The sequence below is a fragment of the Rhipicephalus microplus genome, chromosome 2 (genome assembly GCF_043290135.1).
Source record: "Rhipicephalus microplus isolate Deutch F79 chromosome 2, USDA_Rmic, whole genome shotgun sequence".
NCBI classification, from domain to species: domain Eukaryota; kingdom Metazoa; phylum Arthropoda; class Arachnida; order Ixodida; family Ixodidae; genus Rhipicephalus; species Rhipicephalus microplus.
In genome coordinates this window covers 212207966-212346100 of record NC_134701.1, presented here as the reverse complement: position 1 = coordinate 212346100, position 138135 = coordinate 212207966, and the positions used below count along the sequence as shown (strand labels likewise).

At 45.4% G+C, this 138135-nt stretch overlaps 3 protein-coding genes across 5 annotated transcripts; all 3 read left to right on the top strand.

Moving 5' to 3' along the window:
• The first annotated feature begins 18579 nt into the window (after window positions 1-18579).
• On the top strand, window positions 18580-22855 carry LOC142793660 (uncharacterized). The gene is made up of 2 exons (XM_075885795.1): window positions 18580-18915; window positions 22593-22855. The coding sequence occupies exons 1-2, from the start codon at window positions 18580-18582 to the stop codon at window positions 22707-22709; spliced, it is 453 nt and encodes a 150-aa protein (XP_075741910.1). The 3' UTR covers window positions 22710-22855.
• Window positions 22856-48292: 25437 nt separating this feature from the next.
• On the top strand, window positions 48293-82257 carry RhoGAP15B (RhoGAP_ARAP and RA_ARAPs domain-containing protein RhoGAP15B). Of its 3 annotated transcripts, XM_075875729.1 has the most exons (19): window positions 48293-48672; window positions 49453-51231; window positions 54540-54601; window positions 54679-54752; window positions 56470-56798; window positions 57403-57654; window positions 57791-57868; window positions 58968-59102; window positions 59830-59935; window positions 66708-66897; window positions 67789-67866; window positions 67969-68040; window positions 68145-68259; window positions 68977-69113; window positions 69202-69321; window positions 71559-71641; window positions 72388-72429; window positions 74627-74727; window positions 82158-82257. In XM_075875729.1, exons 2-19 carry the CDS (start codon window positions 49476-49478, stop codon window positions 82193-82195), a joined length of 3768 nt encoding a protein of 1255 aa, XP_075731844.1. In that variant the 5' UTR covers window positions 48293-48672; window positions 49453-49475; the 3' UTR covers window positions 82196-82257. The 3 variants fall into 3 exon arrangements, with proteins under 3 accessions (XP_075731844.1, XP_037277470.2, XP_075731838.1); XM_037421573.2 differs by lacking the exon at window positions 82158-82257 and having other exon boundaries at window positions 74627-75022; XM_075875723.1 differs by lacking the exons at window positions 48293-48672; window positions 82158-82257 and adding an exon at window positions 48840-48978 and having other exon boundaries at window positions 74627-75022.
• Window positions 82258-88446: 6189 nt separating this feature from the next.
• LOC119169571 (rho GTPase-activating protein 6-like) lies at window positions 88447-135369 on the top strand. The gene is made up of 12 exons (XM_075875700.1): window positions 88447-89067; window positions 115787-115944; window positions 116664-116820; window positions 118345-118443; window positions 122744-122967; window positions 127181-127307; window positions 129080-129135; window positions 130293-130446; window positions 131287-131438; window positions 133165-133347; window positions 133485-133585; window positions 134465-135369. Exons 1-12 carry the CDS (start codon window positions 89031-89033, stop codon window positions 135204-135206), a joined length of 2190 nt encoding a protein of 729 aa, XP_075731815.1. The 5' UTR covers window positions 88447-89030; the 3' UTR covers window positions 135207-135369.
• The last annotated feature ends 2766 nt before the right edge of the window (window positions 135370-138135 follow it).

Here is a 138135-nt window from a genome sequence, read left to right as displayed (position 1 = left end):
TTGAACAATAAAAAAATCGCAGCGTTCGCATTAACTAAAAGCCAAATTCTTCTGTCTCTCATTCCCCATTAGCATCCATTGGCATTCACATTAAGCAGTATCTGACAAGAAAAGGTTCCTACGTTATACTTTGTGGACGTAACATCCTTTGTTTCAGAAAGGTTTAGCGAGCGTTGGGTCACAGTGCCATGAATACAGTGAACTAGTATATACCATGAACTTGAGGTGGTTAAAGGTGGGAAGTAGACACGAAGCGCCAGCCGTAAGAAAGTGTGCGTGTGCCACCTCTCGTTTAGTCCTTGGAATGTCTGCTGGATGGCGGTGCTTCTGTATGCGGAATATATAATGAAAAGATGCGGGATTGTTGTACTTGGAGTGTTGACTAGATGGACGAATAGACACACAGACAGATGCATGGACGGACGCACGGATGGCTGCACGAACGGATGGACGCATGGGCGGACGCAGGGTGGATGCATGGACGAGCGCATGTACGGACGCATGGATGGACGTGCGGACGCACGTACAGACGCACGCGCGGACGGGCGGATGGACGCTTGGGTGGACGCATGGATGGACGCACGGACGGACGGAAGCAAGAACGAATACACAGACGAATGCTTCGCCCCACTCTCCATCATCCACCCCGTGGATATGCTGCCTTTTTTTTTTTTTTTTCTAAACACAACGGATTGTTGTCGGGACGGCATTATGCTCTCCCATAGTAGAGTACTATGTACTCTAAATTGTTAAACACTTTTTTAACACACAACGGATGTAATCAAGTGCCTGTGTTTAAAAGGGGACGCACAAAGAGGGACGGCTTACTGCTCTCCCATAGTAAAGTACATCGTACTCCTAATGGTCGATTTTTTTTTCTAAACGCAACAACGGCCATGAAACGTCGCTGACTGGTGAGACGTCCCATCGTGCCGTCTCACCGTCAATGTTGACGACCGGTCAGGGCCTGTCTCTAAGTGCCTGCGGAACCAAGTACCTGCATGTCTCCAAGTGCCTTGGACGGCACGAGATGCTCGGGGTTGAACAAGCACGGCCTAAAACACGGGCGGCCAATTTCACTCCTGCACTTTGACACGTGATTATCTATCCGAGTTCGCGTGATCTTGTGATTCGGGTCGGACGGGCACTGGACCAAATCGTATTCGCCGTATATAGGTGAACGTAGCCATAGCCTCTTTGAAGGGAGGACAAACGCAGCATGGCTCTATGCGGTGCCTCTACAGAGCGTTCTGAATAGGTAAGCGGAATGAAGGATGCTCACTGCATGAAAAAAAAAATGACGCTCAGATATAAGGTATGCTCTCTGAAGGTGTGGCGTAAAAAGAAAATAAATATAATCAACTAAGCTCGATAAGATTCATTGGAATAGTTGAACAACGAAGAGATTAAGATGCATTCAAGGAGTTTCATTCAATGTGTTGTGAGATAAATCGAGTAATACAAAGCTCTTATTTCGGAGACGCAATGTCAGTCGTAATAAAACGCAAATTGTTTCTAAAATGAACTCATACTTCAACAAAGATCAATACTCTAGGACAAAAAAAATTACCTTACTCTGCGAAAGCTCTCGCAAGGACCTTTGAAGCGTGTAGTTTCGCAAGCGTCTGCGTTGCAGAACAGGAAGCTGAGGACAATAACATGAGCCGAAAACATTTTATTCATTTTATTACAAGTCGTTGCACATACTGGCCTGGTTTTCGCCTCCTGTCTTTGTCATCGCTGCGCCGGCCGGATCTCGAAATGAGCCAGCTGTCAGGGAAACTGATAAAGCGTCGGACCGCGATTTTTCGCACATGAGACTCGCCCCATTGTTCGTCCCGATAAAGAACTATACGCACTGCGAATCACGCGTTGCTCTTCCCTTGGCCGCAATCGATTGCGAACGTGTTCTTTGAAAAAAAAAAAACACGGTGGGCGCCACGTCAGCTTCGCGACATCGCGCTGACAAACGCGCAGCTTGACTCGAGCTTCTAAATACGTATACATACCTCCGGGTGATGCATCGTGCGAGCGTATAGTTGCAAGCATTTCCTGTCGACAGCGCGACTGGCACCGATGCAAAAGGGTGCAGTGTTGCCTTGCGCAGTGCTAAGTCTGCAGTGTTGCCTCGCTGAATTCTAGCCTTGAAGAAGGCTATAGTCCATTTGCTGAAAAGTCGGCGCGAGCACAGAGGCTCTGTTTACGCAATTATTCATCGCAAGCTTTCACCTTGCACTTCCTGCCATTTCTTGCAGTACTTTGAAGACACTCTTCAAAGTCTGAAGAAAAAAAAATGGCAGCATATCCTCGGGGCGAATGATGGAGAGTGGGACGAAGCATCCATCCGTCCATTCGTTCTTGCTTCCGTCCGTCCATGCGTCCGTCTGTGTGACCATCCATGCGTCCATCCGCCCGTCCGCGCGTGCGTCTGTTCGTGCATCCGCACATCCATCCATGGGTCCGTCCATGCGTTCGTCCATGCGTCCGCCCCTGCGTCAGTCCGTGCGTCCATCCGTCCGTGCAGCCATCCGTCCGTGCAGCCATCCGTGCGTCCGTCCATGCATCTGTCTGTGTGTCCGTTCGTCCATCGATTCAACACTCCAAGCACCACCATCTCGCACCTTTTCATCATATATTCCGCGTATAGAAGCACCGCCATCCAGCGGACATTCCAAGGACTAAACGAGAGGTGACACACGCACACTTTCTTACGGCTTGCGCTTCGGGTCTACTCTCCACCTTTGACCACCTCGAGTTCATGGTAAATACTAGTTCACTGTATTCATGGCACTGCGGCCCAACGCTCGCTAAGCCTTTCTAAAACCAAGGAGGTTACGCCCAGCGAGTATAACGTAGCAACCCTTTCTTGTCAGAGAGTGCTCAATCTAGCCAATGGCTGCTAATGGGGAATGGAGGCAAAAGAATTCGGCTTTTAGTTAACGCGCACGCTGCGTTTTTTTTTTTTTGTTCAACAACGCACAAGAGAAATCGCCACCGGCACGGCACCTTGTAGGTTAAAGCGCAAGACATGTTACGTACTACAACGAGGGACGAACGGGTGCCGCTTTAAGGAGCTTCGCCCTTAACAGGCAAGTTTTCAAGGGCTTGCTTTTCTTTGTTACACTCAATTTCAGATGAGGGGGACACAGAAAGTTCGATGGGCAGATGAGACGACGTGGCAGCAGAAAGCACAGGACCATGCTGAGAGGCTTTTGCTCTGCACTAGGCGTAGTCAGGATGATGATGAGGAGGAAGAGGGGGACAGAAGACCATTCCAAGGAAGGGGGATGTTATTTCTAATAAACGTCTGAGCCCTTAAGCATGCGCAAGGGGAAGGAGGGGGTAGAAAGGGTACTCCCTTTCTAGTGGGGCGCGAAATCTGTCCCATGGCTTCACTCAGACGAACAGTCGGCGTGAGAAGTTTGCAGACCACTATAGTTCAGAAAAATAAAATTTATATTAGCCAGCAATTTGTGACTGTATACGGTCGAGCTGGGCGGTACACACTGTTATCGCGTTTTACAACAGGCCGAAAAACTAAATTCGAGCCTTCCCTCCGAAACAACGGGAATACCGAGTTTTTTTTTTTTTTAATGTCTCGCTGTCATTAAAATGTTGATGCCGTCCACCTGTGCCGCTGATTTTCAAACAGCAGTTTTACGGTCTCGCAGCCTTTCATGAATCCAAAGACCACCGATGTTGCAATGTGCCGAAAAAACTTTACTTCCAACTTCTGCCCCTGGAAAGTCGGGAACAAAAGGCAAACCACTGGGAGAAACACGTAATCACTTCGTCTTCATTTTTGCGTTCCTTGGGAAGCTTGTTTCCTCTGGTACTCGCCAATGAAAGTATATAAGGGGCTACGGGGAAGGGGGGGGGGGCAGTGCTCTTATGGATTCATGTCTGCGTCGAGGAGATCGAGATCATTCGCCTATACTTGGCGTCGTTTTGCTACAGCGCTGACGATCTGCACGCTAAACTGTCGATTCCTTCAAGCATGGATGTGCGCATAGCACTTCATTAGGGGAGATGGGGTAAGGGGGGGACGAAGTTGCACTGTAGTCACATCCCCACGCTTAACTAAAATCCTTATGATCAGGACGCAGTGCAAAGACGAGGTATTAGAAATTCCCTGGCGTTCGTAATAACAGCCAGCCAGTGACCACGAACACATTACGAAGGGAAAGTTGTTGAGTTCTGCGCCCGATTCTTCTGACATCGTGAAGAACACCTCATGTGTAAGAACAACGCATTTCTCATTGATAGATTGTATACTACAAAAAGAAAAATAAAGGAATGGAAATGTGTTTTTGTTAAGGAAAGAGAAAAAGGGGCTTGTATACTGTAATCCGTAATCTCCGAAAACCTATTAGGCTCTTTACGAAACGTGATTAGTCGACTAATAAGAATGTATTTTTCACAGTAACGTCATTGCGTGGTTTTTCTTATACTGTACACCCCCACAAGGAATTAAAAAAAATGGCGCCCAAGCATTCCGCTGCCACTCCGTCGCGATGGAAGATCATCTCAACGTCTCGGTTTTATTTTTGCATATTTGAAAAAAACGACGCGCACCTATTCATCGCGGTCCTGTTTCAAAGAACAAGCGTATACGAATAGGAATGGTTGACATATTGATCAGAGCAAGCGGCGCTCTTTAAAAAATGGGGGCCCTCTCCCATTTCACTGATTTAATTGGCTGCTATAGAATCGTTCGCACTGCCTGCCACGTTGATTTATAGCACGAAAAAAAAAACATAAGCGCTCGAGTGTTGTTTCTCGCCATTGTTTGAGGCTGGGTACGGAGGCGGTGTCATCAAAAGATTCGGTACAATATTTCTTCCGCATTTGCCTCGGGCCAACCCACACACGTTACCCGAAAGACGCACGCCGAATACAGCGTTTCTTTCTGCATTCTTGCTTTCAAGGAAAGCAATAAAATTTTATAGTCGTTTTTTTATATTTTTTCATGAGCACGCATGCACAAATGCTTCGATCACGAACGTATTTGTGACAAAGCGTTTTTTTTTCCTTTCATCAAATTCCTTTAAAAAGCGTTGTACACGTTAACTCCGCCGCTCTGTTTATTGAACATCCCACAAGACATGCGATTCGTGTAAACCTAATGGCATAAGGTGATCCCGTTACAAGCGCCCCCGTATAAGGTCGCTTTCGTAAGCGATCACACGGGAAGCCAACCCAGGCCCGCTGCACGTGTGTGCGCGTATGGAGAGCTTATTGCGGTCCTCATTCGACCCTCCCTCCCGGCCGTCCCCGAGACGCACCGGATCGCGGCGAAAACGACGACGATAATCAGCTTTTGATAGCGGCCAATCAGCCCAGTCTAGTGCGATAATTGTCTCGGGGAAAAAAAGGGAAAAAAAGAAAGGGGGGGGGGGGCACTAGCGATCTACGTTTCGGGCACGGCTCCGTGTACGCTCGTGTAGCTCTAGAAGTGTATGCCCTATACACAGAAACAAACACACAAACGCAAGTGCTGTGATGTGAGCTGCTCGCATGTTCCTCGAGTCACCGGCGACGAAATGTGCCGCGGTCGGGTAATAACGTCTCTCTCCTCCTAATCATGCTACCAGGAACGGCGAGGGAGTGTGGTGAGAATGGGCCCTGTTTGGCGAGCGAATAACAATTAGAAGTGCCATACACGTTATGTTCGTGCCTTTTGCGTTAAGAAGATGGTGCTTTTACGTGAGCAGCTTTAAGGCTCCTCGAGAGACCTTGTATTTGAGAGCGAATGATCGAATAGCGTGACCGGTACAGACGACAGCGTTGTTTTAATGCGAAGCCTTTGTTTCTTCCTAACCGCGTGCATAAACTTTGGCGGGGCTGTTACTAATGGGTCGATACGTCGCTATGTAACCGCATATGTTTGTGGACGCACATATATGGACGTTTATGGATGCCCAATTTAAGCTCAAACAAAATGGCTTATACAAGGTGGCTCACTTAGAACTGACCTATTTCACTAGGCTGCAGCTTTGTTTCAAAATTTGCAATCGTAACGCGGTTTTCGGAAAAACATTCAGGAAGAATGGAAATTTAGTGGCCCATCCCCTTGACTCTGTAAAATAGTAATAAGAAACAATTAAAAACCCCGACATCCCGAGAAATTCTATACAAAAGATGCCGTTCGGACATGCAACCAATGCAACCAGGGTCACCTCCACAGAACACGTGATATACCAATGCAAGCCTCAATTAGTGATTTCGCGAAAAAAACACGGAAAAAGAGCCGTCTAAAAACTTACGGTAATTAACAAGGTGAGCCTTTACTAATCACATGTGGTATGCCGCATTGTAGTCAGAGTTTGTAATGACGTTTTCTGCTCACAAGCAGTATTTCTTTGTATAGAACTTCAATGCTTTCATCAGCGTTTCACGACGGAATACGTAAAGGGCCAACAAATTTTTGTCCTTTCTGAACGCTCTGCCTCAAAGCGCAATGTAATTCGACACTTTGTAACAAAACTATACAGCCCAATTAAAGAGGTCCGTTTTTAAAGAATTGCCTTAGAAGTTAGTTTTGTAAATCTGCGGAACCGACACAGTTGACTATGCTAGTGAACACCTAAATTCGTTTTCTTTTTTTTTCTTTTTTGAAGTAATTGAGCAGTAAATCCCTGCATATAATACGTGCACGGGTGCTTAATAAAAAATGGGAATTTTTATGGGCTCGTTTTCGTTTATTTAAGCCCAACATTAATCAGAACTAGCAGCGAGGTGGCCCAATGGTTAAGACAATGAAGCAGACAATAAAGCAAAACGAAAATAGAGAGGAAGTTACTTGCAGTAGAAAGGATGCAAATGTGAAGAAATTGTTTCACATTGACATCGTCATCACTACAACCAACTTCCGCCAAAACGTTTTTCGGCTTTCATGTCTGCCATTTCTAATTGGTGTTGCACGTATAATGCCAGCTAATAGCTATTTTTAAGTGTAAAAGCGTTCATTAGACGCTTTAAGTAGTAGGAGTAGTAAGACTTTTATTTCAGTCCCAAACTAAAGGCCGAGCACTTTGACCACCTGCGCGGCCAGTCGACGCTGTTCTTCCCTTTCTACGCCTATCCTGTCGAGCCATGTTGGGAGGGAAAGGGAAGGGGGAGGGTAAAAGCTGATTGCTGAGCAGTTGCACAGTAGAAAAGGCACTGTGACAGGTTGGAATATGCGGAGGGGCAACAGCTGGGATCAGATCTATATTCACAGAGAAAAGGGCGATAGGAGGTGATCAGACAATCAAACTGTATATGCCGTGAAATTCAGGCTTCTAGCACTGTGATTTATGGATGGGGGGGGGGGGGGGGGTGAGACACTTGTGAAGTGTTAGCTGAAGGTATACCTCCTTAACAGTGTGGTGCAAGGAGATTGTCACGACTTCCCTAGTGGCATTCTGTTCCCTAAAATAAGAATTTCGAAACTATGCGAGCACAGCCACTGCCCAAACTTCTCATAGTGGCCACAAGGAAACTGGACGCTACTTACCCTTTCCGCCGTTCATTTACCTTTTCCCATCCGGATGTAGACGGTGTCTCGAACGGCACGACCGCGTTGACGTATGTTATTCCATATTGGGAGGGGCACTCGGCGAGGAGGGTAAAGCGGCTTTAAAAGAAAAGACTAGCCGACGAGCGGAAGGTGGTGAAGGAAGGAGGGAAATGAGCCATCACCACGTTTACATGTCGATCATCAAACGCGTCTAACTCCGCTATCACGGGACCATTTCAAAAAATTCTTACGGCAACGTGTACGTTGTAGGCTCATGGCCAACTTCGCCATCACAACTAAATTTCGACCTCTTGATGACTCAGGGGACCTTTAATGCTATGACCGTATCTAATTAAAGCTAAGGTCCTCCGCTATAATTTACTCGACATGGCTGAAACGGAAGACAACGTGTAACACGTGTCCGTACGAGGTCTGTGCCGGAAACAACAAATGGACACGTGTTTTGAGGTGAGCGTATAAGTCAGTGCTACATGTGAAGCAAAGATACCGCGCAACAGCGAGCTCACGCAGAGACAACTGATTATTGTTTAGCCAGTCGCAGCCGTATCTCGTTCCAGCGCTTACACTCTGGTGCGCTAAGACTTCTCTCGCCGAGTTACAGTCTCCCGCCGGTCTGTCCGAATGCGTTCAAAGAGTCGTGGCCAAAGCTTGCGCGAGCAACGAGCAAGCAATGAAACGAGTGCGGAGGTGGAGGTTGTGTTAGAACGTGTAGGCGATGCAATGTGGCACTGACTGCACGAACGGTATAGCCATAGTGTAAGGCCATAGTGCCGCGAGTACCACGTAAATCACCATTTGCCACGGCTGCAACGTCGCTGGCTCAGGACGACGTTCCTTATTGTTTTTTTTTTATTTTACCGGCTCTTCGGATCGCTTCGTACTTCACATTGTGTTTTTTTTTCTCTTGTTGGTCGATTGCTCAGTGGTAAGTTACGCTCTGCTATTGGCGTATAAATACACCTCAACAGAACGCCGCCGGAATGGTCCCTGAGTGAGCAAATAAAGAAAAGAAGTGCCACGCGGCCGGGTAGATGGGTGTGCACCAAGCCCTGGCCGATCCCGGGCTGGTCCCGCTGGCCGTTGAGTTACGCAGGTGGCACAAACGACTCGCAGGCGCCGCACCCGAGAGCCAGCCAAGTTGAAATAAGAACGGAGACTCGCGCGGCGCGTTGGGCGGCAAACAATAGCGAAGCTGCCTCAGCTGCCGCCGGGTGCGGCCCCAAAACAATACCGGGGCAATATATATACACTTTTGACGTTCGCGGCGTCTCTGTACTGGGCCGAACGTGTGTGTCTTATTTATGGGCATCTTTCTCGGCATTGCGTTATGTTTCTCGCGTTGTCGTGAGATCTTTCTCTTCTTTGTTATTATTTTCTCGCTGATCTCTGTAGCTGTATATGCGCGGACTGCCATGCCCGAAGACTGGGAGGTCTGTTGGTTTCTTCGTAGCGGGCTGGGCTGACCTGCTGTTACTGTGTTTCCTCTGTATGCGGGGCCCAATGCTCCGAGTTGGGCGGTGCTCTTTGATGCTGTCGTTCCATTTCCTTTTCACCCTTCGCTGCCACTGCTTCCTCGAACGTGGCCAATTCTGTAGCAAGTTCTTCCCTTTCACGTATTTGTTTTAATTTTTTAAAGGAGGTGACAGATGTCAGTGAAGGCAAAACAAGAAAAGCCATCCATAACGCTACTAAGTTTCCAGGCAACCTTTGTTTTCTTTCATTTCTTTTCGTGGCATCTCTTATTCCGTCTAGTTTGTTTCTTCATGGGTAGTCTCTTCGAGCCTAACTTTAGTCCAACTGTACACATACTGTACTGCCAGTACAAGACTTACGACCCCTCCAGCAACTTACAGCTATGACTTAGACAAATGCAAGCAATGTTTCCAGATGGCAATCACTTACCGCTACCACACGTCATCTTAGCTATGATACTCCTGGTTCGCACAACTGCCGGACAAGTCCTCTTGCGCCGGCAAGTTATTAGTGGTTCGTAAGTTGCGTCACCACGACATGTGCGTGTGGTACGCATAGTATCGTTTTTACCACGGCCAACCCTCAGAGAAATTTATGGGTACCAACAACGGTTGCATAGTATACACTGTGTGTAGTTGCATGCGAAGTGACATAAGCACGTCTCTTATCTCTAGCACCACCAAGTTTATTGTTTCGGCTTCCACCAAGTGGCAGCTTTTCAGCAAGTAGTGCGCACTTCTAAGCGCCATCAGTTGCAGAGCTAACCGATGATTGATTAATATGTGGAGGTTAATGTCCCAAAACCACCGCATTATTATTATACACACCGTATAGTGGAGGGCTTCGGAAATTTTGATCACCTGAAGAGAGCAAACCAAGGTTTCACGGAAAGAGTTAAATGGAACGAGGTGCCTTTCATTTTCTTCTTTATTTTCCCCTAAATGTTGAGTGCCTCCGCAATGGTGCACCCGCAGTCGCTCTTCATTCAAACTCCCGTCAGAAAACATTCCAATTTTTTCAGACAAACTTGACAAGTGTAGAAGATAATCTTTTAAGCTCACATATTGCTTGATGACGCTATTGTGAATTCGTCATGAATGACACAGTGAAAATATGTGTTACAATACATTGTGGTATGGCAGGAGTCTGGGCATACAGCGCGCGCGAACCTCTCGTTTGCCACCCGTAACTTGCACAAGATTGCTCACACCCCACTTTCCTTTTTCTTCCTTAAAAACTATGTGTGTGAGCTACACAGGCATGGATAGTCTAAAGCATTGTTTTCGTGAGGCACATGTGATCACAATGTGTTGGAGCGTAACCACGAAAGAAAAAATCACAGCATATCCACGGAGTGAATGATGATTGGTGGGGCGCAGCGTTCGTCAGTCTGTCTGTCCATTCGTTCTTGCGTCCGCCTATCTGTGTGATTTTTGGTGCATCCGTCCGTTTGTTCATTCGTCTGTCTGTCCGTCCATCTCTTGTTGCGGCCATCCCTCTGTCTGTCCATCCGTCCGTGCGCCCCTCTGTCTGTCCGTCCGTGCGTGTGTCAGTCTGTTCATCCGTCCATATGTCTAGAGAAAACTCCAAGCACAGCCATCTCACATCTTTTCATCATGTATTCATCATATACAAGTGCCCCCATCCAGCAGACATTGTAAGGACCGCTATTTCGGGTATGTGCCACTGGTGGTTACGTACTACGAGGGACGCACAAGCCACGCCATAAGGAGCTTCGCCCCTAAAAACAGCATTCCAACATTGGCATCCAACCCCTTGAGTCCCTCATCCCGCTGTGACCTTCTTCTCTGACTGAGTCCTTGCGGGCTAAAATCTGCCACTGCAGCCCACTGCCTCACACATGTTTCAGACCCCCGCGGTATGGGAACAGAAGGAACACACTGTTGGTGTCTAATAACAATATCTGAAATATTATGTGCCAAAACCACTATATCCGCTTCAGGCGCAAACTATGATGGACTGTCGGCAAATGCGTGGAATTCGCATGAGCTGACTTCAATGCACTAATTATCACATTCCAAGAAATAAAATGACGGAATGTGTTTTGTTATGGCGTTTATTAGCAGGCACACAGCGAGTATAGACAATGGCGACAGTAACGGCCAAGCACGGACTCTCAGCGCGAGCGGCGTCCTTTTTGATTAGACCCACTAGAGAACACTTGAGAGTTTGACCCACTTCAGTGTTCGGCGGCTTCTCTACAGTTTTTTTAAGTTTCAGTGATTAATATTTGTTAGCGTGTAACTAAACATCTAAATGTAGTGGAACACGCCGTAGTGGAACGTCGACCAACTGGTGGTGTCTTCTAATACGCACTGCCACAGGCCTCCAGCGTTTCACTCCTACGGAAATGCGACAACAGCGTGGAAACCGCAAGTTTCGGGTCATCGTCCAAACACCGTAAACCACTGATCAACCGCGGAGGACCACATGTCCAGTTCTACCGTATTCTGCGTTTCAAACTTGGAACCACAAGTACAGTTATAAAAACCAGGTGGAGACTCGCTCCAATCCCGATGTGCTATTCAACCCGAGTGAGAGAGTAGCGAAAAAGACGTCGACGGAGAAAGTAGGTTGACGGCCTAAAGCAGGTCGATGATTGATATGTGGGGTTTAACGTCCCAAAACCACCATAAGATTATGAGAGACGCCGTAGTGGAGGGCTCCGGAAATTTCGACCACCTGGGGTTCTTTAACGTGCACCCAAATCTGAGCACACGGACCTACTGCATTGTCGCCTCCATCGAAAATACAGCCGCCGCAGCCGGTATTCGATCCCGCGACCTGCGGGTCCGCAGTCGAGTACCTCAACCACTTGACCCAACACGGTGGCGCTAAATCTGGTCAATTAACAACGAAATGGGAAAACATTTCGTACAGTTGTAGTTTAGTGTTTCACAGTGCAGTGCCGATGAAGGCCGTAACGCACAAAACGCTGTAATACGGCACGCTCTCTCTATATGATACAAATGCTTTTCACGTACATTTTCACGTGAACAGCATTGCACAGTTCTGAACTGGCCGCACACCACTGCAGGTATCCGAAAGGCACAATACAATACTAAACGACCGGGGAAAAAAGTACTTTTTGGTGTAGTACATCCTATACAAAGCGGTAAATACCACAGTTGTTTTTCAAAAAATTTTCCTTTTTTTCTTTTTCTACCATACAGTCGTGTCATCAATGTTCTCTCTTTCCCTATTTTTCTTTCGTACTATTTCTGCTACTCGGCTAACTTATTTACAAACTCAATCTCGGAAAAGGTCAATTCAACGGGGGCTTACTCCTCGATACAAGCTCAGACCTTATACGGAGCGCACGCCATCTCAAAGCGTCCACCTTCGTCTCCGCCTTCCCCTCACTTCGCATTGCGCGGCCGCTGCGCAGCGCGTGGCGAGACAGTGGGCCGGAGAAATAAAGCCGTTCTTCGCGACGGAATCGCAGAATGCATCTTGCGCAGCTTCCACTGAAGCGAGCACGCCGCCGGGGACTCGTCTGGCCCGCAGCTGCTACCGTGGAAAAGCAAAAAAATCACCGAACTGGAAGACGTTCGAAAGAGCGGGGCTGGCTGTTCTATCAATCTTTGATAAACATCGCAGCTGAATGGACACGAACCGTGAACGCCGTAAGCCTAGCAAAAAGTAAGGGAGATAGAGGAGGTGGGAGGGGGGGGGGGATGATGATGTACACGATTCCATCTAACCCTCACGCACAGATATGTAATACGCCTGTCGAACTCTGGTCTCCTCGTCTCCTGCGTTGGTTGGTGAGCGACAAGAACGTTTTTTTTTTTTTCCGAGTCAATATTTCTCTGCACGTGCCCGTGTTGTACGAGAATCAGAAAGAAAAACGTGATCTGTGTCCGTGTATTTGTCTTCGTATTGTTATACTGGACTGAACACCGGTGAACATGACAGAGACGGAATCATTCATATACATGTAAACTACGTTTTTTTTTTTTTTTTTGCTTCTGTAAAAAACGCTTTAGGTGTCATCCATCCGCCCCGGTACACGTAGTATGCTTGGCTGCTGACTCGAAGGTCACTGCATGGAATTCTGGCTTCGGAGGCTGCAATTCGATGGGGGCAAAATGAAAAATATTTAGGTGCACGTTAAGTAACACCGGGAGGCAGAACATCCCAGGGCCCTCCGATGTGGCTGTCTCTCATAATCATGTCGGGGCTTTGGGACCTTATGGGAATAAACTTTTACTGGGATCTACAACGTGAAACCCTAACAATCAAAAAATCATTGTGTATTACGGAACCCGCGTACAAATATCTTATTTTGCACCTTAATTACGAGAACGTATGTCGCTGTTGTAGTTTTTTTTTTTTCGTGGAGCACGGTGGAGCAACGACCACGCTGTACCGTGCTTACAGGCAGTGCATCATAATGTTGAAAAGCATATTCTTTAGGCTCATGCTTGAGGCTTGTTCATCCGTTTGGCGTCCGTGCGTATGATACATATGTGGGGCACAAAAACAAAAAAAGTTACGATAGACTAATTTCAGGAATAATAGTGACAGAAGAATAAAAACACCTATACAAGGACAGACCCTTCATACTAGTCGGTGACTTAAACGTAGTCATTATGTACCTGAGGAACTAGATTCGCCCACTCGTCATTATTCACTGCAAGGAGATGTGTCGTTTTTTTTGTTGTTGTTTTTCTTCTCCTATGCATAGCCGTGTCGTAGCTAGCATAGGCGTTGCATAGCCACGCCGTATAGCTATAGTACAGCCACGTCACAGCAGGCTCGACGTCACCACTGTCGTTTATGAACAGCGTATACGTCGGAACTCCAAAAATAAGTGGGGGTGCGGTCGGCCGTGTTCAAACAGTCTGTAGCCATAGCTCAGTCGAAGTAGGTGCACTCGGCCCAAAGAAGAAGCCGCTTACGGCGAGTGTCGACGTGCTGTGGATTGAGAGCATAGCGTAACCGTCAAAGGCAATCGGATAAAAATTGCTTGATTGATTGATATGTGAGGTTCCAAAACCACGATATGATTATAAGAGATGCCGTAGTGGAGGGCTCTGATAATTTCGACCACCTGGGGTTCTTTAACGTGCAACACAATTTGAGCACACGGGCCTACAACATTTCCGCCTCCACCGGAAATGCAGCCGTCGCAGCCGGGATTCGAACTCGCGACCTGCTGGTCAGCAGCCTAGCTTCTTAGCCACTAGACCACCACGGCGGGGCTCGGATACAACTTACTTGGCCCTTGAAACGGCTACGAATCGGCCACGATGGGCGGACCAGGGCTATGCCCGGCTAGAGTGTGAGGTGAACGTGACAAGAAATCAAACAGTGCGAAGTTTTCCTGACCCCTAATATCGACTAGCTTCATTCCTTCTTAAGCATTACACGTAAATTGTCAGCATCATTATTTTAGTGTTGCTGCTGCCTGGCCGCACACTGGAAAAGTCATGCAACGAATGTATCTACACATTTAAACCCACCTATGCGGACTCTCGGTGGGGGCATCGTACGCGTTTAACTGAAAGTATGCTTTTTGACAAAGTAACTACGGGAAAGAAAGTTCTAAATTTACGAGTCGCGTTGAGAGTTACTCGCGTAAGCATCACGACAGCCAAAGCTGTATAGCGCTGCCTCGAACATAGCGCAACGAAGATGTATATTTTGCTGAATGATGTCGCACGCTCAAAGCTTTTGAAGCAGTTAGAGCTCCTGAAAATAATGTCACGGTCCTTCCTCGAGTTTTGTTATTGCATCGTTACAATGTACGCAACTCTCAGCGCAAACGGCACCTGAAGTGTTCGAGAAGCTTCAGGACTGTAGTATATCATTTCGTTAAGATTCCGCCCACTTCTCGAACATTACAGACTATTTTGGAACCTACGTGGCCCCTATCGATAACGATACAAAATTTGATAACAGATGTATAAATGCGGACGCGCTTCACCATTTGTCAGTTTATCGAATGCCGACGCTCTGTACGCCGGTATAAATGCCAATGTGTATCACTGTAATTTGACTTGCCGTTTACTGACCACGAGTTCGTCCAAATAAACAGTTTCATTTGGACCACTCGTCTCTACCTTTGTCAGCGTCACGACCCTGTGACAATATCAGTATTGCTCAATAACCATGTGGCGCTTTCATCCTCATCATCATGATCATCGTCGTCGTCGTCGTCGTCGTCGTCGTCATCACTTTTTAGCAACAGCGCCGCGCCTCTTGCGCCACTCGTTCAATGGGAGCTCGAGGCGCAAGCAAGAATAGATTGATTGATTCATTGATTGATTGATTAATTGATTGATTGATTGATTTGTGGGGTTTAACGTCCCAAAACCACTATATGATTATGAGAGACGCCGTAGTAGAGCGCTCCAAAAATTTTGACCACCTGGGGTTCTTTAACGTGCACCCAAATCTGAGCACACGGGCCTACAACATTTCCGCCTCCATCAGAAATGCAGCCACCACAGCCGGGATTCGATCCCGCGACGTGCGGGTCAGGAGACGAGCCAGGATAGAATGAGTTCTCGCGCCTGGCGGTTCGGACGCAGGCAGCTCTCAGGTGCAGTATGAGAGGCGCGGCACTGTGGCCTAAAAGTGATGATGGTGATGCAGATCGATGATGATGGCGCTACAACCCTTTCCCTCCCTCCTCCACTCCTACCACGTTTGGCGTATACGCAACAGAGCCAAACTTGAATGTATGCCTGTCTTTTCCCTTGGTTTCTTTCTTTTTGTCTATCTCCGGAAGCAAATAATTAATTGCCTTTGAAAATGGTACAACGAACCACACAAAAACATGTCTGGGGCCCGTTTCCAATTTTTTTCTCTCCTTTCTCGTTTTTTTTTTTTTTTTCTGGGGGGGGGGGGGGGCTGTAGAGTAGGGGGTGTAAATTACCGTCGTTCAAACGATACTCTCGATACGCATGTCTTCAAATACGTGTTCTTTATGTTGTTTTTTTTTAATGCGAAGCATTTTTTTAGCAAACTTCGGTGACATTGAGCGTATCTATCTATCTAGCCGCTTACGTTTGGGTGCTCTCGTGGTCACCCTATTAACTTAGCGTGAACCAAAATTAGCATGGGAGGGTGAGATGGTTTGACGAATATGACCTGCTAGTCAAGCCATGAATAATGTCTCAATCCCGTCGCGTCCGTCGTCAAACACTTCCCGCCAGACAGTGGCACATACACACGGGCGGGTATGTGCCGCTGGTATGCGGGTATGTGCCACATGTGATTGATACTTATACCTACCCAGAAATGACGAGAACATACATCGGCGATTTTAACGCGTGAACGTTAAGCAATACCCGACATCGGTAGCGTCGACTCAACATAAAATAAATGTCAATGTTAAGAAACACCTGACGTAGGCAGCGTTGACACCGACGAATGCAAATAACAAATTGCAAGGTCTTGGCAGGAATCGAAACCAAGCATTCTGCGTGGCAATGAAGCATTTTACCACATAACTACGCCAGGTCTCGGAACTACTTTTCAAGTGGATGCTAATCTTCGTGAAACGTAAACAGTGGTTGCAGTGCTGCCTACCCAATTTTATAAACATTACGTATGTACTCCTTGGATACAGCCGTCACGTCGGGTTAACGCCAATTGCGGTTAGGTTCCATGCGCTGAAGTTGATTTATGTAGCAGTGTCCAGGGCCATCATCTTCACGAGCATCAGCGCTTGATATCAGTTTCTGTTGTTGCTAATACGCATGTTCCAGTTTATATCGTTGCGCAAGTGCAAACAACTGGTTATATCAACATCTGAAACTATTCAGCATATGTCTGTGCGTGCAACATTTGCACATATCATCAGCATTATTTCGTGACATGTCGCTCAATCAAAAAATTACAACACGATCTCACCTTTGCTCCACATGGTTCGCATAACGTTGATTTCCAGGTACGTCGGATCTGCCGAATTTTTTTTTCTACACTCTAAAAAAAGAGCGAGTAAAAAGGGAGTCTTTTTGTCCCACAACAATAATCGCCATCCATATTGCGTTCCACCCTTGCGCTATCGCTCCGCGCCCGGTACATTCCGGTCACGATCGACATGCCCATTATCAGGGTTATATTGGATTCTCGATAAGAAAGTGGCCAGCGCCGAGTTTTCAAGAAAGGAAGCGCACGCGAGCCTGATGACGATTATTGTTGTGGGACAAAAAGACACCCTTTTTACTCGATATTTTTTTTAGAGTGCACCTGTTGATAGATTCTAAAAAAAGAAAGTAGGTATTGCATCACAGCACCACGGATGCATTTGACGCATAAACGATTCGCAGAAGCGCTTCTAACAGCCTTTGCAGCAGGTCTCCCGTGAAATCTCGGAAAAACCCTTTAGTTCTTCAATATGACAGCAGAAATGGCCAAACATCCCGTCGAAATGGACGTCGTCGAGTGAGACGAGGAGAGGTATATAAGATGTGCCTCTATAAGATATGCCTCTATAAGATAAGATATGCCTCTATATAAGGTCTGCGTAACCGGCTCGTTCAAGCTGATTGAGTGCCGACGTGATCGCCAGGTGCGACAAAAGGAGGCGCCACCGGAAGATTGAGATCACGGAGAAAGAGGGCCCGCACGGGGATACACTCGCATATCTGTAATAATACGGGCCGCCAGGGTGCGCGAGACGTGCGTTTCAAATATGCCGCTGTCAAAGCCGGCGGAGCTGTCATATCTGCTGCGCGGCAGCGGCCCCTCCGTTTCGAGAACGCAATTCTCTTCCACTATACACATAAATACACAAGGTATCTATTCTTGCTCCCATCTCACCTGTAGCCTCCCTCTTTTTTTTCTTATTCGCCGTCTGCCGGCTCGAAATGTCATTCATGAAATTGTGACCAACTTTATCAGCAGCGGCGATGAAAATCTTTGTATAGGCGCGGCTTCTGTGCGCCGTTTCGAGTGACAGGAAGCACCTACTAAAGTGTCATCCGAATTCTTATATTTCGTTCGTTTTTATTACTTTCTTTTCATTGTTTATTTTTTTGCTTTCACTCATTCCCCGTCTCTCTTTCCTTGAGGTTCGTATTTGCTTGTTCATATAACAATATCCCGTAGCCACTTCGTTTCTGTTGCGCGTGTTATAAGGTTATATTGTGATTTGTTCGTTCGTCGGATAACGGGGCCAGAATCACTGAATAGCCATGGCTGTCGGGCTTTCTAATCATTTTTCGTGCCGATTGTGCAGAGAGGGAGATAATGGTGTTCATCAATTTGAAACAGAATCGTTTAATGTAAACGCAAGGAGATGTCGAAACAAAAAATTACACTGCTTCAAAAGTTTATACCTCCTTTTCGAAACAGGCCAGAACTTAACTTCATCAAAAACATTGAAATTTTCTGCTCGGAATTGTCATTCGACTGCCATTAGGAGAGGTGCACAGAAGAGGTCAACTGACTCCTGCGAAGGCGTGGCATGAAGTTTTTCATCGACATTTAAAACCCTTACCCTAACCGCTGTCAAGCGTCGTCGCGTAATTTCTTTCGGCATGGATCAAATTAATTAATTTCTTTCGGCATGGATCAAATTAACTGGGCACGGCGGCACAGCCACTATGCGGTGGTCTCAAAATCCGTTTGTCTTCCTTCTACAGTTCCTTGGATTGCTGGGCCCCCTTTTTCCCGAACCTTTCGATCTGCGAGTGCGAGATGCGCATGCGCCGCACCCTGCGACCTGCCTCATCTTTCCTTGCCGGTCATCAACTGCACACCCGGACCACCTGCCTCTACAGATATCAGCCACGTGGGCATCACTGATACCAGAAGCCGTCCAGGTGGCGCCGTTGCATATTCCGGCTATGTATGAGCGTCCTGTTCACTCCTCGGCCACTGGGCACGGCAGCATGGCCGGTATGCGGTGGTCTCAAAATCCGTTTGTCTTCCTTCTACAGGTGAGCAGGCGTTACGGAAAATGCTTTCGCTCAGGCGACCCGTTCTTACTTGTGCTGCCGTGCCCATGGTCTTCTGGTGTGTTTTATGATGGTTCTGGCTTGTTGCGACAACTGCTCCTTCTGGGCGGAGACATTGAGACCAATCCTGGTCCTGATTTGGCTAAAATTGCTAAACAACTAGAGAGCATAGCTGCTGACATAAAGGACATAAAAGAAAAGCGACTAACCGATATAGAGAAAAAATTGGACGCCTTGACTATTTTAGAGAACAAAATTGCTGCTTGCCAAACTCAAATAGCTTCTATGAGCACCGTAATTCATCAACTAGAAAAGCAGGTTGATCAGCCCGAAAACCATAGTAGAAGATCGAACCTAATAGTGTACGGCTTACCGGAAAGGGACAACGAGACCAGTGACACACTTGAACACGTTGTCAACAAAGAAGTAATTCAAGACTTGTTGGAGCTTGAACCAATTAGGATTGAGCGCATCCATCGAATAGGTAGGCCTGCACCAAACAAGATTAGACCAGTTATTTTTAAGCTGCAAGACGCACACGACAAGATCTCAATTCTTAAGCAAGGATCTAAGCTAAAAGGTTCAGATTTCTCCATTGGTGAAGATTTCTCCCGTAGAGTGCGAGATGTCAGACGTAAACTGTGGGCAAGTTCGAAACCAAACCGCGACAAAAAAGAGAAAGTGTCGCTAGTTTTCGACAAACTATTCATCAATAGCAACGTTTACACTTGGGATACCGAAAAAGATGAACGCCTACTCCTACGAAAAAACGACGAACGAGAGCCAAATCGTCCACAGACGAGGCAACAGGCTCAGGCATTAAACAATGCATCATGATCAAAAATACTTCCAAAAGGCCAATCAACCGAAAAACCAGGAACACCCCTAACAGTAATGCGAACCCAATCAAAGAAAAGCAACTGCGCCTGCTGAACCTGAATGCTCGTAGTCTAATAAATAAAACTGACCAGCTTGAAATTATCTTGCTTCAAAATGACCCGCACATTGTCGTAGTGACTGAAACTTGGCTCCGAAGCGACATATCAGATGACAGCGTCTTTCCCGCATCCTATCAAATCTTACGTAAAGACAGGGCTTCCAGAGGCGGGGGCGTGGCTGTTCTTTTGAAGAACAACATACGGGTCGTTTTGTTGCCTGATATCGACGAACTTGAATGCCTGTGCATGAAGGTTTTGTGCTGGGGGTACTCTTTCATTCTTTACGCGCTTTACACGCCTCCTGATTCCCCATCAGAATATCTAACTAGACTTCGAGAGCACATGTCGAAATATGTGAACAGCAAAGTTTTTCTGATTGGGGACTTTAACCTTCCAGGGATTGACTGGAAACGATTGATGGCTGGTTCAGAATTTTTGAAACACACAAACATAGTGTTTGATATCATGCTTACACATAACCTAATACAAGTAGTAAACGAACCAACTCGTGTACAGGGCCCTTGTAGTTCCCTTCTGGATCTTGTATTTATTCCCCGTAATTTTGACCGATACTCTGTTACAATAGAACCCGGGATATCTGACCACCACTTAGTATGCGTTACTTTACCCCTTCTCAAGTTAAGCTCCCAAGATAGGTCGACGACACGGCGCTTCAAAGATTACTCACGAGCTAATGACAAATCTGTACTTGACCATCTAGAAATATGTCTTGCTAATTTTGATGGTGATGACGTTTGCCTGTAAGGGAAATGAAAATCGATGGGGACCTCGTTTCTGACCCTGCAATTATTGCTAAATATTTTAATCATTATTTTCACAGTGTGTTTTCTCCTGCGCAAACGTATCCACTGTTAATATCAGATCCTGGCATTTATGACGCTGACTTTGTATCTTACTGTGGTGTACTATCTATGCTGTTAAATTTGAAAACCAAGTCTTCATGTGGTTCAGACCAGATTCCAAACGCCTTTTTACGCAGATATGCCGAAATACTTGCTAAGTTTCTTGTAGTAATATTTCGTACTTCTTTGTCCACTGGGAAGCTGCCGAGTGACTGGAGGATGGCTCTGATTGTTCCCGTTTTTAAAAAAGGTGACCGGTCCAGCTTTCAAAATAACCGTCCGATATCTTTAACGTCTCAATGCTGCAAGATCATTGAACATATTATTTCCAAACAGATTTTTTGAATTTCTAGACGAAAATGCCGTACTAACAAATTTTCAACATGGTTTTAGAAAAGGTTATTCCACGGCAACCCAATTGGCGACAATAATTCATTCGTTCGCAGCGTGTCTTGACAATAACGGCCAAATTGATGCTATATTTTTAGATTTCAAAAAAGCTTTCGACAAGGTACCACACGACAAACTAATAGCAAAACTTAAAAACATTCACATTCCGGATATTTTTGTTTCCTGGATTGCAGCCTACCTATCCAACCACCAACAGCTTGTAAAAATTAACGAAGAAGAATCTCGGTGTCTTCCTGTCACCTCTGGGGTTCCACAAGGTAGTGTTTTGGGACCATTGCTTTTTTTGTTGTATAATAACGATTTAGTAACTGTTGTTGACCCTACTGTTCAAATTCGATTGTTCGCTGACGACTGTGTTTTGTTTCGGGAAGTCACATGTACTAATGATCAGAACGAACTCGAGAAAAACATTGAAAACGTGCGGGAGTGGTGTGTAGAATGGGGAATGGAATTAAATTTGGAAAAAAAGTGTATATCTCTGTGTAACGAGAAAGAAAAACCCCAGTGAACACGTGTATAAATTAGGATCGTCTTCTCTCACACAGGTTGACAGTTATAAGTACCTCGGCGTTACGCTAACAAACAACTTATTATAGAACATGCACATAGATAATATTTGCTCGTCTGCCTTTCGGAAATTATTCTTCCTAAGATATAAGCTCAGAAATTCCCCTCCAAACGTAAAGCTTCTTAGTTATTTCACTTTCGTTAGGCCGAAGCTGCAGTATGCGAGTATCGTGTGGGACCCCCATACTAAACAAAACGTTAAAAAACTTGAAAGGATTCAGCGGAAGGCCATTCGGTTTGTTTATTCTAGGTTTTTGTGAACCGACTCCCCCACAGACCTAATGCTAGCTAATAATATTCCTTCCCTTCAGGATCGTAGAAAGAAGTCCCGCCTTGATTTTCTGTCTCTTTTATATAATCGTAAACTTTCCCTTGATCCAACCCCTTTTCTTTCTCCATTAAACACAAGACCGACAAGACATCACCAACCAAATGCACTAACTCCGTACTTCGCGAGAACGGACACGTTCAAATTTTCATTTTTTCCACGCACCATTTCAGACTGGAACCAGACAATCGAATCTAGTACTTGCGATACTGAGTAACTGTGCACTGTTTTGTTTTTGTTTTGCGTGTATTGTATTTCTCTTTGTATTACGCCATGCTCTCCTGCTTGGACCGAAGTGTGGTCCGCAGTATGTATTAAATAAATAATAAATAAATTCATTCGTTCATTCCTCTTCCCCGCTTGTGTAAGAAGATAGTTTTGGCATTGTATGTATGTTACGTGTTGAAATGTTTAAAGCGCTAAGGCTACTAAAACCGCACGACAACCGGGTATGTTACACATATACTGGTCATTCGAAATTCACTGTGATTATTGATGATGGTGACAGTGATAATGATGAGGAATGGAAATGAATGAAAAACTTTATTTTAGTTCTGCAGGACATGCTTAGCACGTGCCAGGCGTCTCCCACGTAGAGACCGACAGGGAGTACCTGGCGGCCGCTTCGTGGGCCTGCTGGACGGCCCATTGCTGCTCGGCGAGAAGTGAGCTCCCGAGGAACCACTTGTTTGAGGTAGAGTCGGGCAGGTGGAGTGTTTCTACACTCCAAAAGGATGTGTGCGAATGTCGCCATGTGTCCACATGAGGGGCATGTGTCACTGGGGAATGCATCAAGATAATAAATGTGAAGCTTGTCAAGGTTTGGGTACGTGTGTTTCTGTAATGGGCGTATTGGGCGTGTGTTTCTGTAATGGGCGTGTGTTTCTGTAATGGGGTTAGCGCCTACGGTCTGTAAAGTTTCGGATATGGGGGTGGAAAATGCAGCGTTCAAGGTAAAAGCGCTTTGTTGTGTCGTTGTGCGTAATGGGCGCATCACAATTGGTCTCTAACTCAGCGAGATGGGGTTGCCCTGTGGCGGCGCGGTTGGTAAGTGCGCGCGCTGCATCATGGGCGATCTTGACGTTGGATGGGGCACCCGGCACCTGGCCGAGATGGGCGGGGAACCAGATGACAATGTGGTGCTTCAGGGTACTCAGGCACTCAAGATCACATTCATGAACCACGTCGGTATCGGCTGCCAGTCCAGACGCCGGTACATACCACGCCTAGTGTGCTTAAAGAACGCTTGCGTTAAGAACACTGAAGCTTATGGAACAAAAGAAAAGTGCTCGACTTGAGGCTCGCCAAGCACAACAATCAAAATGAACTCATAGCCACCTACGGCTGTCGTACAGCGTTACATATCAAAGCAGTTTCATGAAGCCACAAACCAATAGCTTTTCGCACCACACGCTTAATCACTGCATGTGCCGGGGGATACCGCCCCTCACTACCAGCAGCAATGCCCAGACTGCAATGCGCCGGCTGTACTCTACGACGCCACTTGGGCGTGTCGCCTTATCCAACGCCGAGCAGTACAACAGTTCGCATCCTCGCTGCCTAGAGTAAACTCACGGGCCGAGCTCGATCCGGTCGAGAGAGCACGCAGGAGGGCCGCGGCTCATGCGATTCTGAGCTGCGGACTCCGCGCATGATCATGGCCCACCGAAACTTTCTTTTTAAAAGCGAAGCTCCTTAAGCCCGCACTCTGCCGTCGAAGCTCCCTGCGCCGGGAAAGCGCGTCAAGTTAAACAGGCGCGGGGGCAGATAGATGGCGCTGCGCTGCGCGCGCACTCACTCACTTGTTCTTGCCGCCATCAGGCGCAGTGTCGTTTGCGTCCCATTTCCAAGTAGCTTCGCTAATCGGTTGTATTCGCACACGAAATAACAGCTACTTTACTTTTAGTAAATGCTCTTGCTCACCAGCTCCTCAGATATCGCAGACCTTGATATGAGGAGAGAGCGGTGCAATCTGACAATTTTGACTGTTAGAAAGAAATTGCCGTCGCCCGAGAGTGATGTGTTGCCACAAAAAGGAAGGCAGAGAAAACTTTGTGGCAATATGTTACCATGGAGCGAGTAAAATGTTTTTGCCTTTCACAAAACTTGCTCCGCCTTAGGTATTTCCACGAAACTGACGCTCTGTCTCTCTATTTTTTTTTTTCAAGTATGAAAACTGTTCTTGCATATATGCCTCGTATACAGATATACCAAGGAAAATGGGGAGAAGCTTGAGGAATCTTGGAGGGGAGGGAGGCAAGAAACGAAAGCTATTTTTTTTTCTTCCAGCCTACGCTGCCACTCTCCAATCTCTCCTCTGGAGGAAAAAAAAAGAAGATTATCATGCTTTATAAGCGTGCATATTCGTGCGAAGCTTTCAAGTCACTCGCGATGGAGAAAAAACGTGAAATCGGCCGTTTATCAGCGCACAGGTGTCATTACGAATCCTAATCCGGTCGTTTGTCTGCTGCGTATGGCCTAGGCCAGCCTTGTTGCATGGGAGAGCCATACGCTCTGGTCTAGAAGAGGCGGACGGAGGAGGTGGTTAGAGAGAATAAGGGTAATTTTACATCCCGGACTGACGGCGACCTATAAAGAGATAGAGAGGGTGGATAGTAAGAAAGAGGGAATATCGGAAGCAGCGAACGCAAAGGGGATCCCGGCTTAGAATTCAATTCCACTCATGATGTGTACACAGAACATCAAGTCAACTTCGCGGCTGTAATAACGACTACTTCGAAACTGCACACCGTATGTAGATATCCAAATCCGCGCGGAGAAGGGAGACATAAAGGGGACGGCGAGTCTAAGGAACCACGTATATTCAGAGGGGGGGGGGGGGGTGCACAAAGGCATTTGCCAAACGAATAAGTCCAATAAGCCGTTTGGCTCTCGCGTTCGCGCGTGCTCCTTAAAGCCTCAACGGGCTAAAAATGCGCGCTTGAAATTGCACGAACTGCAGATTTCTCCACTTAAGCGTCGCCTTCGCCCCCGTTGTTCTTAGGTGCCCGCATTCCCATTCTGCTCACTCTCATATTTCTGTATACGTACGTACCTACGTGGTAAACTTATCCCGCTCTTCGCGCTCGTCTCGTCCTTGTTCTAAAACTACCCCTTTATCGACGCATAAATCTCGCGTAAATCCAGCCATTCCAACAACAAAAAATCTCTTCTTGGTTTGGCATTAAAACTCGTGTAGCAAGATGAGGAGAGAGTGTTGGATTATGAGGGAAATGAGAAAATGGCTTCGGGCGAAAGAGAGACCTCGCGGGAGCCGTGACTACAGCGAGGCATTCGCGCTCCTGAAAGAGTAGAGAGAAGGAGGGGAAAAGAAAAGCTCTCCCTCATTCAGCCCTCTAATTCCTTTGCCATTGCTCTGAAATGCATTGAGCGGCAGGGCGCCCGGTGCCCGAACCAGCCTTTTAGAATGAGTTGAACGCGTATACAACTCGCGCAACATAGGCCGCCTTTCCGAAATTTTCCCGCACCCACTTCACTGAGTTTCTCTTCGCTTCTATCTCTTAGTTCGCTTCTTTTCTTACTTTCTATTGTGTCCTCTTGAGTCGTCCCGCCTGCGTCTTAGGTACCGCCGCTCTGCGCCTAAGCCTCCCCATCGAATTACGTGGATTTTAAATGTCTCTCGGGAAGTCTCCCACCCCCACCAACCCACACGTTTTGTGTGTGTGTGTGTGTGTGTGTGTGTGTGTGTGTGTGTGTGTGTGTGTGTGTGTGTGTGTATGTGTGTGTGTGTGTGTGTGTGTGTGTGTGTGTGTGTGTGTGTGTGTGTGTGTGTGTGTGTGTGTGTGTGTGTGTGTGTGTGTGTGTGTGTGTGTGTGTGTGTGCGTGTGTGCGTGTGCGTGCGTGTTCGTCATGAAGGGGAGGGGCGGTGAAGCCTGTTCGTGGTAGGGGACATACATATAATACGGTTCTGCACCCTAATGAGTCCTCCGCGAGTGGGCGCCCCTGCTAAGAACTTGAAATTGGGGAAAGGAGGACAACCACGTAAATAGGTGGCATTAAGTTAAATCTTTATCACGCCCACACAGTTGCCCATTTCCTCGTCCCTATCGTCTTCATCTGCCTCCTTCCCGCGTTGTGTAGGTTTTCCTTAGACCTCACATCTCTAAATTCTTGCGACAACGTTTTTAGAGCCATTCATCAAATGTATGAATGGCTCTGCACACGTGCAACAGGGATGGCTGTTCGTGTCTGCTTCCACATCGCTCGACTACGCCTACTTTCGCCTGTTTCACTGGCTTCATTAGGTGCGCGTAGAGTATGTATAGATTCGTACGGACGGGCACGCAGAGCGCTCTTCGCTTCCGACTTTCATCATTTCCTCATGATCGCACATGCAAACGCCATTTGTAGCTTAATAAAAAATACGGCAGATCCCACGTACATGCGAATCGACGTTATGCGAAGCATGCGGAGGGAAGGTGACCATGTTGCAATTTTTTTATTGAGCTACACATCATGAAAGGACGCTTAATATATGTACAAGTGTTGCACGCGCAGACATGTGTTGAAGAGTGGCAGATGTTTAGGTAACCAGTTGTTTGCGCTTGCGCAGCGATGCCAACTTGAACATGCGTATTAGCAACACCAGAAGCTGATGTGAAGCGCTGATGCTCGCGAAGATGCTGGTCCCAGACACTGCAACATAAATCAACTTCAGCACATGGCATCATCATCATCATCATCATCATCATCATCATCATCATCATCATCATCATCATCATCATCATCCTGACTACGTCCACTGCAGGACAAAGGCCTCTCCCATGTTCAGCCAGTCAACTCGGTCTGGTGCTTGCTGCTGCCAATTTATACCCGCAAACATCTTAATCTCATTTGCCCCCCTAACCTACTGTCTCCCTCTAACCCGCTTGCCTTCTCTGGGAATCCAGTTAGTTACCCATAATGAACAGTGGTTATCCTGTTCACGTGCTACATGCCCGGCCCATGTCCATTTCCTCTTCTTGATTTCGACTATGATATCCTTAACCCCAGTTTGTTCCCTAATTTACTCTGCTTTCTTCTTGTATCTTAAGGTGACACCTATCATTTTCCTTTCCATTGCTCGCTGCGTCGTCCTCAATTTAGGCTGCACCCTCTTTGTAAGTCTCCAGGTTTCTGCTCTGTAGCTAAGTACCAGCAAAATACAGCTATTATACCTTTCTCTTGAGGGATAGTGGATATCTACCTGTTATGATTTGAGAGTACTTGCCATTGTGCTCCACCCCATTCTTATTCTTCTAGTTACTTCAGTATCGTGGTTCGGGTCCGCGGTTATTACCTGTCCTAAGTAGACATAGTATTTTACAACTTGAAGTGCACTATTACCTATCTCGAAGCGCTGTTCTTTTCTGAGGTTGTTGCACATTACCTTCGTTTTCTGCAGATTAATTTTAAGAACCACCTTTCTGCTCTCCTTGTCTAACTCCGTAATCATGAGTTGCATTTCGTCCCCTGAGTTACTCAGCAATGCAATGTCATCGGCGAAGCGCAGGTTACTAAGGTACTCTCCATTAACTCTCATCTCTAACTGTTCCCATTCTAGGCCTCTGAAAACCTCCTATAAGCATGCGGTAAATAGCATTGGGGAGATTGTATCTCCCTGCCTTACGCCCTTCTTGATTGTTATTCTGTTGCTTTTTCATGGAGCAATATGGTAGCAGTTGATCTCCTGTATATTGATTCCCTGATGTTTTTATATACTTCATCGACGCCCTTATTTCGCAGTGTCTGCATGACGGCTGATATTTCTACTGAATCAAACGCCTTCTCGTAATCTATGAAGGCTATGTATAGTGGCTGTCTATATTCCGAGCATTTCTATATTACCTGGTTGATAGTATGAATATGGTCGATTGTTGAGTAGCCTGTTCAAAATTCTGCTTGTTCCTTTGGTTGATTGAATTCTAATGTTGTCTTAATTCTGTTAGCAATTACCTTTGTAAATAGCTTTTGTACTACAGAGAGCAAGCTGATCGGCCTGTAATTTTTCAAGTCCTTGTCATCTCCTTTCTTATGTATTAAGGTGATGTTAGCGTTCTTCCAAGACTCTGGTACTCTTCCCGTCAGGAGACACCTCGTAAACAGGGTGGCTAGTTTTTCTAACACAATCTGTCCTCCATCTTTCAGCAGCTCTGATGTTACCTGATCTTCACCAGCAGCTTTGCCTCTTTGCATGCTCTCCATAGCTTTTCTGACTTCTATCATTACTGGTGGGGTGTCATCTGGGTTACTGCTAGTTCTTATAGTATTAAAGTCGTGGTTGTCCCTTCTACTGTACACATCTCTGTAAAACTCCGCTATTTCAACTATCCTATCCATATTGGTAGTTATTTTGCCATCTTTGTCTCTTAGTGCATACATCCGATTTTTGCCTATCCCAAGTTTCCTCTTCACTGCTTTGACGCTTCCTCCGTTTTTCAGAGCGTGTTCAATTCTCTCCATGTTATACCTTTTTACATCGGATACCTTACGCCTATTAATCAACTTCGAAAGCTCTGCCAGTTCTCTTTTGTCTGTTGTACTTGAGACTTTCATGATTTGGCGCTTCTTAATGAGATTCTTCGTTTCCTGGGAAAGCTTGCCAGTGTCCTGTCTAACTACCCTGCCTCCAACTTCCACTGCACACTCGGTAATTATACTCGTCAGATTATCATTCATTGTATCTACGCTAAGGTTGGTTTCCTCACTAAGAGCCGAGTGCCTGTTCTGAAGCGAGACTCTGAATTCCTCTACTTTCCCTCTCAGTGCTAGCTCATTGATTGGCTTCTTGCGTATCAGTTTCTGTCGTTCCTCCTTCAAGTCTAGGAGAATTCGAGACCGCACCATTCTATGGTCACTGCTTCATACCTTGCCAATCACTTCCACATCCTGCACGATGCCTGGGTGTGCACACATAATAAGGTCTATTTCGTTCGTATTTTCGCCATTAGGGCTCCTTCATGTCCACTTGCGGTTTCCTCGTTTTCGGTAGAAGGTATTAAAAATCCGTAAATTATTGCATTCTGCGAATTCTACTACTAGCTCCCCTCTGGAATTTCTAGTACCAATGCCATAATCTCCTACTGCCTGGTCTCCAGCCTGTTTCTTCCCTACTTTTGCATTGAAGTCTCCCATCAGTATAGTATACTGTGTTTTTCAATACTCATTACCGATTCCACTTCTTCACAGAAGCTTTCAACTGAGCCTCATCAAGGCTGGATGTAGGTGCGTAAGCCTGTACCACCTTCATCTTGTGTCTCTTATTGAGTTTAATTACGATACCTTCTACCCTTTCATTAATGGCATAGTATTCGTCTATGTTGCCAGCTATGTTTCTGTGAATTAGGAACCCCCCTCCAAGTTCTCTTCTGGAAGCTTACAAAGGCTACTGTGAATGTTAAACTTCAAGCGTATAATACTACTATCATACCTAAATTGGAGTATGCATCCGTGGTATGGGATCCGTACACGAAAAAGGATATACAGAGCTTAGAAGCGCTACAAAAGAAAGCCATCAGATTTATATTTAATAACTACTAAAGGCTAGGTTCTCCAACTTTACTTATTATAAAGTCAACTTAGGTTCTTGCGTAATATTTTAAACGGTAAGCTTAGTATGTCTGCGTTCTCATATTTGACAGCTACTACAGCCAGAACTACGCGCAATACTCCCAGACACACCCTTCAACACATTTTTGTTGAAACAGAGGCACTTAAACAGAGTTTTTTTTCCGCAGTGTTTCGGATTGGAATAGTATTCCCGAGTTTGTTTGCGAGGCAGACAACTTTGATGAAGCCCTCGAACAACATCTGTCATTGAATCGCTGAGATTGTTATATAACTTATTTTGAGAGCGTTGTACTGTATTGGCGTTGTCTTCTATTTCTTTGTTTAAACACCACTTCATGGCAAAACTGATGTATTGCATGTGATGCTCGTATTGTTAATCAATTATTTATATAATGTTCTCCTTGTTTTTGTAAACCCACTCCTGCCTGGTCCATGCTGGCCTGCAGTATCGTGAAACAAACAAATAAATAAATAAAAATATTAGTGATACTGAAAAGGACAAGAAGTAGCAGGGCCTGATTGAAAGCTGTTTGGTGTGAAATTGAAAACTGCCGCCAGGTCCCCGAAAATGACAGCGATTCAGTGGTGCGTTATCTGTCACGAGCTGAGTACCAGCATCTCGGGTAAAAGTGCCCTAATTTAGTGGACCCGTGTTAGCCCCGAGAACGAACATTGACGACGAGGAAGTCGCGGTGAAGTGACGTCAGGGCCAGGACTCGCTTGCTCCGCGGTTGAGTGTTGCCTTTTTCTTCGCCCACCACGCGCCCCTTTTTACGCGATACCGTGGTGATAATTGCTCATGTTTGCTATGCAAGTCTACCAAGGTAGAAGGTCCCTGTTTACACTGCTAGCTAAAGTTAAGTGAGCTGCAGAAAGTTGCGATAATCTAATGGGCAAGCTTCCGTCTAAATGGGAGATTCACTGTGAAAATGGTGGTGCATTACAGCAAGGCATATATCATTGTTGTCACCGCATTACGCCAAAGGAATCAGTACTAGAAGGCTTAACGCTAATGATTCCAACTTCATTACAAAGTGGCGTACACTGTCGGGTTAGAACGTGTGGCCCAGAAAATTACAGATAAATTTATAACGCTTTCAAATTCACTAAGTACAGTCCGGTTTTTATGGATTGTTCGGGGGATTTGACAAAGTTGCGCTGTTTTCCGAAAGAGACGTCAGATGAATCTACCATAAACATGTTTTAATATATCTAATATGTTGAACAAAATTGTAATGTCACTTATAAAACGTTCAGGCAAATGTTGAGATGTTATATAGTGTACTTGAATTCCTTAAATTTTACTTCTAAACAGCTAGTCCCGAGGAATGGAATTCTGTGGCCGCATATTCCGATTTGCATGAATTGCTGGTCCAATGAAGCAGTGCATCACAAGCGGCAATGTTTTATTCGCGTGGGACACTATTGATAGCAATCATTTGCAAAGCAGACGCCTAAAAATCGAAACTAGCGTTGTAAACGATTTCGATGGTGCGCTTAGCGATGTCGTCCACGTGATAATGAAAGGTTTATATACCTGACATGTGTTGTTTAACGTCGCAAAACCACCGTATGATTATGAGAGACGCTGTAGTGGAGGGCTCCGGAAATTTCGACTACCTGGGGTTTGTTCTTTAAAAGTGCGCCCAAATCTGAGCACACAGGCCTACAGCATTTCCACCTGCATTTAAGATGCACTCCAGCCCACGACGCCGGGATTCGATCCCGCAACCTGCGGGCCGGCAGCCGGGTACCTTAGCCACTAGACCACCGCGGCGAGGCAGGTTTCTATAGCTCAAGGAGTCTGTTTGGCCTCGCACGTCTTATCCACATGCAGGTTGGTGAAGCTTGCGGATAATCAAGTCCAAGGAAAATAATTTATGAGTGGCCCATCTAAACCGGTACTTGCAAGTGTAACAGCACCGTTAATCGTTACGACTCTGCATGAGGTAGCCACTGTTAAGCTCATTTTTTAGTCAGATGAAGCGCCGAAGTTACTGGCATGAAAGCGTAAAGTGAAACTAGATGAGGAGTGAGCGAGTCAAACACAGCAGCTGCGGTGGTGTTCCCGCCCAAGCGCTCTTGAGATAACTTTCGCGCCTCCATACCGCATCGGCTTTTGCAACAGTGCGTAGAGCTTAGCACACAGGCCAAAAGAAAGAGCTGTCCGCGGCCAGACAGGCACATGTGTCTGATACAAGTAAGTCTTGGCGAAGTGAAAACCGCTCGCGAAAAAAGCAGCCAATTAATCTAGATGTGCTATCTTAAGTGTAAAAACCACGACTTGAATACCGTAGACGCTGTAGTATAATGTGCAAATATATGAGCGCACAAGGTAGAAGGTAAAGCACTTGACAGGAATGAGCGTCTTTCCTGTCAAGTGCTTTTCCTTCTACCTTGTGCCCTCATATATTTTCGCATTATGTTGTACCAACTGGCCCAGCATTCCACTTGACTGTAGTATAATTTTGACCACCTAGCATCTTACTCTTTTACACTCTCGGTGGAACGCAGCTGCCGCGGCCGAGAATAGAACCATCCACGAGTTTAGCAGGGCGAAAGAAGCAAACCTGAAGTACACGTCAGTAGACATATTTCAACGGGAAGCATCTGACTTGTGCTCACCGTTGTGTCCCTGTTTCTTGTATACATTAAAGCTCTAACAGCTCTCCGGCCTTCTCAACAAGAAAGAAAGAAAGAAAGAAAGAAAGAAAGAAAGAAAGAAAGAAAGAAAGAAAGAAAGAAAGAAAGAAAGAAAGAAAGAAAGAAAGAAAGAAAGAAAGAAAGAAAGAAAGAAAGAAAGAAAGAAAGAAAGAAAGAAAGAAAGAAAGAAAGAAAGAGTATTTCCCAAAGATAAAATATTCTTTGTAATCGGGCCCTGGTGTTTTCTGCAACTGACTACAATAGATCCCCAAGAAACGCAATGCTTCGAGAGCGTATTAGTGCACGCCTGTCCTGAACATCCCCTTGAATGTGTCTTTGGGCTGTGTGCGACCTGTATGGGAGAACATACGGTACGTATCGCATGTGCACGACCTGCGGTGCGTTCTGCCATCTACCGATCTCTTAATTCAGGTGACAACGGAGAGCGCTTTCTCGAAGAGCCACGGCGCGGCGCCGCGTTCATTTCGGGAACAGGGTGCCTCGATGCGCACGCCCCCACCTTTTCGGGAAACACACTGGGGACTGCACGCTAAGTATTTGGCATGCTCCAATTGCATACAAATTAGCAACGTACTTTCATTCAAACTAAAGTTACTCGCATTGAGGAGCATATCGTAAAAATAAATATGTATTACGCCTTGACTGTGGCATGTAGTCATGTTCTCACATGACACGCAATCACGACATCGAAATAGTATGGGTTCTACTAACAATCCGTCACTTAAAATTTACCTTAGGGGTATGGTGTTGTTGCCCTTTATGTGCCCAAACATTCTTAAGTGAACTCCACGATTCAATAAACATAGTTGATTCACGTTTTCCTTCGATGTCTTTGTTGTTAGTAGGTGATTTTCATCTTCCTAACATAAATTGGTCCACTCATCCACCAGGCTTATCACCCTTTTCGGTCCACGCCAAGTATTTCATAGATATCTGTTCTGTTTTTGGTCTGTATCAACTGGTCACCCGACCTACCGGAGTAACGAGTACTTCCTCAAATACAATTGGCTTAATTTTGACTAACACACCCACTTCAGCTTCTCAAATCACTTATCACCCGCTATCAGTGATCATTCCCTGCTTGCTTTCCACCTTAAAGTGCCACCTCCCAAACGAACTAATGAGAAAAAGGTGATATTTGATTTTGAAAGAGAAAATTTTGATGCCATTAATGCTCAATTGTCTTATTTCATTGATTCCTTTTTTTTTTCACAATTCGATGATCACTGTGTACCAGCGAACTGGGATCTTTTTGCGGCAAAAGTACAAGAACTCACCAAAAAATACATTCCTAACCGTATTATCATCTCTAATCAGAAGGCACCATGGTACAACGCCTACATCAGACGACTATATCTAACCGTAAAAAAACTACTTTACAAATCTGCGAGACTAACACCCACTGAAGAACGTTGGGCGATTTACGAGGCAGCACACAACGCTTACGTTGCCACCCTGAAATCCAAGTTTTACTTTCTTTCTCGTACACTGCAAGAAACGCTCTCAATCAATGTACGCAAATTTTGGCGCCTAATTAACCCTTTACCAGATAACAGCATAGCTCTAGTAGATATTTTGACAATCTAGTTCCTACTAACATTGCCGATCTTCTTAATGACACTTTTAAAAACCACTTTTCTTTAGTTGGTAACATCATTCTGCCTCATGCGCAGAACTCTGACTATATCGTCATCCCCCATATTTTCATTAATCCTTCCGGTATTGCTAAACTTATAAATAACTTGCCCATTCACTCTTCCCCTGGCTACGACAATATCAGTTCTAAATTCCTAAAGAGCACTGTTACTTACAGTTCATTGATACTAACAAAACTCTTTCAACAATCCTTAGATACATCAACTATTCCTACACAATGGAAAATCGGGAAGGTAGTGCCAATTTTTAAATCGGGTAATAAACACTCTCCGCAAAACTATCGCCCGATTTCTGTAAACAGGCACTTCCTGCAAACTATTAGAACATGTAATAATCACCAACCTCATTACCTTTCTTGAATCTAACTCTTTTTTACACCTGCACAACACCTGCACAGAGCTGTATGTTCCTTGAGTAATGTCCAAGACTGTAGTTCAACCTCTCGTTCTCAATTACCTTCAGTATTCGGTAAAATTTACTCGCTATGACGGCCATGTGGTTATGGTGCTCGACAGCTGACCCGAACGTCGCGGGATCGAATACCGGCCGTGGCCGATGCACTTCGGCGGAGGCGAAATGCTAGAGTACCACGTGCTCAGTTTTTAGGTGAACCTTAAAAAGGACCCACGTAGTCGAAATTTCCGGAAACCTCCTTTATATACGGCGTCCCTCATAGTCATATCTTAGTTTTGTAAAGAAAAAGCCCAACATTTATTACTTATTATTCGGAAAAATACCGTGTGTTTTTCACACGCGGACTGTGCGTACTGCGCCGCGCTAGAGCCTCTAACCGTGGCCTCCGCGATTTGCTGCCGGCAGCCGATCGCGGAGGCCACGCTCTAACATAATGGTATGCACACGACGGCCAACAGATGGCAGCAATTCTGCACAAGGTCTATTCGTTTCATTATGTGAGGGACTGAGTGAGAGTCGCTGACACTGTTCGGTTCCCGAAAATTGTATTATGTCGACTTTCGTTCTTTCATTTTTTTTTCGTATCGTTATTTCGTTGTTTTACTGAGATCCGCCTTTCTAAGCACTCTCAAATGTTATAAACGCATTTAGCAATGGCGTTTTCAGCGTGCGCGCAATCGCGGTGAGCTGTTTCGTGTAAAACGCAACGTTTACTCGACGTGACCAAGTTGCCGTATTACAGGGGCGTACCCATCTGACATGATCGAGCTTGTACAAAGGGCAAGTGCCGATCACCACCATGCCATTAGCCCGCAAAGACACCCCACCATATTTCCCTCGTTTTATTTTTTTTATTAAACTTTGTGGAATACACTGTTCAAATGCGAGTCTGCGTGATAGTTTGGACATAACATACCAGCCAGTATAACAAAATAGTAAAGGAGAGACTAGCAGAATAATATGGTGAGCAAAATGTTTGCGCTGATTGTTCCCGAGAGCAACTCTTCACATCCATGCGCATTCGGAAAAATGTCTTTTTTAAGCTTGCTTCTCCACATTAATTTTAGATGCGGGGTGAAGCCGACTTCATCTGGCACGCTGCCGCCACTTACTGGTACTGTGTAACCGAGAACCATGAAGAAAAATAAACTTGATTCTTTGTTGTTCTTGACTGCATGAAATAAAAAAAAATTGTACACTTTCATTTTTTTTTTGGGGGGGGGGGGGGGGCTATTTCACCCCAGATACTGTGAACGCGACATGGAATACTTGTCGCGTGCAGAATATCTCGAGACATGTAATGAGGCTGATAGGGACAGCGTCTGGCATTGTTCCGTACTCTCGTAGCCAAAGCACCTAGCAAATGATGACCTGATTGATTAATTAATTGATTGATCTGTTGGGTTTAACATCACAAAACCACCATATGATCATGAGAGACGCCGTAGTAAAAGGCTCCGGAAATTCCGACCACTTGGGGTTCTTTAACGTTCACTCAAATCTGAGCACACGAGTTTACAGCCTTTCCGCCTGCATCTAAAATGCAGCCGCCACAGCCGGGATTCGATCCCGCGACCTGCGGGTCAGCAGCCGAGTACCTTAGCCATTAGACCACCGTGGCGGTGCAAGCACCTAGTTAAGCAGAAATACGTTGTAATTTCTTCAAATACTGTTGTACATGCCGCGCTGTATGTATTACGTTCTGTACTTATACGTACAGGGGTGGTCAAAACTTACCGACCACGCTGCTTTAGGATTACATGGGACAGTTGCGAACTTTTGACCTCCTTGTACAAACATACGTGCACGTACATGCATACATAGTGCATACATAGTACATACATACGGACATACATATGTACAAGGAAATACCTTATGTGGTGAGAAGTGCATTTCGACTACTCGTCAATTATTAGGAACACCATTCTGCCGTCTTCCCTGCTTCTACAACGCTGACGCGTTTTGAATAATGCGATAAGAATAGATCTGTATCAATACTATCTATCATTTCACCATGTTTTTTAACACGAAAGTGTTTTATTCCGGGGTACACCAAGATTTCAGTGACGTATTTTCGTCACGGAAATGACGTCGAAAAAATACGCATGATCAGAAGACAAAAAGTTCTGTTGAACCGATGATTTCTAGGTTCAGCAGCACATGCCAGGCACGCTGTTCACTGTGCCACCACCACAAGCTTTCTAGACTACAAAGAATACGCCTCTTATAGCTTGATCATATCCTATGGGAATGTCCAGCATTAATAAGAAATTCTGGTGTCGCGGCCTTCAACGAAAACCTTCGGGCGCATTGGTGGACTGCGCTGCTCAGTTTGGGTCTGGACAAGCAACTCTGGGCGATCCAGCAGGCCAAGGAAGCTGCCGGGAGGCAGGGTCTCTCCTTTAGCTCCCAGGAGGGAGCATAGCCCCGCAATCTGCCGGAAATTAATAAGGTTTACCTATCTAACTTCATACCCACCACTGTGCACTCGCAGCGTTCTTGGTAGAGTGCAGTAATGCATCATGACCGTGGCATTCGCAATTAGTTCCTTGAGAGCGTCATTCCTATAAGCATCCGTCCCATTCGGCGCGTTTTCAATAGGAGTAGCGTGATTTCGTCTACACGTTAACACACCCCCAGGAGGCGACCTTCCCCTGAGCGTCGGCGTCTCTCATAGCATTCATCTATACCAAATAGCTCAGCGACGCCAACCGGTTTCACCTAGCTTTATTCCCCACTATTACGCTGGCCTAAGGAACCTCCGTGTGCGGGTGTACACGAAGGCTCCCTACGCTTGCCCCGCGAATAATCGCGGCGGGTATAGTGAACTAGAACCAACATCTAGTTCACTATAGCGGCGGGTCGAGGGAAGACACGATACGCGTTGCGTTTCCCTCTGGCCAAGCAGTGGTGTTCAATAACTCCAACATGCCACGAGTACGTGAGTAGGTGAGTAAGTGAGTAAATCAGTAGGTGAGTAACCATTCAAGCTGCTCTGGCTGTCACATCACTTTCTCTGTTTCCGCTGTCACCGTTAGCTACTATAGCTACCACAAGCACCTATCATCACAAAGGTTTGTCGACTCATTAATGATGGACGTTATAGTCGTAGAGATGAAGATATATGACTAAGCGTCAACGTTAAGCGGTGCTATAGCTGTCAAACATGAATAGACAATGCGCAAGCTCTCATATATCAAGGTAAAGTAAACATTAACCTACTTTTCTAAGGACACGTTTTACCTTCGCGTTTTACCGATTCCTATAACGAAGACATCAACAATGTTTTTTTTATACATCCCAGTGCCAATAGTAACATAACTGAATGCGTTCAACGTAACTTCATATTAAATATTTAACATTATGATAAGTAATGTTGAATATTTAATATGCGTGATTTACATGAATAATATTTACATGATTATGATATACGTGGTGCCCCGGATATCTTTAGCCAGAGTTTTAAAATATGCCAACGCACGCAATTACGACGCGACAAAATGCGTGTTGCTGAGCATTGCCTGGAGATGGTCAGACTATCTTTGTGTTCTAAAATATTGTTTAATTATATATGTTTAATCAACTAACTTTTGAACAAACGAAAGTGGATAACAAATTTCAATGGGAAACTTGTACATTACCTTGCAAAACGTCTGATTAGACAGTTTCGAACAATATATTTGTTAATTGTTAGTGTTTTCCTGCTTAACTACAAATTCCCGCGAAGTGCGAAAAAAAAATACCACGTGACAAACCCACTGGTGCACATACGCGCGGCGTGATTCTAGTGCGTTCCACGTACGAAGATACGCTTCCCTTGCACCGGTTCATTACAGCGATAAGCAGTCAATGAGGTTATCGCTTTCGTGGCCGATAGCAAAACCTCTTCGTCGCAAAGCCATCGTTGCGGCCCTGTCGAGACAGCACAATCGGGCGAATGTTATGGTCGTTCGTATGCGGAACGTTAGGAAGCACTAGAATCATCGGGTTTGTCACGTGGTGATTTTTTTTGGGGGGGGGGCGAAACTCTCTATTACTTGGGTCATGCGTCCGCGATGTATGTATGTAGTAGTAGTAGTAGTAGTAGTAGTAGTAGTAGTAGTAGTAGTAGTGGTGGTGGTGGTGGTGGTGGTGGTGGTGGTGGTGGTGGTGGTGGTGGTGGTGGTGGTGGTGGTGGTGGTGGTGGTGGTGGTGGTGGTGGTGGTGGTAGTAGGAGTTGTAGTAGTAGTAGTAGTAGTAGTAAGAGGAGGAGGAGGAGGAGGAGGAGGTAGCCACCTGTACGGTCGGACGAGGAGCAGCACGCTCGCACCATTTTCAATTGAGGAGCTAGGAAACCCGCGCGCGTTAATCATAAATAAAAAGACAGTTGTTTCTGATTGAACAACTAAGAGACGGGTATTGGTGGCTTAGTTTCCAATAAAATTTGCCTTGAATTTGATGCTTACTAAAAAAACGACGCACTTTGAGCACTATCTGACCAGAAAAAGTTGCCACGTTTAACTCGCTGGGCGTAACCTCCTTGGTTTTAGCCGGGTTTATCGAGAGTTGGGCCCCAGGGCCATGAATATAGTGAACTAGTATATAGCCATGAACTAGAGGCGGTGAAAGGTGAGAAGTAGACACGAACGACAGGCCGTAAGAAAGTGCGCGAGTGCCACCTCTATTCTAAATATATGATGAAAAGGTGCGAGTCCGCGGTACTTGGAGTGTTTACTAGATGGACGGACGGACTGATGGACGCACGGAAGCAAGAATGAACAGACGGACGGACGCTTCGCCCCACTCATCATCATGCACTCCGTGAATATGCTGTGATCTTTCGTATTTCACGGCCATTGGTAATTAGCAGGAAAACACTAATAATTAACAGATATAAAGTTCAGAACTGTCTAATCAGATGTTTTGCAGACCAATCTACAACTTCCTCATCAAAATTTTTCATCCGTCTCGGTCCCTTCAAAAGTTAGATATTTAAACAGATATATTGAAACAATAATTTGGAACACAAAAAAAAAGTCTCAAAAACTCCAGGCAACGATCACCAACATGCGTTTGCTTTCGTCGTAATTGCGTGTGTCGGCATATTTTTAAACTTTGGCTAAATATAGCTGGGGCATCCTTTATACGACGCACCGAAACTGTATAACTAGCGGCAGTCGTTTTTTGTAATCGGTGGAGCAACGAAAAACGTATCCTTCCGATAACCAAATGACGAAAAACTGTTAATAACTACAACGCGACAATTAGTGGAACTTAATTGCCAATCCTAAGCGCATTTCAACTTGCATACCAAGAATTGTTAGGATGAATCAATCAAGATATTTAAAACAATCTTCGCAATAATCACCTTGGTCTCTTATATATTACTTTGTGAGTCATCAAACACAAAATTAAGGAACCAGCTGTTCTTACCTCTTAGGAGCAAGTACCAAGATTGTTCTCTGTCAGTTAAATCTTCATAAAAGTTTGGAGTTCACTCTGAAAGAACCTCGCAAGGTGCTACCACAACATCGTTCATAGTAAATACTGGCTTTTCTTCCTTACATTTTGCCGCAAAAGAACAACTTTCCAGGCTCCCGACATCATTCATAGTAAATTGCAAGTTTTCTTCCTTGCGTTTTGCCGCAAAAAAAAAAAACTTACCACTCTCCCATTGTAGCATCTAATAGTAAACCACCATTTTTTCCCCCTCAACGCAGCTTGAATTTCTCTTATTTTGCAGCGACAATCTTTCCATCAGCCAGCCCAAATGTAGGTAGCATCTCCTTTCACCAGCATCAACTTCATAACTGGAAAACATGAAGCTGCAATGTTATTCTTCCAATATCAGCCAAAAGATTTCTGGAATCACATGAAAATTCATATTACATTTCCTTGCTTCGCAAGAGTTTGTTAGTGACCATTAATAAACATTTACTACATGTGTACACAAGGACCACATAGTAGAATCGACAAGGTACAAGCTCGGCAACTTTGGTAAGCTCAATCAATGGTTGCCGAGGTTGGACATATATGGGTTAAATATGTAGATGCGCATCATCGCACATTCCAGCTTGATCACTCGTAGTACGCACGTTCTATAATGTACTACACTCCACAATTTGGGTCGCGCTCTAACTGATAACAAAAAAGATTATTCAGCTTCAGGTCAACAACAAACGAGTATGCGCATCGCTATAGCGTACTACTACTACTACTACTACTACTACTACTACTACTACTACTACTACTACTACTACTACTACTACTACTACTACTTTTTACGTGACAAAACCGTGATATAATTGAGGCACTCCGAGGTGGTGAGCATATTACCAACGCGTTTGCATGAGTTTCGGTGTTAGTTATAGGTTGTAAATGAGTGAGTGAGTTATTGAGTGAGTGATCGATCGATCGATTCGCTTTTCGAGGGTCCTATACCAACATTTGAGGAGCAAGAACCAGCAGAGTTAATTTACCGTTAATTGCTTTTATGACTGCGTGAATAAAACTGCGTGGATTAACCGGGTGTTCATAAACAGCTGTTAACGATTTAGAGTACGAGGTACTCTACTCAACGAGTTGGTTTATTCTTAGAGACAATTTGCAGTCTGTCTTCGAAAAATGCGTTTGTGTAGTGCCACTTTTTTCGTAGGTATCCGATGTTGCAGGGACGTAGTGTCCGCCAGACGCGGGATGTGCCCTGCTTTTGCTACAAACTATTTTAAATATATTTTATCACTCTTTATGCTGTTTTATTTCTATACGTCTATGTATAATAAGTTGATTCGCTAATTATTTCCCTTTATTTAAACCTTTGTTAATGCGTTTGCATTCGGCTGTCATTGAGGCTCACAGTCACTTGTGCCTCGAACGTGATTTAGGAGTGCGCTGTATACTTATTGCCGTTCCCCGGGTGGTCGAAATTTCCGGAGCCTTCCACTACGGCGTCTATATGGTGGTTTTGGGACGTTAAACCCTACATATCAAACAACCTATTACCATTGCTTTGATGTGGTCTAGATTAACTCATCGCGTCCCATCCAATAACTTGCCGACAAAAGGCCATTACTTGATTTTATTTTTTCTAGTTAAGTAGTACCCTACACCTTACACCGGCCCGCCACTTTTATCGCCGGAGTCATATACACTCTGAGCGACGAAGTGATAAGGAATATAGACGCGATTGAAAGCTGTTGTTGCCATGTAATTGCGGCTATTACACAATCCAAATACAGACTCCTCATTCATAGATACTCGTGCGCCGCAAACGCAGTCATTGTCTCCTTGCAGGCGACATGATAACTGATAAGTGTGTACAGGCGCCAAAACATGGTTTAATAAAGCTGTGGTAGCGATAACAAGGGCATACGAAAATGTCAACGTGGTCTGTGAATGGCTAATTCAGCTCAATGCGTTACGACTGCCTCATTGAAATTAGGGCCTACAATGTGGCGTACTCAACATCAGAAATGTTCCCGTATATCCCCGTATGCGTAGTTCCATATCATATCCCCTGAGTGGTATGGGAGAAATGCCGCACCGCTATTGGCTGAAGGCGGTCACGTAGTCGAAGTGCGAGCGCTGAAAGAAATTTCAAGGTGAGATTATCCACGATTGAACGAATGTGCGTGAGTGCATAGTCATGCCATGAGTAATGTGCAAATCCTGTCGCGTACGTCGTCAAACCTTCTTCTCCAGACACGTGTGGCATATACTCGCTTACCAAAGGCCGCAGATGCGGGTATGCGGCACAAGTATGGGCAGTTTATATACCTGGTAACGGCGACAGCGGATGTGGGTGATTTAAATGCGAACGCGTAAAAAGCAGACATCAGCAGCATTGACCCGATGAATGCAAAACATAAAAATTAAAAACAAAGTACCAGGCCTCTTTTAAACACTTTTGAGGTAACGACTCCATACACACTAGTATGTTACCCTTTACGCCATTAATTATATCAAGCGCCTCTATTCGTCATTCTTCAGAAAAACGTGGTACCAGCTACACATTTGCAAGCCATTACACATTGTTGTTGCTGTGTGTGAGGACAACGAAGCATTATGCCTGAGGCTTCTGTAGTGGGTCGGAGGAATCAACAGACCCACCCGTTAGGCGATTCGCGGTGTGTGACGCCTCCTATAGACTGGTTAACATTTCTGTCTTTTTTTTTTTTCGTTCTGTTCCTTCCTGGTCCTTGCTCTACTGCTCTAAAACGCTTCATGACACCTGTTACCGAGATTTTTTTTTTTTATCCAACGTGAAGCTTGCATAAGAGTCAGCTGGCAGGGGAGTTTTAAGCACCGGCGTAGCTTAACGGTACAGAACGCATGCGCTGCCGCAAAGAGTACGCAGGTTCGAACCCTTTTTACATCAGGGGGCGCCACGAGCCACGCGCGGACGTGTGGTCAGGCATTAAGTGTAGTGGACATTCCTTGTAAGCCCACGATGTGCGCACAACTTCACTTATAAAAACAGGTCGATCCACCTCGTGAGGCTTGGCTCAAAGAAAGAAAAAAAAATCGCGCGACTCCTTTACAGCCTAACCTTTACGAGTTGAATGCGATAGCGACATCCTGATCGTAGTGCCTACTTCAGATAGTTAGTGCATGAAACCTTTTTGAACTTGATGTGCCATCCCACTACGTGGCTTTAAGGGAATAGCCGCAGTAACGTGCGTGTCTTTTGTTGTGGGTGACCGGCTTTGAACTACGATAGTGATCAACACATGTTCTGACGCCCGATGGCGATTCACGGCACTACTACTGCAATATTTTATGCTGTACTGTAAAGCATGTATACATGACGTGCGTGCTTGTCAAAGCATGAAAGTTAGTTTCATTGCGTTTTCAAGCAGAGGAAGTTCTTTTCCCTGTTTTTCACTAGCAGAGGCGTGGCCATGTGGTAGAACATCCGCTTGCCACGCAAAGGACCCGGGTACAATCCTCACTCTAGCCAGAGTCCTATTTATTTTAATTGCATCTTTCTTGATTTTTCGGTCACGCATAAGACGATGATTTCTCGCTCACAACTAACGACGCCGATGCCGAATTTTTTGCGAAAGGGGCTCTTTTCTTTAACGCTATCGCGTTAAAAGAAAGAATACAGCACATCACTTTCTGCTTCGCAAGAAACCGACGCCCACAAGACGTGATGGGATCTGCTGATTTTTTTTTCTTACGAGAGTGCGTCAACGTCATTTGCATTTCAGGCGACATCAAATCAGCACTTCCTGAAAAGAGAACTGAGTAGGAGGACGATAGCACGACCTGACCTGACTTGACGTCCTGTAAGAAGCCAGGGATGAACCTGAGCAAACCCAATCTAAACAATCACGCCGCAAACAGAATAAAAGCCTTTATCAGACACCCCAGCCTTTAGCCCCGGCTTCCTCCTTTGTATGAAAGGAAATAAATTTCACTTCACTTAACTTCTAAACCAGTTATTATTGTGAAGCATTTTATGAAACAGAAACAGGGAGAAAAAAGTACACTATTCGGGGAAACATCTTCATTGACGTAACGCAGTACACATACACTGCCTTACAAAACCGTAATATTCTCTAGAGGACTAACCTTGACAAACAAAACATTGTTTGGGGTGAGCGTATACCATAATTTTCCTTCTAATACCAGCAACTCCTCAAGCTGAAGAGCGTCCGCCATGATGCATCAGTGGCTTATATAGGCGCTCGGCTGCTGCCCCGAAGGTGGCGGATTTGATTCCGGCCACGGCGTTCCTTCCCATTTCGATGGAAGCGACACCGTGGAGGCACGCGTTCCCTGCGCGATGTCAGTGCGCGTTAAAGAACACCGGACGGTCGAAATTTCCGGGGCCCTCCACTACGGCGTCTCCCATAATCATATCGCGGTTTTGGGACGTCAAAACCCCAGATATGAAATATAAAGCAGTTAACAAGCACGGACTAGTGTTCGCTATCCGGTCTAATATATCAATGCAAAGGAACTACTGGGCGCTTACCGGACGCGTTCAAGCGCCGCCATCTTGGACTGATAAGTGATAAAGTTGCAGTTTTGTACCCGTATCGAATAAACAAACCACGCTATACACGGTGAACTCGCAGGCACGATAACACTTGGGCGGGTACATTCATGATTTGATATTACAACGTCGAAAACCGGCCAAACAATCGCTTATCAGTTACAGATGGAGGCGCCTATGATTGATGTGTGGGGTGTAAAATCCCCAAAACACCCATGATTATGAGACACGCCATAGTGGAGGGCTCCGGAAATTTCGACATCCTGGGGTTTTTTCAACGTGCACCCAAATCTGAGCACACGGGCCTGCAGCATTTTCGCCTCCATAGAAAGCGCAGCCGTTGCAGCCGAGATTCGATCCTGCGACCTGCGGGTCAGCAGCCGAGTATCTTAGTCACTAGACCACCACGGCGTCTATGAATCAATAATAAAAGCATCGTCCTCCTGGAAACTTCTGAAAATTCTTTCTTTCTTTCTTTCTTTCTTTCTTTCTTTCTTTCTTTCTTTCTTTCTTTCTTTCTTTCTTTCTTTCTTTCTTTCTTTCTTTGGTGTTCTTTTTTTTAATTGGTTCGACGGCCATGAATGCCCAACAGTAAGAAAAGAAACAACGGCTATCGGTAGAAAACTTGCTGGAAACATGGTAATAAGGGCTGCAGCGCGAGCACGAAGGTACTAGAAGAAACGTGAAACGAAAGGCGAGACAACACGAGCCTGAATTCCAACCAACTAGCCCAAATAGCCGTTCTTCTTCAATTGCTGGAAACCTAATGTTGTAGGCCCGTGTACTCAGATTTGGGTGCACGTTAAAGAACCCCAGGTGGTCAAAATTTCCGGAGCCCTCCACTACGGCGTCTCTCATAATCAAATGGTGGTTTTGGGACGTTAAACCCCACAAATCAATCAATCAATTGCTGGAAACCTGGAAGCAGGAGCGTACAGGCAGAAAGTTTTTCAGGGGAGGAGGGGTAAGAGAGGACACGTTTTATTTATTTTGAGGGGGGGGGGGGGGGGGCACCTTTCTTGAAATGGACATTTTTCGCTCCGTACGCTATGGCGAAAAAAAGGCGAAAAAAAAATAATGGGAGGGAGAGGGAGGGGGGAAGGCATTGTGTCACTCCATGGCTACGCCACTGCCTGCAACTAACGGAACAGTACAAGTGCGGCGGCGAAAACTTTGAAACGAGGCAATTCTTTCCCTGCCGATAAGATGCAGACAGCGTCAAGAAGCGCGGGGTAGTTTCGTGGCGGAAGCGTGATGTCGTGAAAAATGTGCGCGCCTGCCATAAGAGATTAGGTGATTTCGATAACGAGGAACAAAGTCCACCACAAGTCAACTGCGCAGCCCCCAACGCTCGGCGGAGGCTGCTGACCTGTATATCCGCGGACTCCTCAGACGCTTCACCGTGGGGCTTTGCCCTTCTTCTACGTTGTTCTTGTTAGCAACATACTTTGATGTAGCTGTCAGTGGCGTAAATCATGAAAGGGGGAGTGGGTTCTGACCCCTCGTATTCTGGCTGGGGGCGGTAAAAGTTCCCTGGCGACGCCACTTGTGCCTATTCACGTCTGTTCGGAATCTGCATATAGCCGTCGTGGTAGTTTAGCTGTCGCGCTTCTAAGCTCGAGAACGCTGGTATCATTTCGTCTATATCGGTCGCATTCCAGGCAGGAGAGGGAGTACAAGGGGGATGGCAATAACACCTCTGTTATTAAATTAAATTTAGGCACCCATTAAAGAACCCCACGGGAATGATCATTTCGGAAATTAATCCGGAGTTCAGAGATTAGATAGATAGATAGATAGATAGATAGATAGATAGATAGATAGATAGATAGATAGATAGATAGATAGATAGATAGATAGATAGATAGATAGATAGATAGATAGATAGATAGATAGATAGATAGATAGATAGATAGATAGATAGATAGATAGATAGATAGATAGATAGATAGATAGATAGATAGATAGATAGATAGATAGATAGATAGATAGATAGATAGATATTTGACTGATTCTTGATTGATTGCTCGATTGATTTCTAGCGTACCAATGAATTAACCTGCGTGGCCTACTTGCTTTAAAAAAGTTATTTGTCGCAGGGCTTGGCACTGCGCTGTTAATTAACGTAAAATTTATCATGAATTTATTTTTGTCTTTTTACTTACATTTTATTTCCCTTTATCGGGGAAAAAATACGTGTGCTTGGGCATCGCTAGAAGTAGCTCCGACAAAATTGAGGGGACATTTCGTTCTCTGACTGCGAGTCGCTACTTGTGAAATCACATATTAAAACAATGTTTTCGTTTAGAACGTAAAACATCTTATATTTGTAGTGTGACACCTGTGCAGATATTCAGTGCGAACTAAGCCAATGAATATGTAGAACAGGTTACGAAGACGCGATTCATTGACGTCAGGTATAGCACCATCGATATTCACTGAAAGGGCGAGTCCCTCAAATCAGCACCATACGTGGTCATTTCTTTACAGCGGTATCGCACGGGCGTATTTATTACGGTTAGAGCCAATCTGAATTGGGTTTTCGGACCGCGATCAGCAATGGCTGCTGCTCCACGGCCCGAACTAACTTGTGTCAAGATTCATGCAAAAGTCTATCAGCGCGTCTCGGCGCTTGATCCGGATCGAACCTAATCTGGGTAGACCCTGATTGCGATCGGATTTGCACTTGCGGTGGCATCGGTTTACTGTACACAGAACGGTGATCCCGACAATCCATCAGGACAAAGAGATGGTGATGATGATGTGCTACACATCTCTGTTTTTCTTTCACAAAATAATTTTTTTTTACCTTTCTTTTTCTCTCATAGAAAAATTCTGGATATTCTGGGTACTACATCGGAGAATGGGCGGCGCTTGTGGGGGGTATGTGGAGGCTGGAGCCCTCCTAGATTTTTCGCCTGCTCCTTCTAGGCCCCCAAGATTAAACATAGTTAAAAGATAACGCATAATTTACCAGCCTTACTGCACCCCTATACGAACTCACTTGTCGTGAGTGCCCCTACTCCATGAAAAAATCCTGGCGTGCACCCTCGATATTGGATTGGATTGGATAAACTTTTATTTGGTCCTCCAAAACACAGATCACTGTGTTGCGGGCAGCTCCCACGTGGGGACTGAGATGCCAAGCTCCTCAGCCGCCTCGCGGGCTTGGTGGACAGCCCAGAGCTGATCTGCCAAGGACGAGCTGCGGATTGCCGCCTCCCATCTGGCAGAGGTGATGTGCGATAATTGAGCGAATTTGGTGCACTGCCAGACCATGTGTTCTAATAAGTGATTTTCTTTAATGGGGGGTAGGGGGGGAGAGGGATTTTCCGTCTAAATTCCTCGCTGCGAGGCGGGGAATGCAGGCGTTGTGTTCCGGCTATGTTATATGTTAGATCTTGAGGGCAGGGAGCCGAAATGTCTTTTTTTTTTTTCGGGGGGGGGGGGGGGGGGGCTTCAGTTTTGTATTGAAATAAGATATTTCTAGAAGTGATTGTGAATTTATCAAGAGCCCCGCGTTTACGTCGTTAACTAGGTGATCATTTTCCGGAACTAGTTATATTATCTTACGTTTTGTTGTTTACATACTACATGAGTTGATATGAAATCATTTAAAAAAAACTTGGCGTGTGTGCGTGCTTTTGAATGTTGACAGAGGTTCTGTGTTTCAATGCTTGCATACAACAGCAATGCGTTTAGATGGTCTTTTCAGGTGCTAGAGCTTTCATTCGTTTTTTAAATTGAAATGTTGACGAAGGCAACACACAGAAACAAAGATTCGAAATAGACGGCACGAGCGCTATGAAAGTTTCCTTTTGAACACTCCTCTCAGGCGCGCCAAATGAGCACCAGATCTGATTGGTCTTTTCAAGGACAGCTGAAAAGAAGGGGCGTGGTGTGCTTTCGATAGCTTCCGTCTGATGGCGCCAGCGGCGAAAAAATATGTGCTCATGCTTGTGTGTTGCTCTGCCGCCCTGCCTACACCCCTCAAACCTCCGTAATGTATTCCTTGTGGTAAACAGCTGTACGCACTCCTAATAGATTCTATGCGTTTAGATAATCGCTGTCTGTCACGCGGAAGTCGTTCGAGATGCTATGACGCAAAGTTAACGAACAGAGCGCAACAATTAGGAGAGGACCTTGACGAAGTGTTGCTGCCGATCGCTAGAAGCTTCGAATCGCCGGACATCCGTTAACTGGCGTAGCAAATACATGACGGACGTGCCGAAGTTGGATATTGTGGGTTTAGTGCTCGACTGAAAGCATTATTTAGGACTCTTGTATCATGCGGTGCCGGCACATATGCGCGTGGCTTTGACAACACGCTCCGTGTCTATGAGTGAGGTAAGCTGGTGCTTTTATCTTTTTTATTCAGTCATCTCTTCCTTCATCAAATGGGAACGATAAAGTATGCATGCTGCGTTGATTAGGCTCACACCTCAGTGTTAATTGGCACGTGTTGTACTTCCTATAGTTGAGGAGGCGAGGCGGAGTCTGCGCGCGTGAGTCATGGATGACACAATTGATCGGCTCTCTTGGCCGAACTTCTCTTTCTCTCGAGTTCGCGACAGGACGGCGCAACAAGTGCGCTGCGCTGTGTGAAGTTTCGGCCTGGGCTATCGGCGAGTGTTCTTCGAGGCCCCCAAAATGGTGCGTTAAGTTGAACAGAAGCTCGTCACGGTTGGTAATGTTAGGCCCTTCTTTTGTCCACTTGGGCGCTGTTACACAGCAGGCGTGCTACGGTTACTCTGTGATTCATACCGGCTGCTTCGTTCTATATCAACATTACCGTTCTGACCGGCCCACGTGCATGACATGTCGCAGTTTCTCTCAGAAAGGCGACGCGCTTTTCGATCGCACAGGTGTCCCGGCTAGCTGTTTGTTTCTTGTTGCAGTGCACAACGCGCTACGGGAAAGCCTGCCGCCGTGTCGCTTTGTGATGTCGTACTGTGGCTTGGAAGATAAAAATCAGTTTCCATTTTCGCGCAAGTTTATTGTACGTTTGTGTTGTGACTGCAGGGCTAAAGTTCTATGTTTCGTTTTTATGGTATTAGTCGCGCAGTAGACGTTAGAGCCATTGTTCGCCGTAGTGAAGTTTATTTAACGAGAAAACTTGCTTTGCAGCTTGGCATGACAGCCACCGAGACATGAACAATCCTCCCCCGATTTTTCCACGAAGGCCGCAACCACTTGCCTCAGGCACAGAACCAGGCCTTTCCCCTCCACTCTCGCTCGACACCAAAGTCCCATGTCGCTCACTCTCATTCAAAGCACCTAAGAAGGATATGGCATCGTCTGAGCCGCCGAGCTTGAAACACGTTCCTGACGGCTCTTTGGCCGCATCGGAAGTTGCCATGGAGCCACCTGTTGCACAGCCTTGCTTGTCTCACACCCAGGCGCCAATGGCACAACAATTCACAAACCCCATCTACCTGCTCATGGACGACAATATGCAAGCCACTGCGAGCATGGAACGAGCACCTCGAGGGAACCGCGCACCAGAGATCAGTGACACAGACTCCATAATGTTTCTTAAAAAGAACAGACCAAAGCTTCACAGGCAAAAGGGCGAGGAGGCTCCCAACTCACCACAGTTGCCACCCTCCCTTTTTCCTGACATTTATGAAGATGTACCTCAGGGTGTACTGGAAAAAAACCGCAAGTTGATTGCAGAACAGGAGGCTTGTAGACCAAGTGTTGTTGATTCTCTTCCAGAAGATACAAGTGCCAAAGATGAAAGCCCGAGAACACCACCGTCTGCACAGGGCTCTCCTCAGGAGTTTGGGGAGCCAGTGCGCGATGTGAGTGTGTTTTGGAAGCAGCCCCAACTGTCGATTTCAGGTGTTTTCTACGAGTTTCCTGTCCATCGATCTCCTCCAAGCAAGCAAGATCTGGTGTCACTAACCTATGACACACCTCCTAGCCTCAGGAAGCAAATCTCACTGAATGACAGCGAATACGAAAGCATGTCATTCAAAACACCTCCGTCATATGAAATTCCACCACCGCCACTCCCCGTCAGTTGTGACTCACCGACACTGAAGCAACGCGAATCCTCGGATGATGATGAGCCTAAATTCTCAGTTGCGGCATGCGCAGTACCAGAAGACTCGCTTTCACCTTCCACCTCGGCACCGATACTGTATGAAGTGCCCAAACCTTTCCCAAGGCCATGCATTTCACCTCCCGGGAAAACTTTTGTTTTCCCAGGTCCACCATCTGAACTCTATGACATCCCACCGCAACGGGCAGCTTTTCCTTCACTCTCCGATTCACCCAGGAACTCTGAGTTCATGGATGCATTTGATGTTTTTCTGTCAGATGATACCGAATCGGAATACTTGCCATTGATAACTCCTCCACCATCCTACCCACCACCACCACCTCCCGAGCCAGAGCCCCCCGAAATACCCCCGAGGACTAACACTGCCATCGCATTACCTACGAGATGCTTGCCCCAACCACAGGTCCCAGTTCCAGCTGTCAGAACCTCACTCACAAAGCGGAACCAACTTGACCAGCAGCCAACATGCTCCACACCACTCTCAAACTTTGCAGATGAGGGAAAGGCGAGCCCTCGGACCAAAACAGCATCTACCTTTTATCGTGCTCTTCTGCCAAGCCAGTGCCCTGTTCCAGCTGCCTTCAAGGCTGAATTCGAACAAAGCCCAACACTATCTCTACGAAGCACTTCGTCGAATGCTCCTCAGAGTGCCCCAGACTCCCCGCAACTTGAAAACCGATTTGGGCACAGAGCGCTCGCTGATGCGAGTGATCGCTGTCCTTCCAGGCAAGATACATCTGCAACAAGCGATTCCTCTTCGCTGCAATCAGAAGACTGCTGGGCCGCAGACAAGCTGGACTTCTCTGGATATGTTTACAAAACTGGAACAAATCGCAAAGGTATGATGTCGACTTGCTCAAGTGCTAAAGTGTTAAGCTACCATGTCATTGCTAATTTCAGAATGTAATTCGGTTGCTTGAATTTATGTCGTTTTCTTTAATGAAAGTAGTAGCAACTTCAGACATTTATTTACTCTTCATGCTTCGAGGAGTACAGTAAACAGTAAAATAGATGTAGATTCCTCTTTTATATTATTATTTGTGGCAATATGGTCCTTCTCTTTGGCAGATTGCTGTTACAAACTTTTTTATGTATATTTTAAGTTGCTAGTGATACAGTCATGCTAGCATGTGATAAACACTGGTATTACACAAAGGGCACCCGCGTTTCTCTGGATTGATTTGTATGCAGATACAGGCATCATATGAGCAACAATTGTCTCGTGCAGTGTTGTCATTTAATTTTCCCCAGCTTAATTTGAGAATTTCTTACAATGATCCCCGTGAAATTGTTCCACCTAATTGTGTGCCAATGCAACAGGAATGTGCAGGTGTTTCCTTCTCATCGCTTCCTACAGGTCGTGGGATCAAATCTTAGCTGCAGCAGCCACATTTTCGATGGAAGCTAAAATGGTTGAGGCCGGTGTAAGTTTAGATTTAGACGTGCATTAAAGAATCCCAGGTGGTTAAAATTATTGAAGCCACTCCGCGATAGCGTCTTTCATCATGTCGTTGTTAATCGTTAAACCCCTAAAACTAGCCCCGCCGCGGTGGTCTAGTAACTAAGGTACTCAGATGCTGACCCGCAGGTAGCGAGATCGAATCACAGCTGCGGCGGTTGCATTTTCGATGGAGGGGAAACTGCTGTAAGCCCCCGTGTGCTCAGATTTGGGTGCACGTTAAAGACACTACGGTGTCTCGTATAATCATATGGTGGTTTTGGTACATGAAACCCTACATATCAATCAATCGAACCCCCCAAAACTATCTTGTTATCACTTGCAAACTTACGACCACTCAAATTTTTTTTTTTCCCGACTCACAATTTAAAACCAGTTGTTATTGCCTGATATTCCTTCCAAGGCATTTCACGATTGAACGCTTCTTTTTGACCCTTCGATAATCTATATTTTCTCGTGACATGCATCCCGAAAATGTACATTTTTTATTGCTGAATTAAATTTTCAGACGAATGTCTGTCAGAAAAAATTCTCTAAAATTTTTTTGGGTTGCCATAATGTGACAGAAATGTTTTTGTTGTTAGACACCCATGATTCATTCATGAGCAAGATCAAATGAAACAAATTAAAAACCTGTATGACTGTTAGAATTTATTCGTTGAAGTAAGCGTCTATATAGTTCACAAAGTACAAATATAAGCAATCGGTATTGTCTTGCTGCGCACACTCAAAATCCGAGTCTTATGTCAAAAGTAACTCCTCGTATGATAGGCTGACATTTACTGAATCAGATTCTAATTCCGCAGTTAAGCAGCGGTTGGGAAGAATCGTGACGGTACTCACATGTGGCACAGAAATCAATGTGCACCTCATAGCAAAAGCAAACTGCGCAAGTGAGCACACTGAAGAAAACTGCGCCGTTGTGAGCGTGTCCGGAAAGCTAAAACAAATCCGAAAATTATACTAATTCTTTGTCCTGGCGCTCACAAAACAGATGTCGCAGAACGCCAGTTTTCGATACATGAAGCCCCGTATACGCAAAGTATAGTATTTGTGAGTCGCCAAAACAGGAGGCCCAACCACAGCAGCATCATTTGTGTCAGTCAGTGCCTGTACGGAAACCGGGGAAAAATAAACAGGAGAGTAACAAATTAGTCACTCTTAAAGACCTTAAAATGAAAAATGATCAGTTTTGTGGGTGCAATACACAGGAACCATCCAAAGAACAAAACCAAAACTATCCCGCACACCACTGTAGTAAAGCATAAAAAAAGGAATTGAAGAGACATGCCCTAGGGAAAAATTCCATGCATTCATGCAGTGTGGCAGCACGTGCCAAGCGAGAGAAAGGATCGAAAAAGGCACGCATTTTAAACATACAGGCAATGGCATACATGTATGTCTTTGACCGTCTTCTGGCTGTCGGCGGATGATGTACGTGCACATCTTTGACCCTCAAAGAGTTAAGTTGGGTGTGCACTGTACTTACACGCCAGGTTGTACACAAACTCGAGCAGGGTTTGATTATTGGCTAGTTTGTAATTCATTGTAAATTGGCATACAGCGAGTTCACGGCGCTTATCTATGACATCCTTTCAGTCATTTCATCCTTGCCTGTGCTGTACGCAAGTTTATGTACACAAAATATTTTATAGCTGTCTGTACAAATGAACATGTGAAAGGTAACAAAGGTAACTACCAAACTTATTTTATTTGTGTACACAGAGCACGAATCAGATACGTATGATTTTATTAAATCTTTTAACCGTTTATCTTTACACCAAATGATCAGCCAACCTCCCTAATATTCTGCATTGTTCAATTTTGTGTTGAAGGTACCCTGCAACACTTTTTGAGCATTGTTAAAAACACTGCCGACTGGTAGTGAAGTTCCCTAGAACACGATAGCCAAATATTGCGCAGGAGGCGGCTTTGCAATTCATAATAAATTATCAAAGTCAGCTAAAGCTTGCTTTCTCTTCTCTCGACAAATGATGAAAGAAGCTCGAAAATCACCCGTAGGGTGCTATCTATCAACCATTGGCTGATTTGAACATGGCGCGCTAGGTCATTTCTGGAATAACTGCAAGAGGCCGCAACTTGTCCACATGTGTGCACGCCATCACACTAAAAAAGACACATATTAAAAAAAATGCTCAAGGTCAAGAGGTGCACGTGAGGTATTTTCTGTGCCCATGTCCTCCCTCCCTGCTTAGCTTCCAGCGCTTTCACAGTCTGAGAGAAAATAAAATGTGATTGTAGCGTGCGACAAATCTTTGTAACTCTGCTTGTACTGGACAAATTTTTGAAGTTCTTGCGGCGTTGAATTCATGAGGCAATAAGCTCTCTTAATGAGTTCGTTCCATGCTTACTTGATAAAGTGCTTCAGGGCCCCTTTAAGGTTGACACGACTGTGCGCCCAAAGAAGTTGGTCTAAAGCCCAACACTCATCATTCCATGCCTTTAAGTGTTGGACTATCTAGAATCTGCAGGTTTGACGTAAATGCTCAAAAAATGCAGGCTCCCTCTTGTGATTTTCTCTTTCACAGTCAGCTTTTTAAAATTTTATTTCATATAAGCTCTCAGCTATAATAAACAAACCTCACTCTTTGACATACTCACCACACTTATACACATCCCACGCGCTTCTTCAGTGGAGTTAATTCTTCTGTTAATTTTTTTTTTCAGGATTCCAGAAATGCTGGTGCACGCTAAATGATGGCTGTTGGAGCTACTATGCGTCAGAAAAGGTGCGATTTATGGCTCTCATCTCTCTGTCGTTGAGCATTAATCTGCCACTTAGTATGCGCCCTTTTTTTTTCTCTAGGACACCATTCCACTAGGTGCCTTGGCACCTCAGGACATTGGGGCCGTTTTTGCTGTAGCTGGAAATGAACCAAGGTAGTCTTTTCGGTTTTCTTTTTTTTTTTTTCCACTGCAAATGTGTTTCAGCATTGTACTTTATTTATATTTCTTCCAGTTCATTCTCTAGGCGTAGAAGTATACTTCTGCAGCAATTATTGGTGTCACACACATCATGCATGCTTGACGCAGTAATTTCATTTCTGTATTATTCATGAATTAGGGCTGCAAAGATCTTTATGAGTGTTGAATATGCCACACAGCACTGCTCTAATGATAGAACTCTTGGGTTGTCATTGGACACTTTTTAAACATCGTTGTTCAATTTTCAATTTTTTTTAAGCTAGGAATAAAGAAGTGTTTGTGAAAACTTCAATTTTGCAGTTCATAATGAAGATAACTGTGTGCCCTGTAACAATACAACAATGCAAATTGTTACAGGGCACAATGCAAAAGAATCAAGCATCCTATTGTGCCTCAAGTAATTAATGCACTAATAACATCTGCTGTTGTTCTTTTTTTGTTGTTGTATAATGGCTATTTGTATTTTTTGCAGTTATAGTTCAGTTTCTTTTTTAAGCTAAGAATAAAAAACACGACTCATTTATGAAAACTTGAATTTTTCTGTGCATAATGAAGATAATAATGCTGTGCCCTGTAACAATGCAAATTATTACAGGGCACAGTACAAAAGAATGACGCATCCTATTGTGCCTCAAGTAATTAATGCACCTACAGCACTTGCTGTTTTTTTTTTTCTTATTGCATACTGGCTACTCATGTTTTTTTTCTGCAGTTATCGTTCTTTTTTTTAATAAGCTAATAATAAAGAAGCACAACTCATTTGTAGAAACTTGAATTTTATAGTGCATAATCTCGACCTGCTGAAGCTGTCTCTGTTGCCCCAAATGTGTAAAACAAATAATTTATAAGGGTGCTTCATTCACCTTACTTTTCACTCCAGCTTTTATTATGCTGGGGGTATGTGTGCGAGAATTCGATCTGTGAGCATTGCCATTGAAATCGGAAAGCCAGCCTTTAAGGGGCACTGACGCAAAAATTTTGCATCTTGCGTGGGATTTTTTCCTCCAGTAAGTAGCTGATAACCCACTTATCACGACTCTGGAAACTTTGTTTGAGCAAGTGCGCAATGATTATTCATTTATAAACGTTCTTGGAGCACCCAGTCTCAGTTTCAAAAAGCATCGAGCTAGGCAGAAGCGGTTCCGAAGGCAAGGTAAACACAGCTTACCACGTGACCATGTCGCAGCACAGCGAGCACACAAGAAGCTGCAGACACGGAGAAGGGAGTCGAAGGTAGTGCAAGTGCCAGGCGCATGCCCGCAACCAGCCAACATGAACTCGTGACGTAGGTTCATTTAAATTGCTCCTGCATCAATGTCGGCATCGCGGGGAGCTCTGCTTCTTCCTCGGTCACGTGGCGTGCATTTTAAAATTGATTTCAATTAGGCTATATTTGCCCCTAATATCTCGTAGATGTCGTGCGTGTCTCCACATAAATCTCTCTCGCCCATTATCTTGCCTTCGAAGTTTTTTGTCGGTGCTTTTTCTATCCTGCTGAATATGAGCCCCTTTATTAACACAGTGGCTAGAGGCAGATAAATACATCTTAATGTTTTGTAATACTGTCCAGTGCTTCCTCATGTCACTTAGTTTATGCCTGGATTAATATATACATTTTTTTTTCTTTCCTCCGTATTTGATGCCCTCTTAAATTTCACCCCTTTTCATCCAGCCCAGCCACGTCCACAGTGCCCAACCTGTGGTGCTTCGAGATACAAGCACTACAGTCGCAAAACCGACCCCTGTTGCTGGGCGTGCCTACGCTGCCCGAGCGAAGGGAGTGGCTCGAGCGACTGGCACGCCTGGTAGCCCCGCAGACAAGCAACAGCCTCAGTGCACGCCAGTTGCACGGTGAGCCCAAGCATGCCGGCCGGCTGCACCTCAAAGAAGGCACCAGTGGCTTCTGGCAAACAGCGGGTGTAGTGCTTCGTGGGCGGTCTCTCGGCATAAACCTTCCAGGGAATGTGGAGCAGATTGACTTGCACAGGGTCATGTCTGTCGGTAAGTAAAGCCACACTTGTATTGATAACGATTGCATTAAAAAGGTTTTATCTGGTATCCTGGCTTTCCTTGTAGCTTCTCAATCAAATATTATAGGGAACGAGAATTTCATTAATAAAATCGTATTGTTTAATTTATCTCAAAGCTGCACAGTAGGCAGTGAGCCCTTCAAATTTTTCAGACATCTGAGAATGAAGTGGATCTATAAAAAAACGTGCACAATCGTCTCAGAAAACTTCCCCCTTCATTAACTCATTTCTCAGCTTTATGCTACTTTGTAGTGAATGCATGTTTTTGTGTTTAGTTCTGAAGATTTTTGCAGAGCTGACTTACCAGACTTTGATGTACATATACTGCTCTAGTGTATGATTCTTTTATTGACTTTCACTTCCTGATGTTATTTCGTGTGAACGCAAAACTCGGTACAGTAGTGTCATTGTAGTTCGTGTATATATCAGAATGTGGCTGCGACTTTAACTTCCGTAGCGTCATGTTCAATGGCAGAATTCTCTAGTCATGAAGCCTTTGTGGCACCTTGTCCCATCGTATGTGTGGCCATGTGCTAGGCGCACCATTTTTTGTCTTTCTTCGTGATGTTCCACAGGCAAGATAACCGCTGACCAGACCTACTTGACTTATGGGGGAGCTCAGGAGCGAGGTCCTTCGTTCCAAGTGAGAATCCCTGGTAGGGTGCTCTACCTCCAGGCAGATCATCCGAAGCACACAGAATCCTGGCTAGCGTCTGTCACTGCAGCATGGCAGACTCCTCCGGATGCACCATTATCCGAACAGTACATCACACAGGAGGGCATCCCTGTGGCTGTGGACCGCTGCATCAACTTCATCAGCACACATGGTGGGTACAGCTTTTTTTTTTTTATCCTTTTAAGGGTTTCTTGCATTAGTGTGCTGGTGCTGCCTTTGGCAGGTCACTTGCCATAGAAAGTTCTGCTTGCTTGTGTAATCAAATATGGGCCTGTTTCACTCTGCAGGTACCCTGTTGACTGGCATCTATCGGCTTGCTGGTTCAAGTGCAAAGATAAAGAAGTTAGTGGAACACATGCTGCAAAGTAAGTTGTTCACTGAACATAGTCTGATTCGCAGCCTTTCAAGTTCTATGGTTTGGGTGTGTGTTAATTTACTGAGGGGCTGGTTTTATACATGTCCGTGGTTGTAGCATCTGCTTAGAACAGATGTTGCAAGTCGACGCACGTGTTGTGTCCTCCCATCTCGTCCTTGTGTCATTTTGCGCTAAATATTTTCTAATGTAACATCTGTGTTATGTAAAAGTAAATGCAAGAGACATAAAGTTGTTAAATATTGATTCGTCATAAGAATGTTCAAAAAATGGAATAGTGGGATCAAAACATTATTGAACTTCTATACCCCAGAGGGATACGCATGATTTTCAGTGTGAATTCACATGCAATGACAATGGGAATACACCTAGTACTTGTTAGCACAGCACAGCAGGTACCTTATTGCTCATCTGCCACAACAACATTCATGATATCCAGGCAAGGTGCGTTTAGAGGGACATGTTGTGTGGGGTGAGGGGGGGGGGGGGGGCGGCGTGGTGGAAGTGAGAATAACAAGCTAAAACGCGCAACCTCTATGTCAATAGTGACTGCTGTTCACTGTAAAAAAATAGGGTGGTTGACCTCTTTTGTTTATTTGCCATAATACTACTGAATAAAACAACTGAGCTTCATAGGTTACTAGAAGTAATGCAGGAAATGCACTTTAAAACATAGCACAGGTCTTGCACAACTATGCACGCTCTTTTGAGACGGAGTGCTTAATAACCTATTTTGTCAAATGACACTGATCTCGTGCAGTTCACCCCATCACCAATTTAATTACGTACCGAGCATGTGTGAGTGTCGGCATGATTTTTTGGGGTTTATGTGTTGAAGCTATCTAGTACACTTAAACCTCGTTGTAACTAACCTGGTTATAGCAAAATATTGGGTATAACGAAGTAAATCAAAAATAGTCTTGCAATAGCTATAGTGTTAAAAACAAACCCTTATAACAAATTTTAGGATATAACGAACTTATTTTTGTGCAAGATGCAACTTTGTTATAATGAGGTTTGAGTGTATAATGAAAATAGGACACATTCGTTGCATCCAGAATTTATGTGATCATTATCTTGTCTATGTTCAGACCCTTGGGACCTGCACCTGACTACTGAGGAATACTCTCCGCACGATGTTTCCAATGCATTAAAGCGCTACTTGAGGAGTTTCAAGGACTGCCTTCTGACAAGTTCTCTATTCAATAGCTGGATTCAGTCAAGCAGTAAGTTTGCCTGCCGCACATAGGGGATATTCTTCTTCGCAATTCTTCTTCTGCATTCTTCGCAAATCTATCCGCATCAGCTAGGTTCAGGTTGTAAGGTTTCTAAGAGCACAAGCAGCAATGTTTGATTCATGCATTTCTTGAGAGCACTGCCTGCGTAATTGTCAGTGTTCAATAATATCACTGCAAGCCATATGAAACTGTTTCAGAATTTCCTGTTCACAGCCAAGAAATATGACTGTCACATAAAGTGTTTTCTCACATCACCTGTTGTAACGTAACATGCTATTCAGGCGGAAACGGTCTCTAGTTTTCTTTTTACTTTTATGTTGCATCTCTGTTTTCATGCCAATAATTGGTTTAGTAAATGCCCAAACAAACAGTAATACTCTCTCAAATCTGGCTCCTGTTGTAAAGCCTAATAGCAGACATTCCCCTCATATTAACAAACATTTGCCTCAAATTGTCACAAAGTTTGTAGGCTTCGTAAGTAACAACCTTCATTCGATTGCCTTACGACATCATCCAGCAAGAACTAAGAAAGGGAAGCCTGTGCACAGCAGGGTCTCTTTGTGAAGCATGTGCTATCAGAGCTCTAGTCGCGGGAATGACTGGACATTTTCAATTGGCCATTGGAAGGAGCCTCACAAAATACTTTCTCAGAAAGCTTCAAAGCCTTTGACTTGCCATGAAATGATTGCTCTTTAATATTTTGTTTGGTCTACAGAGTGCCAGAATCCAGCAGAAAGGAGGAAGATGGTCAAAAACCTGTTGAACGAGCTCCCCACAGTGAACTACTTACTCCTGAAAAAGTTGATCAGCCACCTCAAGAGGTCAGTAGAAGTTTTACTGTTCAGACGTCACAAAAGACAAGCGTCCAGTTCCTACTTGGATCGGTCTCGTAAACTTGGGAATGTGTCCACTAAGCTCAGGCGGGTCTCGAATGTTTACCTTCAGGTGTGCAATTACTTCAACAAGATTTTAATGCAATAACGTTAAAGAGCTCATTTCGCAGAAATTCAGGTGTCGACGTTGTTGGTTGTGAGCAAAAAATCATCATTTTTTGTGTCACCGAAAAATCGAGAATGATGCAAATGAAATAAATAAGAAACCCTGCAGCAGAGTGAAGACCGAACCAGGGTTGTTAGGACCCGAGTGGCGATCAAATCCGGGTCGTTTGCATGGCAAGCGGCTGTTCTACCACATGGCCACACCTCTGCTTGTGAAAACAGTGAAAAGAACTTCCTCTACTTGTAAATGCAGTGAAAGTAACTTTTATGCTTCACAAACACACGTGTCCTGTATAAATGCTTCACAATGCAACATGAAAATTGCAGTAATAATGCGTGGTCAAGTGTTCATTGCGAACAGGCATCAGAATATGTAAATATCATAATGGCTCCGTGGTTGAAAGTGGGTACGCCACTACAAAAGGCACACACGCTACTGCACCTATTCCCTTACAGCCACATATTGGGTGCATAGCAAATTCGAAAAGGTTTCATGCACTAAGTGTTTAAAGTACGCACTACGAACAGGATGTCGCTATCGCGTTCAACTTCTGAAGACAAAGCTTTGGGGTCCTCCCCCCCCCCTTTTTTTTTGCTTGGTTAACATTGAGCATGTTGATGCCTACCGGCAATGGCATTTCTGTCACTGTGCCAAGGTTGCTGTCTTCACGGATAACCATGAATGCATTAACCTATAGATACAAATGCATTGAGTACTAGCCGAAAAAGATCCTGTTAAGGTGGCTGAATTTTGTCCTCATAAACTCTAAGCCATTTTTTGCATCTCCACAGAAGCATATAGTGTACAGTTACTGCTCAAAATGAAGCATGTCGTTCTCTGGGAGTTTAAAATTTGCCCTGTTCTTTGAGTGGCCTGACACTGATGACTTTTGCGTGTCGAAGACAGCCGTTAGCCATGTTGAGATGTTGTCAGCCATCTGTACCAGGTTTCAAATGGCAGTGGTCGCATTGAGTAGAAGTCATTAACAAAACTAAAAAAGAAAACAGAAGACAGTGCAAAGCCACAGATCAAGGATAATGGAAAGAGCAGGCCAAGTGAGAACACCAAGGCAGAATTTTGAGTTGCGCAGTACGAGATATGAAAGCAGAGAAGAATATTTGACATGACATGTCTGCAGATAGGAGTATCACTTGTGCTGTATAAGCAAATCAAATAGTCTGTAAAACTATATCACCCACTATGGCAGTAAAGTTTTTTAAGGGCACTGTTGTCATCTGTAAAGCTTTTAAGTAAAGTTAAGCACAGGACCTAGTACACATATGTGTAATTCATTGCTACAGTAAAAGCTTGTGAATTCGACACCCGTGTATTTGGAAAGTTGCATTAATCTGCACATGTTATCTGCTCCCAGCTAGTGCTGTAGAACCTGGTTGATACTTTTTCGCCTAATACAATTTCCCAGCTCCTATGCTCAAAATCACAAAAACTGAAAATGCCCCCATAGAGCTATATGTTAATATGCCCCGCTTAATACATTCCCAGAAAATATGTTTGGCATTGCAGTGAACTCCGGTCATTTGATACGTTTCGCGGGCAAAACTCATTCAGGTGTGCAATAAAATCGCTCTCGCATGCTTGTGAAATGCCGAGTGACAGACTGTCGCTCTGAGAAGATGGCAGTTTTTTTGCTGCGCTCAAATGTCATCCTCCCATCCCCCGCGTCTTCTCTAAATCATGCTCAATCCTCCCCTTCGTGCTTTCTTCGAATGGCCTGGTCGCCCTGTTACACTGTCGCAGCTGGTGAACCACACACAGACTCACCTGAGCCGTTTGAGCTGTCAGTCGTCAAACGGTTTTCAAAAAATGCCTTTTTATTTTCTTTAGCACAGTGGTTTTATTTCTCAGCTGGCACTTTGGCATGATTTCACTCAGCACTGCAAAGCCTTCACCCGTAGCACGGTACGTGAAAATTCGATCGTCCCACACTACAACAGCCGAGATAACACTGGGGAGCTAACAATGTGGCACGAAGAATGGATTCACTGTCGATCACCTCCACTTAGTTCGTCACGCTTTGGCACTAGACGCACATGCTGTCTCCACTACACAACGCACCATGAAGTGGTAGCAGCGTCTTAAATCACTATAGATTTCTCACTTTGGCTACATCTGCTTCCTCTCCTGACCCCGTTTCACGCACAGACGGCGTCTGCTACCATGTTCTTCCTTTAGAAGATTTACAAAGCCTCACACTTAAGTATGTTAGGCACGCATGTTTCAGCGGGAAAGATGCAAGCAAAGCGCTTATCTCCCCCCCAACTCTGGTAATCCCCCTGTCAATAGGGGAGGGGGGGGGGGGGGATGGGTGCCCTGCTGTGTTATTAGGGTGTCTACAGCTATGCAGGGTAGCCTTCACTGAAAACGAGTGCGACCCATTGACAAAGAGAGTCGAGGCCTCAGTGATTGCTGCTACTTCAAGGAGAAAAAAAAATTAAAGATATGTTAGTTGGGGCCTGTGCAAAGCTGTACATTGCTATGTTTCTCAGTAGTTCACAATTTGAGACAGTTGCATCGCCAGGGTTTCGGGAAAGTGCAAGCCCTTGTCTATTAATGAAAAGCTGAATATCCTTCGGCGGCAGCTTGCATCGGAGAATATGGAGCGCAGCGAAGACGACCCTGTGGCATGCGCGTCTGACATCGACGATGACATCGATGAGGAATTCCTCTCCACTGGTGCTGATGCACCCTCTGCCGAGTTCGTCTCGATAGACAACAACGTCCTGACTTGCGAGCCGCAAAGTGTCGCCGAAATTCTCGTGGAGGTGATGGGGGGCGACGCAGCAAAGGAGGGGGGGGGGGGGGGGGGTGGACGAGGCACCAAAAGGGCTAGCTTAACCGAAGCCCTTGCTGGACTGGAATCTCTACAAAGCATCTTTCGAATGAAAAACAATGAAAAGGTGGACAAGGGTCTACAGTGTGTGTAGAAAGAATGTTTCTTGTCCAAGGGTGAGAGGCAGCAGCAGAAAATTACTGGTTTTTAAAAATAAATGTTTTTTTAGCCCTTACACCTCAATATAAAATTCTCAGCCTCAATTTTTGCTGGATTCAGATCGTATGTTTTCCTGCATTGTACATTTATTTTTTGTATTTTTTAAACGCTCAATGAGGTTCTAACTGTATGTATTGTTCAATGGCATCAAACTCTCATTAATTCGGACATATTCGGCCAAAACCTGACTAATGCGGACAATTCTCAAAGCGTGCCAAGCGCAAATCACCACAACTGTGCGACGTAAAGTAGCAAAACGGCATTTGCAGACAACCAAACCAAGGTCGCACGTCTGCGTTGCCATCACCAGCAATGCAAACTGTATGGTAATGATATTTGGCTAATACAGGGAGGTCTTGATCTTCCATCACGCTGTGAACTGTCACGAGTGGTGACAATGACGCCTTTTACACTGCTCCTATGTAAATTAAGCATGGGATTTACATAGTATTCATCGATAAAATGAAAGTGCATTCACGTAATAAACATCTGTTTATTGTTTTATAGATACTTCTTGATAATTCAAAATTCGGTGAATTTGGACATTTTTTTTTTCAGTTTTGTGAAATATGAATTCTGATTTACTGTATTGAATTGTCATGAAAGTAGATACTGGTACATTACCTGCTTTTAGAGTCTTGTAGTATATTTACATTTTGGTTAGTGCATAGTTATCCCGGTCATTACTGGCTGGTGTGTATTAAAGAAAATTTACTCCAGTGCATAGCTTTTTGAAATGACGGTATTCAACTTTTCGCTCGGGTTCAAGATCGCAATAGCAGCAACTCATGTTACTTCCCAAGAAACTTCTGGTCACTTCAGTTATTACTCTAAAGGCACCACTGCATGCACGCGATTTTCGAGAGACTACAACAAGCTTGCTTCATCGCGACTACGACAAGCTTGCTCCATCGCGACAGCTGCAACCACATGTCGGCGACAAAGTGTCATTGTTGCTAGATTCAAAACTATCACATGCATGCCCGTAAATTGTAAGAAGTTTAAAAGTAGGTCGATGACAACATGCTAAGTTTATTACTGTCTCGTAGGGTAGCAAACTGGACTTAGTCTAGTTAATCCTCTACCTTTCTAATATTTTTTCTTCTCTCTCTCTCTATTACAGTCGAACCTCGATATATCGAACGGTGCGGCAATCGCGAAATAGTTCGATATATCCAGAATTCGATATAAAAAATCACGAAAAAAATTAGTCAACAGCTTGCTGAAAACGACCAATGAACCGTTCAAGCGTGGTGCAGTAAATACTCACTTGAAGATTCAAACACAGTATTTATTGTGTTGGTTTAAAATATTGAAAAAGAGTAGCCTGCTTTTTGTTGGGCATGGCGTGTTTGACGACTGCGTCCTCAATATAGTCCAGGCAATCCATAAGTGGTAGGCCGGTGCCTTCAATCACGCCGCAGTGGCGGCGCACAAGGGCCAAGGAAGTTACGACCTCAGCTGATGTCGGGAGCGGGGCACCATCAGCGCTTGCGGGATCCACCTTGGAAGAGTCTTCATTTGGCTGCTCAGCAGTAGCTTCGGCGACAATCTCCACATCCGTGAGCTCTGCCGTTGTGAGCTCCGTCGTTCGGAGTTAGGCCTGTCGCGCACCACAGCGCGCGACAGGCCCAACTCCGAATGCACTAACACTGCGAGCACAACGACCGATGCCTGCCGATGCTACGCGAGAGGAGCTTGCAACAAGTGCGCAGTGTGCCGTTAACACCATAGAGACTGCAACGACTGCAAGCTGCAAGGCTGCGGCGTGAGTCCGGGTGTAAAGCGCGCACATGGCGCGCCCATGCCGGCTCGCCTGACTGCTTTTTCTTTCCCGGCGGTGTTGGTCCGAGACAGTCGTCTGTGTCCTTTCTCTCCTATACTTTCCTCCTCAATCTTTACCTCCCCCATCCCCCGCGCGAAGCCGTGTCGGTGCCTTCGTATTGAAAGAAAATAACAGCTCCACGCTTTTCTCTTCACTTTCCTCATTCAAGAACCTCTACCGCAAGCCTGCGGCGCACGTACGCCGCTAGGTTAAAGTGGCGCTCTTGGCGCCATCGATGTGTGGAGCATTCGTAAACGCCCGCCGCTCTACCGCTACTTTCGAGAGTTGCGGGAAAGCTCGCCGCCTGTCAATGGAGCGCGGGCGGTTTGGGGTGGCTAAGTTCGATATATCCATTATATGTCAAACTTCGAAATAAAAAATCATTAATGCATGCGATTTCCCGCGTGATATAGGAACCGTTCGATATAGGCAATAATTCGATATATCCGTGTTTGATATATTGAGGTTTGACTGTACTGTGTTGTGTGGCATAAGGAAGCCACAAAAATGCTTCGCTACCTGTTCTTTTTTTCTCACAAGTGTGCCCAGATGCGCACGCTACGACGGCTATGATGCACTTCGCATGAGGATTTCACTTTGCAGCAAGCTATCATAATTGTCACAAGCTAGCATGGAAACATCAAAACAAACCATGGATAACAAATTTACGTCAAAAGACAACCGCTGTCTCACTTTTCACGTGAGATGCAAATGCAAAAAAAGGTGGTCGATACTGTGCATTCCTTAAAGTATGTGCTGATACCAAGCATCGAGAGCAAATCAAAACCACAGCGAGGATGAGGGGTGTAGTCATGTTGCCTGAAATTGTCACGCTGGCTTCTGGGGCGACAACAATCTTTTCTATTTTTTTCAGAAGTTTTCGACGCGACAAGTGATGGCGAAGGATGAGCCTCCGTGACATCAAATTCTGTTGTTGAAAATCGAGTGCATGCACTTAAACCTTAACACAAGCAGAAAGTTTTTTAAGTTGTGCTAAAGTAAATAAAGATGTTTCCCGCTTTCACGTAAAAGAAAGACATTTGAAGTTGAGAACCAACTCGTATAACGTTGTGTGTACTAGAAGAAAACATAATTGAAATAATTGGCCAGTCACAGGCAGACAAGTGCTGAAAATGAGTGGGCTACACGCTAAGGCTCTCATTTTCCGCCAATGCTATTAGGCTACGGCGGCGCACATAACCAGAAGCCATTGTAAACGGACCAGAAGTGTATAACCAGAAGCATCTTTGTTAACAGTGAAATCGATATATGTCTGCTTAGGTCCCATAGCTGTGTGAGTTTCTAGCATGTATTTTTGTTTGCTGCCGCTTTTTGTAGACTGATTTTTAGGTTATAACCAGCATATTGTTTTATAAGAATCAAGTTGGCATGATATTTTGCATATGACAATTTCAGTAGACATTACTGTGGATTTACTTGCAAAATTTGCATTTACCATTTCTTTGAATCCTAGTGTAAAAAAAGTGCGGAAATTATGTATGTGGGTACATACGTTAGCATGTCGTGCCAGTCACATCTATCATTATTCTTGCTGCATTTAAACGTGTACCTTGAATCAACTTTTTGGCTTCATTTACATGTACATTATAGGTGAATCATTAGCTAGTGCTGAGCAGTGCTTATCATAAACTGAGAATACTGTGGTAATTTGCCACATTTCTTCTGGAAAACTTCTTTTTTCTAGCAAATTTGGCAGTGAGATTGTATGAAGTTAAACTACTTTCTTAACTCATTCCAGCATCAGCGATCACAGTGACAAAAATTTCATGCCAGTACTCAACCTGGCCCCAGTGTTTGGGCCATCAGTGCTTTACAAGATAGTTGAAGACGTTGAAAACGAGACACCAGCCAACTCTAGCTTTGAGGAGAACAATGCTTCTATGGACGTTGTTGCCGACCTAATTTCCGGCTACACCTGGTTCTTTGAGGTACAGTTATACTCCTTTAATATTTTAACCCTTTGCTATATACAGGCTAGAATATGTGTGATTGAGGTTCAACAAAGCTTCTCTCTGCCAGTCACGGGAGCATGCATCAATTCATCAGGTTGAATTCTAGTTCACGCAGTTTGAAAAAACTGTTGCCATTCTGGCTTTCTTTTTATTGTGGCTCTTATGTGCAAGCATAGGCATATCGCATGTATGCTTGAATAAGCATGTTTTTGACACATATCCGGATCGGGTGCATGAGCCCTGTCAACAAATCATGCAGCAGATATTTACTTTTTGTTCATTCCTGTGGTGTCTTATTACAGTTGGCACTCTACATGTTCTGGTCTTTGTAGCTCTTCTCTTCTTCCTATTATTACATCCTACTCCCCACCCTAAAGGCGCTGAGCCGTGTCGCCACAACGAAGGGCAGAAAATAGCATCCGTCTTACTTCTTCCTCTTTCATTGACCTTTCTCCCTCTCCCCCTCTGTGGTATGTACTATACCAGATAAAACACAAGAGGCACAGTATCACAGTATAAATTTGGGAAGATACATATATAACATCTCTACCTGCCCTAATTGCATGAATTTTAAGTAGTGTGGTAGTTAGGGCTTTTTCTACAATTTCGTCAATGTTTTGTGATAGATAAAATTCATTTGCACAAAAGCAGTTTTTATTCATCTGCATACAATCATTGGATCTGTAAGGTTTCCGAGTGGTGTTAGTTAACTGCAATTTTTGGTCCTTCTTGTAGTGAGTAATTCACGCATGCGTATGGGTAAACGATCAGAGGATACTGAGTGGTCATTCAACGAGGCATATGACACTGTGCTTCATACTTAAATCTGACTGTCTTGTGTATGTTGAAGTCATCTTTACTTTCTAGGTGGATCCTGCCGAGATGGAGAAAGAGAAACGAATTCAGGCAGCCATGGATCTTCTTAGAGAAGCTAAAATCGCTCAGGTATGTTAATGTTGTTCTTTTCTCATTTATCTCTCTCTTATATTGAGTCATAATTTTTCGAACAACTTTCAAGCAACTTGTTATTCTTTCTTTCTTACTCAGAGACCAGCGGGCGACATTCTAGTCGGTGTGTACGTCTACAGCAAAGACTGGGGTCATTGCATCAATGTCAAGGTGAGTGTGCGCGTGTTGTGCTTATGCTATAACTATAGTATTTAGCACCCGAGAGAGAACGCACCAGTGCTAATTATGTTTATCTTTCACTCACTATCTTTCAGCTCTCTCCAGCCATGACAGCAGGTGCATTGTGCAAACACACCATGCAGCAGTTGAATATAAAGGAGCCCATTAATAAAATGGCTGTTTTTGAAGTTGTCTGTGATCAAGATCTGGGTTAGTAGACAAGTTTAATCCACTCTTGAATAGCAACACCACAAAATATCTCCTGGTTTCTGTTGCTAACATACACCCACTCTGGTAGTGTAGTATTTTTCATTTTGCTTTGCCTGTCTTAGTCTAGTTCAGCCACCATTTTCATGCTGGGCGTGTTAATGGGGCTACTGTTCCTTGTGTTATAAAACACACCACATTGTCTTGGCGGTAGATCGTGGGTTCCATTCCTAGCTATGGGAATTGAATTTCGCTGGTACTGGTTTGCAAAAATGCTTGTGTACCTAGCAATGGAACACAGGGCTTTTGTGCCACTGCCTGGTAATTCTTTTTAGTTTTGTTTCACTTAACCATCTGACACAAGTACGAAGCAACCTGTAACTGTAAGCAACCTGCACATTTGGTTGCAAACAACCTGCACATTTTCATAAGCCCTTAATGCTTACATAACATAAAACCTTCCACTGTGTGATTTATCGAGCCCATGTGTTGTTTTGAGGCAATAAATTCACAAAAAACTGTATGTGTTGAGACCACTAATGTATACATTATGAGCACTAATTTGTTGTAATACCAGGTCACTTATTTTGCCACACAGCACTGTTTGTGTGAAAAAGTAATGATTAAAATGCCCGCAATACAATACCTACATTGCCCTCGCAGAGTCTTTCCACGATTATGAATATTTCCCTCATTCATAGTATTGCTTGGTTTTTCCAGAACGACCTTTGCATCATAGCGAGCCCGTCCTTTCAGTCGTCGTTCGCTGGGCCAACTGGGATGCATCGTTCGCAAAGTCCAATTACCTTTGCATCAAGAACAACTATGTCTATGACGAAATAGCACCCCTCGTATCGGTAAGCACTGCACACTATCCGCTGTGTGTAATTACATTTTATAAGGTGGTCTTGCTTTAACGGCAGTGCTGGCTTCATTGCGTTTCAGAATCGTCAGCCACTGTCTGTGTTCAGCGAGCTTCGCTATGCCGAGGCCCGTCAGAAGAGCTTCAAGAAATCTGTGCTTGAGTTTACAGGTGGCAAGATAACGCAGTACAAAGATTCAAAGGTTGGTGCTCCGCTATCTTTATGGTGCTTGTGTGGGCAGTTTCTGCAGATTGTGGCCCCCACTGTGTGTTTGCATTGGCCCCTCTGATAAGCTGCTCTGTTTGCTCTGATAAGCAGGGGCCTGTTTGTTGCTAATGGTCTATGCACATTAATGATGCTTGTGCAAGATGATAAAAATGCATTGTATGTGTGATCGGCCTCGGCATGCTTTGGGCCAATTCTCCCATATGCTATGCATATGACTGGTGGCTTATGTTCTACTGAAGCAAGCAGCCTCGCCTCTCATAACTGCCTGCAGTAACTGCAAATTAGGTACAGTAAAAGCTTGCTAATTCAAACTCGAAGGGCACCGTGAAACTGCCCGAATTGAGCAGAGCTTGAATTGGCAGGCGGGCGCTAGAATGAATGGACATAGCCCCACACTACGCGGGCAGAACCCAAAGAAGCCAACTCTAGACTCGCTATCACGAATTAGGCGATACTACACATTTGTGGCTGGTGATTTCGTAAATTAGATTCATGAAGCTGTAACTTCAAACAAAATTAATTGATCAGTGAGTTATATGCCAAAATTATGTGGCAACATGCATTCATGTGAGAAGTGAGCCTTAATGTCGAAATATTGTGGAAAAACTATTTAGTTTATTCTCCAAAAACATTATTTACGTCAGTTAACACAATAAAAAATTATCAGTAATTTGCGTTTGCATGTATTTCTCCTGTTGCGACTCTGTGAGCATCGTTTGTTGATTGCCCATGGAATTCAGTGCAGTGTCTGACATCTCATCTGCTCAGAAATGCTGCTGTTTTATTGTTTTGCATCTCTAACAAATTAGTTTTGATTCGGTTTTGTAACGCATTGTCGGAGGAGCGTTGAAAGCTAGGAATTTTGCTGTTCAAATTAACCATTGTGGGTACCTAGACGTTCAAGTTATCGGCAGTTTTCCTCCATAATAGACAGAGCAGTGCTGGGACCATAGCTTCGGTTCGAGTTAGCCAAGTCCAAATTAACAAGCTTTTGCTGTATATATTTTTTTACTGTGCTTTGTATCAACATACGGTGAAAGTTTGATGTAAATTACAGACTTATCAAGTAGTTACATGTTATTTACGAATTGATTTCCCAGCTGTCAGCATTGACAAACATATGAAAGAAGGTACTGACTAAATGAGCGGTCTTACCGCTATTGGGATTACCTCTGGAAATGTATAATGCATAACATAAGTGTTCGCTTACATAGCTCTTGAAAAAAGTATTTCACTCAGATTGTAGTGTAGCTATGTGCAATACTAATGTGGAATATGGAACAACTGGCTCTAATATAATTGCTTTTGTACTTGACTTTGTACTTGACTTTGTACTTGACTTGCCTCCCTGTTAATCTTTCAGGTAACAAAACTCCGGTTAAACGAAACACATTTTCCTGGTCCCCTAAGATTTTGTTTTACATGAGTCTGCTGTACTTATCATATTGTAGTTTGTCAGTTTATCACTTTTTATTGCATAATAACAAGTAAGAGTAACTTGTTTTCATTAAAATAGATTAGCCATTGCTGCTGCTCTGTCTTGAGAAATTTTTGCAGGTACCGCAACATTATATATTGCAATACTTTTATGAGATCACTTAAGTAGAGAGCCTCTTAACAGGAGACTCGGCTTTCCACTTTAGTGTTGGTAATCAAAACAGCTCACTGTAAAAGAAACTGTTTGTTACTAAAGAAGCTTTACACTCAAAGAATATTATGGAGACCCAGTGTAGCTTGTGCTACAGCTTTTGCAAATGCAACATGAATAAAAGTAGTGTGTTTCTGTTGCCCGCTGTGGTAGATTAAGGGCTAAATAGTTGAGCTTATAAACTCAAGAGTGTGGGTTCGACTCGCACGTGCAGCAGCCTCATTTCTAGGGTGTTGCGATGGCATTTAATTCTGATGCTAAGAACCCATTCTCGTCTGTTTTCTCCATGTTTGTGTATTCAGTTTTTTTTGCCAAATATAGTTGTAAGGGATACTTAGTGTAAAGTGCAAGATAAAGGACCCTATCTAGTCAAAATTATTCCACAGTCCCACACTCCACCATGCCTTATAATCAAGCCATGGTTTCTGCGAGTAAAATCCTGGAATGTAATATTTGAGAGAATGCTACAACTAAACACTCTCTTCGTGGTGGTAGAAAATGGAAGTACCAATGCTGTGGATGTTTTGCACTGTGTTCCTGATTGTCAATGCATGTGCTTGCAGGCTAGTCAGCTTCTGAACCAGTGGAACATTGAGGATGTCCTCTGGTTTATGGGGTGTGAATCACGGCGGAGCCCACCTTCCAAGTTGGTTTGCATTTTTGTACTCTGTGTAGCGATTTTCCTGTCATTTTGCTACACTGTCATGCTGAGAAAGTTCGGATATTTTTACATTTGATAACAGTGTTTCTAAGCTGAGCACTTCTTTTTATCTCAGTCAACTTAGCCAGTTTGTGGAAAATTTCTTATGGCTAATTTTTACTTGACACTTATCGACGTAGGTGATTACTGGGTGTTGTATTAGGTATCATCATTATCGTGGTCTCTTTTTGAAGGATTGGTTGCTAGCACTGCTGCCGCCGGCACCTGAAATTGAGGGCCTCAGCCCAAGCCCAACATTTCCTGTGCACTCACCATTGACATTTTGTATGTCTGAATTATGAACAAAGTACAATCTTGTAGGGATCTTCCAGTCTATATACTTTAGCTTACCATTGTACAAAGCTAGTTTCATAACAACCTATAATGCGAAATACTAGCTCCTGTGCTTGCATATGCCCAACAAAAGTTGAATGCTAAAGAACTGTGGTATTGATACCTTCTACAGTAGACTGATGTTGCATTCCTAAAAGCGCATACCGTATTGAACATGCATATAATAAATTACCATGTTGCAATCTCATTTGTTCTTTTAGCATACCGGGGGGGGGGGGGAAAGTTATGCTCCTTTCAGTATGTTCCAGCACCAAATCTTGTCAGAGATTTGGTGCTGGAACTTCTCAAAGTGCAATTACTTGTTCAGTCTCTTATTTATGTAACTTTAATTTTTGTAGGTGGAATTTTACATTTGTGATGCGTCAGGGAGACATAAAGAGGCAAGTAATAAATTTATCTGATTTTACTTGATACTTTGTCCCTCTTATTTTTCTCTGTACTAGCACAGTCATGCTACAGTGCCATTGTGTTCAATTTTATTAAGCTTTGGTCATCTTATTGAAGGGCTAAGGGTCCTGCATGAAATTTCGGAACCTGTAGTTTTTTGCAGTGTTCTAGGGAATATTTCCGAGGTTGAAAGAAAAGTTTGCGCCATTAGACTAAGATTTTCCCGGGGCATTTTCTTCTGTGGTTCAGTGCCATTTTCAGACTTTCGAAGTGCTCCTGTCTTCTCAAAATTCAAGTGTACACTCTATGGAAACATAGGTACAGAGTCCACTCCTGTACTTTGTACCGCTACCTTCAACCTCTCTTAAGTGCTCTAAAGCTTATACAAAAAAAAAATAATTATAAAACGCATGTTTCATAAAAAGAAACAAAACACCACTGTTGCTCATTGTATCTGTCGGCAAAGCTTTTGATCTGCAAAACTCATCTCTAGTAGACTTATCAAGGCATATCAACCTGATTAACGATTCACTTAAGCATAAATTCTTATCTTGAACCTTGTGGATTGTACGGTAGCTGTGCTACAAGGTTAAAGCAGATGCTGCACTTCTCTACAGCAATTTTTCTGCGGTCTTTCTCAAGTGGATGCTAAAATAAACCAAAAAAATTATTGCATCTGTATGAGCAAGTCATGCTTCTACTACAGTCGAATCCTGCTTCAACGAAATTTTTGCTGCAATGAAAGACTCTCAGTTCCTCGTCCGCAGTCCACAGGAGTCAATGCATAAATATTCTCACCACAACAAACACTTTTTCTTCTGTCAATTTTCAACTAAATTTGATTATGCAATTCCAGGTCGTGCAGTAACCACAATGTTGAAAATTTTGATGCACTTTCCTCCTTCGCGATCTACGAAGTCTAAAGTGTGCCTTGGCACCACCAGATATCGCCGCTGTTTACTAAGCATGGGGGCCGCCGTTGTTCGATAACGATGGCAACGGGACTGCCCAGCTTTTGCTGTTGGCTTGCTTTTGAGCCACAGACAATCTAAAGCTGAAGCTCAGTCGCTCAGTTCATAGAGTTTTCTACACACTGGTGCTGGGTGCAATCACAGCACGATGCCTTTTCCGACGCCAATGCTTTTGGTTCTTTTCGTGCTAGGCCAATGTGGTCACTGGTCAGAAGAGCTGTTCGTCCAAATTATCCCCAAAATCGGCCATCCGCGACTAGTGGATGATAAGTATAGCATAGAATTATGCATAAGTCACCGCTCCCCTCCTCTCGGCGTTGTAGGATACACTTTGATGGCGTACAGCTGCTAGTGTTACCGTGTTAGAGCAACTGCTAGCTCTGTTCATGAAAGCTGTTGTGGCCATTGTTTCAGCGTGCTTTTCAACGTGGCGTCACAGTGAGTGTGTGAGAATAGAGTCATGGCACTGGTGGAAAAGAAGAGGAAGCAGCTGACACTTTCTTAATTTAGAAAATGAAAGTTCCTTTGTTATGCTAACTTAGGTCACATATGTTTTTCTCGATTTAGCAACAACAAAATTTTTCCCATGCCCCGTAAATTTTGTTGTAGCGAGGTTGGACTGTATCTGCCTAACACAACACACTTGCCACGAAAAAAAACTTAGTCAGCCAGAAATCATCAAAAGGATTACTTCAACTAGCAACACTTAACCTTGGCATACATTACGGCAGTGTCCATTATGGCCAATTCAATTCTTTATCTGTTCATATCACTTCCATAGCATTCTGAATGATCCAAATGTGTCATGACACATCTAAGTCTTCAAAACTGTGCTGGTTTCTGTGTCCCTATCATCTCTGTTTTTGTGTGTGTGCACTAAAGCTTCAGTATGTGTCATGACAGTCTCATCGAGCTAATGTAGCATAAATAAAAAAGTATCTTGAAGTCTGTCATGTCACGCTGACACACTGGCAATGAGATTTCAGCATGAAATTCAGAAAATGGAACTTGAATGGGAACAGTATTTTCAGTGAATGATTTATCAATTTTGAAGCGATTTAATGTTCAGCATACTTTTGCAAATGCAGAATTTAAGAAAGTTGCTGAACCAGCTCCTCATACTACAATATGCCCATTCCGGACGTACTTGTGTCTGTTGGGATTTAAGAACCGTTTGCAGAAACAGATGTGCCCATTCTTTCTCTCGATTTTCTTGTAGGACCAGGGACCGTCCATTTTTTGGCAACTGTGTGAGCCTAGCCACTCAAGAAGAATTTGAAAAGTGGCTCGCAGCAATGCTAAACGCCGAGTTCCCAAAAGGTATTTTCCCCCCTGCTCCGGAGCCTATTCCTGACCTGCTTTCCTGATCGGCTCTGAGGGAGAAGCGAGTTCACTTCAATCTTTTTCTCGGCATCTGGCTCCTTTTCTAAGTCCTAGCCCATGCATGTGTGTTGAATCTCTTTGCTTTTATCGGTTGTTACTGGTTCTGCTGCTGTGGGCAGCAAAAGTTTGCGGGATGATAGAATACCAGTCAAACCACATTGTTGAGAGTCTTGTAACTGGAGGCTGAATTACATGTTTTGGCTGCCATCACTTTCATGCAGTTGCATTTGCAGCTTCCCTACAAGGTGCTCTGCTGAGGCTTTGAAGACTGCAGAGCCACATTTTGAGCAAAAGGCCATTTTTAAATTTATTCCTCTTTATACAATAATGGACTTGCCACTGCAATGTGACCAAGTTATATATCCATCGTGGCTCGCGTGTTCATGCATCCACCTTAGTATCATGCACCTTGCATCTGTTCCAGACGCTAGAAAATGTTTCTTAAAAGCAGTGAGCAAAAATATCGCCAAGGAAGAGATGGGAATGTTTAACTGCTAAGTAAGATTCACCGTGAAAAGTTTTGTGTGCAGTATGGTGAGCTGGTAACTGGGCAGCCCGTAAACTTCTGCAGTGCCTTGTGCACATCTTTTTCTCCAGATGCCACTGTTGCTGTTGTGGTGTGCTGGTTGTTAATTGTGTGTTTTTTTTATCCTATACTGCTGACATAGTAGTAATATGCGCACACTTGCAATGTCTGTAGTATGTAAGTGTGGTTGTTGTTTTGTATAGTTGCATCTCATCCACAGTTATATGTAGCTTCGTTAAGCATGTGAAGCTGTACTCGAGAAACTATTTTAAGTGTGGTTATGTTTTATACAACGAATTCATCTTACTCTCCTTTTCTTTTTTTTTGACATTTCTCAAGGCGAAGGCACGTTGATGATGCTGAGAGTTTCACAGGGTACTGCTTTGAGCTAAGGGTGGGGCAGAGAAGACATAAGAAAGGGTTGGCTGTCACTACTGTGTGAAAAGCCACTCATGGTTAGTGAAGCTTACGTTGTGGATTTCAATCAATCGTCAGTCTAGGCCTGCCATGTACGTCTTTTCTAGCTAACTCAAACCTCATTATAACAAAGTTGCATCCTACACAAAAATGAGTTTGTTATATTTGCTAATTCATTATAAAGTTATATTCCTAACACTACATCTATTGCAAGACTATTCTTTATGCACCTCATTGTGACTGATATTTCGTTATATCTGGATTCATTATATCAAGGTTTGAGTGCATATCTGACTTGCCGAAATGACAACTGTTTTTTGTTCCAGTAGTTTGAACTGTTCTCTATGATGTGTTCCGACTGGACCATATGGTGCTGCACGGTGCTTTAATCGTATTGCATTGATCAGCAATGTACCGTATAATGTGGAATATAGGTCGTCCCCCTTTACCTTCATCAGCAAAAAAAAAAAAAAAACTGCCGAAATGTTCACTGATTCGCTTTATTCAGTCCTCTGAAACTGTCGGAGCTCTCCTCCGAGGACGACTGCTTTTCACTAACCGCTTCCCACAACATGTTGCCCTAGGTGCCGTCGAGAGCATTGCTGATGCAGCTGTTTGATGCACCACTATTTCTTCAGGCAGAGACCTCCATGCCTCGGTGACCCTACCACATACTGTTGCGAGAGGTGGCCTGCGCAGCCAGCCTGTCGGGGTCCGCGGGTTGTTTCCAGCCATTTATTCAGTGTACCGCACACGCACATGGTCCTTAAAAGGCTTGTTAAGGACGACGTCAAGCAGTTGCAGTGTTGACATCATCCCTCCGGGAATGACGGCAAGATCAGTCTTCCCATCACGAAGTCTCTCTTTCACGGATGCCGTCAAATGCTCCCGAAATGCATCTAACACGAGCATGTTCCGGTGCTGCAGGAGTGCTCCGGACCGCCGATTCCACACTGTGCAGATCCACTTGCGCATTAAGGCCTCGTGTATGTGCCCCTTTTCGTGCACGCGGACGACATCCCGCAAGAAAGTCTCCTTCGGCGGCGTCTTCCGCTTAAAGATGATGAACGGGGGCAACTTTGTACCGTCAGCCATGCAGGAAAGCATAACAATGAAGCGCAAATGCTCGCTTTTGGTCGACAAACGCTTCACTTCTTTTGCTCCGCGTTCGCAGTCTGTTGTGGACAACAAAAGGGCGAACCACACTGGCATTTCATAGGCGTTGCCGATCTGGCCAACCATGTAGCCATGCTGCCGCCGGAGGCTTTTCACGTAGAGTTGAAACTCTATCAACTTGTCCTCGTACATCTCAGGCAGCTTCTGACAGATTGACGTGCACTGTCGAAAGGCAAATCCTTTGCATCGCATGAAGCGGCGGACCCAATAAATGGACCCCTTGAAATCTTCACTCGACAGACGGGCTTGACGGGCGAGTTGACGGCTTTTGTGCGAATGAGCTCTGCATTCACTGGCAGGGACTTAGCACGATACACGCGGACGAAATCCGCCACTTTGTATTCGAGTTCTGGGTGCATAACTCAGTGACCGCGAAATGACGTCTTAGGCGCGTTACATACCGACAGTTTGGATTTTTGCTTGGGCCAGTACCTGACTCTTTTCTCGGACCCTCCAAACTTCCGCTGTGCCGCCATGTCGTCATTCGCTTCTGAATTCAATAACTTTTCTCTTAAACGTGGCGGTGAACTGGGGCCGCGTTCCGGTACTCGTAGCTGGCTGCAGAGCGAGGTCGCCACTCGCTAGGAACACTGAATGAACAAGAAAAGAAAAACGGGGCCGGAAAAAAACGCATCAAGTGTCGGCCCATGGAGGAAATGTCGATGCTGATGCCTAAGAAGCATGCAACGTTCCCTGTTGCCAAGACGATCACTTGGTTTGTGCCAAGGGCGGGTACATAGGTCGAGGGGGGACTTTTTAGTGACGCAGCAAAATGGCGTAGGAAAAAACGCATCTGCGAGCATTTCTTATTAGCGCGAAATGAACTTATTCGTGCAAGATGTCGGTCGCGTGCGTCCTGATCTTCAATTTGGTCCTGGTGTATGGCTGGTTTTCGACGAGGTCGGTCCTCAGTTGATAGCATTATTGACTTAGTGACCTGTGTTCAGCGTCAGAAAGCTCAAAAGCGGCTGTCGGTAGCTCTGTTCTTAGACGTGAAGGGTGCCTATGACAACGTGACCCACGAGGCTGTTCTCAATGCTCTTGAAGCAGCTGAACTTGGAGGTCGTGTCTTTTGATGGGTAAGAAGCTACCTCACAAAGAGATCCATGTTCGTTTTAACTGAAGATGGGTCTACGAATAAGTATTTCACAAGTCGTGGGTTGCCACAAGGCGGTGTTTTGAGTCCAACACTTTTCAACCTGGTTCTTGTGGGGCTCACCGAAATGCTGCCACAGACGGCTTATATCTCTCTCTACGCTGGCGATATCTGCATTTGGGCGTCCGGCGTGACACGGCCTCAAGTGCGCGCAAGAATACAGAAAGCGGCAACAATGACATCGACATACCTTCGCCAGCAAGGTTTGACTATCGGCACAGAAAAATGCGCAGCGATGGCGTTTACACGCAAACCGATGTCTTTCTACTCATTGTGCATCGATGGCAGATCAATCCCGTATAAGAGCACTCATAGATTCTTAGGCGTCATCGTAGATCGTGACCTAACCTGGAGCCCGCATATCTCATAGCTGAAGAAAAAGCTCATTGGCATTGAGAATCTATTCAAGTTCGTCGCCGAAAAATCATGGGGCCCATTTGTGCACTCCATGTTGCAGCTTTACACAGCCCTCTTTCTCGGAACTCTCCGGTACAGCCTTCCTGTCCTGTCCAACACATGCAAGACTAACATCTGTGCACTGCAAAGCGTACAAGCCCAAGCACTTCGGACATGCCTTGGCCTTCCAAGATGCTCATCGACAGTGTCCACTATTGTTATTGCACAAGAACAACAGGTCACAACGCACATCATCGTCGAGATGCTGAGAGCGCATATTCGGCATTTATCACGGCTACCGTCACATCATTTAGCGTGTTTGACAGCTCGGAGGTCCCATTCTTCGTACTGCAGTATCGTGACAAAACATCAAAACGTACTACCGCCTGGCTTCAAACTTGCGATGCATCCAGCAACGGCGCCATGGAGTCTTCGTCAACCTGACGTGCGCTTATCAGTTCCTGGAATCTTTAAGAAGGCATGCATGTCAATGCTAGCCTTGAAGCAATTGACTTTGCGTCTGTTGGACGAAAGGTACTTTGACCGCATACATGTTTACACCGATGGCTCCACTAATTCACACAGCTCCACAGGAGCAGTGGTTGTTACATCTGAAAATGTGTTGCTTCAGTACAAGTTTTCTCACACCACGACGTCGACAGCAGCAGAGCTTGCAGCACTTCAAGGTGCAGTAAAGTACATTCTTCGCCAGCAACCAAATCAATGGGCCATCTTTTGCGACTCCAGGTCAGCCTTACAGTCACTATGGTTTGTTATGCAGCACGGGTTACATGAACAATCAGTATATCAGATAAGGCACGACTACCACGAAGCGCTCACAGAAGGTCACGATATTGTATTTCAGTGGTTGCCGAGTCATTGTGGAATCGTTGGCAATGACCGCGCGGATGAAGCTGCTCGATCGGCTCATGACCAAGACCAGCACACGCCCATACCACTCTTGAGAACGGGTCCTGCAAGGCTGCTACAATCACTTGCTCGCCGTATATCTCTCCTACAATGGAATACGCAGGGTTTCTCCAACACGCACCTGTATTCGATCGATCCAAACTTGCAACTTCGTTTGCCATCCGGGCTTCCACGATGCGCTGAAACTTTACTGTGTCGCATGAGGTTGGGCGTGGCATTTACGAATTCGTACTCTCGTCTCCTTGGAATGGCGAGCACTTCAGCATGCAACATCTGCGCCTGCGAGGAAACGCTTGAGCACATTCTATGTCATTGCCCAGCATACCAGACCGAAAGACGTATTATGGAAGCCAAGCTCTGTCAGCTGGATTCACGGCCGCTTACAGAAGAAAAGATCCTGGGACCTTGGCCGACGGCTTCCGATACGCGCAAAGCCACGAAAGCCCTCTTGTACCTTTTTAAGGACCACCAAACTTCACCACCGCTTGTGAAAGAACTGTGCGAGGCCGTGCTGTGTAGTCTCGAGCTGACTATTTATGCTTCTCTTTCTTACTCCTCTTCTTTTCTGTCTCTCCGTTCTATTATTCTCCTTTTCCCCCACCCCAAGTGTAGGGTAGCCAACCGAGCCAAGCTTGGTTAACCTCCCTGCCTTTCCTCTCTATTTATCTCTCTCTCTCTCTTTTAGTGAAATTTTTTTTTAATCTCGACCTATATTCCACGCTATACAGTAATCCACATCTGGAGGCCTGATGAGGATCAATATTGATTGTGGCAATATTGTTGTGCATGGCCTCAAATTAAGCACAGCCTTTGTCTTCAGTTCTGTGAGCTGAAGCTTCAGTGTTTTTAGATCTCCATTTACTTCTATATTGCATAGACACTCATGTTGCTCGATCTGTTGCACATTTAGAGCAATAATGTGCTTTGTACCAAAGTAGTATACACGTTCTGACCATAGGCTGTTTAGTGTGGCTTATTGAACTGTCTTTATCTTCCGCATTGTGCAGTTTTTAGCGTTGAAACTATTTCAGTTTCAGTAGTCTTTGGTGCTGCCATCTGAACGTTACTTCCAGCACCAGCATGGTTTCAAACATTGGGATCAGAAAAAGGAATCTAGCATTACTGGTGCATGTCCAGTAGAACTTTATACATTTCTTAGCGACATATTTGAGCTGCGAAATAGCACAATGACAGACAAAAAACACACAATGACAGGACTTTGTCGAGAGGGCTTTTTTTGCTGTGTTTGTATTATTTTGCCACTCAAATATGCCATTAAGCAAATGCCAACTAGGCCAACAAGCAGTTTTGTTAAAATTTTGTACAATCTGAGAGAAATGTATTACCTTGTATCTGTGGTACAATCATATTTGTGCAAATGCTGCAAGACAGTATCCTTTTGATACCTGACGTTCCATTCGAGAACTGTTTTTCAAGTCTGTTCCCATAGCCAAATGCTATTTTGCAATCGTGAAACTCCCATTTTTTGTTGCTTATCACGGTTACGTGGTAGAGGCAGGACCTTTACATATGTGAAAGAAAAATGGTCTTCACAAGTTCCCTATCATAAAAATTCTTTTTATTGGTGCAAACACGAAGGTTAAAATGTGAATGTCACGAATTCGGATGTTAGTGCTGCATCATAAATTTTTTAGACAACTTGTGGTATTCAAGCACTTTACGGGCACTTTCCATTTTCTGTGACGATGCAGCTGTGTGCACCAAGATTTGTGTCAATTTTTTGCAAATTATGACTGCAATAATTTGTTTAGATCACTTTCATAAATGTGCAAATGTGTCAGACTTCATGTCCGGGATAATTACATGAAGTAATGGCTGCCAAATAAGTTTTCAAAAGCACTAACGGCAATGCACTTATTCGTGTACTCGGAAATCGAAAACATTGTGTACACAAACATTATTACACATTATAGTTAAAATGAAAGGCACATATCAGCATTTATGTTAAATATTTCATTTGCTCGTTTGTATGGAACATTTCAAGTTTCACAGACTCAATCGCATAGTATCAAGAATGTTCCAAGACAAAGTCATCACAAGCGTCCGCATTGCAACACTCAATATACAGGGTTCTTGTTTTCTAAAGCAGGCTTTGAAAGTGAATTGCTCTCTTGAACATAAGCTTATTTAATGACTTTTATATGGCTGCAGCCAGTTCAGAGAACAGAAAATCGTGTAGATGAATTTTAAGTTCTGTGAATACGTAAATTAACTAATGCTAACTTTTAACTAACACTCGGTAATGACATGGTTGAACATGTCAATGTAAACGGGGCAGTGCCAATAACCTGAAGTTGATGGTGATGCCATGCGAACAAATATAAGGTATGTACAGCTATACATTTTACACTTTTTTATTTACGCACATCGCTGCCATTGTGCCCGTGCATGTTTTACAACTGACCAAATGTTGCATTTAATGTATAGTGAATTTTTCTGTTTGAAGGGCTTTGCAGCGGCAACTATGAAACACTTGTGCCATGGTGCGGTTGTCATGTTACTCTCTGTGGATCAAGTGCCTCATGTAAAGCTCATCTTTCCTTCTCTCCCTCTTTCAAAGTATTTTGTATTGTTTTATGGACCTGTTGTACTCGTTGGGTTAAATAAATGTTTGTTGCACCAGGCTTGGCTGTGTTTGTCTGCGTGTTGAAGACTGTGCAAAGTAAGATTCCATGGCTGATTATGATTGTTACTTAGGTGTTTGCGTGATAGACTCATTAACTTCTCTTTTATTCTTATCTTCAGTTACAGATCTGCAATTTCCGATTTTCTGGATGAACTGAAGATGTTCTCTGCACATGTCCCAGCTTTATGGTGGTTGTTAAATAAAAGAAGTAATTAACAACTTGCCAGTGTAAGATTTTATAGGCAGTTGTGCAGTCCACCATTTCGAGACTACTCTTGTCAAATAACTTGCTGCTGACACTCTATTCCAGATTACTAGTACTACAAAATTTCTAATAGACTATCAAATTAATCGCTGGTTTTGATTATGCTGGTTGCATAGTGAAACATCCCAATTAGTACCATAATTAGTTTCAAAATTACTCGATGGCCTAAGTTTCACTGCTTTCTTGGGGTTTGGAAGGCCTTGTCAGTTGGGTTTTGCCAGTGCGCATTTTTAAAGAAGGCTCTTTATGTACTGTGCCAAAGCTCATTCAAGCATACATTCCTATTTTCTATCTGAAAACCCAAGTGCAAATTCAGTCAAAGTCAATGAATTGGAAGTTATATTTATAACGATGGCTTTGTTTATGCATTGCTCGAACTAAAACCTCTGAAAATAATCTTGAATTATAATTCTTCGTGTGAAAAAGAGAAGCCTGTTTGCTTATGAGAGTAAACAATACTTAATGGGGATAAATTATGAAAACCAATGGTTTCTTAGGTAAGCTAATTACCAAAAACAGTACACCACGTCTCTGCTTTAACATCTGTTTCGATAAAAGGGGGGGCGGGCGTCTGAGAGATTGAATTCTTCAGTGCGACGAAGCCCATTGAGTTCTTTTAACGTATATCGACCAAACGTACCTGGCCGTTTATTTATAGACTTTTTTTTCGTGTTTACTTAGATTTGTCGACGTCTTCGTCATTGTTCCCCTTTGCTCTCTTTTCTTCTTTTTATCCCCCGTTTTTTTCTATCTATTCCTCCCGAAATAGTAAGCCTGGCATTTTTCCTCTGTGTCCTTGTGTATCTCTGTATGCAAATCAAATGAATAAATAAAGTCAGCACAATACCGTGACAAAATGGAGGCGCTGCGACAAACCTTTGCTCCTCTGAAGGGAAACTTGCGCACGCCTATGCCAATACAGTGGATTGGGCAAAACGGACATGAATAAAGTGCTCATGGTCGACGAACCAGAGCACCCATGATCCAACATTGTTGTATCGATAAATGTGTAGGTGTTATATGTGTTGACAGCTTTCATGGTGGCAGTTGGTTTGTATAACCGCGCCTTCATATGCTGAATTGTGATTTCTTGTGGGATACGCTCCAAAAAACGACGGCGAAGAATAGTCGACACCTCGTAACAGAACACGTGTCAGCGCGACTGCAAAGAAGAGCTCTTATGCCAACATGTTAACTCTTGAATTTAAAAAAAAAAAGGCTGATTACACCCTTTATCTTCTGTCCAAGCAATCATCGACACCTATTCAATCAAGTCAAATTTCATTTTCAAGGTACAACTAATGTTGGAGACTGTGGAGAATTAGCCAGCAGGGCCTGACGTAGTTAGGAGCCTAGTTTTTTAAGCAGTAACAAAACAAACGATGAATGCAGTTCAATAAAAAAAAAATGGAAAAGCGCGATTTCCACTCTAAGGGCAGAGAAACTATTAGAAGAATAAAATATGGAAGTATTAGGCATATTGTGCTCATAATAAGTGGTCTTCAAGATACAGTTAGTAATCAGTAGCTACATTACAGACAACTCAAAAATACTCGCAAAAAGGGCAACACTGTATTGCCACGCGCATTTATGAACTTTATTTTCACGTATTGAGGTTTCAGTCACAAAGAGCTAGCAATGCTCGGCACTGACCGCGTCGCAACGTTTGACCAGCTTCGCGATTGTTCAAGGTGGTTCTGTTGAGATTACACGCAGGACGCGAATAGTCAAGTTTATTCGAGAGCAAAGCTTCAATTGGGGCTAGTACGTGCCGCATTGTATTGCGGTCGCGCCGAGCGAAATGCACAAACGACTGACGGAAAATAGGATAAGACGAGGTGCGAAAACTTTCAACTGTTTATTTTCGCCAAAGCACCTCAAAGGTATACACGAAAATATAACAGGGGCTATATCACAATGTGCGCCTCTCGTCATCCGCCAGTCGTTTGTGCATTTCACTCAGCGCACCCAAATTACAATTTATTCGACAAGGTTCGAATGTTCCATGCCGCATGTGTAAATGCCGACGCACCTCATCGCAGATCAGGTTATCGAAGACAGTAGATTTTAAGGCGCAAGAGCGATTCAGGCCGACGAACACGAGATAAGGTTATCGACGGCTGACGCCTTATTCGCCGCTTAAGTGTACAGTGTGTATTGCTGTATTTCAAGCTTGCATTTCCAGTGCACAGGTTCGCCCAAATAAAGAGCTTCGCCTTGTCAACGTCATGACCTCGTCAACTCCACGAGGAAATAAGCACAAATTTTGCGTGGTTTACTATCATGCTCTCGGTACTTTCTGGTCATGAACAGCATGTGCATTATCTCAACAGAGAAACAGAGAGAGCCTAGTTTTCTACAAAGGAAACGAAGGGAAGGCATACTACTATGGTTCGACAAGATAGACTTTAAAGGGGCAAATTAATGTGTTATGTAGAAATTCAGGTGCGCTGCGAAGATATTTTGCTCTTCCTGTACATGCTGCACCACTAAAACGAGCATGCGTGGGTGTGTGTGAGACAAACCGACTAGCTTCCCTGAGGTAACATGGAAGCGCATCACCATCCCTTCCCCTCCTACTTTCTACCTCACCTTCTCCATGCTCTCTAGCCTGCTTAAAAAGCTTCCGAATGAACTCAGAAAAGCAATGGCCTTTAAATCCCACGGAGTAGCAGAAGAATTGCTTTAAATTTTCACACCACCGCACAGGCAATCTCTCTTCGCATGCTTCAGACGGGAACATACCCTAGCTTAGTAACCTATAGCCATTACTCCGACATTTTATTTATTTGTTTATTTATTTTTATTTATTTTCTGCCACTATCGCAGTTATTTTAACCACATGCTCTGGATGTGCCCCTTTTTACAAGAAAAAAAAATGAACAATTTTTCGAAAAATCCTTTCACTTAATGCTCACGAGTCCGGTTCTCATACAACAACTCAAGGCTGTCCAGAAGGCCCATGATGCGGCGGTGAGGCTTGGCCTCCCCGTCCCTACGTGGGAGCGGCCCGCGATCCTACCCCTATAAAACGGGGGTAGAATCCTTCAGGGCCCCAATAAAGTTTTTCATCCATCATCCATCCAACCACCCATTTGAAGTGCGACGGGCTTCTCCGCGAAGTCATATTAATTGCGGAGAAGCCAGCTTTCAAGGCGTCTGTTACTAACGTGCAGGCCTATGTGAACGTTGGTCCGCGGCGGTTGTACCACGGCCGCTGGATGAAAAAGCGCACGTTTCATCCAGCGGCCGTGGTTGTACAATGATAAATACGTTCGGCTTCTGAGCCGACAACCGCGGGTTCGATGACGGCCGTCCCAGTCGCATATCGATGGTGTTGAAATGCTAGAGGCCCGCACACTGCTCGACGTCGGTGCACAATAAAGAGCGATGGAATACGGGCGACATTTGCAGAACCCTCCGCTACGGCGTACCTCGCAGTCATATCATGTTTTCGGCACGTAAAACCCCATACATTAAAATATATAATTGCTCATTGATTGGCAAATAGCTCACGCTGTCTATCACGGTGTGTCTTGAGAAAGAAACAATGATGTCTTGTTCGCCGTAACAAACCTGTAGTAAATACCTCGTACCACCCCGTGCAAGCGATAATGACTTTCTTTCATCCATGAAATGCGTTGGCTTCGTAAAATCGAGCTTCCGCAACTGGGAGACGAGAAATATTGCCATTAGGGCAGGCCTGGTAATCTAAGATGTAGGCAAGAGATAGAAAGAGGCGGTGAGGGATTGTGCGTTGGTGGAAAGGCGGAGAACTCTGCCTGAGCAGAGAGATATTCACTATATATTAACAGGAACAAGTTACGCACAATAAATCAAGAAAAATTGAAATCCGGGAGCCTAGGCCACCAAATGTACCTAAACTTTCACCCTATTACGTCGCAGTACTTGCCTTATATGTCGTTCGTTGGCCAGGAGCTGCGTTCAGAAGAAACCGAATAAGCAGCCTAGCAGCGTGACAACCTTTTTCACGCTAAAGCACACACAGACCTCGCGACAAATCTTACGTAAGAAATAAATAATAAAGGCGCGTGCTCTTATACACCTGTGTGCAATTTTTTTCGCCTGCTATCTCACAAGGGTGGGAAAAGTTTGCCTCAGGAGTCAGGATATATGTACTACATTCCTCACTCTTGCAAATAAGAAGGTTTTGTTAATAAAAATGCCAGCTGCACTTATCGCACCACCCTAGTAGAATACACCTATGTGCATCAGCTGTTTGTTTGTTTGTTTGTTTGTTTGTTTGTTCGCTTGCTTGTTTGACAGAATTTAATCATATTACGATGAACAAATAAACGAGAGAGGGTTACCCGTGACCAAAATATACATAAAGTAAAAATGAGCAAACACGTAGCATCCTGACTGTACAATGTCAGTCAAGGCGTTCTCAGCAAAACAACTGTCATGATGGTTATTCGTGAAAGGAGGTGGTGTCACTCTCCTCATATCTGTGGTTACGACTAAAAAAAAAAAGAAGGAAACGTCAGCTTTGCAGAAATGAATTCCAACTTTTTTCCCGTGAACTAGGCGCGATGAGACGTAGATCGGAAGTTATATCAACTAGCCGAGTGGCTTAAGGATCATAAAACACTGCGTTAAAAATGCTCAAATAGAATATTTTTTTCAGTGATATTTCCGAGTAATGTGGATCAGCGCTTGCCTAAATGGAAATACATATATGGGTTCGCCGTGTTTGCTTGTTTCTTTCTTTTTTTGGAGAGGAAGAGTTTAACAGGCAGAATTACACTGAATAATTTCAAAATAATGCGTCGAGTTATTATGGCCCAGACTCCAGAATGAAGTAGGATATTCTAATTTAGATGAAATTAACATTTTGAACACAAACAAGTTTAAGGAAGAAGGTACTTCATTGAAGTTATGAGGCATCCCAATGTTCCTCAACGTTGTCAATTATAAACTAATTGTTGTCTGCCCAGGCAGTGATCGATGTACTGTCGCCATGCATTCTCAAAAGTCAGGGACATACAACCATAAAAGTTTCAGGCACACAGAAAATCTAGACTCCATTTAGATTATCTTAGATATTCTAACATATTCTCCTGTAGCACGCACAATGAAGCGTTTACAGTAACATCAGCGCTACCTGTAGCGATAGTTGCAGGAAGACCTTGTGTCTGTACATTTTCTCGTTTGGATTAGCTTTCGCTCCCGAGAGCACTTTTAGATGTAGCTGAGCGAGCAGCGCATTCATGTTTTCGCAATTATAGCCAGCGGGGCCATTGAGCTCATCGCGCAGTAAGCAGTATAGTTCACTATAGCAAGCAGCAACTGAGCAGCCATACTTCTGGTGTCTCTCGTGCCCCTTCGAAGAGACTCAATTGTCGTTAATCTGGCGACCATGGAGAGAACCCTTGATGGAGTTATATGGCGCAAGAGCCATTTGATGGTCAAAGAGCGCCAGGTCATGGGAGAGAGAAACCTTGCAACACTGTAATGTACTTTAAAATGTGTACCGCGAAGTTTAATATACTTTATAGGGTGCAAGGTAAATACAAACTAGCCTACATCGATACCCTTGTTCAGTGTAATATACCATGCTTTGCGTGTGTACTGCACATAAAGCAAATATCGTCAGCGCTTCAGAAACCAACAATCCAACATACAAACTGAAACAATGGCCTTGAAGTCGGATTGTGGTGTAGACGCACGAACAGAAAAACGGCTGATACTTTACCAAACGGTGTTATTCTGGTATAACACCAAAAAATCGCAAACGCAACAACGATCCGCGTCCTATCCACACCCACTGCTCCAAGAAGTATACCAATGGCAGAATCTTTCTGGCTTTTGGCCTCGAAAGCGGCCATCCGCAATACTCACGGTGGTGTACTAAAACATGCAACTCCCCGGCGAGCCCTCGCTTCCGCAGCGAGCTGTCAGCGGGTGCATGCAACCAGCTGATCATCGCACCAAGTGCGGTGGGTGCTCGCGTTGGCTCAGCAGCCCAGGGCTGCCGAGGGGTGCCGCGGTCACCAACAAGAAGAGCAAGAAGAAAGCGATCGCTCCCGGCGGTGCCGAAAGGAAGAGCGCGGAGTAAGCACACACCGGGCCGGCCCGCCGCCGGCGTTTATTTTTAACCAGTTACGTCGGCAGAGCCCGGCTATTCTGGAACGGTCCCGCGCGAGGTCCTCCGGGATCTGCCGCCGCGGTCTCCTCCGCCATGTCACCGCGCTTCTTGCGACCGCTCGTGCAAATTTGAATCCACCGACCGGGCACGCACGCCGCCACCCGTGCCGTCGTCGACAAGCGCGTGCCACGCCTGCGGCGTCCACCCTGTCGGTCAGCGTCCACTGCACGAGGTCGCAGCAGTTCCGTCTTACGCGTCGGCGGCGTCTGCACCACCACCAAGACGCCTCTGTGGATCGACCATCGCCAGCGCTACGTCGGCCGCAGTGCGAGTCTACTGCGGTGGCCTGGCCGTTTAGACAGCCTGTCTTCCACGAAGCAGTGGCGCCGCGGGACATTGGATATGTCTGCGTTTCTTGAGGCGAGAGCACGTCGCTTGCTGTGACGGCGACGAGATCGGCCTGGTGTACCTGCTTCTGCAGGGGTGAGATAGTACGCAGAGTTCGGCGTGCCTTTTCGTATGCGGCATTGATTATGCGGGACACGCGGTCACTACGAAGACGACACCGAGTGTTGTCCCGCAGTTCTTCACTTGGATGTTCGGCGTTCGGGCGCATGCATGGGAGCCACTAGCGGAGAAGACGCTTACGACAAAGGTGAGCGTGGCGTTTATGTGGTCTTCTTGAATGCATTGATTCACGCGAAGACCTTGTGCTCGTGCAGTTGAATATGGTTTTGTTGCTTGTGCGGTTGGTTACGGTTTTGTTACTTCTGTACTGTCTAATCGCAAGTTTGCAATGGGTGGTGTGCTCTTTGTGAATGACTGGGTACATGTACGCGACGTGGTCATCCGGTGTTCATAAACGTTCAATTGCGCAGTATGAATACTAGATACCAGTCTCTCGCAACCATCGCCGTTCGCAGCACGTGTGTTCGCAGCCTTATTTGGCAATTCGGAGTTCCTTATTTCGTGACTGATCTGAATGTTCTCGTTAAGCAACACGCTTCTTTAGGCGTGCCATGTCGACGCTCGAATGCGTCTTGCATACTTGGTCGCGGTCGCTCGGCCAACATGTTTCACAAATATTATGCAGCACCCACACTGTTGCAACACTTGGAGGCGAAAATGCTGTATGCACGTGTGCTCAGATTTGGGTGCACGTGAAAGAACCTTAGGTGGTCAAAATTTCCGGAGCCCTCCACTACGGCGTCTCTCACAATCATATGGTGGTTTGGGGACGTTAAACCCCACGTATCAATCTTTGTTGCAACACTTCTGTGGTGGGCAATAAAATGATAATGCAACTCCTATGGACTGTGCGGTGCTGTCAGATTGCTCGCTAAACTGTTCGGAGGTCTGTGTTCAGTTTTTGCTCTTGATCGACCATTTTCTGGTGGTCCATGTAGCGAACAGATAAATAAATCTTGCGGTTTTCGCTACGCTTAATTCTACATTTTTTTCGGGAGATACTTCACGGAACGACAAAACACCAGACTTTATCGTTGTATATGCTTTTTTTCCTGCAGGCGGAAACTTCGGTTTTTATTGCCGCGACCGTCCGGAGATCGAAATAGCAGGTCCTGTTTTATTTGGGTAGCTCTCACTCCCGACTCTTTGCCTATTTATTCCCCTCGGACTGCCGGTGGGCGTTTGAATGCGTTATTCGTATATAACTTCCACCAACGCTCTGTTTAACAACTCCAGCGTCCACACAAACGCGAGGGAGATGGTGCTAGCCTTTGCTATAATGCAGGAGATTAGGTCACCGAACCCGACGTGTGCTGCTCCCAATGACTGCATGTTGGATTTTCCGATGTGTCCCGCGATGATTCCGCTCATATTGCTACGCTTACACTTTGCCGGAGTATCTACAAACTGCAACTATAGTTCTGATTTTTTCAGGTCATTCGCCCTTAGTCCCCCACGCTACACACACGAAGTCTTTATGCTTTCGTGGTAACTTTCAAGCAAGGAGCATCGTTTTGTTCTTTTTTGCGACAGAGCGAAGTTTCAGACTTGGGCATCTGAACAAAGCAGTCACTGCTTAGTTACATTGTTGGCTCATGTATCATCAGTTCATTGTTATGCTTCGTGACAAATCTGTGGCTGCAATTTTTCTCAATCTAGAACGGGACTTGAAGGTTTCCGGTGACACAATACAGGACTGATTTTAAATATGAGAAGGGCTTCATTGGATCTCCAATCATCTTTCGACTTCTGCATTGGCACATTTCCAATGCAGTTGCGTGAGATAATACTGGGTGTCGAACGATGGAATCGGGTGGGTGTGTGGTTTAGCTGTTGCAGGTTGCTGTGTGTAGAAGGGTTGCGCTTGGTTCCCAACATCCAAACTGCTTATATACCAACACACCTTACGCACTCGCAACCTAATATATAAGCTTCATCCCGCAGTACCCTCTTCTACCTCGTTCAAAGGGGAGCATACTTTGGCGGGCGTCCGCAAGCCACATGTGTGAACTATACGTCTCAGATGCATCGCTCTCCAGCGGCCATGTGCAAATAACTGTCATTATATGTGGCACAACGTGCACATTTTTACACTGAAAAACGAGGCGTCCTTACTGAATAGTTGAACCGTGTTTCCTTACGTGTTGGCAATGAATTCGCACGCAAATTGCCTTGAAATGACGTCATCTTGGCGGCCATGTTAGGGTATCAGCAGTACCGAAAAGGTGCATCTATTGTGGTCTATGATGGTCGCCGTTATGTTCAAGTTCTGTGGTCCTGCTGCGAGTTCTCGTACACATGCCAGCAGCCTCCCGACAGCGTTAGAGACTATATATGTAGCTTTGGAATGGCGTTCGCGAAGATAACATGACCAGTAAGTTCTAAGCGCACAATTAGGCGAGCACACACAAAAAAAAGCGTATGACACGTGTGGAGTAAACGCGTAAACACGTGTCATGTGTGTTTCTTTTTTTCCCCTTTTCGTCTGTTTATGCAGTTAGAATGTATTGATCATGTGAAACAAAAACGCCGAACTACCACAATTACAAATATAGCGTTCGTTGAGTGCGCCCGCTATTGCCGTCACTTGTACCATATATATTGTACCACGCATGCGCAGTGATAACGAACGTTAACGCAAAGCTCTGCGTTAGCGTTTTTAGGCTATTATTTTGGGTACCCACGTTAAAATACTGAATGTACGCAACGAACGCTATATTTGCGCATGCTATTCTAAAACTGTTCATTGGCAAGCTTTAGTACTGCGTACGTAACTTCCACAACCACGTTGTGTACATAATAACGCTGAAATTAAACTTAGTTGAGCGTCCACTGTAGCTGTGCGGACACGGCCTGCCAGGCATTTCCTATGCCAGGCTGCGTCCGCAAAGCTGTTGCGGACGCTCAACTAAATATGTCCATTCGCACCAAGCGCATCCTTAGAACTGCTCTTGCGCACTATATGAAAGGTAGTGTTCTTACGTACGTAGCATCGGTAAGACAAATTAAAACACTGCCATGCTTCAGTCTCTTTCATGACGTCGACGTTTTACCGGGTTTTATTCAACATTATTATTATTATCGTTGTTTCTTAAATCCCAAAAGATGCTCACAGCGACTGTGGAATGAGGCTTGCGTCCGCGGATGCCTATTTTTATTGAAATATATAGCACAGACAGGCACGATACGCCGTCAAAGTTCGAGCCACCTCCGATCTGTCCTACCATCGACTGCGCATGCAGCGGTCCACTCTTGGAGGACTCGTAGATGGCCAAAAGGGCAGTGACTCACCCACAATGCATTCGGCTTGTATACACAGCGACGACGCCAACAGGAAGCATTGTCGCGTTTTCTTTCGCAAAAGAAGTAAAAGGCAATGCTTCAGAGGCCTTGAAGAAGGTTAGGATCTACCTTTGCGTCATGGAACCGGCCTCGGCAAAGTGAAGGCTCCGTGAAGCGAGCAACGCCGATCGGTTTGCCACATGACCTCTACGATGCAGCGTATTGGTCGAGCGTGTTCGTGCATCTGCTCTGCTGTAGCTTTGCCTGCGCCGAAAACGTGTTTTGACTTTGGCCATCGCATGGTGGGCTGCACACTTTGGCTGCTGACCCGCAGGCCGCGGGATCGCATCTCGGCCACGGCGGCTGCATTTTCGATGGGGGCGAAAAAATGCTTGAGGACCGTGTGCTTAGATTTAGGTGCACGTTAAAAAAAACCAGGTGGTCAATTTTTCCACATCCCTCCAGTACGGCGTCTCTCATAATCATATGGTGGTTTTGGGACGTTAAACCTCACATATCAATCAATCTAACAACGAACTACTGCTATTTGAAACCTTGAAAGAAGAGAAGGCAGGCGCGCTTCTCTATATAAAATATTAATTGCGACAAATTTAGGGAGCCCAGGGCATAATCATAACGCTTCGCGTTCTAGAAGTACCAGTGAAGCCGTGTTGGCGCACCCGAATTCGCGTTTCCTTTTTTCTTTATTTTTTGTGTTGACTTTACAAAACACTGCGGGATTAGCTAGTGATACACTCTTGCCCAATATATTCCAGCGCTATTTTTTACGAGGACGGGACAGGGAAGTGTGTAATAAGATGGGCGCCGGCTCGACATGTAGTCAACAACATCTAGCCAGTCAACATGTACTCAGTCCAGTGGCTACGTGAATGAATTTCCTTTATGCAGTGCGCTCACGTGTTTTTTTTTTTATGCCATTTCAAGTGTCGTCCTATATTCGAATCGATTTATCACTATGCAAATACGGTAGTATATACGCCTACACTGAACTCTCCGGCAAAGCTCGACTGTTGAAAAGTTGTATCGCGCATGAATTGCTCGACCGATTGCAGTACCGATTAAACATGTGGGGCAGTCTTTACTTGAATGTCTTGGGCTAAAAATTTTCGTGAGATGATATTTCAGCCAATAACAATGCGGGACATGTCATCAGCGTAGCCGGCTGGCGGATATGATAACCCACTTACGAAAGAGAAGTTTACACTATTGTCACGTCACTTTAGAGGTCCAGGTGGAGTTTCTTGGACTGAGAGGTAAAGCAGCTGGGCTCTTGCCAGGCGCGTAGCTTTAGCGTGCCTTTTTTTTATTGTAACTTTCACATCCATGTAACAAAAAACTTCGCAAACACTTGTTTGGTCCCATAGCCTAACTGGCTAGTAGAGGGACCAGTTGTGTGACATACCTACATACTTGCGCAAGCGGTTACACAGCGACAAAGGACATCAACCTGGATACAATGTTTAAAACAGAAAAAAGCAAAAAACATATGATTGAACTATACAAAGAAACATAGCGCAGAACATAGCTACTTATAGCACAGAATAATAATAGCACTAGAATAATACTAATCATAATAATAATAATAAATATACTAAATGACTATGCAGACGTATTATTTAGAAAGTTCGCATGAAGTGCATGCTTCATGGCCAATGGAAAATTTCTAGCCTCTTTCACATCAGTCGGTATCGCATTCCATATGAGAGCGCCGTGAAATTCTATGAGCCTTCGACCGTAGGCATTTCTGGCTACTGGTAAATTAAAACAGTGATTCGCTGCAGCTCTTGTACAGCGCGCGGGTAACGTAAAGGTGCTTAATGGGAATGGGTCATCACGTTTTATTATCCCATGCACTATATCAGCAACACTGGACACGTGAACAGAGTCCAGTGGAAGTACACGCATCATTTGAAACAGTGGTTTTGCAGTATCCGTCCTGTTTGAGTGTGTAATAATCCGGACTGCCCTCTTTTGCAGGCGGCTAATACATTTCAAATGAGTTTTATATGTACTGCCCCACGATGCTATACAGTAGCTCAAGTGACTGTGCACGAATGCAAAATATAGGATGCGCAAAATTGATGCGCCAAAACATTCACGGGCTTTTAGTAGCGTGTGATACCCATATGCTAGCTTGGAGCATGTCTTTTCTATATGCGATTTCCAGTTCATGTCCGAGTCAAACATGACCCCTAAGTACTTAAACGAGGCTACTGGCTGTAGCAGTGCCGTATCTAAAACCAAGTTGAAACCTGCAAAGTCGAGTTCTTTTTTCCTAGAGTGAAAGACCATGTATTTAGACCTTGCTTGCTTGCTTGCTTGCTTGCTTGCTTGCTTGCTTGCTTGCTTGCTTGCTTGCTTGCTTGCTTAATCCTATATACTCCAGAGACGGATAGCACGTGCACTTTTTTTTTTGTGGCCTGTTCCTCTGCATAAGCACGTCACACACTACTATACAAGGTCATTATTCTCCCCTCACCGAAATACAGCATCGCCTCGATGCTAAAAAGATAGATGCAAGGGGAAAAAAGAGAACGATGATGATGATTATAATGATGATTAAAACTTTATTTTGGTCTAAACAAGGCGCATGGGAGACCCCGCGCCACCCAGCTAATCCCACGTAGAGATGTGGATACGTAAGAAAAAAAGAGAACTAAGCAGATAAGACAGCGCAAAAATATAAGCGTGATAAAATTCTAGCTCACGCAGTCAATGAAAACGTAGGTGCATAAAAAAAATGTGATAGTTTGGCCACTAGGGCGAAGGAATGAATGCGATAGCAACAACGGACGGATGCTTCGCCCCACTATCCATCATTCACTCCGTGGATATGCGGCCATTTTTTCCTTCTCTCCTCCATAATGCAGAAGTCGACGCTGTTTGATTATTTTTTTTTCTTTTAAACTGCGGCACGTGGAATGACCCATCTGCATCCCTTGCCATGTGGTGGCGTCTCACGCCTAATGTACCCCACGTTCTATTTTTTTTTTTATTCTTCTACACCATGAGTGGTACAGAAGGATGCCACTTTTTTTCGCACATCTCAAGGCCAGTTTTCAATTCGAAAGGAAATGTAAAAACATTGGTTACTGTTGATTTGTATGTGGGGTTTAAAACCCCCAAACTACCATATAACTATGAAAGACGCCGTAATCGAGGGCTCCGGAGGTTTCGACCACATGGGGTTCTTTAACGTGCACCCAAATCTGAGCACACGGATCTACAGCATTTCGCCAGTCATCAAAAATGTAGCCGTTGCAGCCGGGATTCAATCCTGCGACCTGCGGGTCAGCACCTGAGTACCTTAGCCACTAGATAACCACGGTGGAGCAGAATTGATTATTGCAAATACGCTCAAGCTGTTTCGAGATCTGCGTATCGAAAGGGGTAAATGGTGCATATGAATAGCTCGCTGTTATATCACCGGCACAAGCATGGAGAACCGCTGTGTTGGCTAGCGCGTCGGGCTACGGAGCGAGGGGTTATTAGTTCAAAGACCCAGTTTATTGCTTTCGAATTTTTATATTGATATTTTATGCCTTTTTTTACATGTGTATACATATCCGGGACATGACGGCGACGGTGACGGTAAAAATCAGCCGAGAGTGTCCATGTAATTGCTATCACAATAAAATGTTAATGAACGGCAGAAGAAATTTTGAACGCGCAAAATAAGGTTCATGCGTACGACATGAAGGTTCATGCGTACGACATGCGTACGACATGGAGCTCCGTTGTCTTCGTTGTGTTGACGACCAGAACTATACTTCGTAGTTCACGTCACTCACGCGGCGCAGTACCTTATACAGTCCAAGTAAGTACCAGCTTAGCAACTTTTCCGAGAGGAAACGGCGACAAACAGGGGTTGACACCCAAACTGAACTGTAGGGCACGTCTCGATGGCAGGTGTTGTATCGCCGTGTGTCTGCCTGTTGTAGACCGATGTGCAGCCACGCGAGCTGACGAGCTTCTTCGGCACGCACGGTGAATTATTCGCCGTCAGTTCCTAGGCATGAGCCACAAGAGAAGATGAACAATAACCCATCAGCATCTTGACAGGAAGCAAAGCGTTCAACATCGTCTGAACTTCGCGGCCGTAGGGAAGGCGGAATGGCGCGAATCTCCTGAATGGCGTTGTTGTAAGCTAACTTCGCATAATGTAATATGTGATCTCCTATTTTGTGTTGGACGTCGATGTACATGGAGATTATATCGGTGACTTTCTTATTTAGTCGCTCGGCAAAGTCAGTTGTTCGGCGGATTCTAAGCAGTCATCTTCCAATGCCTGGTATTGCTTAGCCGAAAAACCTCATCCATAATCTGCGCAGTGAACGCTGTCCGTCGGTCTATTAGCACTGTAGAGGGAGCACCATGACGCAGTACGATGCGGTACATAAATAACAACGCTACCTAAATTTGGCCCATGTACACTACAACGATTCCGGGTACGTTTCCACCGATCCATTGAGCGTAATGGAGTATCGGCATGCCGTTATCTCCCCACTCATTTTTCCATCTTTCTTTTCCCTTCCTTCAAGTGTAGGGTAGCAAGCTTTTGTTCTGGTTATTACTGAAATGAAGACAGTAAAACATGGGCGGCTATCACCATGGAATTAAGATTTCTACACAGACGTAACTGACAATTTGGAAATACTTGAATCCAACATTGGACTCTGACAAACACTGGGACCGTGCATTTCAGCTTCGTTGGTTAGCCATCTGCAGGGAGTGCTTAGGGGCTGATTTCACTTAGGCCGAAACTTGGATTTCAGATTATATATTTCACAACCGTTGGAATTAGGTGACAGTCGTCTCCTTAAGCTGGTATGTGTAATGTGGCCATCACGTGATTACGGTTAAAAGTGATACGGAAACGGTAGGAAAACAGCATAAAAAACGACAGCACGGACCCATTTCACGTTGATTGATTTCATGCGTGAGACCGATACCAAGTACGTGCAATAACTCACGTGGAAAGTCACGGTATATATGTACCTAACGGGGCTACCAATTTGGAACACTCTATAGTCTCAGAATTTCGCTAGTGTATTGACGTGTAACTAATGCGTTCGCCATTCAGTTTTTTTTTTTTAATGCAAAAGCCCTTTCACTAATTCTCGAGCCGTCTTACGGTTGCTCCTGCAAAGAATCTTTACCCCGTGCAACCGCTGTTCGAAGTTTCAGACTTTGCAGTTCACAAAAAGATTGGCTAGTTTATTTTCCTTCTTTGAATATAAATTATGTTTCCGGGTTGGTTCGTTAACGACCGGTCTGTCTGACATATGACTGACTGCACGCCACCACGTCACGGAGATCTAGTACACACCTCCTGCGTTACATTCGGTATATACAGCGGTCTTGTTTTTGTTTTGTTTTTTTTTTTCATAACACATCGCCGACGGCTGGTCCCTTCACTATAACCAACTAGGGAACTTGCAGACAGGCAAAACATTTTCACTAAAAGCGACAAACGTGTATATGTTTCCCACTTGAGCTTTCTTGTGCGCATTTCGTGTTCTTTAGAACATTTTCGGGTCTCCTCATTGTCACTACAGCTCGGATATGTGTGTTTACATTTCCTGCTTGCGAAATAATAAAGATTTAAAAACCTAATCTAAGTACACCCCGCCCATCTGCCTTACAATTTCACTTGATGAAAAAAATTGGTATGACCCCTTTTAGTTGTCTCTCTGTGCATTTTTCCCAGACATAAAGGGGGGCGGGGGGGGCGTGTTGATCTTTTGGATAGCATTTGTAAGATAAACTCTGTAACACATAGCACACGTGTATGGAAAATGCCGTCACATGCTTTTTAACATTCGCAACATATATTCAAGAATTATCAAACATTTGTAAATAAACGAATACATGAACAGTAATAATCTATACATTTTCAACAAAATGCATGTCAAGAGCAACCTCAAAATCATTCGAAGTACTTTGTGGCCCCGCATCATTCGGTAATTCATTCCACATTTTAATTGCACCAGGAAAGAAGGAAAATTTCAATAGGCCTGTTCGAACGTGCATTGGTTGTATGAATGTATCGCATGTTGTTCTCGTAAGTGTGCTTATGGTGCTTGACAGCTGATCCGAAGGTCGCAGGATCGAAACCCAGTAGCGGCGGCCACATTTCAATGGAGGTAAAATGATTGATGGCTGCGTACTTTGATATATGTGTACGTTAAAGAACCTCAAGGTGACAAAATATCCGGAGCCATCCACTACAGTGTCTCCCGTAATCATATTATGGTTTAACGACGTAAAACCCCAACAATTGTTATTATACTACGGGAAATAAAAGCGTAACGATAAGTAATAGAATAAGCAGGAGTGTTTAGAGTGTTACTAAGCCAACGCCTCCTGCTTTCGCATATGTGTTTTAACTTCATTCCCATGGTGTATTTTAAAACAAAGCTGTACAGCATTTGCTAATTCGACCGTTCTCGGAACAGTCGTAAAGAGAAGAAGTGTCTAACGGAACGTCTAGGCACTTCCATCACCGGAATGCAGGCAGTCAAACAGTTACACCGCAGACTCCCAATAGCAAGTGTTTCCGAGAAACCGACGCCGGCCGTCTTGCCATGCAACGCTGTGCAAACCTCCGTGAAGGCAGTCGCTGTGCGCACTCTGCCTTTTCGGTGCGCCGACGTCGGGTCGAGTCGTAACCCGGCCGAGTCGTATATCAGCCGCAACGCGCCTGAGCTGTTGCACCGTGCGACAGAGTTGAGCGGCAAGAGTTCGAAGGGAGAGATCGTTCCACTCGACATAGCTCCGGGCGTAACTCACCACTCAAGTGCATAACGGAACCCACTGAGGGGGACCGGGGGGGGAGGTAACGGTGAAAAAAAAAAGGATATGTAGCTGCTGGTATGTAGCGAGCACCCCTCCCAACCCCCTTCTACCTCGTTCTTCCAGAAGATGAAGACGAACATAAATACGTGCGACTCCCTTCAACGTGTCGCGCAGTGCTCCAAAGGAAACCGCAACGTGTCTGTACGAAGGAGTGCGCGTCGCACGACCTTATAGGAGGAACCACTGCGAAGCACCGCATTTTCTCGAATGAGAATTGCGCCTGCCTATATGGAGCTCGAAGGTGTGAGGGGAAAGAAATGTTGCGTTGATTGGCAGTATCTGACAGGCTGTCTATACAGGCTTGCGAGTGGCATACATGTCTTTTCAGAAAGACCATACCTCCGCAGTAGCACTGAATTACACTGATCATCCTGCACCACCAACCAGGCACTGAAATTGTGTAAAAACGGTCTTTCGTGCGTAGAACCTAGCGGCTTATGCTGCATGGAGAGGTCGTGCCAACCGGGCGGCTCAGGCTGACACTCCTATTCAATACGACAGCTCCACATACGAGACAGACACAATTTAGAACACTGCGGATTATCCGCCAACTCTTCCCCCCTTTATTAGGTAGGAGACGTTGCACCTATGAAGACTCCAAAAAAGATTACCATGCACGCCACTTCATTGCACATGGTACACCCATCGATACACAAATATGAATGACAGTTCTGCGAATAACCGATGCGTTCAATCATCGTGGTCTGCAAGTGCAACGGTGTCGTAAAAGACCTTAGTATATATATATGGCCCGGACATGGGCCGGGCATGTAGCGCGTAGACAGGATAACCGCTGGTCGTTAAGGGTAACTAACTGGATTCCCAGAGAAGGCAAGCGGGTTAGGGGGAGACAGAAGGTTAGGTGGGCAGATGAGATTAAGAAGTTTGCGGGTATAAATTGGCAGCAGCAAGCACAGGACCGGGTTAACTGGCGGAACATGGGAGAGGCTTTTGTCCTGCAGTGGACGTAGTCAGGCTGATGATGATGATGATGATATATGTGGTATGAAGAAAGGCAGGGAGGTTACCAGAAAGCAAGTGTCTGGTTTGCTACCCTGCACTGGGAAAGGGGAAACGGGAGGCAGAAAAGTAAGAAAAAGAGAACGAGAGAAAGAGAGTGGGACGGAAGTGAAAACACACAAACACGCTAAAACGTCACAAGCGTTCGACGAGGTGGGTCGATCGCAGAAAATTCACGAGGACCTTCGTCGCTTTTTGGCGTGAAGCTCAATCTTTCTGGTATTCCAAAATTAATTTTTCGGAAAGCGGCTGGTCGTCGAGGCGTGCAAACACTGCTGACAGGGACTGTATCAGAGAGTTGTACTGATGGCACTGCCACAAAATATGTTCGATGGTTTCGTCGGCGCCGCAATGATCACACGCAGCATTGTCTGCCCGTCCGATGTGACAAGCAAAGGCGTTCGTAAAAGACACCCCAAGCCACATGCGACAGAGAACGGTTGTCTCAGATCTGGATAACCCAGATGGAATGGAAAGTCCTAGGTGTGGGTGCAGACAGTGAAGACGGGTGTGAAGAAATCCGGGCGTGTTCCACAGAGACCTGGGGACATCGTGCGCGAGCGTGTTAATCCTTGCTGCTGCGTCACTGTTTGACAGTGGAATGGGATTCATCATGCCATTTTCGTGAGTGTTCTTTACTGCAGTGTCGGCATGCTCGTTATCGATGACTCCGCAAAGGCCTGTTAACCCCTGAAAAGTTGCATCATGTCCTTTCTGTATTACTTGCTGGTACAATTGTCTTGTTTGTAGCACCAATGGCTCTTGAAGACCACGATGTAGCGCAGTTCGAATGAAGTACAGAGCTGGTTTAGAATCGGTGAAAATGCACCATTTTAGAGGTGCTTCTTGATCAATCCTGTGGAGTGCACAGCAGAGTGCTGCGAGCTCTGCGGCTGTCGATGTTGTTTTGTGAGACGTTAGAAATTGGATGGCTTCGGCTTTTTCTGGGAAGATCACAGCTCCTGCAGATCACCTAACATTTGTCGAACCATTTATATAAAGTTTAACGTGGTGTTTATATCCTTCGTGCAGCATATGTAGAGTCAGCTGGTTCAAAGCTGGTGTCGAGATACCCGCCTTTTTGCGAATTCCTGGCACTGTTAAGCGTATGTTTGGACGGTCTAAACACCAAGGGGGTGTCAGGATACGTTCCGGAGGTGTGTGGCCTGCTGGAAGACACTCACGGTAACTCAATACTTTCTTACAGGAGGAGGCACTCGGTCGGTCTTCTGAAAGCGAAGCGAGATGGTGGGCAGGGGCCCGAGCAAGGTGCCTATAATATGCGCTCGAAGCACCTCTAGAGTAATGTGCACTGAGGCCGGATGGTCTTTGGCGATTGCGATGGTCTCCGCTGTGGGTGTACCGCGTGGTAATCCAAGACAAACTCTGAGTGCCTGACCCTAAGCGTTTTCGATTCTACATATGCTACTTTTAAAGGTGTTCGTCAAAACAAGCAAGCTGTACCGCAGTTACCCCAGAAACAGCGTCCTGTATAGCTGCAACATTGCGTGTACTGACGTGCCCCACTTTTTTCCTCCGAGGAAGTTGAAAACTTGGCAGATGGCTGTTAAGCGCTTTTTTAGAGAGGCCGCATGAAGATTTCAGCAGAGATTTCGATCACTGGTGACTCCCAAGAACCTGTGTGTGCGGGTGTAGCAGGCAATTCGTCCATTGATGGTGATAGGACATGATGTCATTGCCTTCCGCGTGAACGCAACCAGCGCCGATTTGTCTGGAGAAATCTCGAGGTTTTGCTCTCTAAGGTACGCCAAAATAGAGTTCGCAGCTTTCCGAAGTTTAGCACGTATCTGCGGACGTGTTACACCAGATGTCCAAACACCGATTTCGTCTGCATAGATAGACATCTGCACAGACTCTGGTATAGTTTCCACGAGGCCAATCATGACAAGACTAAATAGTGTGGGGCTCAATACACCACCTCGGGGAATACCATATGCACGGTGTATGTAATGCTCAGATGTTGGCCCATCATCAGTTTCCATAAACAATGGTCTCATGTGAAGGTAGCAGCAGATCCAGCGGTACACTCGCCCACCCAAGCCAACGAATTCGAGGGCATAAAGTAAAAGACCTTAGTAAAGACCATAGTAAAAAAAAAAACTGCCGACAAGCATTAACACAAATGATCAACGACAACTGGCGAACCGAGCATAGCGGGAAATCTAGGGCCATGAATTCCCAAACTGAGGAGGCCACACCGCTGAGAGCGGCGATGCAATACCTCTGGCTCTATCTCTTTTCATCGGCAGTTTGAGTACGCTTAGTTCAGGGCAAATACCTTTCTAACGCTTTGCGAAATATCCCGGTTCTGTGCTTGCTGCACCTGTGTTATTCCTGCAAACTTCCTAATCTGATCTGCCCACCTAGCTTTCTGGCTCCCCCTCGTGCGTTTGCCTTGTCTGGGATCCAGTCCGTAACTCTTGATGGGTCACGGTCTTTATGTTGCCTTCGAGATACATGCTCTCCCCATGCCTATTGCTGATTTTGACGAAGCTGTGCTTGAACATCCGTTTGTTCCATAACTCATTAAAAAAACGTATTTCATCAGCATCGATGTACAGCCGCGTGTCGATACGTCTACTACTTAGGCTGTGGTCAGCTGCACAAAAGTAGATACGTAGGCAAGTCGGTATAGAATTATTAAAAGCAAACTTTGCAGTGCACACAAATGGTACGCATAATGTGCGGGACACAAGCATGGGTAAGTGGTATAAGTTGGCGGATTGTGTGGTGGGGTGGCGTGGGAGACGCAGACGGGAAGGTGATCCCGTTCGACGGCGGGGTATAGTTGCGATGCCGCAAGTGCGACGTCAGAGGGTGGCCATACAAAGAGTTTGCGAAGGTCTCGAAGAGTAGCGCGAACCTTGCAGTAATAAATACGGTAAATCGTTTTCGAGCTCCTGTCGCGTGGTGGCGAGGCCGGCGCTTTTCTCGTCGGCGGGGATGCAACGGCCGAGAAGTTCCCCTCACCGTCGTCGCACGACCGGTGAGGGGAACTGCGGAGCTGGGAGACAGGCGCGACAAATGGCCGAGAGCGAACGGTGGCAATTCTGAGGCACTGCGCCGTGCTCCCGACCGGGTTGCAGAAATTAGGTGCCTTTTCTCATCTTCTAACCACTACCACCACCACCAATTCTGGGGCGAGCGGAGTCTGCCGTCGCACCACCACCGCCTCGCTGCTCCCGCCGGTTGCGCAAAAAGTTGCCGCTGCCGATGACTCGCTCTGCTGGCGTTGTACACCCCGCCCCGCCACCTCACCTTCCGAACGACCCACCCCCGGTTTTAACTCACGTGACTGACCGCTTCGCTGTCACGCCCACGCTTCGCGGAGAAGACACCCATCTTTCAAAGGTGCATCCGCGAGAAGGAGGGCGGGTGTTTCTTGGGTAATTTGTTACTTCCTTTCTTTCTTGGGACTGCGTGCAACATCTGCTCGACCTTTATCGCGCCCACTTTTATACGTCGTAACTTGAAGCGAAACGACCTTCTCTTTTTCTTTTTTTTTTATTTCGGGAAAGGTTCGTTCATGCGCGGATCTCGCAATATAGCGCGCGCCCTCCGTTCAGAGATACTTGGACTCGTCGCGCGTAATAAAAAAAAAAAAGCTTCGCGGTGGCTTTCATTCAATAACAGCCTCAGGAGAGAAAGGTTTAAATTACTGTAAACACAAGTTTAGCGTTGCCGAATGAGGTGTGAATGTAATGAGGCTCGCCCATCCACTACCCATCAAGTACCTGTCCTTCCTTGTTGTTTGTTTTAACGCGATAGCGTTGAAAAAGCTCGTTTCGCAGACATTAGGACGTCGGTGTCGTTGATCACACGCGAAAAATCGGCCTTGTCCGTGAGCGAACAGTGAGATAGATGCAAATAAATTGATAACAGCAGATGAAATCTTCCGTCCGAGGGGGAGCAGCACGAAGGCATTCTACGTGGCGAGAAGGTGATCTACTATGGAGCAACTCACTAACTTGGCCAATAGAAATTGTCTGGGTATCAAAACACTCCGGAAACCATAGGAACGAGGTGGCTCACCTGAATGCTCGAGGTTTTGTCAGCCGGGGCAGGTGAGCCACCACTTCCGGGGTGGTCCGGGAGAAATGGGCTAGCGTCCTTCGATGACATCACCCATGATTATATATAGTGGTAGGTTTTATCTACCACCACACATGTGGTTGACCAAGGTGCAGAAATACGTCTGGATAAGACCGCAGACGCAATCTTTTCCCGATCTTTACGTGCTGAGCAAGATATACCCGGAAGAGATTAAGCTAAACGGTGCCAGGCAGTGGAAACATATATGATCACGTACTGTGTAAATGTAGCATGGTGCCGCCATGAGCAGATATTATGCGTGACCCCTCTTTCGAGCAATGGAAGGCCGAGTGGACCAGCTCAGACCCAGTCGTCCAGACAAGGGTCCTGCAGTGGACCACACGGGTCGCGGTCAACATTGGGTCGATGACCGCCTTACACGAAGGCGTCGGCAGCTGCTTTCTGATGATATTAAGTTTTTCCATCCATTAATTCGTAAAAAGACGTTATTCAGTAATACGATGAAGTGGGAGTAAACTCCTTAAAGCATTTAATGTTGCGTGATACGATCATAAAATCCCACCAGGTGTCAAAACATGTGAATTGTGCGACGAGTGAGTGGTTAAAAGCGGCCCACCTATTGCAAGTATGCAAGTGCGCAGATGCGCGTAGGGGCCACTTAGCTGATATGCAATAGGGAGAATTACAACGTGGCGGACGCTTCGGCAACTGTTTATCCAGAGGCTTTCCATTTAATTATTATTTGAGCCAGTAATGAGAATACATCTTGCGCTTTCTTTTTGTATCGGCGATAGGAACTCAATCTCTTATGCTTTTGGCTTCAGTGATCGATGCTTATGGTCTAGCTATTCGCTAATTAGTGGCGACCAACGAGTGGATACTGTTCAGTGACGTAACCAGATTATCCACTTAGTGCTAGTGTGAAATAGTGTTCCATGAGCACTAATGAGCGTTTCCAGGTTTGCGAGTGTTGTATTGTCTCGGTTCAGTTACCAATATTTTGCAGCAGCTTTTTTTTTCTTTTTGCTGGCCTCAACCTCCGGTTAGTTTAGTACATTCATCCACTTCGAAATACAAAGCCTTCAAAAGAACACCGCCTTCCACGGGTTACGTCGGGTGAATATCTGAGCGTTCCTCTAGAATGTGTGCGACTTTGCAATCCTTACAGCAGTGAAGCACCTCCACATACTGACGCAAGCAGTGCACTCGTGCGAGGAGCAGTGGGCAGAATCTCGTCCCATCAGTCTTCGCCTCCTGTCTCCACTCAGGCGTTGCACCGTCAGCGACCGCGTGTACAGTCGCACGCGCACAGTGGCGCCGAGGTCTTTGTCTCACTCGCAGGTTGAGCTAGGGAGGAGGGGGGGGAGGCAGCCGCATGCTCTCTTTTGGGGGAAGACCCCACGGCGTTCCCCTCCTTTTCTTCCGTTCTCAGCTCCTCGAAATACGTCGGGCCAACCTGAAGGCTTCTCGGGCTCTTCATTAAACAGACTGTTTCCGAAAGCGAACAAGCAAAATATTGCCTCAGCGCCGCGCAGGCGACGTGGCTGCTGGTTTATTTTGTTGGCGCGCCCCTCTGACGTCAGAGCGCGAAGCCACGGGCCTGCCCCGGAGGGGTTGCCATGAGGGCTCCGCGAGCGGCGATGACCGACTGCCGGGAGCCTACCACGTCGAGAGAAGGCGTTGGTGCATATGACGCGCGACGCACGGCGAGGCCCGTGCATACTGCGCGGTGCCGCAATAAGGGCCGCAGCAGGAAGCGCGCTGTGCGTACGATGTCTCGAAAGTTGCGTGCAGTGGACTGCAACAGACGAGGTTCGGACTAGACGTAGCGGTAGGCAGTTTTCCGCACTTCAGAGCTGTGTCACTGGCGTGTATTGTCTAGCAGCCCTCGGTCTTACCTTGGGCCTTTGCTTCCTCGTTCAAGTAACGATTCCATGAAGCGTGTTCAGCGATATCTATGCACAGACATAACGTGTCTCCCATGTAGCCTAGTTTCTAACTTTCCAAATTAACAATTAGGTTCACGAAGTCATGGGACGTCACAGATGTCGAAGCTGCGCACTTATACTAGCGCTTTTTTGGTTACACTCCCGTCATCTTTCCATCAAACTGCACTTCATGCGTGTCAAGAATACATTAACAGGCTCACCGTTATCTTCTGGCTCGATTTTTTCGCTCAAAAGACGCAGAACCTACGTTACAATGCCTAGTTGTACATGCCACGCATACTTGTAGTCAATTTTCGCCCAGCTTTAAGACATGCAATAGAACACAGATCACCTCGCTCGGTGCTGCATGCTCCGTTTGTAGCAAAAACAGCAGTTTGCAGCAATTACTGCCCTGGGGCGGAGAAAACGCCGATACCGTTTCCAATCGGCACGTACGAGTGGCGGTATTCGCCTTTAAAGCGTGCTTCTTTACAATACTGATAATTGTGTGGAGAAGCCAAATTTGCAATATCCCTTTTTACAGAGAAGCATCAAATGGCTAGGTTCAAGTGGATCGCGTCCATAGACGAAATACAAGTAGAATAACATTTTATGACAGCGTTAGTGCAGCGCCCCTTCGCAACAGGTCTCCTCGCCCTCTTTGCTCTTTCCCTCCCGTCACTGACGAAGCCTCTTTCACAAGCGTCGCGATCACGATCTACTGTACTCCTGACCTGCTCAGATAGCAGGGTTCCTGTGGGAGCGCGTGTCCCCGCTCTCGTTTAACCGCTCACCATTGGTCGCGCTACCTATAACCTGTTCGCCTGCTTCTTTACGGTTGTTTTGTAGCCGCTGGAATAAGAATGCCGGCATTCTGTAGTGAACTGTCGGCATATATGTGACTATTTCTTCCCATACATTGCTGGTTAAGCAAGCTGTTCAGTGCGCTTAGGTATTTTTAGCACACTGGTTGACAAACGTGGAAACCCGTAGATTTACATGATGTAGGACAGCCTATGCGTTGTCGCGTGCATTTTATTGCAAAAAAAAATTCTGAATGTCTTTTAATATTATTATTTTTGAATAGTTCTAAATTGTGGATCATAAATACGCACTACAACTGCTTTGTTGGTCAAAATGTGACCACAAAGAGTGAAGGTGACGTCAGCGAGCAGGTGATGACTAGCGCCACGCCGCTCGTAGGGTACGGCCCTAGCGGCAGACTGTATGAACTAGAACGTGGGCGCTGGAGAGGGGCTCTCTGGGTAGGTGAGGAGTAGAGAGTAGGTCGTAGTCGCGATACCCGGCGGCATCACTTCCCACCGAACGCTGTACCCTTTCGTCTCGTGACGGGGAGAAAGTGCTAGCGCTGTAATCAGCGATTGCCCTCTTGGGACACGCTATGAGACGGACGCGTGTCGTAGTAATAACAGCGGAAATCCAAGGAACCCCCATCGCGCATAACAGTGCGAATGGGCGCGAAAACGACGTTGAGCTGCTGCCGCAGAACGCGCAGCAGCAACCACTGGCTCGGAAGGGGGGGGGGGGCAGCGATTTTGAAGTAGGAAAACTGAAAAAAGTGAGCCCCGCAATCGTGTGCAGCAGATTGCGACACCTCAGCAGTAGCTCACGAGGGAATGGGATAAGGCGGGATTAACAGGGATAGAGAGAGAAGTAAAAATTGAGAAAAAAAAATTGTGATATAGTCAAAAGAGTCCGATCGCCGTTCTGCACAAAATACACCGAGTGACGAGTTCACTGGCTTCGTTGGTTCCCTCTTTCACGTTAGTGGAAACGCTGTGAATATTTTATTAACAGTTTATCCAATTTGCGTATGATAATTGAAATTGCATTAAGGAGGACGAAGATGAAAGGAGGAAAGACAGGGAGGCTAGCCAGTTCTCAGACCGGCTGGCTACCCCTTTTTCACAATTACACGACGCAGGCGGTGAAGGCCGGCGCAATGCCCTTCTCCGGTGCGACGAACAGCCACAGCTTGCTATCGCCAGCTGACAGTAAAAGGGTAACCGTCATCATCTTTGCTTGTGCCTTCGACCCGCTGTCAGAGAAAACGACGCACGCAACTGCCATGGCCCATCGGGGAGGAGCTTCGCGCCACTGCTGTCTTGCGCGCGTAATTTTACTAAGCGCAATTAAATTTGCTGCGGGATATTTCGCAGCACAGACTTGCTAGAAGAGCTTTTCCTAGTGCAACGGTGTAGAAACTCGACTGCCTCCAACTTTCCAATACGAATATGGGCGCTTACTGTAGTCACTGATAAGCTAATTATTAAATCTTAGTTTACTGGACCTTATACAGCCATATCTATTGTCTCACTTTGTGTATTCCTGAATACATGAGTTTTGTTTGTTTTGTCACCTAAAAATTATCTGCAAAGATGGTTTTCATCTTCTTTCCAGTGCTGAATTTTAAGAAAACCATAAAGCTTAATTTTGAACACCCGGTATATGAGCAGTCGTCGTCAAGCATTTCTCTACGGGTATCGAAAGGTCATTATTTATTCAACTTCTGTTGTCGTTCCAGTTAATTCGCTTGGCGGTTTCAAATTATCTATAGTGGGTGCCAGTCATTACCTGTTACTGAATCACAGGGATGTTTACTACACAATAGAAGAATTTACCAGTCAAACTAAAAGAATATTGAGCTAAATTCTTCATCCTTTCAAGCATATAAACATTAATATTCAGTACATAAATTTGTTGTATTAACTCCCCCTAGCTTATAAGAGTAGTAATGCGAATAAACACAAAAAAGAAGAAAAATCACCTAACACTCGGCCATTCCCCTGCATTTGGTAAGAGCCACGAGAAGAGGAGAAGAATAAGTATAAGAAGAAGAAGCACGGCCAAATCTATTGTCTCACTTTGTGTATTCCTAGATCACTAGATCATTATTTTTTGTATTGTCGCCGCTACGATATACTTCGAAAAAGGTTACTAGTTATGCCATTTCTGAAAATAGGCGTTAGATTAACGGCGGAAACGGCGCTAAGCTTTGGTGCCTCAGTTTTGGGACATTGCCACAGGGATGCTTTCAATGCCGTTTGCGATTATATTCAGGCAACCAAGCGTATACCTTTGTGATCTTCAATCAAAAAAATTATTTATTACTCCCCAGGGCACAGTGAAGTAAACGCAGCTGAATGGTAATCATAACACCTCAAATCTCAAAATTGCTCAACTTGATTTTTTTTTCGTTTGCTCTTTTTATGTTTTTTTTTTACTTTTTTACATTAGTCTTATTATAATACCAATTCATTACACATAGTTAAAATGATCACAGAAAAACTGCACTACACTTTCTTGGCCAATCTACCTGAGTGGGTATGAGCCATCATCCCAGGGAAACAAAACAAAAAACAAGAAGCACGGGTGCTGTTCGGACGCCTGACGTTTGCCTGCTCTGAGGGTTTGGCCAAGTATTTAGTAGTTGTAATTGAATTTACTTTTGATAGGCGTTCCGATAGTGTGCCATTTGATTAGCGAGTGTGTTTTCGGATAGTAAGACCAGACAGATGCCATTTTCCTCACCTGGACCAAGGGCTCTCCTCTGGCCTGTGTCTCTTCCTCCGCAGGTTTTACCAGTCGACTTGTTTCTACGCAATGGCATCTCATCCGTGCCTGTGGCGTTAGTCCCAAGCAACGACGGTATCATACGGATGAAGAATCCAAAAATGATTCAGACGGAGCTGAGAGCCGGTACAACGCAATATCAAAGCATCACAGAGGTCACAGTGTTCGGCAAGGGAGGCATTCTCTGCTTCTCGTCTGACCAGCTCTGTGTTCGAGACCTACTAAAATGTTCGGTGTTCGCTACCAACCCGGTGAGCGCATCCGTTCCGCCTCGCATAGCTTGCGTCAAAGGCCTCGTTCGGGGCGTCGATGTGAACTTGACTCCAACTTAGATACTAGGTATGTTTTCAGAAGCAGGTGTGATAGCGGTTTCTAGATGTAGTCGAGTTGTGGAAAAGTCTCAACTGAGTCCGTGATCGTTACATTTGCCGGGTCGAATCACCCAACCGAAATCAAGGCATGACCTTTATTATACAGAGTGGAGCCGCTATCACCTCGTCCCCTACCGTGTATTAAGTGTTGGCGTTATGGACACACAGGGAGAGGATGCAGGTCAGTACCTAGATGAAGAATTTATGGTGAGACGCACAACTCAAATGCCTGTAAAAGTAAAGAAGAAAAGTGCTGTCTTTGCCATGAAGCACACCGTGCTGATAACCCAAATTGCTCGGCCAAGGCACGTGAAATTTAAATTCTTGAAATGGTATAGACAGAAGACGATGCTCCTAAAAGGATGCCTTTACTGAAATTCAGGCCAGAAATCAAAGGTACGCCGGTGCAGCAGCCTGCCATAACATAACAATGAAAACATCACTTTCCCTATCAATGGTGAACATGATCGAAAAAGGCTGTGGATATGGCTATGCAATGCCTTGCTACCACCCTATGTGAGTCTCTGACGCATATTCTAAATTACCAAATGGCACAAGTCTATGGGGCGCAGATATAGTACGGCTTCACAAAATGCTGAGTCTGCTAACCCGACAAGTGAGACAGAATCCGAGATAACTCCGTCAGATGCACAATCTGCGGGGCTCTCCGGGAAGGCAATCAGAGGCAAAGCGAGAGCACACAGGAAGTTTCTCAGGATACAGAATATATGGACATGGACCTCAAATGCCTAAAGCGTTCTAGATTCCCTGTATTAAAAAGACCTGACTCGCCGAATCATGTAAAAAGCAAAAAAATACCAGAAACACAACCTTTCGAAAATCCAATTTTCTAAATGAAAGTACTTTAGACAAGGTAGTTGCCGAAACCATTCTCACGAAACCATAGGGTCTCTTAAAATTATACTTTGGAATTTCCGATCTATTCACTCAGCCTTAACAGATGTTATACCTGTCTTCCAAATTCGATCCGGCTTTTTTGCATTACAAGAAACTTGGCTTTCCACACATCACTTGTTTCAACTACCCTACTTCCAATCTTTTTGACTAGACCGTCCATTCAAAGGCGGGGGTTTAGCGTTTTTTATAAACAATAAATTTAGGTTAAAACTTAAAATTTTATACAAATGTATGTCTTCGGCGTCTCTCATAATCATATGGTGGTTTTGGGACGTTAAACCCCACATATCATCAATGTATGTCTTCCGAATGCTAAATTTTCGCGTTAGATATTACCTTGCCAGGATACTTGCCTTTCTCGCTAATAAACGTCTACTTTTCTGTGGGCGTACAAGAAACGAGATTGTTAGATATGGCTGCTAACACAGGCTGTAAAGAAAAAAATTCTAGTTGGCGACTTCAATTCTCACCATACATGCTGGGGTTTTAGAACGGATTAATGTGACCAACGGTTGTGGGACTGGTGGATATACAACAGTTTATTGTGCCTTAACGCTAGAACTCCCACATTTATTCGAGGCCATTCGCGCTCCGCCTTAGATTTAAGCTTTGTAAGCTCAGCTATTGCTAGTACGTCATGGACAGTCCTTGATTGCGCCTCCAACAGAGACCACTTTCCTATAATGTTCGAGATCGCTTGCATAGAAACATGATGTTTTAACATCATGTTTCCATGCCCGGATCTTTATAAATTATCCAAAATTTAAACACAACCTAGAAACTGCTTTAGACTCTCCCTTTCGAGATGGCGATGACACTAAAGCTATGAAATTAAGCGCAGTAATTAAAAGGGCATGTAAAAAAGCTGAATTTGCTGTTCAATGGGCTAAGAGAGTACCCTTTGGCCCCTGGTGGAACTCCGACTGTTCACGAGATCACAGACGACGACAGGCACCTTGGAAGAAGCTAATACATAATCAGTCCCATAAGAACCGGTCAGATTATAAACTTCTTGTCGCTGTATTTAAACACGCGGTGGCCCAAGCTAAAGAAGAATATGATATAAGGCCTTTCAATTTTATTTCAAAACCTAAAAATAAGAAAGCTTTATTCCGGTATATGCAATCTCGCAAAATCCTGCTGTCTACAGTAAATACTGATTATGAAAGGCTATCATTGGAAGAAACGACAAAGTCTTTAGTGTCAATTGGCAGAGGTCTGGAAATTAGGTTTTCTTCAACTATGGCTTTCAACTGGCAAAATACTAGCCTAAACACTGACTTAGAAAACTTAACGCTGTCTGAATCATCAAAAGGGATTAGAGATTTACCCTCCTCAGCTCCTGGTTCTGATGGAATCACAGTTCCTCCTATGATTAAAATTTTATTCAAGCTATCGACCAGCGACGTCCTCAATCTTATAAACTACTCTTTTAAGAACGCCTGGATACCGTATGACTGTAAAATAGCTAAGGTAGTTTCATTAATAAAAAAGCAAGGATTATGTTTTAGCATAGAGAATATCAGATCCATTTCGCTAACTTCTAACATGGTGAAACTCATAGAGAGGGCCCTAAAGGGCCGAATAAACGTCTGGATGACGAATAAATTAATATTAAAGCCAAACCAAATTTTCCTCATTATATAATTGAGCCTAAATTTTCCTCATTATATAATTGAGTGTATAGCTGAATTCTTGTAATTAAGGAAATTTTATTGCGTGAAGAATGGATGTTGTTCGCGTAAATTCAGACAGAAACGTCGATTTCCCCAAGGGGCCGTCCTATCTCCAGTATTATTCAATATACTGATGAGCTCTATTCCAATTTATCATGATGTCAGTTTCTATATTTATGCAGATTATATCGCATTCTTCGCTGCAGAAAGCGACATTTACTCATTCCACCGAAAATTGCAAAGGTATATTAATTTCATTATCATTGAACATAAGTAAAAGTGCACTCTTGGTGTTTCCCATAACAGGTTCAATTTAAATTTATTATATAATCAGGAACCTATTCCACAAGTAGATTCAGTCAAGCACTTAGGAATGATTTAAAATGAAAAGCTTAATTGGAGTCCATACACAGAATATACAACAGCAAAAACGCAACGGGCGTTAGTTTTATTGCGCAGGCTAAGCAACAGAAAATACGGGCTGCGCAGAGACACGGTGTTAATGATATATAGAATGTACATGCGACCAATATAAGAATTTGGGTGTGTATTGTTCCCGGAGGCCACTGTTTATAAAAGTCAACCTCTATTAATGTTAGAGCGAGAAGCCCTCAAATTTGCCTGGGACTTTACAGGTTCGGGGCGAATAATGTATCAGGAAGCGGGATTGCCAACACTCCTCTGTCGATTTCGCATCCTAACGGTTCAAACCTTTGTAAAGTTCTACAGGTCACCGGTGCCAAGATCAGAGTACGCATTTATCAGCGACCCTGACTCCTTCTGTCTTGCACATTGGCCACAATTTCATACACCTCAGCCAATTTTTGTTAAAAAGAAACTAGATTGCATGAATGTAGACAGCACGGTAATTGAAACTAATTCCTCAACCTCCCAATTGGGATAGAGTATGAATAAATCTTCCTCCCACAATCCAAGTTAGAATCTCTCAGATTTTTGACCAATACATTAAAACATTACTTGGTACATGCAGAAACAAATGATGTAATAGCTACAGATGCTTCTGTGAACAATTAAAAGGCAGGCGTAGTAATTCCCTCCAATTTCCTCGACTGGTCTTTTTCAGTGAGGCTTCCAGATTTCACTCCTCTATTTGAAGCCGAGCTAGTAGCTATTATTTTAGCACTTCGAGAACTTCCTACGACCGAAACCAGTGCACTCATCCTAACGAATTCATTTTCGGTGTGTGCAGCTCTGACAACCTGAAAACAATCTCGTGCCCTGGCAGCGTTCCGCACATTAGCACCACCGCGTTTAAAACTCCTGAAATTAGTGTGGATCCCAGGCCACTGCGGATTACAATTAAATGAACTGGCAGATGCCTTAACGCGCGCATCACTCGATGGACCATCGGTACTTCGCGAGTTGGAATATTTAGCAGGGGTTAGATATAGAAAATTTGCTATTTTTACAGATAGTTTGGAAAATATCACAAGATGGACAGATTATCAGCACCTCAAAAATTTCCGTGGAAATCTCAGTGTGGAGTCCGTCGAAAAAACTTGAAGTTATTATCTCCAGATTCGGGTGCCGTGTTTCCCCATTAAATTTTCGTTTACACAGAGCTGGTCTGACACTCTCCCCTCTTTGTCCGTTCTACGGAGAATCAGAAACTATTAGACATTATTGTCTCATGTCGTAATTATGCAGTAATTAGGAAACGATTTCTAGACATTCCGTTTGCGAATCTAGGTTTAACTTTAAACACAGAAACTGTTCTAAATTTCGAAGCCTCCGTTTTGGGAAATTGCCACAAAGATGTATTCGATGCGGGGTGTAATTTTATTCAAGACTCTAAACGTTTTTCAACACGAGGCCCACTTTAACAAATACTCAAAAAAAAAAAGAAGCGGGTCGAGAAGTAATTTTCGAAATGTGGATAAATCTGAGACATACATACCAAATTAATCGGGTTTGGCAAACTCAGCTGTCTATTTTCTTGTTTTTTTCTCACTCGCGGAATCTTTGTTTGTTTTAATATACTGTCTTCCTTCTACTTTTTATTCCTTCTTTTTATTGTAAGCGACAGTGCAGTTATCGTCCATATGAGACTATATATACGAGCCATGGAATCTAGGCTACAAACAAACAAATAATACTTTATCAGCTCCGGAGGTCGTCCGCGTGTCCACGTGGACTTGTGCACCTGAGAAGCACCGGCTCTGCGTCCGGCTTCGGATTTTTCCCATCTGCGCCTAAATGTCAACAAGGATGCGCCGACTGCTAAAGAAAGCGATGGAGAAACGCCACGAGCTTTTTCGCTCGACTCTCTGCGGTTAGGCGGCTACTGCGTTTACGTTATTACTCCTTACTCCGATACTATTCGCTTTCGGCGCTGAGTTTAAGCAAAAAAAAAAAAAACTTGCCAACACCAGTGTCTTGTTATAACGCCGGTGCAGATAACGTTGAGCTGAGAAGCTGTTTCTTGGCAGACTATGCGTCTAACCTCACAAGATACATTGGTAAGTCAATGTAGGAATGGCCTTGTATTATTAATGTAGTCCACGGTTCCTTATATGTTTATAACCCCGGAAACATTTAGACATTTCGCGGGCTGCGTAAAGCTAGCTGTCAACAGTCGAAATTCGCCGACGCTTAATAATTGTGTCGGGGGAATTTCTAGTCTCAATATAAACACCCTGGCGTCCAGCCCCAGATAACTACATGAATATAAGCACCCCGGCGTCCAGCGCCAGATAACTACATGAACGTAATACGGTTAGAGGTTGGTTGGTCCCAAAAGTTCTGCACGATGCCGTGGTTCTGTCGCACATGTTATTTGTATGTATGTATGTATGTATGTATGTATGTATGTATGTATGTATGTGTGTATGTATGCATGTATGTATGTATGTATGTATGTATGTATGTATGTATGTATGTATGTATGTATGTATGTATGTATGTATGTATGTATGTATGTATGTATGTATGTATGTGTGTGTTTGTGTGTATGTATGTATGTATGTATGTATGTATGTATGTATGTATGTATGTATGTATGTATGTATGTATGTATGTATGTATGTATGCATGTATGTATGTATGTATGTATGTATGTATGTATGTATGTATGTATGTATGTATGTATGTATGTATGTATGTATGTATGTATAATGAAAACACATCACTTCAAAATTGCTCAGGAATGCACCAACAGCAGCAACACCAGCAACAGCAGCAGCAACAGCACGCTGGCCGTCCGTCCGGCAAGCTGTCCAACGTTCCGCGCAAGCTGTGGAGGTCGCGGGCCAAGTCCCAGTCCAGGGTATCCACGCTCAGCGTCTGCAGCTGGAGCCCCGAGGTACGATCCCGCTTTACACGATCAGCGACGGAAGCTCAGAGACCACGAGTCGTAAGGGGAAGGTTCGCGTTTCCAAGCCGCTTCGGCGTGCAGCCCCAGGTTTCGGCTATCGGCTTGTTCTAAAGCGCGCAGACATTTACTGTGCAGTGCAAATGAATGGACTCGCGAATCGCCGGAACCTCGATGTTCTGACTTGGTGGACTCTAAAACTTCTGACGCCGACTGTACAACCCTTATTGCATATGACAGGGTAGACACCAGTGGCGTAGCCGGGGGAAGGGGGAAGGTGTCTAAACTTTTTCTTTCCGAAATTATTCGATCTTAGATTTCGCTTGCTTATATGTGCACGCACATACAAACGCACGCTCTAACATAAATATTGTTACGGAGCTCGCAAACACACGGAAGAGAGAAATGAGCGTATTTCCTATATTTACATGCCAAAGTGACGCTTCAGAGCTGCCAGTCTCTCGCGCGGCGAGTCCACCTCTTATTCATCGAACTGTTGTCCACGACGGTAGAGCCATGCCCACTGCCTCGTAATAATATGTTTGAACCCCGACCACCCCACCTCCTAAAAAATTTTCCTGGTACGTCCCCGCTACACAAGCAATCACGCAAGCAAAAACGCAGCGCGTGTTCTGCAGTCATTTGTGGGTACTATTCATTGAGATTTTCGAAGGTTCTGTGAGATACATACGTTTGGTCGGTGCGTGCAGGGCTGCTGCCGTTGGCGTTCCCGGACCGGAGGCCGGCTGACGCTGCGGCCGACGACGCTCGTGGCGCTCACCGAGACGGAAGCCATGGGTTTCCGGCCACTGGCTGTAAATAGGCTCCAAAGCATCGGCATCGGCTGCAAGGTAGACATACCCAGAGGTGGGTACACGGCCTCTATCTGAATTTCAGGCCACCTGTTGAATAAGCCGCTCGATCGAGACCTGCCTTACTGGGCAGGCCACGGTAATTGTACTGTATACATAGTCTATCCAACAAAGACAACTCGGAACGACGAGGAACGCCTTTGCGTTGAAGCGCGGATTTTGAATCATTGATAAAGTACAACTGTGAAACAGACACAAGATCGGAGACACCGTCGAGCGGCGTTTTCATACCTCTCCATGGTTTTCTCAGCTGCAAGTTGTCTCGAACCATGAAGCTCGCTCCAAACGCACGTCTCAGCTCTCGTGCTCTGTAGACAGTTGTGTTGGTAGACAGTTGTGTTGGGTATTTTTGCTTGCTTCATCCGTACACCATGACAAATTCAAATGCGAATACCTGTAGTTTTTTTTTTTCAACTACATGCCGTTCAGTCTGCAAGTAATTAGGCATGTACTTTGGAGTACAACGATGTCTTTCGAGGTTTTTTTAACCCAAGCGCTTGCAGACCACTTGTCGCCATGGGCCACAGACCTAAGAGAAAGCATAATTTGGCGCCCTGTTCAGAAACAGTTCCGACGTCTTATGAGCGAACGCATGTCAGCAGCGGCGAACAGCTCTGTCGTATCGAGATCGTTGTGTATAAGCCTTTTCGTTAAGCTCTGCGCAAGCTTTCGTTCTCGTTGTTACTTTTCCTTTCGCCTCCTTTCGTGATTTGTAAGCTACCGCCGTCGCTTGCGTATGCCGTGTTGCCGTCTCATGTAAGCCTGCAACACACGCATGTTCTTTGCACGAGGGCCACAAGGAGGTATTTTTTCGCTCTGCACTGCAGACTTGAGCCATTTGCAACAGAGCACGTGAATAACGAGGGTTGCAGTGTAGATGCAAACATATATGTTTGAAGGCAAAATGGGAAACGCAAGAAAAAAAATCTATCTTTTAGTCAAGTTGGTTGACTGATCAATAATAGTTGGGGGTTTAACATCCCAAGTTTGACTGATAAAGTCTGCGTTTCTGCGTTTCGTAAACGTCGAAACGTGTGTCATGCGGCTTACGGGAGCACACTCGAGAGTCGACGAGTCTGTCGCTTGCTTGTAACGAGAGAGACCTCCAATAATTATAGGTTTTTTAATATTCTCTACAGAAAACATAAAGCGCTTTCGTTCGGAGGACATGGACGCAAACGTTTTTTGAACACAAAATTCGTCAAAACATTTTGTTTAATCACGATCTCACCAAAAAAGCCCGCAGTTGTTTAGGTCAGCGTAATATGGTTGTAGTGCAATGAGTTATTCGCTGCACCTACCGATTAGAATGCGAACTTGGCTGAGAAGAAGCGTCTCTTTTTTTTTTCTTTATTCCTTGTTCTTTCTTGTTCCCTAGTTCTGAAAACTTTTGCTGTTGACATTGTACGTGTTGCCATAACGACGTGATACACAGCATGCTTGTCATTCAGCGTCAGTAGCCACAACGCACGAGTTCAGCGTCGTGACTTTCTTCACCTGCGCTCCTGTGTACCTGCAGAGGACAGCACGGAGGCCTCGGCGAAACTGCGAAGACGGCCCGCCCTACTTCGCAAGAAGGCCATTACCACGAGCTTTTTCGAAAGTCGCAAGGAAAGTGGTAAGAATGCACGCACACTTGCCTTCTTTCTTTAAGCAGTAAACGTACGCATATACTGCAGGCTGTTTCAAGAAATGTTATTAAAAACTACATAAACAAAGGCGTCTACGTGCTACCTGTGGCGTTACCTTCACTGTGTAAGAAGACACCTTCAGATGTGTACAAACATTAATTACGACAGTAATTTTGGAAATCGAACAATTGACTCTTTAACAAGTGGAAATAGGTGGTCAAGTCAATTGGGTGAATGCAAGTGCTTCCTACGAATAGTCCATAGCCACTTCAAAATTCACTCAACCAGTAACATTTCTCTGCTCCTGTATAACTTTCCTTCCCCCTCCCCCATGCCCCAGTGCAGGGTATAGCCTATCGGGCTCAGCCATAATCAACCTCCCCGCCTTTCTTCTTATTTTCTCTCTTTGAAATGTGGCCACTGGAATCATCGCGGAGCCATGAAGTCTTGCCAATTTAGCAGGTGCTACCGAAACATCAAACAGCGAATCTACCATTCACTTCATACGCCCTCAATGACGACACTGTTTCCATCGCCGTTATCAACAGTCAATCTAGACGTTCCGCTTCATGGCCCCGACGTTCACTTGTCCTCCTCCACCAATGCGAGGGAAACAGTGTCGTCATTGAAGGCGTATTTGAAGTGAATGGTATATGCGCTGTTTGATGTTTCGGTATCACCTGCTAAATTAGCCAGATTCCACCGCTTTGTGGTGACTACCAGACCTTTAAAAAATTTTGAAGTGGCTACGAACTGTTTATAGGAAGAACTTGAATTCGTTCATTCGACTCGACCGGTTATTTCCACTGGTTCGAAAATTTATTGTTTTTATTTCTATAAGTACTGCCATAATTAATGTTTGTAGACATTGATATGTGGGGTTTAACATCCCAAAACCACCATATGATTATGAGAGACGCCGTGGTGGAGGGCTCCGGAAATTTCGACCACCTGGCGTTCTTTAACGTGCACCCAAATCTGAGCACACGGGCCTACAACATTTCAAAGTTTGATGTTTCCTTACGGTTTTGTCGCGACACTCACCCTTTGTAACCCCCCTTACACAATGCCCTGCAACGAGGGCCTGTAAGGTATTTTTAAATAAATAAATAAATAAATAATGTTTGTAGACATCTGAAGATGTCTTGTTCCGCAGTAAGGGGAACGCCACGGGTGTAGAACGCAGATGTCTCCTTTCTGTCATTTTTAAACAATATTGGGCACATTTCAAGAGACACCTTGTATATGTGTGTGTGTATATATAGACTCCAATTTACGAGCTGTTACACTGAGGTACGTGGTTTTGACGTGTTGATGAGAAACAACTATTCTCCAATTACTGAATTTTGGGGGGGGAAATGAACCAGTCACGAACTGTTTTCATCGCATTTATTTCCATATGGGTTGTAGAAAGCTGGGTATTCAATGAAAAATTTCGCGCGCTGTAATTATTTTATTTCGCGCATTGATGAGCATGATTGTTTTTTTTTTTTTTCATGCTTCCCGGAGAAATCTTTTTAGCCCCGCCGCGGTGGTCCAGTGGCTAAGGTACTCGGCTGCTGGCCCGCAGGTCGCGGGATTGAATCCCGGCTGCGGCGGCTGCATTTCCGATGGAGGCGGAAATGCTGTAGGCCCGTGTGCTCAGATTTGGGTGCACGTTAAAAGAACCCTAGGTGGTCAAAATTTCCGGAGCCCTCCACTACGGCGTCTCTCATAATCATATGGTTGTTTTGGGACGTTAAACCCCACAAATCAATCAATCAAACCGGAGAAATCTTTAATTTTTGTACCCTTCTGTTCTCTTTATCGCCTAGCTTACGCGCGTGTGCCGAGTTCTCCGGCAAGGTAGCTCTGGCATTCACGCATGCGTACTTTTGGTGTTTGTAAACACGTGACGAACCAGGCTGAGTCATGCTCTGGCGCCATCTACGGTATCACGTCAGTGGATCCAAGCTGCCATCGCACGTGCCAACGAAAACTTGAACCTTTGCGTTGCGCTGCGCGTGCTAATCCTCAGTTTTGAGCAGGTGCGCGTTTTCATTCGCCCTCGCTTGCTGACGTCATACGAGCGGAGAGGTTTATTTGGCAAAACTGCGGTTGAAGCTTGGCGACCCCCGGCGGCTGGCGACCGATGTTTCCCGCTCGCGTGTAGCTGTTGTGACGGAGCGTGCATGTTTAGTGCTTTTACGCGGATAGGCGGCAGACGATCAAGGAAAAAAAAAAAGAACGGGAAGCTTGCAGCGACGGCAAGCGAAGTTGTAGCTCGCCTCTTCACGTTATGCTTCGCGCATGCTATAGCGTACACGGTTTGTAAACAACCCGTAAGTTCCGGGTGCCTTCCTGTCGTCTCTCACGTGTCACTGTCAAAGTTCATTCGCTTTTTACGTTCACAGCAGTGCAGTGTGTACAGATGTACACTTGAACTTCAATGGTACGTCACGCACCACGCGTTTCATCAAATGACTCGAAACTTGGGGTGCACATTCGTGAGGACCTCTCGAGTGTACAAATGGTGATCATTTAACTTCATCATGCGGCATATATCGCTGCAGAAAATAGCTTTTGTGAATGCACCACCATGTTCGACGATTGTTCGACGTGATGCGTTTCAGGACCAACGTGAAAAAAAGTATTTTTTTCTTCGCTCGAAACAAATAAACAAATAAAACAAAAAAACCAACTGTACATGTATTTCAAGCTTAATATGGGATTCTTTTTATGCAAGCACTGAAGCTGGCTGATGGCAGAACAATTACATTATAGTTACACGCTCAGAAATTTTCTATTACTAAAATTCACACAAAACAACGCTCTTTTTTTCATTTTCTGACTCGGAATGTAATACTGAGTGCCTTGGAATTACACCACGCGAATTCGACTCGTTTTTGACAGCGCATCATAACTGGTGACTTAAAGGGTTAAAGTTGTTATAGTTCGGGTGATTCCTAGATCTTAGTGCCATCACCGAATCATGCACTTCCGCCATAAAAAGACAGAAGGCGCGCGGCAAACAGTAAAACGGCCTGCGTATAAGCAAGACGTCGGTCGTCACCGAAAAAAAGCACTTGTCCCCCGTACCACTCCCCCCCCCCTCACTCTAACCACGTGATGCAGCACAGCTTTGATTGACTGATATGTAAGGTTTAACGTCCCAAAACCACCATATGATTATGAGAGACGCCGTAGTGGAGGGCTCCGGAAATTGCGACCACCTGGGGTTCTTTAACGTGCGCCCAAATCTGAGCACACGGGCCTACAACATTTCCGCCTCCATCGGAAATGCAGCCGCCGCAGCCGGGATTTGAACCCGTGACCTGCGGGTCAGCAGCCGAGTACCTTAGCCACTAGACCACCACGTGATGCAGCACAGCTTTGCCGCACCCAAGACAAGAGAGAGAGAATAAAATGAGGGAAATGCAGGTAGCTCAACCAAAAATTGGGGCATCCGGTTTGCTACCCTGCACTAAAGGAAAGGGGAATATGAAATAAAGATGGGAAATAAAGCGAAGAGCGAAATAGACGCGCGAAAAAGAAAAAAAGAGGGCGGGGTGCTATAGCCTACTCAATAGGCCACTACCACGCAAAAAGTTCAATGAGGCCTTCACCGATTTTCTGTGCGAAGACAGTACATGTCGGCTTACCGCATGCCCATTCCTATACCGCATGTCCATTCCTATGCTTCTCACTAACGGTAGCTATTTTATTTAGTAATGATATTATGTTCAACAATTAAATAATTGTTGTCAGGTTGTCATTGTAAAATTTTTGCGGCACACTACGCAAAAACCATAGGTGCGATCCGCACACGGGCACCAAGTTTCTTCGTCCATCGTATCATTTATATGTTGCTCCAACTGGCCCTAAACCACAAGCTATGGTCTTCACTGATCTTATACTCCCGCAAAAGCTCACACTCGATCTACCCACATCACCATATGTTCGATGCGTATGTATTCCGCCTCGAGTACATAGTAACATACATGATCGTGAAGTAATGTGCATGATCCCCTGACTTGCAGCAGTTTGGTTCCCGGCTTGCGCATGTAGTGAGTCTCGTTGATTACCCTGCTCTGGGAAAAATGAAAAATGGAAAGAAAACAAATGAGAGGAATGCTAGTGCCACTGAGTACTGCTGCTTTCGGAAACCCCTTCGGCCATCACGCAACATCGTACAAGGGCGCCTTTTTTCTACTGTTCTTTTCTCTGTCCTGTTGCCGGCTGGTTCCTTAAGGTTGCGCAAGCTATTCTGTGGCGTAAGTACTGTTCCGTCTCTCGCCCCCACTGCAGCAGACATTCCGTGTGGCCAGGTGTTCGGCGTGGGACTGCAGCAGGTGGTGCAGAGCGACCGGCAGCGGTTCCCGGACTCGACGCTGGCCCAGCCGGCTCCCTGGTCGCCCTGGGACCTGGGCCCGGACGTGGCCGCGGCGGACGCCCTGTCTCGACGCTCGGACAACGCCAGCGAGAGCTCCCTGTCCTCGCTCGCCGACTTCTCCGCCGAAAACTCCAGAAAGGTACGGCGTCTCCTTTCGCTTCCTCGAAGGTGCTGCCTTTGGAACGCTGCCTACGACAACAGCGAGCCAGCACCGACATTCGGCAGGGCCCGCGTATTATGTAACCATTCTTGTTTGCTTTTTTTTTCGTTCTCCTTTCTTTCTGATGTACTTGATCTTGTTGTCCTTTGTCATACATTGACTGCTCGGGAATCCTCGCCACCGCTATCGCGTAGATTGCGCACTAGGCGGAACGTGTCGCTTAGAAGGAATAGAATTGGCCGAAAAAAAAAAAGATGAAGGTGTTGCGTAATGGCGCGCTGAAGAACTGGACGAGGTTTTTCGCGTTCAACTCCTGCCTCTTCATTCAGTGTGTTTTTCGCAACAGCGAGAGAACAAGACAGCATGAGTAGCAAGAATATGACTCTTGGCAAAGCTGACAAGTTCTCACTGGATTAAGAAAGCGATGTTACGCTGCCTATTTGTTACGAGATACGAATGAAGAAACACGGTCGATCGAATTCGTACACGTGCGGCGCGAGCTGACTGTTTTGTTTACATTCAGAAGCCAAATATATAAGGAGTCGTACATATTTACAAGAGGCAAATCACGAGACGAATGATAAGCAAACCGGAAAGAGGATGTGAAGTGTGCATCAAGTCATATACGTAGGTAGCTTTATATAGAAAGCAGTTGCTGGTTGCTGCCTTTAGAGGTGGCGCTTATGGGAGACTGAAATGGGGGGGGGGGGGGGGGTGCAGTTGTTGTTTTTTTTTTTTACTTAGTGGCTACTATTTGTCCCAGATATCAATTACCACCTTGCGCAAACAAATTGGAAGTTTTGATGACAACGTTGAACCAACTTATTTTTTGTACCTCATCATTTCTCTATTATCTTTCTTGCCCGAAAATGGGGAACATACGCCTTATGGTTGCCGTGGCTACGGGAAGTGCCCTTGTTAAAACGCCGAATCCAGCGATATTCCTTGTTTCCACCATCTTTCTTCACCTGAAGCCCCCATTTTCTCCTGATCTTCCATCTTGTTTGTACTAACCTATCGGCTCGCAAAACTTCCCTTCCGGACGGTAGTGGTTTTCTATAGTAGTGTAGCTCCACAGGCCTCCGATAGCACGCGCGCACTGTTTCCAAAGCGGCACGATGTGTGATAACGGACGCCATATGTGGCTTCACAAATCCTTATCTTGGCCTAGTTGGTTCGTGAGTTCCTGGAGGATAAAGAATTGTAACGCGAAACGACGCAAGGAAAGACGCGGGAGACACGCTAGCTTCTAGCGGCTAGATATTGAATAAACATACGGAAATACATATACGCAGCACAAACGCAGCCGAGGGTATGACCCTCGCTATAATCGGACCGGAAACAATGGATTATATTTAGGAATCATATCTTAGTGACTCTTCGTTTCAGGGTGGGTAATTGTGGAGATTACGGATTATGTTCTTGAGCCGTGTATATAGTTTCGCATGTTTCTTTTGTTACACTACAGTTGGAAGCTAGTGGCACTCCCGTGTATCTGTCTGCCCTCTTAGCGTTTTTTTTTTTTTTGTGCGAACAAACGGGGACGAATAAGGGATGCATACGGAAGAGTGGTGACATACCTCTTCCGTGCCCGTGTGTTTGCGCGAAAAACTTCGTTCATTCTAGGCCGAGCGGCAGTATTGTCTGCCCTCGTTTCATTTGGCACTACGATTATTTATTTTTCGTCCAGAAGCCGCGCGTGGGTCGGTTTTACGTAGAGTGCCCCGTTGCGAGCGCCCTTCTTAATACCGTTCATAGGCTTCTTCTTATGGGTGTACTCTTCTCACGGTCGGTCGTTGCGTTAGCCGTAGGGCTGAGAAGGGACAAGCAAATAACCTTCGTGAAATGGCACCGAGCCCGAGCAAAAAAGACCGACCGGCTAGCAGCTCTCCTTCCGGCGCGGGCCTTGAAAAGAGGTGTCCTCGCTGTTCTGCGTTCTCCGAAACCCTTTCTAGTCGAGAAAACGACGACTAACGGTAGGTAGTTAGTCCCGACCGTCCAGACGAGACGCATTTAGCGGCGTTGATCTTCTCCTCTTTCCGTCGTCGCGCACGAAGTGTGTGACAAGGAAACGGCGCCTCCGTCGACGCTTCGTTTCCCGCGAAGCAACCCGCTCAGGGACGCGCGGAGCCTTTGAAGTTCCTTATTTGCATTCCCTCTCCCCCGCCTCAATTCTCTCTCAACTTGAGGAGACGTTCTGTGCCCGTCTTCTCTTCAGCTCGTTTCTTTACGTTCACTTACGGCGCGTACGAAGTGATCTTGGAACACTGCCCGATGGAACGACATGTGCTAACGATTTTTTTTTGTGTATGTGTTTGTTTCTGGCTTCACAACGGCCTAGAAGAGCCTCGTACGAGCGGGTCTACAAACTAACGCCTGGCGGTGATTCATTGCTTACTGTGCGCCATTACTAGTGCCGGCGGGTCGTATGCTTTTTACTTGCGACCCTAACTATAACAGATAGAGGGTAACGGTACGTTATACTCTAGTGTCTGTGCTTACCGCGAGGTTATTTGAGCGCTAGTTCAGCACGGTAATGATGGATAACGTCCGTATTATCGCAATTGCCTTCGAGTGACCTCATAATGATGATTTTATGTGGGGTTTTACGTCCCGAAACCGCCGTGTGACTGTGAGAGACTCCGCAGTGAAGGACTCGGGAAATTTCGACCATCTGGCGTTTTGACAATCTGCACTGACATCGCACAGTTCACACGGGTCTCCACCATTTTTCGTTCATCGAAATGCGACCGCCGCGTCGGGGATCGAACCTGCTACCTTTGGGTCAGCAGTTCCGCTGAGGTTCAAATGACCTCATCCGTCGCGGTAAGCCATGGTGCTGGACTGGTTACCTGAAGGTCGCGGGATCGGATGCTGGCTCCGGTCCGGCGGTCGAATATCTATGGAGGCAAAATACCAGATGTTGTGTCATTAGAGTCAGTTGAACGTTAGAGGTGGTCAAAATTTGCGGAGCCCTCTCCAATCACGGGCGTCTTTCATAATCATATCGTGGTTATAAGACGTAAATCCTAATGGTTATTATTAGTCAAACGACCTCGATTCTCATATCATATCAGCGTTACTGAATGTTCAAGAGCACAGAGAACAGGTTTTTTTTTTTTTTGGGGGGGGGGGGGGTTCAACAACGAGGAGATGGCCGCTGCGTCTTTTAACTTCGATGATGGAATACCTGATTGTTCATCCAATCCTTTAGTGACCCTTATAGAGTTAACAGTAATAAAGATTAAACAAACAAGAACAAATAAATAATATAGATATGGGAGGTCTGGTGTAGCTGCCGTGGTAACATTGCAATGAGCTTCATTTTTTTTTACCGTATGTGTGCACCCCGTTCAAAGCTGCAGTCCATAACTTCTACCACTTCCTTTTTCTTTCTTTTAATTACATTCTAATTTTTGAAAGTGACAGTTAACGGCCTTCAAGACATTGGATAAAATGGTTGAATGGTAAAAACGATTACGTGTGTTATCGCTCAGTTCTAGGCTCGCCTGAATGCGCCTAAATTTTGTCGAACGTTGTCGACGATCTGATAATTTCAGCTATGAAAACTTGAGTCCATTCTACAAATCGCTGCGCAGCGAGTGTTTTGTTTTTCTGGGCACCAGCGGTTCTCCCGATATTTAGAGTTCAGTTCTTAGCTGCTGTATAAAGGGTCGCGCTTTTTTCCCGCAATTTCAAAAGGGCGTGGTCCTTTGCAAGGAAGTGTGAAAATTTTGTTTAATTTTGGATGCAGGTATAAAAAAAACCTATTTAACCGTGCCGTATATACCTAACGGTGGGATATTTTTATAGAGCTTGGCTGCGAACATCCTCGCTAGGTGTCTTCCCTGGTGCCGTTGCTCAGGCTCAACTCGTCGCCGTTACTTGGGTCATTTGCACGTCCATGTATCCATTCGTCCTCAATTTTATCCATGGCGTTCGAACTCACCTGTATAGCACCACGTGATGAAGAAGCAGCTCCATTATTGTCATATATGGTGGCTCCCACGAAATGCGCCGGAACGAGAGACGCGACGACGCTGTCGTTTGCTGGCAAGATTTTTTTATTGTTATTAATATTATTAATAGTTTGGAAGGCCAAGACGGGGGAGTGGCCCTTGCACGAGCGCGGATGTCTGCTGCGCACGCGTCGTTGTCGTAACCGAATGACGATAGCGTTTCAACCGCGCAGGATTCGGTGGAGTCTCTGCGGCATCGCAGCTCGACCACGGATCCTGGCGACGACGACTGCCTCACCGTTCACGGGCCTCAGGTTCCACGCGTCGTCAACTGCTGCCTGCGCTACCTCGAAGACCATGGTGCGTATGCCTCGCGCGTGTCCTGACCGCAAAAGAACGCGACGATCTCTCGAAAGCGCGTAGCCATTTCTGCACCCTGCCTCTCCGTGAGTGGCGGAGCTGGGGTGTAGCACACACCAGGCTAGTGCCCCCTCCCCCTGAAATTTTTCTCTACCATGGCACACCGAGCGCAAAATGACACTCGACCACATTTTTAAGGCCGAAGATCCTTAAGGTGTGGGTCGTTCCCTCGTAGTACATTGTAGTAGCCACTTGTAGTTAGTTTTAAGAATCGGTCACTAGATGGCGTTTGTGGTTTTCGTATAGCTGACAATTAAAGAAGATAGATGGCGCTGTCAAAATAAGAAATTCTCAGCATATCCACAGAGTGAATAAAGATGAGTGAGGCGAAGCGTCCGTCCGTTCGTCCGATGCGTGTTTGAGTGTGATACGAGCGGAAAGACACAGGCAGACAGACAGACAGACAGACAGACAGACAGACAGACAGACAGACAGACAGACAGACAGACAGACAGACAGACAGACAGACAGACAGGCAGGCAGGCAGGCAGGCAGACAGGCAGGCAGGCAGGCAGGCAGGCAGGCGGGCGGGCAGGCGGGCAGGCGGGCAGGCGGGCAGGCGGGCAGGCAGGCGGGCAGGCGGGCGGGCGGGCGGGCGGGCGGGCGGACGCTTTGCTTTACTCATCATCAATCATTCCGTCGATATGCTGCGATTTTTCTGCCTCGACCTCACTTCAGATAAAAAAATGACCCCCCCCTCCCCAAGAACAAAAAATCTTTGTATGCCCCTGCACCCCGTGGCCCCCCTTTTGTGCTCACAGCCGTAGAGTTGCCCCGAGACAGAGAGCTATCTCTCTCTTTTCATTCCAATCATAGAGAAATGTCGGGTGGGGCTCTCAGTCCAGAGCTCCAACAGCCCCTGCTGCTTGCCCCGATATATCCATACTTGAGAAACAGCTGTGTCTATGCGACGAAAGGCATGAGCTAGACGATTCAATATGTGTGTGCATTAAGTCGGCTAGATACCTTGTTTGTTCAACTTTACATGACTTTCTATTTTCTTAACGTGACTGTCCAGAGCTCCAACAGCCCCTGCTGCTTGCCCCGATATATCCATACTTGAGAAACAGCTGTGTCTATGCGACGAAAGGCATGAGCTAGACGATTCAATATGTGTGTGCATTAAGTCGGCTAGATACCTTGTTTGTTCAACTTTACATGACTTTCTATTTTCTTAACGTGACTTCCGAGGCATGCCTTACTTGAGTTGTGCAGTTCGCGAGGTCTGTATACACACCTCCGGTCTTATACGGCACTTGTCCTCGCTTCTGATTAGAATCCCAGTTAATGCATGAAATTATTTTTCATTCATTAAAGTTTATTACCTTAGTAGCCAACAATATACCCAACAGCACCGATATTGTGCGCGCAAATGTGGCATGTTTCATTGAGCGAGCTTCAAACAATGAACTTTGCGTAATGTGTATCTGCTAGTACTCGCGCGTTAAAATGTAGGTGTTAAAGTTTACTCAACTGACAGCAGCGACGCGCCTCGTGAACAGTCGAGTGTGAGCACCTAGAAAAGCAAGCTTCTCCCCACTGTGTGACTAAATGTGGTGAAACCAGCTTTACCGCCATCACAAACGCACTCTTCGTCGTTTCCGGTACCTCATTGAGATTGCTAAATCCGTAGAGATAAATAGTCCTGACTGTGTGTGAACACAACTTTGAAAGAGAGGTGACCTTAACAGTGTGCATTGCTTGCATCGCAGGTCTCAACACCGTGGGCATATTTAGGGTCAGCGGCTCAAAGCGGAGAGTTCGCCAGGTAATGATGCAGCTCTGTCTGTCTTTTAATATTGTAACAATATTTTTTTATCTGCTGGTTGAAGATTTATATACGCAGAGATATTCAGAGCAATATTTTTCTATATAAATCGTACTGCTTTCACTGACGGTGCTCTAGTGTAAGTCTATCATCAGCCACGCACGGTGAGCCACCATAACAGCATCTTATGAATTGCTGATCACATTACGGAACTTGGCTGAAATCTAAGTCAACAAAAAAAAAAACTAAGCCTGGAACCAATGTTTTAGCGAAGAAAATAACGGTCGTCAAAAGGATAGATGCCAGCACAGAATACAAACAGTGACATTTGCAGCTCCGTGGTGCCACATTTACAAAGACCCGCTTTACCGCAATTCGTCATCGATTGGATTCGATAGCAGAATGAAGTGTCACTGAACATTACTTGCATTGGTGCCGCATCCTTCCCACTGGAAAGGTGATTGGCATAAATAAGTTTTACTAATAGCACGTATAACACTACGTTGCAAACAATATAACCATAGCCTGAATGCACTAGAGTATGTCACTGGGTAAATTATATCTGCTTAAAGCACAGTTGACGCCCCGCCGCGGTGGTCTAGTGGCTAAGGTACTCGGCTGCTGACCCGCAGGGCGCGGGTTCGAATCCCGGCTGCGGCGGCTGCATTTCCGATGGAGGCGGAAATGTTGTAGGCCTGTGTATTCAGATTTGGGTGCACGTTAAAGAACCCCAGGTGGTCTAAATTTCCGGAGCCCTCCACTACGGCGTCTCTCATAATCATATAGTGGTTTTGGGACGTTAAACCCCACATATCAATCAATTAAAGCACAGTTCACGGAGGCTTTGTGGCTCAAGATTGAATTCTTCATAAAAGAAGATACTGTTTACAAAGGAGCAGATTGAACGTTTTTTCTATGCCCTTCTTTCCCTGCCCCCTCTACCTTTTTTCCCTCCCCCTGTTGACTTAATTGCGCGGCGCATATCATTCGTAAGCCATACATACGCCAGCTAGACCAACAAAGGGCTCTTGTTAAAGAGCACAGTTAATTTACCACTGGTCACAACTCACAAAATGTTGAGGTTTTTTTGTGGAAAAAATTTGGAAATGTAAGAGTGCTACCGCATAATTCTTTAATTAATTAACTAATTAACGCAGTTGCGCGAGGAGTTCGACAGCGGCCGCGAGGTGCACCTCGACCAGGAGAGACCCCAGCCGCACGACGTGGCGCAGCTGCTCAAGGAGTATCTGCGCGACTTGCCTCAGCCACTTCTCACCAGAGACCTGTACCAGCCTTTTCTGTACACCCAGCGTAAGTGCCATACGTTACTTTCTATTTATCCGGGTGTCTGTCTGTACACCAGTTCTTTCAACTCCGAAGCCACTTATTCTGCACTGAAATTTCGCGTTCTCACTGGTGACGATTCCTCACCCACTTTTGTCCTGTTAAATCTCGGCACTTCAACTTCGGTAATCTTCAATTCAAGCAATTTTTTAATATGAATTTGTTTTCAAGATTGTCATAGCTATGTACGCGAAGATTGTGCCTTGTGACTGCTCCGTTTTTTGTGCGCAAGAAACGCAGCGTTTAGTTTACTATTTCCATGCATGTATCTTTTGTACGTGTACGCGTTTAATTAGTTTCTGTAATTTATTAATTAGAAGTGTTTATTCTGTATTTTCTCGATTTTGGTATGTATATGCATATATATTTTGTGTGCTGCCCCCCCCCTTACTCAATGCCCCCCATGAGGCCTGTAAGTCACTTGAAATAAAAAAATTGAATGTCAGCGCACAGCGAATATCGGCTATGGATGTGACCCAACGCATTTGCGCTGCGATATAGGCGACCGCCTGTTATACGTAGGCTTCAGCGATCATATGGGCATGTTCATTGTTCTTTTCAGCAACGAGAATAAGTGCTGGCACAGATATTGGGAGGATAATAACTTTCCTTTATGCGTGAAAATAAGCAATCAGTGTAGCTTGATCAGCTCTACAGACGAACGTTACTTGTTCGAGGCGAAACGTAGTTCGCCTCGATGAGGGTCAAATCGGTCGCGACATTAAAATAAAACAATCAGACCGGGTGGATTACGACGTGGGGATACGCGGACTCACGATGGCGCACAACCCCACCCATCTCGTATAGGTGTTCGCGAGAGAAGCAAGCAGCTGGACATCCTGCGGCAGCTGGTGCGGCTCCTGCCCACGCACAGCAGAGACACCCTGTGGGCCCTGCTCAAGTTCCTAAACACCGTAGCCGAGAACTCGGTCGACAAGAAGTCTTCCACGGGACAGCCCGTGAGTGCTTGCTTGAGCGTGCCTTCTGTATAGTAGCACAAGCCGGAATGAATGCTTCATCTGCACGACCATTCTGCTCATCATCTCGTATATGTTAAGTAAATCTGAGCTCGAGATGGCGGTTTCGACCACAAGTGCAGTGGTAGCACATGGGTATGTTATGGTGCAGAAATAGTGATGTTACTATCGAGGTTATCGATTGCCGTGTCACTGCCGAACTCCATCGGAAAATAACAGCGCCAATTCAAACACCGACTAAGAAACATCACACGAGGACAGCGCCCGTGTGCTGTTTCTTAGTCCGCGTTTGAATTAGTTCTATGTCTTCCAGAAGGATCCGTACCAACGGGCTCGCATCCATTCACTTTTAGACTATCGAACCACCGATGAACAAAAACTATCGTATCCTCAGTACGGTCGTTAGTATAATATCACTTGCGTGAACCCATCGCAACAAAGACTTCATCAGTCACCAGTTCTACGATTGCGTGATGTACGGTTAGGCAGGGGGAGCATTCTAAAGGGCAAGAAAGCTGACGTGCTTCTACGCCTTCTCAAGAATGGTCGGCTGAAACATGATAGTTACGACGAACTGATCCTACGTAGCGGAAAGTAAACCACAGCATGTGTCGTCACTGTGCGGCCCACTGCGTTGTTTAACTACAGTATAAAACTATTAACAACTAAGTTTGGTAATTTTATGGTGTAACTGGTTATTTTTGGATATCGTTTTGTTGATGGACATATTCTGGTTTTTTCCACTGCGGAAATAATTTATTTCGCGAAATTAGAGATTCATGGTGGCGATGATTTTCTATCTGCGACACACGGCGAACCTGGATCACACCAGCTGTGCTGTAAAGTGTGCCCATATATTATGACAACTAAGTATTGATGATAGTAGGCTCTGTATATCCAAAAAGCTGTGGCACTATATCTAGCCAACAAACAGCTATCGATTGCACTATCAATAGTTTATCCACACTATCAGTATAGTTTGAAGAAAGAAAAAGACTATGGATGCTATTTATAGTCAAATTACCGTTAGTTTCGCATCAGTAGGGCATGGGCGAAATGCAAATGTTACTGAATCCAGAACCTCTGTTTCACTTCACCATTCCTCGGGATTGTTGCCGTTGGCTTGAGCCCTCTGCGCATGCACTCGTTAAGGCGCGTGCACAGTGAAACAAAGCGTGCTGTGATATAGCGTTTGAGCAGGTTACCTCTGTGACAGTCTACGCTATACAATTATTGCGCTGAGCTTTGCATTATCAAGGCTATCTTTACTGGCCGACATTACGAATTCGAGGTGTTTGGTACAGATTTGTTGGTCATATATAGGCTTAGAAAGCTGGGCGCCACCGTCTAGGGCTGTGAAGCCAATGTTTGGTTGGTTGGTTGTTTGTTTGTTTGTTTATTTGTTTGTTTGTTTGTTTGTTTGTTTGTTTGTTTGTTTGTTTGTTTGTTAATTTCGTATATTGCGACGTGAATGATTAAGCTTATGAAACACCGTATGCAACAACCCAACCATTTTCATTGCGTCTGCCATAACAACGATCGTTTTGTTGTTAAAGATGCAAAACACATAAGGCTAACAGCCCAGTATGGCGACACTCAAACCCATCTGTAAAACAGTCCAGAATTGCTGCCGACTATAGATGGTTGCTTACTGTCGTCCCATCTGATGCTGCTGCGCGTGCACTTACGCGCACGTTTGTATGCGCAGCTTCCGGGAAACAAGATGGACGCCCACAACCTGGCCACCATGCTGGGACCGAACATCTTGCGCTTCAGCAAGACTTCCGAGAAGGACAAGTTCATCGTGGAGAACCTGGAGAGGGCCGAGGAGCGCTGCGAGGTCATCCTTGTGGTGCGGCAGCTGATCGAAAACTACGAGGAGCTATTTCGGGTGAGCGCACGAAACGAAAGTTCGAGATAGCTGTACGATATGTGTTCTATGTTCCATCATATTTGTCATCCATGAGTCTCCTGATGCACAAACTGTCCTAGTCCGTTTCTTTACTCTCCATCTGCCGTCTGGCGTAGGTCTCGGCTGAGGACTTGGACAGTCTTTACAAAAGGCTTCTCGTCGAGAGCCCCGAGGACCTCGAAATCCTCCTCAGGAGGCGCTTCTACAGCGCACCTGGGTAATTCTTCTTCCTCCTTCTCCTGCATATGCGTCCGTTCTGTTTAAAAATGGGCACTAAAAATTGAACACGATTGCCACATAAAGAGGCCACAGTTCCACCACATGCGATAGCAACAAACTTGAATATTATACGCATCTGTCGGCCACCTCCTGTAGTATACAATGTGGCGTAACTACAAAACTATACGGCGGAAGAATACGCGACCACTGCAGCAATCGAGACTACATTCGTGCTGTCTGTCACTATATTCTAAACAGAGCGGCGAGACCAGCGGGTAAAAAGAGCCGTCTGCTGATACCTGTAAAGAGTGCGGGCAGCTGCGCCCGAATGGGCAAAGTGCGGATGATGATGATGATGATGATGATGATAATGATGATGATGATGTCTGTAACAGTTTGAAGCTGATCCCTTTTGTATCGGGCGGGCAAGATTAACTTGAGCTAGCCAGAGAACAAAAAAGAAAACTAAAAAGTAGCCAAGCAGCCACCCATCGCCCCGTGAGCCATTCGCATGACAAAAGACGGCCAGCACGCTTCCTCTCCGATAGATAAGCGTTCGTGATCTGCGCTCGCGCTCTTTAATTCGCGTGCAAATAGAATGTATGCAGCTCGCGGGGCGATGTTGTCTATTTGAACTTCATGGGGAGCATCACGGCGCCGCCGACGGCGACGCTAAAAGTGCAGCGCCGAGAGTGTCCATATAATTGCGTTGCGTCACTATCAAGTAAATATGGAACAATGACCTTGTAGGACTCTCATTTTATATTTAATAACAAAGATAATATCATGACATCGGCGTAGTGATGAATAGGCGAATGACCGCTTTGTCGCAGACTATTCCGAGAACTAAATTTTATTTTCCACGCCCTCTTCACAGATCTCAAGACGACGACGGCAGCGACCAAGTGTTCGACGGCGCCAACGCGGAGGACGACGAAGAAGAGGCGGAAGAGCAACTTCGGACGGTGCTCATGCGACCCGTCACGACGGTAGCGACGCATCGCGGCAGGGAACGGCGCTCGACCGCGTCGTCCCAGCAGCAGGACGACCCAGTGCCTTACATACTAATCACGCCCGAGGCTCGTGGCGCTAGCGAGCGGCGTCACGCTCCCGCGACGTCAAAAGGCCGCAGAGCAGATGGCGACGACGACGACGACGGCAACGTCGACGTCGAAGTGTCCTTCACACTGAAGATGCCCTCGGCTCCCAACGTGCCGGCCTACCTGACCGAAGCCACGTCGGAGTCCTCGACCGTGGCGAGGCCCTTGAGAAAGCCGACGCGGGAATCGTCACCTCCGTCGTCCGCGACGACGGAGGAGGAAGTGACCATCACCATCGAGGCAGCGCCGGCGGCTCGCAAGTCCAAGGGCTCGTCGCGTCGCTTCTTGAGCAGCAAGGAGAAGGAGGAAAAGGCCTTCAAGATAAACAAGAGCAAGTCGGCGTCCTCCATACTGAGCTTCTTCGGCGGCTCGTCGGAGTCACGGCGCGACTCGGCCGACGCGTCTTCTCAGCCGCGCCCCGTGCCGCGCAGGGACAGTCGCGAGGTGCGCTTCCAGACCGAGAAGTGGCGACGCTGCGAGATCATCTCTTCCGAGCACACGGACAAGCGGCACAAGTGACGGACGCCGCATCTTTTCGTCACTCAGCCGCGCGTGGGACCTCAGTCTGTCGTTTTATTTTTTTTATTTATCACTCTGCAAAGAAAATGACTGTGGCATTTCTTTCGTCTCTGTTTGCGGCGTGGTGTTGGGGGGAGCTATAAAACACGCTTGCAAGCGGGAACTTCTGGTGTTTCTCGCCTGTAATTGTGGCAATGCTTCTTAGGCATGGCTTCTACGAATGTGTACGCTTGAAAACTGAGGCAAATTACAAGCACAATGCAACGAGTTTTACAAGCTATCTCCTCTGGTTTCGCTGGCTCAATATTACACGAACCGAAGCTTGCCTGGGGTCCCGTTGCATAACCCTGCTCTCCTGGAACCGAGAGCGAGTGACGGTCAAGGGAAACTGCCTCTTGAGGTTTGGTCGGGACACTGTGTCGCTTCGCCCCCTCCCCCCTCTTACCTTTTTTTATTACCTAAGTATGTTTATATAGTTCTTCGCAGGGCCGTCCACCTCGCCATTCTAACGGGCAGCCCAAAACAAAACACTTTAGAAGAATACTTTTTTCCTTACACATATCTTCTCCAAAGAATGACGAAGGATAGCATAGTGAATGCTGGCCTACTACAAAAAATTAATGATTATGATATAGTAGGTACCCGGCAGTGGTGCTTGCAGTGTCCCAAGGAGTCTTTAAAAGGGCTCCCAAAGGCCCCTCTGATGCGATTCTTAAAGGAGAAAAGAACAGTGAGTCCCGTAACTGTCTGCGTCACAGTGCGACACCTCAACAGTAGCTCACGAGGGATAGGGGTAATGAGAGATTAAAAGAATTGGATTCAAGGTATAGAGATAGAGAAAGGAGGAAGGAGAGAACGTGGCGCAGGGACTGTGACATACGGAAGTAAGGAGAGGGAAAGATAAACACGGTCGCAGGAGTCCGTGGACGGGGCACCACTCGGCGAGAGCTATTGTCTGCGCCAGGAGATAACGTAGGGCGAGCCAGTCGGCCAGAGCTGCGCTGTCGTCGGAGATCGCGGGGCACAACCGGTCGGCACGAAATCCAGTGAGCGAGTAGCGAAAGGCCCCTCTTCTAGCTTTTGTTGCAACTGTGCTGCGTGTTCCGCGCAGGCCTGGCGTTTTTTTTTTTTTAATCGAGTCGCCAGAGGAAGCCGCCCGAGCCCAAGGGATCGCGGCTGATGCCTAGGCCGGGGTTCAAGCCCACCCCGATTTATGATCGCCGGGCTCTTATTTATGTTGCTTCTCTCTCTCTCTCTCTCGAGTCGCCATTTCGCCATGACCCATCCTTTATACCGCGTATTGGTGCCCTCTGCCAACCTGCACCTACTCCTCGATGTCTGTCAGTATCTAGCAGTTCACCGCTTACTGTACATCGAACAAGCGCCGTGTATAAAAAAAAACAAATGGTATCCTTCAAATTAGAAAACCGCGCAGGTACTAGCAACCGCCATCGGTGCTGTGTTTGGTATACCCGAGGGAGGAACGGTAGATACACGTACTATGCAGTATATGAAGCAGTTAGGCGACGGCGTCACGATGTCGTTTTGATGCCACAAAACGAACGTAAGTTATTTGACAGAGATGAAAGAACGATCAAGCAGGCCCGTCTACTTGACGGAGAAAGAGATCGAGACGTTGAGGACGAATCGCAATTTTCGGAGTTTATGAGGGAGCATGGATATTTCCTCTCCCTTGAAACACACACACACACACACACACACACACACACACACACACATTTCTGTGCACGTGCAAAATGCTATGTCATGTGATGCAGTTGCTTACGAGAAAAACGGGTTAACCATTTTCTTAAAAGAACGTTATATTACGGTGAGTCAGCCCAAACACTCCGTAGTAAAACAGCGGAGCTGAAACTTGCGGGCACAGGCGGTTGCAGACGTCGTAGCCGAAGCCGCTTGAAAAACTTCCACCGAAAGCAAGCGTCGGCCCGGCTATAGATAATCTAGTTCACTATAGCCACGGCATACGCGTTTCTGTCATTGTCTCGTTCACGCTGCTCTGCCTACAACGCCGCTTTCTCGGCGCACCGTTGTCGCTTGAATTCTGCTAGGAAGGCTGACGGATCATCGGTGCGCAGTTGCTGCTAACGTTTCGTCCCCTGGGCCTGTTCTTGCACCCGGAACGCTGCATCGGCCCGGTGAAAATTAATGTTCTATAACAGATGAGCTGACGGCGATGTTTTCCCGAGGCTGTGTTCATGCGCTCGTACGGTCCAAGCTCTCCCTATGAGGAAGCTGTAAGTTGAACCTACCTGCGACGTCAAATTTGACGCGCCAGTGAGCCAGTCACGTGATTTTTGTTTACATCCCTCCTTTGCCTGTCGACCTGCTTGACGACTTTGCTGAGAGCTAGGACACGCGCGCGAGCAGAGGGCGGGGCCAAATTACCCCATTTCGCATCTTTTCCTGCACTTCTACATTTCTTTCTCTGCCTCTACCCATGCCTATGCTGCGCTGTTGAGGTGACTTTCACAAGTGACGGCACTGCACTTTTTTCATTTCGTTTTTTCTCTTACGAAGTTCGTTGACACTGCTGCGCGCGGGCTCGGCGGCACGGCTTCGAAGGGATGAATGACGTCACGCGCTTGGGTGCGACGTAGCAAACGACTTCACTGACGGAGCAGGCAATGGAGCCGTTTAAGGACTACGCGGCGCCGCGCCTTCTTCCTAGGAAGAGAAAGGGCGAGCCTAGTTTCATGCCCTCTCTCCGCATAGGGAGAGGGCGCTGCGCCACGCACAGCTTCGTGTGGTTAGGCTGTGGTAGTTGGGCCTTTAGCGTTTCTCGTGGCGAATGGTTTATTTGTTTCACCAAGCCATGTACAGCTTTGGCTGTAAAACAAAATAAGTTGACCACAAGCCTTCGAACGCGGAGTCATCTCCGACCAGGCGTTACGTATCCTGCGCAATG

Bases quoted from the DNA above. Each gene is read 5' to 3' on its own strand.
- LOC119169571 (XM_075875700.1), top strand. From the start codon at position 89,031: ATGGGAGCCACTAGCGGAGAAGACGCTTACGACAAAG. The intron at 89,068-115,786 runs GTGAGCGTGGCG...AAAATTGCTCAG, and splicing joins AGAAGACGCTTACGACAAAG to GAATGCACCAACAGCAGCAA. The intron at 118,444-122,743 runs GTAAGAATGCAC...CCCCCACTGCAG, and splicing joins CGAAAGTCGCAAGGAAAGTG to CAGACATTCCGTGTGGCCAG.
- LOC142793660 (XM_075885795.1), top strand. From the start codon at position 18,580: ATGCGGTGGTCTCAAAATCCGTTTGTCTTCCTTCTACAGTTCCTTGGA. The intron at 18,916-22,592 runs GTGAGCAGGCGT...ACTTTATTTTAG, and splicing joins CGTTTGTCTTCCTTCTACAG to TTCTGCAGGACATGCTTAGC.
- RhoGAP15B (XM_037421573.2), top strand. From the start codon at position 49,476: ATGAACAATCCTCCCCCGATTTTTCCACGAAGGCCGCAACCACTTGCC. The intron at 54,753-56,469 runs GTAGTCTTTTCG...CTTTTCATCCAG, and splicing joins GTAGCTGGAAATGAACCAAG to CCCAGCCACGTCCACAGTGC. The intron at 57,655-57,790 runs GTGGGTACAGCT...TTCACTCTGCAG, and splicing joins CAACTTCATCAGCACACATG to GTACCCTGTTGACTGGCATC.